At 50.8% G+C, this 142,510-nt stretch overlaps 3 protein-coding genes across 5 annotated transcripts in view; 1 reads left to right on the top strand and 2 right to left on the bottom strand.

The window, feature by feature from the left end:
- Positions 1 to 2,444: 2,444 nt before the first annotated feature.
- On the bottom strand, positions 2,445 to 57,511 carry CCDC92B (coiled-coil domain containing 92B). 2 transcript variants are annotated; one of them, XM_077312258.1, is made up of 4 exons: positions 57,391 to 57,511; positions 52,977 to 53,130; positions 38,216 to 38,263; positions 2,445 to 8,982 (listed from the first exon to the last, which is right to left on the bottom strand). In XM_077312258.1, the coding sequence occupies exons 2-4, from the start codon at positions 53,104 to 53,106 to the stop codon at positions 8,210 to 8,212; spliced, it is 951 nt and encodes a 316-aa protein (XP_077168373.1). In that variant the 5' UTR covers positions 53,107 to 53,130; positions 57,391 to 57,511; the 3' UTR covers positions 2,445 to 8,209. The 2 variants fall into 2 exon arrangements, with proteins under 2 accessions (XP_077168373.1, XP_077168374.1); XM_077312259.1 differs by lacking the exon at positions 57,391 to 57,511 and having other exon boundaries at positions 2,445 to 8,980; positions 52,977 to 53,065.
- A 10,546-nt stretch (positions 57,512 to 68,057) lies between these two features.
- Positions 68,058 to 69,079, bottom strand: LOC143824801 (lysophosphatidic acid receptor 1-A-like). Its single transcript, XM_077312507.1, has one exon. The coding sequence runs from the start codon at positions 69,021 to 69,023 to the stop codon at positions 68,058 to 68,060; it is 966 nt and encodes a 321-aa protein (XP_077168622.1). The 5' UTR covers positions 69,024 to 69,079.
- Positions 69,080 to 114,405: 45,326 nt separating this feature from the next.
- Positions 114,406 to 142,510, top strand: part of RAP1GAP2 (RAP1 GTPase activating protein 2) — a 189,445-nt gene continuing 161,340 nt past the window's right edge. The window contains exon 1 of one of the 2 annotated variants that reach the window (XM_077312245.1): positions 114,406 to 115,063. The gene's annotated coding sequence lies outside the window, so the exon portion shown is untranslated. The remainder of the gene's footprint in view (positions 115,064 to 142,510) is intronic. The other variant, XM_077312246.1, reaches the window with a different exon arrangement.

Consider the following 142,510-nt stretch of genomic DNA (forward strand, 5'->3'; position numbering starts at 1 on the left):
GTAAATATCTAATGAGGTGCGTGATACGAGAGACATAATACAGTTAAAAATAATAATATAGTGGCAAAAAAGATAGGCTATAATAAGTGAAGTAAGGATTATTGTAAAGATTATGAGGAGGAGGTTTCTTCCCCTGCTTGTTTGTTTAATATCTTATGTAGCCTAAAGCAAATATGTATAAGCCCCTTCCCTTTTCTATGCCCCTCTTATACTTCTACTACACTTTTATTTCTCTCTTTGAAATAGAAAAATAATTTCTGAAAACCCACAAGAGACTGAGGCCTCCGATGCCACGGGTGAGGGAGCTCGCCCACCAGGCACGGGCTGAAAGGGGGCTGCAGCTGGTTCCTCTCGGGCCAGGAGGCCACGGGATGTTGTGATGAACATCCATTCTTACAAGCACTCCACAGCACGCCCTCCAGGGGGGGATGCTAAAACCACCCCATCCATAGGGTGCTCCAGTATCTTTGGAAGAGCCGTTAAGCACCCCTCAGTTGCTGAGACAGCAAAGAAGAGGAGAAATGCCCCCCAAGGACAGGATGGCATCAAAGAGAGACAGGAGGTTCAGAGCAGTGCCTAGAGGAGGTTTCTGCAGACTGGAAGAGAAGGACTTTTCTTTTCTTGGATGCTTTAGGATGCTCTGGGCTGATCCTGCGTTGAGCAGGGGGTTGGACTAGATGGCCTGTATGGCCCCTTCCAGCTCTAGGATTCTATGACTCGTTGCAAGAGTGGCAAAAGCAGCAACAGGACCGGAGAAGAACCTTGGTGGGGATGGTGGTCCTTTTGTCGTCTTTTTCACAAGAACAAGAGTTAAGAGCGAGAAAGGAGAGAGACCTGGCCCTGGACAAACGCACCACAGGAGACTTCCCTGGAAGGGCTAAAATGGAGGCATTTGTCTTCACAGAAAAGGGGGATCACTGCTTGGCTGCCAGGGCTACAGCTCCAATAGAGGAGTGAATTCCAGGCCTGAAGTGAGTCTCCTCCATAAAGATGTGGCAGATTCCGTCAGCCTCGGAGAAACTCTTGCAGCAGAAAGAGGCCCTGCTCTCCCCAAGCAAGAAGCAGCCCAGGCAGAGCTGGAGGCCTGTCGTGGGGGTGGGGAGACACAGCTGTCACGTGCAGTAAAGGCACTGACAGAAAAATGCATTAATGGTTCGTGCAACAGAAGCCTTGAAGCAACATGAGATGAGCAGGGGGCTGGACTAGATGGCCTCTATGGCCCCTTCCGGCTCTAGGATTCTGTGAAAACAAGCTGAGCTAAATCAGCGTTTGGGGGCCTCGCGGAAGGCAGGCAGAGGGGGCCAAGAGGTGCTGCTGGCGGGAAACTCCAGTCAAGCAGAGGCCACAGATGCCAAGAAGGGACCTGCTTTCCGCTCGAGTGAAAATCTGGGACTAAGAGAGAGAATGTGCCCACTTCTGGGTTCGCTGAAGAAAGAGGTTGGGTGCCACAGGAGCTGCTTAGAAGCTGGCAAAGTCATCTAGAAAAAATGCAGTCAAACGTGCTGAAGGAACTGCGATACGAATTCAAGACAGTACGAGGCTCACTTCCCTTCCGAGGAGAAAGTTCCAGAAGACAGCCAGTCCCTGGTGAAGCTGGATGAAAAAAAAAATAGTTCCATTATGCTGGTCTGTGACCCTAATAAGTTTACCTAACTAACTGCAGTTCTGTAGGAGAGAACATTCCTTTGGGGAAAGAAGTTTCTGCAGTGTCAAAACCTTGCCTGGAACACTATACTTTTCTCTGGACTGTGAACAGGAGCAGCCAAATGCTGATGTCCCAAGATGCCTCTGTGCTTGAGAGGACAGGCAAAAGGACAGAAGGACAAGATCTCGGCTAAGGGCTGTCACCTATTATCCTCTTAAGAGAGCCAGTTTGGTGGAGTGGTTAGGAGTGCGGACTTCTAATCTGGCGAGCCGGGTTCGATTCTGCGCTCCCCCACATGCAGCCAGCTGGGTGACTTTGGGCTCCCCACAGCACTGATAAAGCTGTTCTGACCGAGCAGTGATATTAGCGCTCTCTCAGCCTCACCCACCCCACAGGGTGTCTGTTGTGGGGAGAGGAATGGGAAGGCGACTGTAAGCCCCTTTGAGCCTCCTTCGGGTGGGGAAAAGCGTCATATAAGAGCCAACTCTTCTTCTTCTTCTTCTTCTTCTTCTTCTTCTTCTTCTTCTTCTTCTTCTTCTTCTTCTTCTTCTTCTTCTTCTTCTTCTTCTTCTTCTTCTTCTTCTTACTGTGGACATGTTTATTGAACCCAAGATGTTTCCCTTGTAATTCAATCTCAAGTGAATACAAACAAATCCAAATTGCTGTTTTCCCCATTTATCTCTGGAATCTGTAAACCATTGTCATGATGCTGTATGTTGATTTGTTCTCAAATTCTACCTATAAGTTTGAACTGATTCCTTCTGTTCCATGACATTGTACCAGAGGAGGTCTGCATGCACACGAAAGCTCACACCTTGCATAAAAACTGGTTGGTCTTAAAAGGAGCCTGACCGGACTCTAAATTTGTTCTGCTGCTTCAGACCAACTTAGCTACACATCTTAAATCTAGCCTGAAATCTTGCACAAGGAGATTCTTGAGGGGAAAAAACCCTACAGCAGGCAGCCAGATGACCCTGAAGGCCCAGAAAAGGGCCCGGAGGCCACAGTCTCGCCCTGACCCCGCCCAAGAGCTGACCACATCTTCTCAGACCTCTTCCAGGGCCTCTGCCAGGAAGGCTTCTGGGTCACCGGCAGGTCCACCACAGCACTGGTCAACCAATGTCCTCGGGGAGTTCTGTGACGAGAACTTAAATATCCAGGGGCACCTGGGCCTGACTCGGATTGGGACCATGATATGCTGGGGGGATGTTACACCACTTTCCGGACTTGACCTGGCCAGTCTTCTGAGAACCACGCTGTGTCCCTTTCATTGGGAGGCTACTCACAAGCCCTCCCAGTGGAGTAAATAAAAGCTCCTGGGGCAAGTCTTGGATGAGAAAGTGATGTGGGGGAAGACGTTTAAGCGCCCCGCCCTGCACATGATGTTCCTGAGCTGCACTTTGTGCGTGTGGAACTCCCAGGAGATGTTTGCTGACAGGACGCATGGGGGACTGGAGGACCTTCTGCACGGCATGGACCATCGGACCAGCGTGGCCCTCGTGGATCCAGACTCAGACGGGGACCTGAGTGAACCGGGCGGGACCTCCCCCCAGCCTCTTTCTGCCAGGCTAACCCGCCTCACAGGGCTCTTGTGGTGAAGATAACGCAGAGGAGAACGTAAGCCCTTGTAAAGGGAGAAAAGGCTCCAAATCTTTACACCGCTCCAGCGGAGTGGTATAAATAAAAGGCTAAGGGCTAAGTGGAAGGAGAGGGGGCGGGGGCTGTCTGGGGGTGAATCAGGAGTTCTACGCATGCCTGGTCGCGCTCCCCGACGCCTGCGCCGCCCCCCAGGCCTAGCCGTGACGGTAAGCCATGCATGTGGTCGCTGTCACCCTGGCGCCCCCCCGCCCCCCAGCGCTGGTTGTGAATGATTCGGGCGGCCGCCAGGCAGCAGAATTCGGCCCCCTCTGCCTATGAGCGGGGAGAGGCCTGCACTGACCGTCCCTGCTATGCCCATTTTTATAAATGGGCTTTACTTCTAGTAAAGGCATAAAGCAGGACACAGGATGGGAGGGAAGAACGTTTCCGTACCCCGGGGTTTGCAGCCTTTCTCAGCCTGTGGGATAGACAACGGGGTAGTAAGAGCAGCCACAAAATGGCTGCTGCCGGAAGTGGATCCAGCTACAGCTTCCCTGCCGGAGCAACCTTAAAAGATCTCCAGTGGCCCACAAGAAGCCCACCTGACCACGCCTGCTTCTGAAAGCAGGAGAGGTGTCAGAGGGCCCCAGAGCCTGGCCAGAAGAGTGCTCGGCTGCTCTCTCCCCTTCCCCTCAGCACAGCCTGCTGTGGGTTGTGGGACGTGTGCCCCCACACGTCCCCAGGTCTCAGCTGGCATGGATCCTGGCTGGATCCTGGCATGCTACCTCTTCGGGGCTGACGCTGGTTGCCCGCTGCAGGGAAGCTTTTGAGCAAGCACACATCTGTAGGCCAGTTTCCCCCAACATCTTCATCTGTTGAACATCTGTCTGTTTGGCCACAAAGCTGCCCAGGAGCTTCTGGCAGAGAAACAACTTTCAGCTGCCCCGGCCTTCTCCTGAACCCTGAGAGGGCAGGCTGGGCTGTTTTGCAGCTAACACCATTGGCGGCAGCCGATTACTACAAATGTCATGGGGAGAATCCTGGCTTGAAATCCTGCTCTCTTTCCACAAAAAGGGCCACAGAATGGGAACCAGAATAATAATGTCTGTTCCTCCTCTCCAAAGCAGAACATCAAAGTGACTCTCGCCATGTGAATTTAGAAGCCATCCAAACCATAAGAGACGAATGCCTTTCTTTTTCATGCCCCCAGTTATGGCTTCTGCATGCACACAGTTGCCATGCTGCATCTGAACAGAACCAAAATAACCACAGGTGAGCATGAAATTTGGGTGGAAGCTGGAGTCCACTTGCTTGGCTTGCAGTGCAATCCTCAGCAGAGTTGCACTCTTCTAATTGCACCCTAATCACCCACCTCAGCAGGGTGCCATGCTGCCTAGGACTCATCACTTTTGTCCTGCCTGCCACTAACACTTGGCACAAAGTCCCCCCTCCCTGAATGGGTGGCCTGAGGTGGCCTCAAAGTCACCCTCAGTCTCTCTCATGACTATCTATCTCCCAGGTGTTTACAAACTCCTATCTGTTGCAACCAAACCTCATATCTTTGGATGTAGACTTCTTCAAGAAATGTAAATGCTGCAAGTAATCTGGGAGTGTCAGACTAGGATCTGAGTCCCTGCATAGTGCAGGGGCTTGGACTAGACGACCCTGGAGGTCGCTCCCAATGCTGTGATTCTATGATCTGGGAGCCCCACACTCAAATCCCTACAGAGGTTTGCTGGGAGATGTTGGCCCAGCTGCCCGCGCTCAGACTAGCCTTCCTCGCAAGGTGATTGTGAGGATAGAAGGGAGATGAGAGCAAGGGAAGCTGTTGCGGGTCGCACTGGGGAGAAGGTTGGGGCATAAATGAATGGAGCCATTTTGTTAAAGTCTGAAGAAACTTCTGTGCCTGGGAATTTTGAAGATGGAATCAGAAAACTCTTGCCTGGAAAGCCACGATCCTGTTCCCTCGACTCAGGCGTTCCTTCCTTCTCCTCCTCCTCTCTGCTAAACATGAGGCAGCTGTGGACAGTCTCTGGGAGCCCTTGGGAGCCCTTGGGAGCCCCTGGGAGCACAGCCCACCCTGAGCCCAACATCCTCGTAGGAGGAAGAGAATCAGAAGAATCTGATGAACTTGAGCATTAAACACAAATGCTTCAGACAGCGTTGCCCACCTTGGACCGTCTTAATCTGTATGAAAACAACACCTCCAATGAATCCCTCTGTCTGTCCTGATTGTCAGGCAATCTTCTAGGTTCTCTAAAGACTTACATCTGTTCATTTCACAACTCCACAGGAGTTAGTGGAGTTTGAACTTAGACGCGGTTGGTGGATGTCACCCAGTTCACCACAGCAGGTGGAACCGGGCAACCAGGACCCTTTCAGCTCAGAAGAGGGCTGTAGGATCTGTCCCCCCCCTCCCCCAAAGTCATGTTACTCAGCTGAAGCAGCCCCGGAGTATTTTGGAATGTAGCCCAGGGTCACATCAGCCTGCAAAATGATTTGGGAGAGCCCTACTGAAGCTGGGGCAGCCATTGTGGCTACGTTGACCCTTTGTCCACATCGGCTCTGTGCTCGGACTGAAGAATTTTTGGGCAAGTTCCCAAATGTCACTTTGAATTCCACAGAAGAAGAACGGCCCACAAACACTGCCGACTTGGCTCTCTAAAATCCGGGTGGCTTTGCCTCCTGCTGACACGGGAGGGACAAACATCTCAATACAACCTGACAGAAACCTCTTTAGAAATCTCAACGGCCTCTTCCCATTTCAAACATTTGCCTAAACATTTCATGTACTATTACAAATATTTCTTATCCCAAAGAGGGAAAGAAAAATGGGAGATTGTGACTTCATATTCCCACGTGTGTTTTGCTAAGCAGTACTTAGTGGTGTATCATTTTCAGAGCACTTCACACACACACACACACACACACACACACACACACACACACACACACACACACACACACACACACCCTCTCCAATGAGCTCTGCCCACAGCCAGCTGGATCAACCGCCTGCATCCCAGGTGCCCCTTTTCCGTTGCTGCATGAAGCCCCTGCAATTCTATCTATCTATCTATCTATTTGTCCGCAGCTATTTTGTACCCTTTTGGACAAAAGGGGCGGTTCTTCAGGATACCCTGCTTTTGACAACCCCAAAATATCCAGCAATCCCCCTCCCCGAATATGTATCTTAAAGGATCCCTCCCTCCCTCCCTCCGTGGCCATGTCTTCCTGCAGCATCCAAGGGGGGCTGCCCCCAGGAGGAATGTGGGGTGCCTTCGGAACAGGCAGAACAGAGACTTAATTTTGCTGTGGAAATCAAGAGTTGCAAATGGGAAGTCTGCAAGCTTGAAATGTCAGTAACAGAAATGGACAATTCATAAAGCTCTTGCTTCAAGGCACGGAAACTTGCTGTGTGTGTGTGTGGGGGGGCACCCATTTTCTGGTTCTCCAGCATTTAACTGCGATGCTCCTGTCTGCTCCCATCACAACCTTCTGCGGATGTCTCTGAAAGCCTCCCTAGATTTTGGCATTCCAAATTATTCCATCACTCCATTTTGTTTGCAAAGTAAAAGGGACCGATTAAAATTTTCCCTTTAACCGCCCCCCCCCCCATTTTGCACTTAGAACTAGACATGTACCGCTCCATTGCATTGGAGATGCCACAAGCCTTTGTGGGAGTGGCGGGATATAATAATAATAATAATAATAATAATAATAATAATAATAATAATAATAATAATAATAATAATAATAATAATAATTGTAGTCTCCCTTCTCCATTACTGACCTGCTGATAAAACCTTGCAAAAAGCCCCCCAGGAGCTGATTGTAAGGGCTATTCTGCACCCAGTTAAAGAAGTGGGAGTCTGACCCTTTGCAAACGCCATATTTTTGGCTTTTTGCACGGCGTCGTAAACATCCAGTGTTATATCTGCAAACCTGCTGCTACATCCTCCGTTTTAAAGCTCTTGCAGTGGAATCCACAAAACGGGATTACCCCTGCGAGGGTGCACTAGCATGATCAGAGCAGCCAGCAAGACACTTGCATTACCAAAGTGGCTGAAGTAGCTCCAGTGCCCGCCCTCGAGTCCGCCTCCCTCTCTCTTCACCTGGAATGGGGCTTTCTTTAAAAAAAAACAATCTGCCTGGAGCAACGAATAGACACACAATTACCCAGGCAGAGCACAAAATAAACTTTCCCCCCACCAGTGTGCCCATACAGCATGCCTCTTCCCCAAGCAAAAAAACCCAAAATTGCCACCCCCCCCCAAATTTTTGTAAAGCTTCAAGGCTCCAGATTGCAAGAGGGATTCCATTGAAAGCAGCCCTATGAATCAACGCATATGCATTTAAAGGAATAAGTCTCATTTAAAAAATAATAATAGCAGGCAATGCGGTCTCTTTAAAAGAGGGAGAAAGGTGATTGGCTGCCTGTCTTGATTGACAGGCGGAAGAGAGGAGCGTGTCTAGTGCATTCCCCTCTTCCGCTATTTCAAGCAGGAAACATGAGAGGGCAGCAGAGGAGCTGGCAGGGGAAGAATTCCAGGAGGTGCATTTTTGGGTTTTTTTCTTTAGTGTTACGCCATTGCGCTGGTGTGAGGCTTTTCCCCCTGTGTGGAATGGCCCTAAGGGTTCGTGTCAAAGTCTTTTGGACTGACATTCTACGCGTCATCCAGGGTGCAAGGGTGCCGTCAGGAAACTACCCCCACAGAAAACACCTCTCTGCAATCATACCAGAGGGCTCTTTTTTGCACGGTGTCCTTAGAACACATGTGCGCAGGCAGCACAGAAGGGGGGAGAGTGATGCCAAGGAAAGGAGAAAACAAAACACTGCAGAGTGTGCTGATATTGAAAAAAGCATGATTGAATATCTGGAAGGTTCTAAGCAATTTTCCAAAACTGGTCCCTGATTTGCAGAAGCTTGCCTCCCCCACAAGCTCCTAGAAACCCCCCCCCCAGCACCTCAGCTCCGTTCTCTGATCACTCAGCGTCTTTTTCACGGTGGGGGCTGGCTCCGTTTCCTTTGCACGGATCCCCTTGCGAAGAGGGGCTTGACTTCCCTAGAGTTCTGCCTGCGGGCCCTGCTGGTTCCTGGGAAGGTTGCCGGGACCATCTTTGGTGACCTTTCCGTTGGTTTTTGGGCAGGCGGGCTGGAAGACCATGTGGGGCAAAGGGCTCGCTCTGGTCAGCCCCTGCTTTGGTCGCGGCGATGGCCTTCGGCTCTGACTTCTGGTGCCATTTGGTGTACAAAAAGAGGGCCGGGTCAGGCATGGACTCAGGGTCTTCACAGCTGCTGGGTTGGTTGCGGAAGGAAGGGTCCTTGAAGGCCCCCTTGCCGTGGAAGGAGCCAGGGGCCGGCCTGTGGGCTGGGGACCTCGGGGTCCTTCTTTTGGGCCTGGCCTCACTGGCAGGCAGACGGAGGAAGGACTTCTCTGGAGGCCGGTCCGCAAGCGGCTCGGCACTCTGTCGGGAGCCATGAAGCTTCAGTTTGGCTGCGTGCAGCTGGAAGGAGAGGTAAGCGGCCGCCTCCGTCTGCTTCTGCAGCTCTGTGCTGAGGATGGTCACCCGGTGGCTCCTCCTCTTCAGCTCCTCCAGGAACTTTCTCTCCCGGTTCCTCAGGCTGCCCCGCAGAGCGGCCACCAAGCTCTCCTTGTGCCGGAGCTCCCGCTGTAGCTCCACGCAGCCTCTTTCCTTCTCCTGCAACTGCACCGCCACGGCCTGGCATCTTGCCTCCAGCTCCTGGTCCACCGCCTCTAAAGATGAAAGGACAGGAGAAGGGTTATTCAGCTCCCACCTCTGCTGAGAGGAGGGACATTTCCTTCCAAGTGGGACACGGGGATATGCGTGGTTAATTAGAGAATGACGTAATTTGGGCATGTTATTCAGATTGTATAAAAATCCATGCCCAGTGTGACTCTGTGTAGATGCTGGATTTTAGACATGACACAGGGCCACCCCTTTTAATACTGCAGCTATTAACATGGTATCTTGGAAGAATTCTCTGGCATTGTGGCCCTGGGGGGATGTGAACCTGGGTCCCCCAAATCATTGTCCAACTCCAACCACTATCCCATGCTGGCTCTAACTACAGTACCAAGAGGTCAATGGGGTCTCCATCCGTCTACTGCCGCTCTCATTCATGGGCCTCCAAGCTCTGTCTAAAGCTGCCAGCCCCCAACGAGGCCAGCAGGATTTCCTATGCCTGGCTCACACTCCCCACTCCCTCTCTGAGCAGCTGGCAGGAGAAAAATAAACAAACAAAAGCCCATTGGCCTGACAGCATCACAATTTCCCCTGGAAGTGACATCAATCCTCTCTAGGAATCACTAGAAGCTCTATGGTAAAAGTATAGGTTTCTAGCAGTTGCCAGAGCATTGCCTACATGTCCCTGCCCCTCTGTCTCCTGTTGGTTGCCAAACTATGCTGACCAGCTCTGTCCCAATTCCTCCCTAACTCAATTGACAGCACCAGGCAACCCTCCGCTCCTCTCTGACCCTCAGAAGACGGAATTTGCATGGCCCAGGCACCGCGAATCCTGGACCATGTCGTAGCTTCAGAATTCTCCACCGGGGGCACTCGGCATCCTTGGAAAGGCCCATCCGGAGGCTCCAGGAGGAGGTGAACTCAGACTCACCCACCCTGATGCCGAAAGACATGGAGCCTACCCGGTGCCAGCCGATGTCTGCTGCAGCAGGTCAACACAATTCCCCTCCTGGGACTCAGCATGTATGGAGGGACTGCAGTATGCTGCATGAGGCAGCCGACTGCTGTGAGCTGGAGGGGCCATTTCCCCACTTCTAGGAGGCAAATCCTGCTGATGGCCCCTCCTTTCCTGACCGGGCTCAAATGGGGAGTGTGGGAAATGGGGGAGGGAAAACAGAAGTGGCCCATGTCCTTCCAGCCAACACTCCGGAGCTTGCTGTTACCTGCGATTTTACCAGACTCCTAAAGCATTTGTAGCATTATTGTTGTTGTTGTTGTTGTTGTTGTTGTTGTTGTTGTTGTTGTTTTTATTTTATTTTATTTTATTTTATTTTATTTTATTTTATTTTATTTTATTTTATTTTATTTTATTTTATTTTATTTTATTATTTGTGTGACCGCCGCTCTCAGAAACCGTCTTGCAGCAGTTCACAGTATTTCAATACAAGCAATACATTAAAACCCATTCAAATTCCCCATTAAAACCCCATTAAAACACTGACTCGCTCACAATGATGATGGCGAATAAACTATTCCCACTCAGGCCCACTGGATGGGCAGATGGGAGCGGATGCATAATTGGGCATAGGATGGAACCATCTGGGGAACCAGGCCAGTCGAATACCGGCCTCCCCCTCCCACCCGGGGAGCAGGGCCACGACCTGGCCTCAGCCAAAGACCTGGCGGACGAGCTCCGTTTTGCAGGCCCTGCAAACTCAGAGTGCTCCCACAGGGCCCGCAGCTCTTCAGGAAGCTCATTCCGCCAGGGAGGGGCCTGGACCAAAAAGGCCCTGGCCCTTGTTGAAGGGAACTGCCAGGTGCTCTGAATTCTTCAGGTGAAGCCCGCAACCCCATCAAAACAGCACAAGAAAGGAAAGGGGGAAGAGCCAGTTATGGTCATCCAAGATGGCAAGAGACAAGAGACATTCAGATAATGGAAATATTCAGAAAGTCTTCAACAGCTATTATTTTAATTTTTAATTTATATAAGGACCTTGATATTTCAATGGAAAACATAAATGGCCATATTCAAAATATACAACAGAGTGTCAGAATCCCCAGGTAATAGTGCCAGGATTTTATTCTTGTTCATCTGATACTTGTTAGAGTGCTGCTCTTCTGCCATGATTTTATTCTGTTTCTCCTGATGCTCTTCTGCCATGATTTTATTCTTTTTCTTTTCATAGAATCATAGAGTTGGAAGGGGCCATACAGGCCATCTAGTCCAACCCCCTGCTCAACGCAGGATCAGCCCAAAGCATCCTAAAGCATCCAAGAAAAGTGTGTATCCAACATTTGCTTGAAGACTTCCAGTGAGGGGGAGCTCACCACCTCCTTAGGCAGCCTATTCCACTGCTGGACTACTCTGACTGTGAATTTCCCCCCCTGATATCTAGCCTATATCGTTGTATACTTGTAGTTTAAACCCATTACTGCGTGTCCTTTCCTCTGCAGCCAACAGAAACAGCATCCTGCCCTCCTCCAAGTGACAACCTTTCAAATACTTAAAGAGGGCTATCATGTCCCCTCTCAACCTCCTTTTCTGCAGGCTGAACATTCCCAAGTCCCGCAACCTATCTTCATAGGGCTTGGTCCCTTGGCCCCAAATCATCTTCGTCGCTCTCCTCTGTACCCTTTCAATTTTATCCACGTCCTTCTTGAAGTGAGGCCTCCAGAACTGCACACAGTACTCCAGGTGTGGTCTGACCAGTGCCGTATACAATGGGACTATGACATCTTGTGATTTTGATGTGATGCCCCTGTTGATACAGCCCAAAATGGCATTCACCTTTTTTACCATTGCATCACACTGCCTGCTCATGTTTAGTTTACAATCCACAAATACCCCAAGGTCTCGTTCACATACAGTGTTACCTAGAAGCATATCCCCCATCCAGTAGGCATGCTTTTCATTTTTCTGACCCAGATGCAGAACTTTACACTTATCTTTATTAAATTGCATCTTGTTCTCATTTGCCCATTTTTCCATTGTATTCAGATCTCGTTGAACTCTGTCTCTATCTTCCGAAGTATTTGCCAGTCCTCCCAATTTGGAGTCATCTGCAAACTTGACGAGTAGTCCCTCCACCCCCTCATCTAGATCAATAATTGTTGTTGTTATGTGCGAAGTGATGTCCAACCCATCGCGACCCCATGGACAATGATCCTCCAGGCCTTCCTGTCCTCTACCATTCCCTGGAGTCCTTTTAAGTTTGCAACTACTGCTTCAGTGATTCCATCCATCCACCTCATTCTCTGTCGTCCCCTTCTTCTTTTGCCCTCGATCACTCCCAGCATTACGCTCTTCTCCAGGGAGTCCTTCCTTCTCATGAGGTGGCCAAAGTATTTGAGTTTCATCTTCAGGATCTGGCCTTCTAAAGAGCAGTCAGGGCTGATCTCCTCTAGGACTGACCGGTTTGTTCGCCTTGCAGTCCAAAGGACTCGCAAGAGTCTTCTCCAGCACCAGAGTTCAAAAGCCTCAATTCTTTGACGCTCGGCCTTCCTTATGGTCCAACTTTCGCAGCCATATATTGCAACTGGGAAGACCATAGCCTTGACTAAACGCACTTTTGTTGGCAGGGTGATGTCTCTGCTTTTTAGGATGCTGTCTAGATTTGCCATAGCTTTCCTCCCCAGGAGCAAGCGTCTTTTAATTTCTTTGCTACAGTCCCCATCTGCAGTGATCTTGGAGCCGAGGAAAATAAAATCTGTCACTATCTCCATTTCTTCCCCATCTATTTGCCAGGAATTGAGAGGGCCGGATGCCATGATCTTTGTTTTCTTGATGTTGAGTTTCAAGCCAACTTTTGCACTCTCCTCCTTCACCCGCATCAACAGGCTCTTTAGTTCCTCTTCACTTTCTGCCCTTAGAGTGGTATCATCTGCATATCTGAGGTTATATTTATTTCTCCCTGCAATCTTGATCCCAATTTGTGACTCCTCTAATCCCGCCTTTCTCATGATGTGCTCCGCATACAAGTTAAATAGGTAGGGCGACAGTATACAGCCTTGCCGAACTCCTTTCTCAATTTTGAACCAATCCGTGCTTCCATGTTCAGTTCTCACTGTTGCTTCTTGACCTGCATATAAATTTCTCAAGAGACAAATAAGATGCTCTGGTATTCCCATCTCTTTAAGAACTTGCCACAATTTGTTGTGCTCCACACAATCAAAGGCTTTTGCATAGTCAATGAAGCAGAAGTAGATGTTCTTCTGGAACTCCCTAGCTTTCTCCATGATCCAGCGTATGTTGGCAATTTGATCTCTAGTTCCTATGCCTCTTCGAAATCCTGCCTGTACTTCTCGAAGTTCTACATATTGCTGGAGCCTAGCTTGTAGAATTTTGAGCATAACTTTGCTAGCATGAGAAATGAGTGCAATGGTGCGGTAGTGTGAACATTCTTTGGCATTGTCCTTCTTTGGGATTGGAATGTAAACTGACCATTTCCAATCCTGTGGCCATTGCTGAGTTTTCCAAATTTGCTGGCATATTGAGTGTAGCACTTTTACTGCATCGTCCTTTAAGATTTTGAATAGTTCAACTGGTATGCTGTCACCACCACTAGCTTTATTGTAGCTCAGACTTCCTAAGGCCCATTTGACTTCACATTCCAGGATGTCTGGCTCCAGGTCAGTAACTACCCCATTGTGGTCATCAGGGATGTTAAGCTCGCTCTTGTATAGTTCTTCTGTATAATTTTGCCACCTTTGCTTAATCTCTTCTGCTTCTGTGAGGTCCCTACCATTTTGGTCCCTTATCATACCCATCTTTGCATGAAACGTTCTCTTCATATCTCCAATTTTCTTGAAAAGATCTCTGGTCCTCCCCATTCTATTGTTTTCTTCTATTTGTTTGCACTGTTCATTTAAGAAGTCATTCTTATCTCTTCTAGCTTTTCTCTGGAATTCTGCATTCAATTGGGTGTATCTTTCTCTTTCTCCCTTGCCTTTCACTTCCCTTCTCTCCTTAGCTATTTGTAAAGCTTCCTCAGACAGCCATTTTGATTTCTTGCATTTCTTTTTCTTTGGGATGGTTTTAGTTGCTAGCTCTTGTACAATGTTGCGAACCTCCGTCCATAGTTCTTCAGGCACTCTGTCTATCAGATCTAATTCCTTAAACTTATTTGTCACCTCTACTGTATATTCGTCGGGGATATGATTTAGTTCGTACCTGAGTGGCCTAGTGCTTTTCCCTACTTTCTTCAATTTAAGCCTAAATTCTGCAACAAGAAGCTCATGATCTGAACCACAATCAGCTCCTGGTCTTGTTTTTATTGACTGGATAGAACTTTTCCATCTTTGGCTGCAGAGCACATAGTCAATCTGATTTCTGTGTTGACCGTCTGGTGATGTCCATGTGTAGAGTCGTCTCTTGGGTTGTTGGAAAAGAGTGTTTGCTATGACCATTGTATTCTCTTGACAAAATTCTACCAGCCTGTGCCCTGCTTCATTTTGTACTCCAAGGCCAAATTTGCCTGTTATCCCGGTTATCTTTTGGCTTCCTACTTTAGCATTCCAATCCCCCATGATGATAAGCACATCATTTTTTGGTGTTGCTTCTATAAGGTGTTATAGGGCTTCATAGAACTGATCAATTTCATCCTCTTCAGCAGCAGTGGTTGGGGCATAGACCTGGATCACTGTGATGTTGAATGGTTTGCCTTGGATTCGAACTGAGATCATTCTGTCATTTTGGGGATTGTATCCCAAGACTGCTCTTCCTACTCTCTTATTGATTATGAAGGCTACTCCATTTCTTCTGCGAGATTCTTGTCCACAGTAGTATACCTGATGGTCATCTGAATTAAATCAATAATAAATAATAATAGATCAATAATAAATATGTTAAAAAGTACCGGGCCGAGCACCGAGCCCTGAGGTACCCTGCTACTCACCTCCCTCCAGTCTGATGAAACACCATTGACAACAACTCTTTGAGTGCGGTTCTCTCACCAATTCCCTATCCACCTAACTATCTGAAAATCCAGATTGCAGTCCTTTAATTTATCCATCTGAACAACATGGGGAACCTCATCAAAAGCTTTACTAAAATCCAAGTAAACGACATCAACCGAATTTCCACGATCCAGCAAACCTGTTACTTGGTCAAAAAGGAAACCAGGTTGGTCTGACAGGACCTGTTGGAGACAAATCCATGCTGACTTCTTTGGATCACCAAATTGTCCTCCAGATGTTTGCAGATCGCTCCCTTTAATATCTGCTCTATTATCTGCTCCACAACAGAGGTCAGACTCACTGGTCTGTAGTTTCCCGGGTCATCCTTCCTCCCTTTTTTGAAGATCGGAATAACGTTTGCTCTCTTCCAGTCCTCCAAGACATCTCCAGTCCTTAAAGAGGTCCCAAAGATGATGGACAAGGGTTGTGCAAATTCTCTGGAAAGTTCTTTGAGCACTCTCGGGTGTATTTCATCCGGCCCAGGGGATTTGAACTCATCCAGTGCAGCTAAATGCCTCTCGACAACCTCTCTGTCCATGTCAACCTGCCACTCAGATACTATCTCTTGGCTACCGCCATCTATGGATGTGCCTAAACCCTTTGACCTGTGGGAAAAAACAGATGTAAAATAGGCGCTGAGCCTTTCTGCTTTCTCTGCATCTTCCGTTAGAGTTTGTCCATCTGCACCCAACAATGGGCCTATTGACTCCTTTACTTTATGTTTGCTCCTCACATAACTGAAAAATCTTTTCTTGTTACAATGGGCTTCCCTGGCCAATCTTGGCTCACTCTCAGCTTTGGCCTTTCTGATGATTGATCTACAGTGCCTAGTAACCTGTAGGTACTCTTCTTTAGAGCTTTGTCCTTCCCTCCATTTCCTGAACATTTCCCTTTTCTTTCTTAGTTCCTTAGTTCCTTTCTTTCTTAGACTCATCATGTCTCTGAGTTTATTAAAGTTTGCCCTACGAAAATCCAACATCTGCGTCTGGCTACAAGCTTCTTTGCCTCCCCATCTCAAAAGGAATTCTATGAGGACATGGTCACTTCCCCCTAGGGTCCCCACCTCCTTCACCTCATCCACCAACTGTTGCCTGTTGGTCAGTATTATGTCCAGTATGGCTGAACCTCTTGTGGGTTCATCTACCTGTCATGACCCCCCTGGTTCATGCCATCCTGTTCCTGCATATTCCCTGCTCTTGCATATTCCCACTTTCTCAGGCCTCTTCCGACCCAAGGCCATAAAGCAATAAACCTGTCCTCTGAGATGTTCCCTCCCTTCCTTTTCCCAGCGGGCGAGGAGGCCCAACAACTGTATCAATCTCACTGTAAGTGTCCTTGCGGAGACAGCCAAATCTCAACAATGTGCCATCTCCCCGATAAGGCACCTGGCCATCTGGTAGCCTGAGAACAGGACCCCTTTTGTCGTTCGTACCCGCTCTCCCGCCAAAACCCCTGAGCACCCCTCCTTTATTTGGTGCACCCTATATCTACCCCACCCGTTTCACTTGTACTTTGTTATTATCAAGATCTTTGCTTAGGAAGATCTTGGCATGCTTAGCTAACTGTGGACTCTGCCTAATAAAGCTCTATTTTGGAATTTGCAACCGACTGTTGGATTCTTGATGCGCTTTTACTTGGGACTCCACCGGCTGGGCTCAGCCTGATTCCTGACAAATTGATAATAACCACTTCTCCCTGTTAATCCATCCGTTGGTGCGCCTCGCTTCCCATGGCCGCGGCAGCCCCGGAGGACTCAGGGTTAGACATCGTGGAACAGTCCCCGGACGGGGGCCGGCAACACCTGATTATCCACGTTCCTATCGAAGAGCGGGCGGAGGACGGCGCCACCACGGTACCGTTGACCACCCCTCCAGACGCCGGAGCCGGAGACGCTCCCCCCGACACCGAGGACCACCGATCCCCGCCATGCCAGAGCCCCGCGAAGGAGTCTGCGAGTGCGACGGGGAAATCGCCCCCACCCTCCCTCGAGGAAGAGGACGAGGACTCTCCCGGCGACCCAGGAGATGCGGACCGGCTGGTCGAAATGGGGCGCCAGGTGGGGGTCGACTTCACCAAAGAAGGGCCCCAGCACCTTGTCCCGGTCGAAGAACTCGAGAGCCTGATGTTACGCGTGGGGGACCAACGACGGGAAAACGAAGCCCTTCGCCGGGCCCTGCGCCAAGCCGAGTCCCGTCGGGAGCATTGGAGCGCCCCCCTCGCCTCTGAGAGGGAGAAGAGAGGCCGACTCTCCCTTCCCGCATCCCTGCCAGGCGAGCCAGCTGCCCCGGCCACCCGAGCTGCTACGCGCCCCCCTGTGGGCCCCGCTGTCAAGCCCAAACATCACAGCACCCCGTCTCTGGGGTACGGGACTCTCGACACCCTAGGGGGGATCGCGACCACGGGTCTGATCTCGACGTTCGCTCCCCCCAAACACCTGACCTACTCCCGTCCAGCCGGAGCCATGACCTGGCTGGAGGAGGACGATGTCGACACCGAACCCGAGCCTGGGCCGGGGCCCGACCGGGGCGCAGCCTTCGCCGAGATCCCCCCTCACCACGAACCTCGTCGTCGGAGGAGGGAGGCCTCACCATCACGTTCCCGGCCGGGGGGCCAGGACCCCGTCACGTTTCTGTCGGGCCCCTGGGGGGAACCCCCGACGAGGACCCCCACTCCCCCGAACCCGGCCCCACCGCCCCGCGATCGTCACCCGGCCGAGGATTGGACTCATCCGACAGCCCCGAGGAGGGGGACCTATGCCCCGCTTGCCGCGGCCGCCCCACCTCCCCAACCCCAACCTCAACCGCCGATCGCCCCGCCGCCCTCCCCGGTCCCCCAACAGCCGCCCAATCAGCCGAACAACGGAGCCGCCCGCGGCGGCCGCCACGACCATTTGGGGGGCCGGAAATTCAAGGTGAAGTTCGATGGTACTTCGGAGAGACTCACCTATTTTTTGATTATGGTGGATGGCTTCTTGGCGGAATGGGGAGATACTTTTACGGACGAGGCCGATTTAGTGCGCACGCTGGGCTGCAACCTAGAGGGCAAGGCAATGGACTGGTGGGTTACCCAGTACGAGAGGGGGACGGCGGCAGCCACCTCCTTAGAATCCTTCAGGGCCGCCCTCCGCACGGCTTTCCGCGACCCTTTCCGTGAACGAAAGGCGACAGAGGCCCTAACCAAGCTGAAACAGCGGGGGAGACCCCTGATGGACTATGTAATTGATTTTCGGGCCATCTCGGACAGAATCACTACCTTGAACGAGACCCAGATCATCAACGCCTTCTTGGATGGCCTGGACCGCCCCGTGGCCGACGGAATCTTCAACCGGGGACCACCAGAGGACGGGGACCTCCAGCAGTGGATCGACGCCGCGGGGGTAATCGAGACGAACCTCGCGAACTACCGGGCCTATCAGCGTCGCCAGGAGGCGGCCCGCCTGCTCCGTTCGTCGCGGTCCGACAAAACCCCAAGTGCCCCGAAACTGCTCGCCTCACAACCTGCCTTGACCGGTGCGCCAGACCGGGAGAAGCGCAAGCAGCTGGGGCTCTGCCACGAGTGTGGGGGGAAGGGACACTTTGCCTCTGTGTGCCCAACGCGCCTGGCGAAATCCAAAACCCCCTCCCAGCAGGAGAAAAGCCAGCGCCCCCCGGACAAGCGCCCGGCTGACCGCCAGCGCCCGTCCGACAAATCGGCGGGTAAGCACGGAGGGACCCGAGCGCTCCTCGCCCCTGTTTCATCCTCGGTGGAGGCGGAAATCTCCTCCCAGACCAGCCCCGAGTCCTCCCAGTCGGACAGCTCGGGAAACGAGGACGGTCCGTCATGCCGGGCGCCCCTCGGCGGACCCTCCCTGTCGGCACTCCGGCGCCCCCAAGACGAATCCTACCCCCCATCCTCCTCCCGGCGGTACTAATCAACGAGGAGGCGGACACCCGGGTGGAGGTCCAGGTCTGCGTGGACTCCGGCTGCTCGACATCTTTGGTGACCCCCGGAATCGCGCAAGCCCTCGCCGCGCGCCAGGAGGACCTGGCCAAGCCAATAGTGATGCGTCAGGTGGACGGCGCCCCGGTTGGGGGAGACGCCATCCGCCACGCCACCAGCGCCCTGGCCCTGAATCTGGGATCCCACTGGGAACGGATCTCCCTCACGATCGCCCCCGTTGCGGGCTTCTCCATCCTGCTCGGCTTGGACTGGATGGACCTTCACCGCCCCGAAATCGATTGGGACGAAAAACGCCTCGTCTTCTCCCACCCGAACTGCAAGCTGCACTTCTGGTATCGGGACCAACCTGAGGCGCCGCCCGTGGCCATCGCGGGGACCGTGGTCCCGTGGTCCGAGAGCCCGGCCACGCTCAATCCCTGGCTGAGGGCGATGGGCCTCTACTCGAACCCCGACGACGCCATCCCGGCCTGTTACCGCGACCTCGCTGAAGCTTTCTCGGAGGAGGAATGCAACCAGCTGCCCCCGCACCGCCCGACGGATTGCGCCATCGAGTTGGTCCCGGGGGCCAAACTCCCGAAGGCCAAACTCTACAACATGAGCCCGGCTGAACTTCGGGAGCTTCGCGCCTTCGTCGACAAAAACCTAGCCCGGGGCTTTATCCGCCCGGCCACCTCTTCCATGGCAGCTCCGGTCCTGTTCGCCAAAAAGAAGGACGGCACCCTCAGACTTTGCACCGACTACCGAGCGATCAACGCGGTCTCCAGGGTCAACGCCTACCCCCTTCCCCTCATCAAGGACCTGCTCAGCCGCCTGGGGGAGGGGCGCATCTTCACCAAACTGGACTTACGGGACGCCTATTTCCGGGTCCGCATCGCCGAGGGGGACGAGTGGAAAACGGCCTTTAACACCCCACTGGGACAGTTCGAGTACCTCGTCATGCCGTTCGGGTTAATCGGCTCTCCGGGCGTGTTCATGAACGTTATCAACGAAGTATTGCACGATTTGTTGTACCGGGGGGTGGTGGTCTACCTGGATGATGTGTTGATTTATTCCCGGGGGGAGGAAGAGCATACAGCTCTCGTCCGAGAGGTCTTACGCCGTCTGGCGGATCACAAACTGTACGCCAAGCTCCCGAAATGTGAGTTTCACAAACCCCAGGTCGATTTCTTGGGCTACCGGGTTTCGGGGGAGGGGATTGGGATGGACCCCGCGAAGGTCCAAGCGGTTCTCGACTGGGAGACCCCCCGGACCCGCAGACAGCTCCAATCCTTCCTCGGGTTCGCCAATTTCTATCGTGACTTCCTCCCAGGGTTTTCCAAGGTGACCCTACCCCTCACCGACCTCCTCAAGACCAAGGGGAAGGGGGCCAGGGACGGCCGTCCGGGGGCGCCACTACCGTGGACTGAGGACTGCACACTAGCCTTTGAACGCCTCAAACACCTGTTCACTTCCAAACCCATCCTGGCCCACCCAGAGATCGACAAGCCCTTCGTGGTGCAAGTCGACGCCTCCAACGAGGCTGTCGGGGGGGTCCTCCTCCAGAGGGGGGAGGGGGGCAAGCTCCGGCCCTGCGCCTACCTCTCCCGCAAGTTTTCCCCCACCGAGCGGAACTGGCCCATTTGGGAAAAAGAGGCTGCGGCGGTCAAAACCGCCCTGTCCACCTGGCGACACTTCCTGGAGGGTTCCCCCATCCCCTTCGAGGTCTGGACCGATCACAAAAACCTCGAGGCCCTACGGAAGCCACGCACGCTCAACGCGAAGCAAATTCGGTGGGCGGACTTCTTCTCTCGATTCGATTTCACCCTCGTCCACATCCCGGGGCGTAAGAATTTCATGGCGGACGCCCTCTCCCGCATGTTTCCGGGGGAACACCGCCCCTCCCGGGTGGACACGGTCTTTACCCCCAAACAGTTGGGGCTCTTGGCTCAAACCCGCAGCCAGACCAAGGCGGGGCGCCCGGCCCAGGGCCCCCCTCCGGACCCGTCAGGGCCTCCCCCCACGGTGCCGCTCTCGATTCCCCTGTCGGAATTCCGCTCGGCCCTGGGTCCGGACCCGCAACTTGCCAACCTCCGTTCGCAGCTTCGTGCCCACGAGGGGGTCTGGTACAAAGGGGATCGCCTGTATGTCCCCGCCTCGATGCGCAAGATGATCTTGGAATTATGCCACGACAGCAAGGCTGCGGGGCATTTTGGCTTCCTGAAAACTTGGGGGCTGCTCCGCCGCCAATTCTGGTGGCCAGGGGCCCGCCGGGACGTGGGGAAATACGTCGCGGGCTGCCCAGTGTGCCTCGCGCACAAGCGGGGGGTGGGTAAACCCCAGGGTCTTCTTAAACCCCTGGAGATCCCCGACCGCCCCTGGGAGATCATCTCCATGGACTTCATCACCGACTTGCCCCCCAGCCAGGGGAAAACGGTGATTTGGGTGGTGGTGGACCAATTTTCGAAACAGGCCCACTTCGTTCCCTGCCCGGGGTTGCCCACTGCGCAGCGCCTGGCTGAGTTGTTCGTCACCCACGTGGTGCGCCTACATGGTTTCCCCCGCAAGGTGATTAGCGACCGGGGGGCACAGTTCGTCGCCAAATTCTGGGGGGCCCTTATGGACTTGGCGGGGGTATCTAGGGGGCTGAGCTCCGCGTATCACCCCGCCACAAATGGTCAAACTGAGCGGGTTAACCAGGTGCTCGAACAGTATCTCCGCTGCTTCCTGAACTACCATCAGGACGATTGGGTTTCCCTCCTGCCCCTCGCGGAGTATGCCTATAACAACGCCCCGCACTCGAGCACTGGGAAAGCACCCTTTGAAGTGGTTCATGGTTACGCCTCGCCCCCCTTCCCCGCTCTCGTGAAACCACCGGGAGATCCCGCCGCCTCCCCGCCGGGGGTGGACGAGTGGGCAACCCGGGTGCGGGAGGCCTGGGGGGAGGTATCAGAGTCCCTGAAAAAGGCCAAGGCTGACTTCAAGAAGTGGGCTGACCGCAAACGCCAGAGCCCCCCCGCATATGCGGTGGGAGACGAGGTGTACATCTCCACAAAACACCTCAAAAATAGGCGGCCGTGTAAAAAGCTGAGCTACCAGTTCGTGGGCCCCTTTAAGGTGACCCAAGTGCTGAACGAAGTCACCGTGCGAGTGGAACTCCCAAAGACCTACCGCAAGGTCCACCCAGTTTTTCATGTCAGCTTGGTCAAAAAGGCTCCTCCGCCCGATAAGTGGCACCCCCAATCCCATCCACCACCCCCCGTAATGGTGGGGGAAGAAACGCACTATGAATTGTCCGACGTTGTCGATTCTCGCTTTTTCCGCAAGCAATTACAGTATTTAGTCTCCTGGAAAGGCTTCCCCGACTCCGACAATGAATGGGTGGACGCGGAGGACGTCGCTGCCCCGATTCTCCTCCGCAAATTCCACACCCGCTTCCCCGATAAGCCGGGCCCTTCCCCCGTAGCTGCCGGAGCCTGAGGGCGAGGGGTAGGGAGGGGCCTTAAGGGGAGGCGAGTGTCATGACCCCCCTGGTTCATGCCATCCTGTTCCTGCATATTCCCTGCTCTTGCATATTCCCACTTTCTCAGGCCTCTTCCGACCCAAGGCCATAAAGCAATAAACCTGTCCTCTGAGATGTTCCCTCCCTTCCTTTTCCCAGCGGGCGAGGAGGCCCAACAACTGTATCAATCTCACTGTAAGTGTCCTTGCGGAGACAGCCAAATCTCAACAATGTGCCATCTCCCCGATAAGGCACCTGGCCATCTGGTAGCCTGAGAACAGGACCCCTTTTGTCGTTCGTACCCGCTCTCCCGCCAAAACCCCTGAGCACCCCTCCTTTATTTGGTGCACCCTATATCTACCCCACCCGTTTCACTTGTACTTTGTTATTATCAAGATCTTTGCTTAGGAAGATCTTGGCATGCTTAGCTAACTGTGGACTCTGCCTAATAAAGCTCTATTTTGGAATTTGCAACCGACTGTTGGATTCTTGATGCGCTTTTACTTGGGACTCCACCGGCTGGGCTCAGCCTGATTCCTGACACTACCATCCACATCCTCTCGTTGGTCAGGCGGTCGGTAGCAGACACCAACCACCACACTGTTTGTTTTCCCCTCGCTTATTTTCACCCAGATGCTTTCCACTGTAGATATGCTCTCCTTCACTAGAATTTCCTGACAGGTAAGCCCTTTCCTCACATACAGTGCCACTCCTCCACCTCTTCAATCTGTTCTGTTTTTTTCTGAACAGTTCATATCCATCCACCATTACATTCCAGTCATGAGAATCATTCCACCAAGTTTCTGTGATGCCTACTAATTCATACCTTTCCATCAGCATGAGAAGTTCCAGCTCTTCCATCTTATTGCCCATGCTTCGGGTGTTAGTATAAAGGCATCTGAATCCTTTTACTTTTGGTTCCCTATGAGTTAGCCTTCCTGGTTGGGCTGCCCCCAATCGGTCTCCTTCCTTAAATTCCGTATGTTGAACGTCTCCTTCCCCTTGTGGGTTCAGTTTAAAGCTCTTCTGATGAGTCTCCCCAGGTTCCTACGAAACACATTCTTCTCCAACTTCGACAAGTGCAGTCCATCAGGTGCTACTAGACCTTCCTCAAGAAAACCTATCCCATGGTCCCAGAAACCAAATCTCTCCTGCCGGCACCAACTACGCAGCCACTGATTCACCTCCATTATCTTCCTCTCCCGACACATTCCTCTTCCCTTGACAGGCAAGATTGAAGAGAATACCACTTGTGCCCCCATTTGCTTGAGCTTCCTCCCCAGATCTTGATAGTCTTTTTTAATAGGAGCGATGGTATTCAGGGACATGTAATTCGTTCCCACAAATGGGTAGTGATCCATAGATTTGAGGAGTTTGGGCAGCCGTTTTGAAATGTCTTTAATTTCCCCCCCTGGCAAGCAACACACTTCTCGGGTTAGGGGGTCGGGCCCAGCCACATGGCAATCCATTCCTCTTAGCAGGGAGTCTCCAATTACCAGTACTCTCCTTTTTTTTTTCCTTCTCACCACCATTTCCTTCTATCCCTGTGGCCTCTTCACTTTGACTTAGACTTCGTTTTGGGACCTCTTCCCTTGTTGACCCTTGCACCTCCTCTGCAAGGGCCTGAAATCTATTCTGGAGCTCCAAATGCCCCGAGAACTGTCTCGCTCTACGCCGCTGAGTCTTTTTCCTAACTGTCTGCAGATTAGAGTGCTGCTCTTCTGCCATGATTTTATTCTTTTTTTCTGATGCTTGTTAGAGTGCTGCTCTTCTGCCATGATTTTATTCTGTTTCTTTTGATGCTTATTAGAGCATGCTTGTTAGAGTGCTACTCTTCTGCATGATTTTATTCTTCTTTTGATGCTTGTTAGAGTGCAGCTCTTCTGCCATGATTTTATTCTGTTTCTCCTGATGCTCTTCTGCTATGATTTTATTCTTTTTCTTTTGATGCTTGTTAGATTTTATTCTTTTTCTTTTAATGCTTGTTAGAGTGCTGCTCTTCAGCTATGATTTTATTGTTTTTCTGCCATGATTTTATTCTTTTTCTCATGATGCTTGTTAGAGTGCTGCTCTTCTGCCATGATTTTATTCTGTTTCTCCTGATGATCTTCTACCATGATTTTATACTGTTTCTTCTGATGCTTGTTAGAGTGCTGCTCTTCTGTCGTGATTTTATTCTTTTTCTGCCATGATTTTATTCTTTTTCTCCTGATACTTGTTAGAGTGCTGCTCTTCTGCCATGACTTTATTCTGTTTCTCCTGATGATCTTCTACCATAATTTTATACTTTTTCTCCTGGTCCTTGTTAGAGTGCTGCTCTTCTGCCATGATTTTATTCTGTTTCTCCTGATGCTCTTCTGCCATGATTTTATTCTTTTTCTTTTGATGCTTGTTAGAGTGCTGCTCTTCTGCCATGATTTTATTCTGTTTCTCCTGATGCTCTTCTGCCATGATTTTATTCTTTTTCTTTTGATGCTTGTTAGATTTTATTCTTTTTCTTTTGATGCTTGTTAGAGTGCTGCTCTTCTGCCATGATTTTATTCTGTTTCTCCTGATACTTGTTAGAGTGCTCCTCTTCTACCATAATTTTATTCTGTTCTCCTCATGCTTGTTAGAGTGCTGTCCTTTCCCCATGATTTTATTCTTTTTCTTCTGATACTTGTTAGCGTGCTGTTCTTCTGCCATGATTTTATTCTGTTTATTATGATACTTGTTAGAGTGCTCCTCTGGCCTGAGGTTACACGGATGCTTTGGTTCAACACCCCAATGTTGACTTCTGTCCACTATATTTTATGCCTTCTCACCCTTCTTTCACATTCCTTCCCCTCCCTAGTTTTGGTGCTCTGTAGTTCCCAGACCTTTCTGTCCTGGATGGCCAAATGATTATCTCTATGTTTTGACTTCTTTGAACTGTTCATGGTTCGAGTTCCCAAAGGTGGGGAGGTGAGCCCCTCTCTTGTGTGTCCTGTGCTTTGTACTTCAGTCCTGACTATGCATTCATCCTGGATGCTTGCATTTTCTTAAAATAAATTGGCTTTTTATCATCTCTGCCAAGCGAGGCTACTAGTACCCTATCTGTCTCCAGGACACCTGGCCACTGTGATCCATGCCACGGTCACTTCTAGATTAGATTTCTTTAACTCACTCTATGCTGGACTTCCCTTATCTCTGACCCGTAAATTGCAGTTTGTCCAAAATGTGGCTGGAGTCCTCACGCAGTCATCTTGGAGGGCCCACATCCAGCCTGTGCTGAGGCGGCTGCACTGGTTACCAGTTAGCTTCTGGATCAGGTTTAAGGTTTTGGTTCCTATCTTTAACACCATTCGTGGCTTGGGCCCTGCTTACTTGTGAGACCATATGTCTCATTATTATTATTATCATTATTATCATTATTATTATTATTATTATTATTATCATTATCATTATCATAATCATCATTATCAGTACTATTAGTATTTTGATTGACCTCCGCTCTCGGTACAGCTGGATCATAGTGGTTTACATGGCATTTTAAATCCCACATAAAACTGTTCTCAACAAGTCTAAAGATCTGCAGATGGTGGAGAAAGAATGTCTGCAGGATACTCTTTCATTCCTTCATGCCCAACCCCCACATGCACAGCCATCAACCCTCTAGAAGGTAGCTTCAGAGAGTATCTGGGACAACAGCTTCCTATAGGCCTGTGTAGGGAGGGAGCTGTTCTTCCTGGCCTGGCCTCAACCAAACCAGAACCTTGAACCTGATCTGGAAGCCAATTGGCAACCAATGCAACTGCCTCAGCATAGGCCAGACATGAGCCCTCCAAGATGACTTCGTGAGGACTCTAGCAGGAGCATTTTGCACCAACTTTAATTTCTGGGTCAAAGACAAGGGCAGGCCTGCACAGAGTGATTCACAGAAGTTTAGTCTGGAAGTGACCATTGCATAGATCACTGTGGCCAGGTAGTCTGAGGACAGGTAGGGTGCTAGTAGCCTGGCTTGGCACAGGTCGAATAATGCCTCTTGAGCTACTCTTGCGACCTGAGCCTCCATAGGTAAAGAGGCATCAAAGAGCAACCCCAAATTCCTTGCCACAGGCCCAGGGGGAAGTTGCACTCCATCCAGGCAGGGGAGACATGCTTTCTGGTTCTGCCCCCTTCTACCCAGTCTTGGAGGGGTTGAATTTCAGGGGACTCTTCATGAGCCATTCAGATTCAGCTTCCAAACAACTGGCAAATGTTTCCAGCAGGGAATCCGATCATCCATCCATCTGGGTGTCATCCACATACTGATGACAACCCAGTCCAAAGCCCTGGACCAGATGTGCCAGAGAGTGTATGTAGATGTTAAAAAGCACAACTGTTAGTATCGCCCCCATGGGATCCTGCAAGGGAGTGCAAAGGGGCCTGACAACTCTTCACCCACAGCAACCCTCTGTGTCTGGATCTGGAGAAAGGAGAACAACCATTGCAAGGCTGTCCTTCTAATCCCCGTTCTGGCGAAGGAATGGGCGAACAAAATTTAGGAACATATCATCAAACAGTCGGTCCTTGAGCAGCTGGAAGAGAGAGCTGTGATTTCTAAGACTCAGCATGGGTTTTGCAAGAACAAGTCAAGTCAGACCAACCTTATCTCTTTTTTCGAGAAAGTGACTACCTTGCTGGATCAGGGGAATGCTGTGGACATAGTTTATCTGGATTTCAGTATAGCTTTTGATAAGGTTCCACATGATATTCTTGTTGACAAGCTGGTAAAATGCGGTATGGATCAATAACTGGTTGACAGATCGTACCCAGAAGGTACTTGTTAATGGTTCAGCATCTTCTTGGAGAAGAGTGACAAGTGGAGTTCCCCAGGGATCTGTCCTGATACCTGTGTTGTTCAACATATTCATAAATGATTTGGATGAGGGATTAGAGGGGATACTTATTAAATTTGCAGATGATACTAAACTGGGAGGGGTAGCAAACATAACAGAACAGAATCAGAATACAGGGTGATCTTGATAGGCTCAAGAAGTGGTCTAAAGTGAATAAAATGAAGTTCCATAAGGACAAATGTAAAGTTCTGCATTTAGGTAGGAAAAACCAAATACATCAATATAGGATGGGGGAGACTTGTCTTGGCAGTAGTATGTGTACCCAGGAGCCACGTGTGGTCTCAATCAGGGCCAGGGCCTTCTTGGTCCTGGCTCTGACCTGGCGGAATGAGCTCCCAGAAGAGCTGAGTGCCCTCATGGAGCTATCAGTTCCACAGGCCTTATCATAGAATCATAGAATCATAGAGTTGGAATGGGCCATACAGGCCATCTAGTCCAACCGCCTGTTCAACGCAGAATCAGCCCAAAGCATCCTAAAGCATCCAAGAAAAGTGTGTATCCAACCTTTGCTTGAAGACTTCCAGTGAGGGGGAGCTCACCACCTCCTTAGGCAGCCTATTCCACTGCTGAACTACTCTGACTGTGAAAAACTTTTTCCTGATATCTAGCCTATATCGTTGTACTTGAAGTTTAAACCCATTACTGCATGTCCTCTCTTCTGCAGCCAACAGAAACAGCATCCTGCCCTCCTCCAAGTGACAACCTTTCAAATACTTAAAGAGGGCTATCATGTCCCCTCTCAACCTCCTTTTCTCCAGGCTGAACATTCCCAAGTCCCTCAACCTATCTTCATAGGGCTTGGTCCCTTGGCCCCAGATCATCCTCGTCGCTCTCCTCTGTACCCTTTCAATTTTATCTACGTCCTTCTTGAAGTGAGGCCTCCAGAACTGCCAGGGATTTGGTTGAGAATTGCCTTCTGCCAGGCATTGGGTTGAGGCCAGGCTAGGTAGATCTGCTCCCTCCCTGCATAGGCCCAAGGTGTGGGTTATCTGAGCACAATTTACCCCCCCCCCAACAGCTGGGTGAGGTTGTATGTGCTTGTGTTGGAAGAGAGGGGAGGTTTCTTAGATGGGGTTTTGCCACTGTTTAGAGGACAGTATTTTTGTAATTGTATCTCTGGGACCCCATTCTGGTTACTCCACACATTGGAATAAACTTTTGAGAGACGTATTGAGCACATAAGAATTGATTTGTCAGCCTCCTGATTTCTTTTGCTTTTTCGTGTCTTCTGTGTCTGGCAGGCGGCAGCGAGATCACGGTGCGGGATGACTGCGGAGGAACGACAACGTGCCGGTCTGGGAGAGCTTACCCAAGGACTGCTGAGCCCCAGGAGAGCTTGATCTGCCGGCAGGGAGTCTCAGCGCAGGGGAGCGAGGGTGGTGGGAGGCCTTCAGGGGAGGTTGTTATCGCCATCTGGTGGCGGCTGTCCGAACAGCAATCCACCAGTGGACACTGATCCCTGGAAAACCATTGAGGGAGGTGATTAGGGAGTCCTGGGGGCCCTGGGGGGTTAGTGGGCACAGAGAAACCCCACTGGGGGAGACCTGAGCCTGGCCTCCCCCCAGGGTAGGAATTAGTTTTATCTGTATGAGTTATGTTAGGGTGGGTTGCTTAGGAAGGGCTGAGAAGGACAGGAGCTTAGGGCTAGTCAGGTTGGGGGATGGCTGCAGCCCTCAGAGGGACCATGTGAAGGGAGGAGTGCTTGAAGGCGGGGCCTGGGGGGTGATCAGGGATCCGAATGATTATGGGCCAAGGGAGGTATAGCATGGAGAGGAAGCTTGACAAGAGGACGGGGAGATATTCAGGCCCACTAGGGCCGAGGGCCTAGACATGCTTACTGTCCTTCTAACCTCTGTCCCATCCCCAGATAAGTGAGGGAGGAGGTTGGGTAGAGCTGACACTAGTCTTGTGCAATGCCAGTTTGATTAACAATGTTCTCTACCCTGCGAGATTATTTTGTAGGCCAGGGGGAAACCTGGCTTGCATTACTGAAACCTGAGCAAGAGAGGGTGAGACAGGGTTTGGCCCCATCTGGGCATGCAGTCCTTCACCAGCCCCAGCTTCATGGTAGGCAGGGTGGGGCGGCAATCTTGGTCCGGGAGGCTTTCTCCTACAGGTTTCTCCTGCTGCTATTGATTGTCAGGGTGGAGTGTGTCAGAGTAGGGTGGGGTACAGTGGGTGGTATAACGCCCATCCAATGCACCCCCAACTAGCTTGTTGAGATTCCTGGAGGTGGCAACTGTCCTGGCCTTGCAGTCGTCCAGGCTTATAATCTTGGGCAACTTCAGCGTCCATGCTGATTCGCCATCCTCCAGGTCCAGCTCGAATCTGGTGTTGACGATGATGACGACACTGATCTCCAGCACCATCGGGATGCGTCGGCAATACTCATGATGCTTGATCTGTCAGCCATGTTTGATATGGCTTAACATGAGTTATTGGTCCACTGCCTTGTGGGGCGGGGATTCAGGGGACAGCCCTTCAGTGGCTGTGCTCCTTTCTCCGGAACCAGACACAGAGGGTGGCAGTCAGTGAGAAGTAGTCGCACCCCTATTAACTCTCTTGTGGGGTTCCACAGGGGGCGCTACTCTTGCCTACTCTGCTTAACATCTTCATGAATCATAGAATCATACAACCATAGAGTTGGAAGGGACCTCCTGGGTCATCTAGTCCAACCCCCTGCACTATGCAGGACACTCACATCCCAATCGCTCCTCCACTGTCACCTGCCACCCCCTTGAGCCTTCACAGTATCAGCCTCTCCGTCAGATGGCTATCTAGCCTCTGTTTAAAAATTTCCAAAGATGGAGAACCCACCACCTCCCGAGGAAGCCTGTTCCACTGAGAAACCGCTCTACCTGTCAGGAACTTCTTCCGGATGTTTAAACAGAATTTCTTTGAATTACTTTCATCCCATTGGTTCTGGTCTGTCCCTCCGGGGCAAGATTGAATTCTGGATTAAGCTTAAGGTTCTGGTAATCACCTTTAAGGCCATATGCAGTTTGGGCCCGGTGTACTTGAGAGATCGCCTCCCTGCCTATACCCCCAAAAGAGTCTTATGCTCTGCCACCTCCAACTGGCTGCGGATCCCTGGCCCCAAAGAAGCACGGCAGACCTCAACAAGGGCCAGAGCCTTCTCGGTCCTGGCCCCCACCTGGTGGAACGAGCTCCCAGAGGAGATCAGAGCCCTGCTGGAACTTCCAGTTTTGCAGGGCCTGCAAGAGGGAGCTCCTCCACCAGGCATTCGCTTGAGGCCGACCGACAGGGAACATCTGCTGGGCCCCCCCCAAACGCCCTTCCATGACTGAACAAATTTGATCTTCCCAGTGTTGTTGTTATTTATGTTGTGTTATAAATTGTTATTTGGTTGTTATGATGTGGTACTGAAACTGTATCTTATAGATTAAAGGCCGAGGAGAGCACCAAAGGTGATCCGGCGGCAGAGTGGCAGGGCAGCAGCCGGGGAGGAGGACGAGGAGGAGCCACGGCCCGGTACCGACTGATCCACGGACCAGGACCGGTCCCTGGACCGGGGGTTGCGGTCCCTGCTCTATATGGCACTGCTCTATATGGCACCCTTTTAAATACTTGAAGATGGTTATCAGATCCCCTCTCAGTCCTCTCCAGGCTAAACAGACCAAGCTCCCCCAACCGTTCTTCATATGTCTTGGTCTCCAAACCCCTCACCATCTTTGTTGCCCTCCTCTGGACACATTCTAGTTTGTCAACATCCCTCTTCAACTGGGGTGCCCAAAACTGAACACAGGACTCCAAGTGAGGCCGTGATCTGGACACGATAGAGCCCAAAATCCCATTTGCCTTTTTAGCCACCAATCACACTGCTGACTCATGTTCAATGTATGGTCTACTAAGACTCCCAGATCCTTTTCGCACATGCTACTGCCAAGACATGTCTCCCCCATCCTATATTGGTATGTTTGGTTTTTCCTACCTCAATGCAGAACTTTACATTTGTCCCTATTGAACTTCATTTTATTACTGCTTTAGGATGCTTTGGGCTGATCCTGCGTTGAGCAGGGGGTTGGACTAGATGGCCTGTGCGGCCCCTTCCAACTCTATGATTCTATGATTCTATGATTCTATTCAGTTTAGCCCACTTCTCGAGCCGATCAAGATCACCCTGTATTCTGGAGTTGTCTTCAGTTGTGTTTTCTACCCCTCCCAGTTTAGTATCTTATTGAATATTGCAAATTCAATAAGTATCCCCTCTAATCCCTCATCCAAATCATTTATGAATATGTTGAACAACACAGGACAGATCCCTGGGGCACTCCGCTTGTCACTCTTCTCCAAGAGGATGCTGAACCATTAACAAGTTCCTTTTGGGTATGATCTATTAACCAATTACCGATCCACCTCACAGCATTAGGATCCATGAGTGACACAGCTGGTCCGGGCTCCCCCCAAGATACATGTGGAAGTCATAGCTATCCAGTTAGAGCCGAGTCATCTGAAACTCAACCCTTCCAAGACAGAGGTTGATGGCTGGGTAGAAAGGTGGAGGATCAGGAAGCATGCTTACCCACCTTGGCTGGGGTGCAACTTAACACCTCACCCTTGGCCAGAAATCTGGACATGCTCTTGGATGCTTCCCTGGAGGTCCAGGTCATGGGAGTAGCCTGCACGCCATTCTACCATCTTTGCCAGGTGAGGCTACTGCTACTACTACTACTACTACTACTACTACTACTACTACTACTACTACTACTTCGATTTATAGTCCACCACTCCCCTAAGGCTCATGGCGGGTAACAACATATAAAACCCATAAAACCCTTAATACATAAAAACATCCTACAAAAACAAACGCACTGACAGTGGCGGCATTCCCAGGGAGGAGACCAGGGAGCACGGCATATATAGCCCTGAGAAGGGAAGGGGGGCCGATCTTACAAGGAGGCTCTGGCCTCAACCATAAGCCTGGTGAAAGAGCTCCATTTTGCAGGCCCTGCGGAAAGCTGATAAATCCTGCAGGCCCGCAGCTCTTCCGGGAGTTCATTCACCAGGTCGGGGCCAGGTCCAAGAAGGCCCTGGCCCTGGTCGAGGCCAGGCGTGCCTCCCGGGGGCCCGGAATCACTAACAAATTTGTCCCCGCAGAACATAAGTCCCTGCGGGGGTCATAGGGCACCAGGCGGTCCCTCAAGTACGTGGGTCCCAGACCACAGAGGGCCTTAAAGGTTAAAACCAAAACCTTGAATCTGATCCGGCTAGCAATCAGAAACAATGCAGCTGCCTCAGCACAGGCTGGATGTGGGTCCTCTAAGATGTTCCTGTGAGGACCCTAGCAGTTGCATTTTGCACCAGCTGTAATTTCCAGATCAGGCGCAAGGGTAGGCCCATGTAGAGCGAGTTACAGAAATCTATTCTGGAGGTGACTGTCACATGGATCACTGTGGCCAGGTGGTCAGGAGACAGGTAGGGCGCTAGCAGCTGAGCCTGGCGAAGATGGAAAAAAGCCTGGCCTGCTACCTTCTTGACCTGGGCCTCCAGTGTTAACGAGGCATCCAAGGTCACACCCAAATTCCTGGCTTGGGACGCGATGGTCAGTTGCGTCCCAGCCAAGGTGGGCAGGTGCGCTTCCTGAGCTGCTCCCTTCCCCCCAAACCACAGGACCTCCGTCTTGGCAGGGTTGAGTTGAGTTTCAGGCGACTCTGCTCGAGCCATCCAGCTACGGCTTCCAAACATCTGGCAAATGGATCTGGGGGGGGAGGAATCCGGGCGGCTGTCCATCAGGAGATACAGCTGGGTGTCATCAGCATACTGATGGCAACCCAAGCTGTAACTCCTGACCAGTTGGCCAGACGGCGCATAAAAATGTTAAAGAGCATGGGGGGGGAGCACCGAGCCCTGTGGAACTCCACAAGGGTGCCCGAACGGACTCGATAACTCGTCCCCCAACGCCACCCTCTGGATCCGGTTTAGGAGGAAGGAGCGTATCCAGCGTAATGCTGTGCGTAATGCTGTGCCCCTTATCCCCGTCCCGGCGAGGCGGCATGCTTGTAGCTCATGGTCGACCACATCAAATGCGCCCGACAGATCTAGCAGAACTAACACAGCAGAGCCGCCTCGATCCAGCTGGTGACGGAGATCGTCCGTCAGGGTGACCAACACTGTCTCCACCCCGTGGCCAGGACGGAAGCCAGACTGGTATGGATCAAGCGCCAAAGTGTCCTCCAGAAATGCCAGGAGCTGGTCCGCTACATCCCTTTCAACTACCTTTCACAGGAACGCTAAGTGCACAACTGGGTGGTAGCTGGCTGGGTCTCTCGGATCCAGCGATGGCTTTTTAAGGAGCAGTTAACAATGTCATGGAGCTGCTCTCCTACTCTCGGCCCCCTTCCTTGAGGAGCCAAGAAGGGCAGGGATCCAGGGGGCAAGTGGTCACCCGCACCTTCCCCAGCAGCCTGTCCACTTCGGGTAAAGAGAGCCGTCTGAAGCCCTCAAACACCACCTCCAAGGCCGGCCAACAGGCCTCCAGTTCATTGACCGTATCAAGCGAGGCAGGGAGGTCACGGCGGAGCGACAAGACTTTATCCGCAAAAAAGCTCGCTAATGCCTCAAAGCCAAGATCCAATCTCTTAATCTTTTGGCGTCCATCCTCCAGGGCGGTCAAGGATCGAACTACCCTAAACGCTTGGGCCGGGCGGGATTTCAGCAGCAAAATATTCCCGTTTTGCCGCTTTCACTGCCATCTCCTACGCCCTCCTAAGCGTGTGATAAGATGTTCTTGCGGCCTCGTGGTGAGTTTTCCACCACACTCCCTCTAGTCGTCTCAATTCCCTCTTCTTCTCCCGGAGCACCCCAGGATACCATGGCGACCGTTGGAGTCGAGGGCAGAGAGGACGTCTAGGGCGATCGTGTTGAGGGTGTCTGCCAGGCGGGGCTGCCAGTCCTCCACCATGGCGTCCAACGGATTGCCAGGAGGCATCGGGTCCTGCAGAGCATTCCGGAATCCCATCGGATCCATTAGTCTCTGTGGGAGGACTAAAACATGTCCGCCACCCACCTGGGGGAGGGGTGGGGACTTGAGCCGGGCCTGTAGGGCGTAGTGGTCTGACCGCAGAACGTCCAAGGCCGCATCCACACTCACCTCTATCCCCGCACCGAAGATCAGGTGGAGGGTGTGGCCGGCGTGATGTGTGGGCCCAGCAACGCATTGCGAGAGCCCCAGTGTCGCCATGGCCGAGACCAGGTCCGAGCCAAGTTCTGGGGACGGCGCACCCGCATGGCCATTGAAGTCCCCGAGGATAACAAGGCTACTAGCACCCTATCTGCCCTCGGACTGCTTGTCTGCAGTGATTCATGCAACCGTCACCTCCAGGATAGATTTCTGTATCTTGCTCTACCCGGGTCTGCCCTTGTCCTTGACCCGGAAATTGCAGGCTGTACAGAATGCAGCTGCGAGGGTCCTCACAGGCACATCTTGGAGGGTCCATATCCAGCTTGTGCTGAGGCAGCTGCATTGGTTGCCAGTCCTGGCCCCGATCGGATTCAAGGTTCTGGTATTAAACTTTAAGGCTATCCATGGCTTGGGCCCCACTTATCTGAGGCACCTCTTTCCTCTTTGCGCCCCCCACAGGACTCTTCGCTCTGCGGGTGCTAATCTACTGGAGATCCCCGGGCCCGGGGAAGCTTGCCTGGCCTTGACCTGGGGGAATGAGCTCCTGGGTGAGCTGAGGGCCCTGATGGAGCTGGTACAGTTCCACACGGCCCGCAAGACAGAGCTCTTCTGCTGGGTCTTTGGTTCCGGCCAGAACAATGTGAGATCAGTGGTCTGACCCAGTATTAGGCAGTGCAGAGGTGAGTTGTTGGTCCTTCAGTGGGGGGGGGGGATCAGCCTGCACATGCTGTGGCATACAAAAACAGCTTTTGAAATTAAGCCACGGGGAAGTCATCCTCCAGTAATTGGGAAAGCACCGCTTGTTGGCCAGGCTGGATCTGGTCCTTCCGAGTGTTCAGGGTGTGGCTGGAGAAGGGGACTGGTCTTTCCCCAGACTCTGCCATTCGGTTTGTTGAGCACACCTCCCACCGGAATTCCATTCTCCTGAGTCATCCTGCTGCTGCCCAGCTACACCTCCAACATCCTCCAGGTAACACAAGTCAGCAGAACCTCCCCATGCAGAGGCAGTGTACTGGAGCCTATCACTCACCCTCTGACTGAGCCGACAGAGTCATTTTGAGCATGAACTGGAGGGAAGAACCACGTGACTGCTCCAAGCTCTTTGGAGGTCATGAGGGGAGGCCAGGACAGAGAGACTGAGGGGTGGGACTGAGTGCTTTGCCAAACGGAAGCTGACTTGGTAGAGCTGCAGAAGTCCCACATTTCCACCACGGCTTCTGCTGTGTCTCCCCCCCCCCCCCCCCCGCCAATCTGCGATGGGGATCAGGACTCTTCTACCATGCAGTCAGAGGCTCTGCAGGGTGACAGAATGCGACTGGAGCAAGGAGGAAAAGAGAGCTGAGGGAGGGGGAGGCTCCGTGGGTGCAGGGCCAGGTTCCTGAAACAGTCCAGGGGGCCTGGGGGTTGGGTCTCTGGCCGGTAGACCCCAGCTGCAGGGCATTGGGTCAGCGGAGTCGTGCATCTATCCTAGGTGATAAAGGAACACCTCTGTGTTTTGCAGCCGCGGCTCCTAAGCCTGTTCGGTCTTGTATCCGTTCAGTTTCCAAACAATCCTGGCATACGTTGGCTGTTTAGGATTAGGAAGGAGGGTGGCCTGCCCTGATTTCAGAGCTGGCAGGAGCCCAAGGGCACAGCGGCTGGGAACAGGCCCAAGCCCAGAAAGGCCAGCTGCTCAGGGTGCGCCCTCTGCTGGATGCCGGCAGAGTTGCAGCCGTGTCCTGCGGGTCTTTCTGAAAGCGACCCGGGGCCCCTCTCCCTCTCCCTCTCCCTCTCCCTCTCCCTCTCCCTCTCCCTCTCCCTCTCCCTCTCCCTCTCCCGGAGGCCTCTGCCCTTGCAAGGGATCCGCTGCTGCGCGGTCTTCATGTTTCTGCTGCCCTCCTTCCATGCAGCACTGGCAGAAGTGGCAGAGCTGAAACCCGAACCCAAGCCAGGAGCCTGCTATGGGCCAGTCTGAGCCCCTGGGGGGTAGGGTCCAGTTGTCCACCACCTCTTGGAGGGGCAGGGAAGAATGAAGAAAAAACACAGCCTTGTGTATTGACCAGAAATTCCTATCAGAAACAATCAGGTCAGCTCTAGGAATCACTGAACCCTCTATGGCAGTGGTCCTCACCCTTCCTGAGGCTGCGACCCTTTAATGCAGTTCCTCGTGTTTTGGTGACCCCCAACCATAAAATGATGCCAGTCTTCTTCCCAGAAGTTAAAGGGAAACCGACCGATGGCGTGAAGATCCCTTGTTCAGGATTGTATATAAATTGTTTTTTTCCTGGGGTTTCTCAGTTTGGTTCTGCCTCCCACCAGGCCGATCTTGCTCTTTTCCACTGCTCTAGACAGACAAACGCTCTATCTCCACCTACCCCGCAAGGCTGTTGTGTGGATGAAATGGAAGTGCAGCGATGTCGGCCCCTCCGGGACCCTCTTGGAGAGAAGGGCCGCTGGCCCTGCTGCAACCCCTGTGAAAGGGTCGTTTGACACCCAACCCATCTGAGCAAACAGCCTGAAAGGAAAGGGTCAAGTGACCGCTCCAAGGCCAGGATTTCCCAACCACAGTTCCGTGGCAGATGGGGAAAGCCCTCCCACCCCAGGCCGGCCTTTTCTGGCTCCATGCAAAAAAGAAAGAAAAAGGGTTTTGATTTTTTTTTTAAATCTACCCTTATTTGGGCAGGTTGACCGCCCCCTCCCCAGCCATTTACACCTTTGCTTCTGGGGGGCCAGCTGACATCACTTCCTGGAACCTGGAAGCCTGACAGACATTTCAGCAGTGCCCCCCAGTGAAAAAGTTGAAAAAGGCTGCCCCAGGCTCTGCACTCTGACAGGAAGCCTTCAAGGGGGCCACAGAACAAGGCTGGCCATTCAGTCCTCCCTTTGGCATTCACGGCTACAACCTTCCCTGCATGTCCTTGGGTGGCAAAATACCCCCCAGCCCCCAATTAGCCCCCAATGTGTAAACCGGCTTTTCTGCCCCAGCAGGCGTGAGTGAGACACGCCGCTCTCGGAGTTATTAGCCGCCTATGTGTATGCCGGTCCGCTAAAACGGAGTCTGCCCCCTGTGCGGGTTCAGGGCTGTCCAAGTCCTGTTGCTCGCTGGCTGGCAGGGGGAGAGAAGGACGGGCGGGAACGGCCCCCTGCCCAGGCCAGGCTGGAGAAGGACAACAGCGAGCTCTGAAGCCTGCAGCCTGCAGCCAGCGCTTGTGGGGCCGAGGGCCAGGAAGAGCCCTTCCTTTGGGACAGTCTGCGAGGAGACAGCAGAAGGAGGACAGCAAAGAGCCCAGCCTTGCACCAGGAGTCTTCCCATGGGGCTCTGGACACCAACAGGGGCAGAAACAAGGCAATAGGTGCTCTCCAAATCTTACGGTTCCACGGACCTCCCCCCCCCCCCATCATGTGGGGCACGGAAGAGTCAGGGCCGGGGGGCTGCGGGCCCAGCGCCTTTTCTTTCCTCCCGTCTGCTGTGCTGCAAGCGTTCTGCCTTCTCACAAACTGCCTTAACCTTTGGCGGTGACCTGTGCCAAGCAGGGGGTGATGCCCACTCCTTGCAGGGAAGGCAGGAAGAGCACGAGCTCCCTCGGTCACAAGGGCCAGGAGGGCCGGAGATGCAAAGGCCAGCTCTGCTGCTCAGGGCCGGGGCTCTCCCTCGGGAGGGAGGTGCCAGGGGGGGTGGCCGGGCAGAGGGAAGGGCGGCGGCAGGGAGGAGGAGGAGACTCCGAGAGTGGCGTGTCTCACTCGCGCCTGCAGGGGCAGAAAACCCCACTTCCCCACACCTTGTGAAATGTCAGGGGCCTCACTGAACTCATTCACTACGGGTGTCACGGCAGCTTGCACTGATCCAGGGCTCTGGCAAGAGAGCGACCAAATGCCCTTTGTCACTGGGGAGGCAACATCCCCTGTTATTGCACAGAGAAATCCCACCTTACCTTGATGGCTGACTTCCAGGCCCTTCGTTTCGAGGTCATGGGTCAGCTCTAGACAAAGAAAAATCATATTGTCAGCCACAAGCAGAGACGGGACACAATAAAGCAGAGTAAAATGCAGATTAAAAATGTGGACAGAGAACTTTTTAGTCCACTCCTGTAAATTGGTTACTCATTCAAATTGAGGGACAACAGACTGAGAGCTGACAAAAGGAAATGCTTCTCCATATTATTAACTTATGGAACCCCTTGCCACAAGATCTTTGATCAGATGTCCTGGCCTTAAAATGCAGCTGCAAGGGCGAAGGCAGATGTCTGGGCTGACTGGGCTTGGCCACTGATCAGAGGACTGGGCCTGCCCAGGGTGGGGGGAGGGAGGAGGCAAATGCCCACCCGAGAAGGCCCAACCCTGCCTTTCTGGGCCTCGGCGGGCCTTCCCGGGGTGGGTGGAGAGGGAAGAGGCAAGTCCCCACCCCCAGAAGACCGGACGCTGCCTCTCTGGGTGTTGGCGGCCAGCCTGGGGTGGGGGGAGAGGGAAGAGGCAAATTCCTACCCCCAGAAGGCCCAACATCACCTCTCTGGGCCTAGGCGGGCCTGCCTGGGGAGGGGAGAGGGGGAAGAGGCAAGTCCTCACTCCCAGAAGACCCGATGCTGCTTCTATGGGCCTCGGCAGGCCTGCCTGGGGCGAGGGGAGAGGCAAGAGGCAAGTCCCCAAACCAGAAGGCTCAACGCTGCCTCTCTGGGCCTTGGAGGCCTGCGTGGGGTAGAGAGAGAGCAAGAGACACGTTCCGACCCCCAGAAGGCCCATTACTGGCTGGCCTACCCAGGGCAGGGGGCCGTGACCCTACAGAAAGGGGAGGGTGGGCATTTACATCCTCTGGCGTATCCATCTAAGAGGTTCAATGCCGCTGAGCGTCACTGGGCTCTTTGGGAGAAAGAGGCGGCTGCCGTCCGGCTGGCCTTCTCCACATGGCCGCCACCCCTTTGGAAGTGTGGTCTGGTCATTAACATTTAGAGGTCTTGTGGCAACCGTGAAACTGGCTGCCAGATTCAGTGGTCCGAATTCTTTTCCCGCTTCTCATTCGCCCCGAAGCACTTGCTGATGCTCTGTTGTGCCTTCCCCAGTACGGCCGTCAAGCGGAGCCACTGGGAGACTCGGTGGGTGTTCAGCGCCTCCCCATGAGGACTGGCAGGGCGGACGGCACCAAGCAAGGGGTTCCGCCCAGGGGGGCTGGCTCCAAAGAGACCAGGGAGGGGACAGTGAATTCCCTACGCTTCACCCCTCCCTGCAGGAAAGCAGGGGGCTCTCTGGAAGGGGGGTCGGTTGTACGTCCCCGCAGTGGCAGTGGCAGTGGCAGTGGCAGTGGGGAGGTTTCACGGCTGTGGCACGATTCCAAGCCTGCTGGGCATTTGGGGTCCGTAGAGACTTCCCACCTAGTCAGGCGTCACTATTGGTGGCCAACTCTAGGGGCTGATGTGGGAAATCATGGAACGGGATGCCCCATTTGTGTCACCGCAAGAAGTCCAGGGGGCAAACCTCTCACAACGCCAGGTGGTCCCTGGAAAGAAATTGCCATGGACTTTATAACTGACTTGCCCCTTAGTCAAGGGAAGACTGCGATTATTTTTTTGGGAGGGTGCATTTTCAAAGCAGGCCCATTTCATTCCGTGCAACATCGTACTCCTGGCCCCCAAACTGGCTGCACTGTTTGTTCAACACCTGTAAAAAGGACATGGTCTGTGGACACGTTTTCTGTCCGATGGGTCCCACAGTTTTGGAAGGAGCTGCTTAAGATGCTGGGGGTGGAACAGCCGCTGACCTCGGGCCACCCTCCCAAATCCAACAGTCAGATGGAGCAGATTAGTCAGGTCTTGGAACCATGCCTGCGTTGCTTCCCTAATGACCAACAGACAGACTGGCCGTCGTTGCTCTCTCTAGCTGAGTTTGCGTACAATAAAGGGCTACACTCCACGATGGGTGTTTCCCTGTTTATGGTGCGGATTTATTGGCAGCACCTACATCCAAGCGCTGGAATCAATGAAAGCAGATTATAAATGACAGGCTGATAAGAAATGGAGTCCCGCTTCTGAATGGAAAATTGGGGAGGAAGCGTATTTGTCCACAAAGAACCTCCGTTGCCAACTGAGTCCTCGGTTTGTTGGTCCCTTTAAAGTGATTAAAGTGATCAATGGTGTGACTGTGGAACTGGGCCTGCCTAAGACTTATAAAAATGTTCACCCTGTGTTTCAGGCTAGCCTGCTGCGAAAAGCCCCCACTCCAGACCAGTGGCACCCGGCCCCTGCACTCCCCACCCCTGTCACTGTGGATAAGCAGACGCACCATGAAGCTAAACAAATTCTGGATTCTCGCTGGCACCGTGGCAGACTACAGTATCTTGTGGACTGGAAGGAATTCCCTGTGGGGGGAAAGGAGTGGGTGGGGGCGGAGGAGGTGTGGGCCCCCAGATTGGTTTGAGCATTTCACAAGGATTCCCACATAAGCCGGCTCCCCATGGAGGGCCGGCCTGGGACGGGAGGGGGGGGGGAGAAGGGAAGTTCCCACCCTCAGAAGGCCCCATGCTGCCTCTGCAGGCCTCTGCCTGTTGTATTTTAAATTACAACGGGCTATTTTGCTAATGATTGGGGAATGCCTGGGGAAGGCACTGGCAAACCACCCCGTATTGAGTCTGCCATGAAAACGCTGGAGGGCGTCACCCCAAGGGTCAGACATGACTCGGTGCTTGCACAGGGGGGGAAACCTTTACCTTTATTTTGCGAGTACCTTGAATAAAACTGTGTGGGTCTTAAGGTGCCCCTGGGCTCAACCTTTGTCCGAACATTGCCCTATGTTTTTGTGGGTTCCACTAGAGCTCCCCCCCCCTCCCGTCTGCGTTGGAGCCTGAGCCCTGTTGTGTCACTTTTCTCTCATTTCTTTCTTTGAAATATCCACAGATAAGCCCTGCGCCTTCCCCCTGCCCAAGCTCACATGATGTGCCCAGTCCTTCCATTGTCCTCATAAATAAGATACGATCCATAAATTGCATAACGTTATTTCATTCCTTTAAAACTGTAATGTCCACAAGTAGCCCTCTAGGGGGGCCAAGTGACTGCTTTGCAGGTCGTAGAGTTTTGGCCCCCCAAGCTCCCGTGGAGCTTTTTGGAGCTCAGCAAGCTTCCGTGAAAGGCTGACGGCCAGAAGTCCCGGCCGGAGCGAGGCTAGAACCGCTGGCCAGGCTGCAGCCCAGCGGAGGGGCCCTTGTTCCCGGCACTGCAGAAACATTTGAGTGTCGCCTTTCCATCCAGCATGAGGGCTGCGGGGCAGAAAAGCAGCAAGAGGGGCAGCTACGGAAGCCCCTTTTGCAAAAGGCGTGCCAAGGAAGGCCGGCCGATGCGGTCTGTTCCTTGGCACTCCTCTGCCTGGCGGCTCAAGGCCTGCGTTGAGTCTGGGGCAATCAGAGACCTCGAGCTTCGAGCAAAGGCCGGCCCCGCGAACTCTAGTCAGGGATCTGCCGGCTCCGGGTTCTGTCCTATCGGTAAGCAGGATGATGGGCCCGCCACGGCCCCAGGCATGCGCAGAAGTCCACCAGTTGGGCTTGTCCGTGTTCAGGGTTTTCTGGCTCTGGTCAAGTGCTGGTTGTTTGGGGCTGAAGTGTCCGTGTCTCCAGTTAACCCACGGACTTAATCCTGGTGAGGATGGTGGGACTGCGATGCTACCTGGCTGGCTGGCTGGCTGGCAACTGAAATCCCTCCCGTTCCCTGCCTTCTGAGGAGGGGCTATCCGACACTTCCGATGGGCACTAAATCCGCACCCGCTGAAGTCATGGCCCCCAGGAGCCACTGTGAAGAGTTCAATCCCGACTTCTCCCCCCCCCCCCCATGGGAATCGCATGCCACCCGCCTCGGCTGTTTCCAGTGGAATCAATGGAGCGAGAAACACCCGACTCAGCATCTGCAGGCAGCTCCCCTGGAGTTCACCCAAACCTAACGGCACCAAGCCACAGAGGGGGGGGGGCATCTTCAGCAGGCTCAAAAGGCACTTTGCTCCCCAGCCGGCTGACTCCGCCCGAAGGCATGCCGCTGACAAGGGAGGCCGGGGCAAGACTGAGTCCAGGGCGGCTGACATCACAGCTCTGCGGCAGGCTGCCCAACAGATCTAGAGGGAATGTCGAGAGGCCGACTTCCTTGTGGCCTCCGTAAATGCATCTCAGAAACCACTGGAAGAGGCCCTGGCAGCTCCGTGATCCTGTCCATCTTTATTTTTATCTTATCTATATCTTATTTATCTATAACAAGAAATGACAAGACTGATCATCGACATTTTAGGAATCAGTGAACTAAAATGGACAGGAATGGGTGAATTTAATTCAGATGACCATCAGGTATACTACTGTGGACAAGAATCTCGCAGAAGAAATGGAGTAGCCTTCATAATCAATAAGAGAGTAGGAAAAGCAGTCTTGGGATACAATCCCCAAAATGACAGAATGATCTCAGTTCGAATCCAAGGCAAACCATTCAACATCACAGTGATCCAGGTCTACGCCCCAACCACTGCTGCTGAAGAGGATGAAGTTGATCAGTTCTATGAAGCCCTACAACACCTTCTAGAAGCAACGCCAAAAAATGATGTGCTTATCATCATGGGGGATTGGAATGCTAAAGTAGGAAGCCAAAAGATAACCGGGATAACAGGCAAGTTTGGCCTTGGAGTACAAAATGAAGCAGGGCACAGGCTGGTAGAATTTTGTCAAGAGAACACAATGGTCATAGCAAACACTCTTTTCCAACAACCCAAGAGAAGACTCTACACATGGACATCACCAGACGGTCAACACAGAAATCAGATTGACTATGTGCTCTGCAGCCAAAGATGGAAAAGTTCTATCCAGTCAATAAAAACAAGACCAGGAGCTGATTGTGGTTCAGATCATGAGCTTCTTGTTGCAAAATTTAGGCTTAAATTGAAGAAAGTAGGGAAAAGCACTAGGCCACTCAGGTATGAACTAAATCATATCCCCGACGAATACACAGTAGAGGTGACAAATAGATTTAAGGAATTAGATCTGATAGACAGAGTGCCTGAAGAACTATGGACTGAGGTTTGCAACATTGTACAAGAGGTAGCAACTAAAACCATCCCAAAGAAAAAGAAATGCAAGAAATCAAAATGGCTGTCTGAGGAAGCTTTACAAATAGCTAAGGAGAGAAGGGAAGTGAAAGGCAAGGGAGAAAGAGAAAGATACACCCAATTGAATGCAGAATTCCAGAGAAAAGCTAGAAGAGATAAGAATGCCTTCTTAAATGAACAGTGCAAACAAATAGAAGAAAACAATAGAATGGGGAGGACCAGAGATCTTTTCAAGAAAATTGGAGATATGAAGAGAACGTTTCATGCAAAGATGGGTATGATAAGGGACCAAAATGGTAGGGACCTCACAGAAGCAGAAGAGATTAAACAAAGGTGGCAAAATTATACAGAACAACTATACAAGAGCGAGCTTAACATCCCTGATGACCACAATGGGGTAGTTACTGACCTGGAGCCAGACATCCTGGAATGTGAAGTCAAATGGGCCTTAGGAAGTCTGAGCAACAATAAAGCTAGTGGTGGTGACAGCATTCCAGTTGAACTATTCAAAATCTTAAAGGACGATGCAGTAAAAGTGCTACACTCAATATGCCAGCAAATTTGGAAAACTCAACAATGGCTACAGGATTGGAAAAGGTCAGTTTACATTCCAATCCCAAAGAAGGGCAATGCCAAAGAATGTTCAAACTACCGCACCATTGCACTAATTTCTCATGCTAGCAAAGTTATGCTCAAAATCCTACAAGCTAGGCTCCAGCAATATGTGGACCGAGAACTTCCAGAAGTACAGGCAGGATTTCGAAGAGGCAGAGGAACTAGAGATCAAATTGCCAAGATACGCTGGATCATGGAGAAAGCTAGGGAGTACCAGAAGAACGTCTACTTCTGCTTCATTGACTATGCTAAAGCCTTTGATTGTGTGGAGCACAACAAATTGTGGCAAGTTCTTAAAGAGATGGGAATACCAGAGCATCTTATTTGTCTCTTGAGAAATTTATATGCAGGTCAAGAAGCAACAGTGAGAACTGAACATGGAATCACTGACTGGTTCAAAATTGAGAAAGGAGTTTGGCAAGGCTGTATACTGTCGCCTTGCCTATTTAACTTGTATGCAGAGCACATCATGAGAAATGCAGGATTAGAGGAGTCACAAATTGGGATCAAGATTGCAGGGAGAAATATCAACAACCTCAGATATGCAGATGATACCACTCTAATGGCAGAAAGTGAAGAGGAACTAAAGAGCCTGTTGATGCGGGTGAAGTAGGAGAGTGCAAAAGTTGGCTTGAAACTCAACATCAAGAAAACAAAGATCATGGCATCCAGCCCTCTCAATTCCTGGCAAATAGATGGGGAAGAAATGGAGATAGTGACAGATTTTATTTTCCTGGGCTCCAAGATCACTGCAGATGGGGACTGCAGCAAAGAAATTAAAAGACGCTTGCTCCTGGGGAGGAAAGCTATGGCAAATCTAGACAGCATCCTAAAAAGCAGAGACATCACCCTGCCAATAAAAGTGCGTTTAGTCAAGGCTATGGTATTCCCAGTTGCAATGTATGGCTGCGAAAGTTGGACCATAAGGAAGGCCGAGCGTCAAAGAATTGAGGCTTTTGAACTCTGGTGCTGGAGAAGACTCTTGCGAGTCCCTTGGACTGCAAGGCGAACAAACCGGTCAGTCCTAGAGGAGATCAACCCTGACTGCTCTTTAGAAGGCCAGATCCTGAAGATGAAACTCAAATACTTTGGCCACCTCATGAGAAGGAAGGACTCCCTGGAGAAGAGCCTAATGCTGGGAGTGATTGAGGGCAAAAGAAGAAGGGGACGACAGAGAATGAGGTGGCTGGATGAAGTCACTGAAGCAGTAGGTGCAAACTTAAATGGACTCCGGGGAATGGTAGAGGACAGGAAGGCCTGGAGGATCATTGTCCATGGGGTCGCGATGGGTCGGACACGACTTCGCACATAACAACAACATATCTTATTTAAATTTGTTGACCGCCACTCCCAGGCCAAGCTGCCTTGTGGTGGTTTACAGTAAACCTTCAATAAAAACATTAATAATATTACAAAAACTCCCAGGTGACATAACCCTCTGACCCCCCCCCCTTACCAGTCCAGCAGCCCTCACACTCCTGCCAGTTCCTGCCCTAGATGCTCAGGGTGTCCTGAGGAGGGACACTTGATCTTCTACCACCTGGCTGTAACCAAATGCCTGGTAGAAGGGCTCTGTCTTACAAGTCCTGTGGAACTTACAAGCCCAGTTCTGTCACGGGCCTCAGCTCTTCTGATAGCTCTCTTCACCAGCTCGGGCCAGGATCACAAAGGCCCTGGCCCTGGCCAAGGCCAGGAGTACCTTCCAAGGGCTGGGAAGCACCAGCAGATTCAAACCTGCAGTGCGAAGAGTCCTGCGAGGGGCATAAGAAGAGAAGCAGCCCCTCTGATATGTAGGGCCCAGACTGCGGAAGGCCTTGAAGGTCATTCTTGGCTACTCAAATTGGGTAATCAGCGGATAGGAGGTCCCCTTGGGGAAATTGTTAACCTCTTATCATCTGAGGAGTTCCTGGGGGGTGCTGAGGGGGCCGGTGGTCCGCCCTTTACTGAAAAAGCCGTTGCTCAATCCATGGGACCCACCCAGCTACTACCCAGCCTTGCACCTTGTGTTTATGGGTAAGGTGGTTGAAAGATCTGCTGTGGATCAGCTCCCGGCATTATTGGAGGAAACTTTGGGGCCAGATCCATACCTGACTGGCTTCCGATTGGGAAGTGGGGTGGGTGGAGGCTGGTTGTTCTGACGGGTGACCTCCAACACCAGCTGGATGGGGGCGGGGCGGGGCGGCTATCCTCGTATTGTTAGATCTGTAGGCTGCATTTGACATGGCCGACCATGAATTGTTAGCTTTGCTGGAGCAGGGCGATGTGAGACAGCCCTTGAATGGCTGATCTCCTTTCTCCGGAACCTGAAACAGAGGAAGGCAGTGGAGTCCCACGAGGGGTGGTGCTCTCCCACGCTTTTTAACATCTGCATGAGCCCTCTGGCACAGCTGGTCTAGAGTTTTGGGCTGGGCTGTTATCAATATGCAGATGAGACTCAGCTCTGTCTCCTGATAGATGGCTGCCCAAACTCCTCCCCCTGAAACATTTGCCTGATGTTTGGAAGCTGTAGCTGGGTGGTTAGAGCTGACTCACCTGAAACGCAACTCCCCAAAGCTGGAGGTCCTGTGGCTAGGGAGGAAGGGGCCAGACCAGGAAGTGCACCCCCCAACCTGGCAGGGGTGCAACTTAAGATCATACCCAAGGCCAGGGATTTGGGGGTGATTCTTGATGCTCCCCTATCAATAGAGGTACAGGTCACCAGAGTAGATCACACAGCATTTCCCCATCTATGTCAAGCTAAGCTACTAGTGCCCTATCAGTCCTCGGATCACCTAGCTACAAAAATCCTTTCCCCCTTAGGCCAGGAAGCCCTCACTCTGCCTCGCTGAGGCGGTGTGAGGGCTTGCCGGCCCAACTCCCAGCCCAATGGATGCTGTTGTGGAGGTTCTTTTGCCTCCTGATTCATCTGCACAACAACCCTGTGCAGTAGGCCTCAACTCTGCAGAAACACTGTTTCTTCCCTCCAGCAGTGAGGGTGGCAAGAGCAGTATTTTAAGTGAGAAGGGGCTTTTCTATCAGGCAGTGGTTTGGCAAAAGGGAAAAGCTACCCCCCTCAAAGGAAAGCATAAAAGGAAAGCTATGGGGAGAGGAAGGGAAGATGATTGGAAACTGTTTTGAGACATCTGAGGCCTGCTGGGCTACTGCAGCAATTTCCCAGTTCTCTCAGGCCTCTCACAGCCCCACATCCCTGATAGGTCATCTATTGAGGGGAGACGAAGGGAAAAGGTGTTTAAACCGCTTTGAGACTCCTTTGGGTAGTAAACCAGGCTACAAAACCCCCAGTTCTTCTTCTTCTAAGGCGCAACCATGAAAGAAGCATGTGGGCACAGAACATTTTATCAACAGTGAAAAAATGGAGACAGAATGAGCAGGGCAGACACCTGTGTACTGTGACTACCCCATGTGGATTAGGGCAAGGGGACATTTTGGTGTCTATGGCCTAATTCACACAAGAAGGGAAATGACTGGCCAAGGATTCTGGGGTTTTTATGGGGGGTGGGCATCATCTGCTATGCAATTGGAGTCACTGTGGGTGGGCAGGTAGTTGTATATTTCCTGCATTCTGCAGGAGGTTGGACTAGATGATTCTGAAGGTCCCTTCGAACTCTATGATTCCAGGTGGGGGAAGTTGGGGGTTGTTTTTAGTTAAGATGGAGCAATGGTTTCTGGGTGTTTAGTCTTTAGTCTTAGCAAAGGATGTAGAGATGTTAGCACCATTATATCCTCAATAAATTTTCTTCAACAATATGCTTATTGGGAGCAGTTGGGTGGACCCTCCCAGGCTATCATGAAGTCTATGGAACTCATCCTCCACTGCCTTCATGTTTCACTCTTGGACATCTGACAACCATGGGACTGGTGATTCACCCCATAATGAGTTTGACTAGCCCCACCGTGTTCATAGAATAGAATCATAGAATCATAGAGTGGGAAGGGGCCAAACAGGCCATCTAGTCCCACCCCCTAGTCCAAGCGCAGGGTCAGCCCAGAGCATCCTAAATCATCCATCTTCTCATCATGTCCTTTCATGCAAATGTCAGTGTCAAAAACCCTTCCCTGCGTATTTAACCAGATTCCCCAGCATCCTGGATTGTCAATGTGGACCATGTACAGTGACTCAGCCCCTCCCTGCAGTTGTCCAAAGCATGCCTTGTTTAGGGATGGAGGCTGGAATGGACAGATGGCTGGCCAGCGCCAATGTGATAACTGGGCAGTGCCAACTCCACCAGGGAGTACCCGACCAACACAAACTACAGCATGCATGGCAATTAGAGATGCTGGTCATGAACTCCAGAGTTCCCCTTCCCCCCTGGCACTTCCATGTTGGGTTGCAACAGGATAACTGGGCCATGCCAACTCAACCTGGGTCTCAAACTTTGCCATGCACTGTCATTGTCATTGCTGTTCAGGAACTCTGGAAGGTCACCTCCCCTTTCCCCATGGCCTTTCCGTCTGCCCTGTAGTGCCAAACTAACTCATCGTATGAAGCCAGACTAGGTCTATTGTAAATACCAGTCATAAACCAGAGTGCCATTTGTGATTCCCCATCGCATTTTCATCTTCCAGTAGGTGACATGACAACTAGGTCAGGCCAACCAAACCTGGTTTATTAAACTACAGTAAAATCAGCCAAAACAGTACCCCAACTACATGCCCTTTGCTAAACTGAGGAATCTTTGGATCAGGGTAATAACCTCACATCAGCTATAGGAGAGGATACATCTCACATTTTTCTAAAGCCACACAAATCACAGCCATCCCACAAATGCCATGTGCATCATTGGGGGCCCACTGCACCGTTGGGGCCATCCAGCGCACCCAGGCCTGGTTGGGTGGAGGAGGTCAGCACCCGCTCTCAGGGGCCCAGGCTTCCGGGGAGCCTCCCTGGGTGCCACGTGCCAGTCCCCAGTGGAGGACCACTCCAGGGTTCAAAACCCACTGTTTCCAAAAGAAACTAGGTTCCCTTTCCCACACTTTCTATTAATTGGTCTATTTCTGGAATTTCCCTTTTGTTTTCAGCTGCTGGCTGCTCTCCTTTTGACAGCAGTTTGTAAATTTAATGCTCTTGGCCTCAGTCAAATGCACGATTGCAGTTGTGCTGAAAGTACAATTGTCGCTCCACCGGCACGGATACAAACGCGATAAATGTGAAGCAGTGTAGACAGAGGAGAAAACAAGCTCTGCAGAAAACCCTCTGTGGACAGGTGAAGGACACAGGCAGGGCTTCCCCCCAGCCATTCCCTCCCACGATCTGGTTATCAATTCACCTGGATCCTTTTCATCCTGATGGAGATGGTGCTATTCATACGGGAATACATTTTTTTCAAGTGGACTGCTTTCAAATCAAATTTAGCTAATGGCCCATCATCCTGATCATGAACATGCTTTAAATCATAGGTTGTTGTTTTATCTATTTTCACTCAGAAAGCAGATTCAGGTTGGGAGAATATACACTAAAACAGTGGTCCGAAACCTTTTAAATGTTGCGGCCTGCTGCCAAGGAATGGGGGGAGAGGGCAACCCGGGGGCCTGCACATGCACGGCAGCCCCGCGCAAACGCACATGTACGGACCTGCACGTTTGCGGCGGCTCATGGTGGTTGGGGACCACTGCACTAAAAGATCCCTGCTTTGCCAGAAATTCCTTCAAATTCTTCAAGGAGGCAAATTCTACAATTCCCCCCCAAAAGCCACCTGTTCCTTTATTGGGCAATGGCTAGAACAGGCCTGTCTCTCTAATGCCTGGCATACGTTCACCCTGTGTATAATTCAGTGCAGTGACCCCTAAAGTAAGACCCTTGAGTGCCCTGGTGTTTCCTGATACTCCTGTCCTTCTTCCCTGAAACAAGCAGCAAACCTTGACCTTCCTCCATCTCACTGGAACTGAGGGTGCTTCAGAAAATACACAAGAGGAACCACAAAGAAGCTGATCCAGACCCACTTGGTGGCCCCAGGGGAAGGAAGACTTGCAGGCCGTTTCGCCTGAGTGGCCATTAGATATTTTCAGCAAAGGGCCCACAGGATTAACAGGACTTTTAAAAGATCTGTTAAAACAGGGGTAGTCAAACTGCGGCCCTCCAGATGTCCATGGACTACAATTCCCAAGAGCCCCCTGCCAGCGAATGCTGGCAGGGGGCTCATGGGAATTGTAGTCCATGGACATCTGGAGGGCCGCAGTTTGACTACCCCTGTGTTAAAAGCACGATATGTGAGGGGGCAGGATTGTGAAAGGGAACGGTGGAGTTTTCAAGTGGGCAGTGTATTGATCATCTGGGGAGGAATTATACTGAAACTAGGGGCAAAGCCCGTTGTCTCCAAGAAGACAACGGGTGCTAGAGCTTGGCAGTGGGAAGAGGAAGGGGAGGAGTTGTCCAGTCTGTAAGGGCATGGGGTTGTCATGTGTGTTGTGTGGGAGGTTGTGGTGGCATGGTGGCAAATGAGGCCATGGGTGTGGAGAGATGGGAGTCAAGAACCTGTGGTGTGGATTGTTCGTTGATTGTGGGAGAGGACTGACCTTTGGGAATTGTGGCACAGTGGTTACAGATGAGCTTTCCAGAGCCATGTCCTCAGATATGTGAAGGGAAAATCAGACTGGAGACTCTTCTTAGGGGAAGATTACATGGCAACCAATTCCCCCCAGTTCTGCGTCATTTCCCTTCTTGTGTGAATTAGGCCACATTCACCGAAATGCCCCTCTGCCCTAATACACATGGGGTAGTCACAGTACACAGGTGTCCACCCTGTTCCCTCTATCTCCCATGTTTTCACTGTTGGTAAAATGTTATGTGCCCACATGCTTCTTTCATGGTTGCTCCTTAGAAGAATGGATTTTTGTACCCTATTGCTTACTACCCAAAGGAGTCTTAAAGCGGTTTACAAACACCTTTTCCATTTGTCTCTCCACAATAGACAACCTGTGAGGTATGTAGGGTTGTGAGAGATTTGAGAGAACTGGGAATGGGCCGCAGTGACCCAGCAGGCCTCAGGTGTCTCAAAGCATTTTCCAATCGTCTTCCCTTTCTCTCCCCATAGCAGACTCCCCATGAGGGAGGTGGGGTAGCGAGCCTCACAGGGAAGCTGGCAACCCTAAGACTGTCTGTGCACAGCAGTCTTGACCTTAGTAAGGTTTTTAATACTGTTTTTTTTATTTGCCAGGCCAAGGTTATTTGCCAGTTACTATTTCAGTTATGATGTGTCTCCAAACATTTACTTGTTCTCTATTTAGTTTCAGGCTGTAAATATTTATTTAGATCTTCCTGCACTTTCCCGACTCACAGGATTGATGCTGGTCTGCCTGTCTGTGCCCCAGAATACAAACAGTTGCTGGTAAGGGCTGGCCATAACCCATAGGCCAGGAGGGACACTCCTGCACCACTCCCTACCAACTGCAGGCAAAAATGGCTCATTTGAAGGCTGGACTCTGAGGCATTGTACGATTTTGAAGTCCCACCTCCAAACCTCCAGGAATATTTCCAACCCAGGGGTAGCCAACCTACAGGTGTGGCCTGGAGAGCTCCTGGAATTACAGCTCACCTGCAGAGTATAAAGATCAGCTCCCCAGGCAGAAAGGGCTACTTTGGACAGGGTTGTGGTAGAGAAGAAACATTTAAGGCTTCCCACACAGGTTGTTGTTGAATTGAAAGACTTGAGGCCTACTGCACAGGGTTGTTGTGCAGATGAAACAGGAGACAAAAGGGCCAGCTTCCTCTGCAGAGTAACGCTGTGCAGTGGCCTCAAATCTGCAGAGAGTTGCAAAGAAGAAAGACACATGGCTTGGCTGTGTCTAACCTCCGGGCAGAGCAGTATTTTAAGTGAGAAGGGGCTTTTCTGTAGCCTCCCTGTCAGCCAACTGTTTGGCAGAAGGGGAAAGTCCCCCCCCCTCAAAAGGAAGGCCCTCAGGCTCCCCTGCATTGCTCTTGGAAATGCTTCCCTCCCCTCAGTCAGGGCCTGTCAGAGGCTCATTCGCAGGAAGCCTGAAGGGAGGGAGGGGAAGGGAAGCGCACTCTGCAGCCTCCTGCCAGCTCTGTCAGGGTTCTGAGGCAATTTGCAGTTGGACATGGCAGTTAGGACAGCCTTGGGGTGAAAAGGGCTGGTGCAGCCTCTGTTCTCATCCCCCTTGGCAGCCCTACTGACCTCCTCTCCCGGCGGTGGTCAGGAGCAGACTGGCAGCCAGACTGGGCTGGGTGAATGGAATTTTGGTCTGTCCTGGTGAAGGGCCAATAGGAAGGCACTTTGCGCGCCTCCCCATTGGCTGCTTGGCCCTGGATGGACTCTCGGAGGGCCCAATCAGGAGCCGCTTCGTGGCTCCTGATTGGGCCCTCTGAGTTTTTATCCCGGACAGGGCCCGCCCTAACTCCTCCCCAGGTGGCCTTACTCTTTTATTTAATAGGACCCTGTCCTATTTAAAGATGTTTGTCAGTTTCTGTCTCTTAGAATGAAAACTAATCTGCCCACAAACTATATAAAATGGATGGTTAATTGTGATGAGCAATAAAGCCAGTTCTTCAACACTGTAGCTGGTGCAGAGGCCAAGCCTGTGGCTGGTGGGGGTGGGAGTTGGGGGGGGGGGAGACACTCGTGGCCACAGCCAGAGGGGGAGGGGCCCACAGGAAGGCCTCCGTGGCAGGCAGGCAGGCCCAGAAGAGCTGAGGTCCTCGCCTTAGTCTGGTGCAGAATCCTGAGCAGGAGCCGCAATTGGCTCTGAGTGGGGGATATTCCACCAATAGGAAAAAGGCAGTCCGGTTTCATCAGTGGTTGCTGGGCAGTTCCATTGGACCACCGGGCATGCTGCTTAACTGGGGAGTCATCCTTGGTCACAATTTCCCTTTTATGTGATATGATGATGATACTTGTGAATGTATTATAACTGCAAATTTGTCTTGTTCTGTCTGATTGCAATTTGTTAATCAAGGCGTGACCCCTGCGTAATAGCCGTCTGGATACTCCTTAGCGCTGAGGACACAGAGCGACACTTCCAGCGAAAGACCCCCGAGCAGAGTCAGGCGTGCCCTCGGGGACTGACCTGTGCAGTGTTTCTGCAAACGCAGGATCTCCAAGTGCAGGTCATGGAGGAGGCTCCTCTGCTCCTTCTTCAGGAAGGCCACGTGCCTCTGCACACTCTGGATCTGGCCCTCCAGGGACCGCAGCTCCATTGCAAGCAAGTCAGCAGTTGGCACCTGGAGTGAAGAGACACGGCTCAGCTGCTGCTTTCAGGAAAGCCCACAGGCTGCCCTCCCACCAGGAGCAGGCCCATTCCTCTGGCAAGGGGGTCTTGCCCATTTCCCAACAGACCGGGTTGTGTGTGTGTGTGTGTGTGTGTGTGGGTTGTGGATCACAGGGGACTGGTGCATTGTGCTCTGCAGGGGTTAGACAGCCACACTGGCTCCATTTGGCAGTGACATAATGCTGACCTCTGGGTCTGTTTGGTTCTGCAACGGAGGCCTCAAATGCTTACCAAAATGCTGCTGGCCCAAACAGACTGTCAGTCATCGCTAAGGATTACTTAGGGGGGTCCCCCCCAGCACAGCATCGGTTGAGGGCTAACTGCTACGACTGGTGGCTGCGTAGACGCTCAAGTGGCCGTGTGAGAAGGTGCGTGTGTGAATTGCTGGGGCCTTGGGAAGGAGGGCGCTGAAGCAGCCTGCTGAGGGAGGATGTGTGCAAAGGGGTCAACAAACAGGTAAGCAACCTGTTGAAAGCTCAGTGGCCTGATCACACCAGGCAAGCAGACCATGGGTCCGGTCGCCAGGAGTTCAAGCTGGAGGTTCAGCCACTCAGAGAACCTCCCTTGATTTACTCCAAATGCATTCTGGGAATATCCCCCACCCAGGGGGTCCCACCCTCCAGCACTATAGCAAGAAAAGCCTGTCTGGATGTCCTGGGCTGGGGCAGAGAATCAGCCTCTCCGTCAGATGGCCATCCAGCTTCTGTTTAAAAATCTCCAAAGATGGAGAACTTGAAGATGGCTATCAGATCCCCTCTCAGTCGTCTCCTCTCCAGGCTAAACAGACCAAGCTCCCACAACCTTTCCTCATATGTCTTGGTCTCTAAATCCCTCACCACCTTTGTTGCCTTCCCGTGGACATGTTCCAGTTTGTCTGCATCCCTCTTCAACTGTGGAGACCAAAACTGAACACAGCCGAACCCTCAAAGTAGGAAAACGAATAGGGACATGGTAGGACTACTGCGGGGACCAGAAAGTGACAATATAACAGGTGATGAAGAGATGGCTGACCTGCTCAATTCCTACTTCTCAGTCTTCTCTTGTGAGGGGAATCATGCACAATGTGGCAAAATCATTTCATGTGATGAGAGAGGGGAGTTGAGGCCTAGGATCACTGTAGGGTTAGTCCATAAACACCAAGTTTCTTTAAAGGGCCAGATGAATTGCATCCAAGGGTTCTAGAAGAACTTCCAGATGTAATTTCTGAGCCTCTATCCATTATTTTGACAAGTCTTGGAGAACAGGTGAAGTGCCAGAAGATTGGAGGCGGGCAAATATTGTCCCCATCTTCCAGGTCACTACTGACCCGTCAGCTTGATGTCTGTTGCTGGTAAAATTTTAGAACAAATCATCAAACAGTTGGTCCTTGAGAAGCTAGAGCAGATTGCTGTAATTACTAAAATGAAACAACAAAAGAGGGAAAAAAGTGACCCAACCTTTGTACACAAGCTAGGAACAAGTCATGAAAAAGTCATGTCAGAACAAGTCAGGTGAGACTAACCTTATGACTTTTTTTGAGAAAGTTACTACCTTTCTAGATCAGGGTGTCTTGTTGACACGAAAACTTCTATTTCGGAAAGTCTCTTTATTCTCAAGCAAAATCATCCAAGAACAAAATAGGCAGAACTGGGGTTACAAGCAGAAATTCACATATATAAAACATAGGAACATCCCCTTCCCTCCCTCGGATTTCAGAGGAAGACTAATCTAATCAGGGTACCAGGCACAGAAGGGCGAACTAAGTCAAAGGGAGTGTAACATCTCCCCAGCCATGTTGTGGGAAACAGAAGCCCATAATGTACAAGGGAGGGAATGTGGCCTTGAGGTGTGAAGGGAACCAGCCCTGGGAAACATCACTGACCAGGCAAGGCCGACAGCTCCATACATCAGTCACTGAGCTCAATAAAAAAAACACACACAGGGCAGAATACCCAGGATTCTGGCACAGTGGAATCCTGTGGACATAGTTTGCCTTGATTTCAGTAAGACTTTTGATAAGGTTCCAGGTGAAATTCTTATGGTGAAGTTGACAAAATGCAGCATGGATCCAGTGACTGTTAGGTGGAGCGAGCACTGGCTGACAGATTTCACCCACTGGGTGCCTGTAAATGGCTCACCAGCTTCTTGGAGAGGCGTGATGGGAGGAGGCCCTCAGGGATCGCCTCTTGGGGCCCTTCCTGGCACCCCCAGGGAATCGCTGAGGGCTGCTGTGCAAGGGCAGGTGAGCTCCCTCCAGGCCAGGCTGGATTCTGGGGGGTTTTTTTGGGGTGTGTGTGTGTGGGGGGGATCACTGGGGCATGACATGAGGTCCCTTCCAACTCTAGGATTCTAGGGTTGAGCAGCAGCAGAATAGATATATTAAATATCAAAATGCAAATATTTATTTCAATACATATGCACATATAAAACTTAAAAACATTAACATATATCATGCACTATTGCACAAATCCAAAAGATTTTAACACATCTAAGTGCCCCACCCCTCGGTCGGTCTCCTCGGGAAGGATGGGGTATTTGGCTGCCAGTTTGGTGGCGCTTCTTGGGGAGTTTATAGGGGTTTTATTGGTCTATGAGATTTTATAATTGCGATCTGCCATGAGTCTCTTGCGAGTGGCAGGATATAAGTCCAAACATAAATAAATAAGTGGTCTATTCTTTAAATGCACTCATGCGATGTAATGATGGGGACTATAAGGTGGGAAACTACATTCCATGAGACCCTTTGAGAAGACTCTCAGGCTCGGAGAGGACGTTCTATAAGGGCGGCAGTCTGAAGAATAAATATTCTAATTGGGGACTCCAAGAAATATATCTGAGAACTTTTCATTAGTGTGGGAGCCTCCCCGTTCATCTTGTTTACCACCTTACAGTCCCCATTCTGACAACACATGAGTGCACTGAAATATTAGACCACTGAAGAAGACCCTAAGGGGGTTGAAACATGTTTGGTTACCTGTCTCTTGTCATTTATTTAATTTTTATTGTATTGTATATATTAATTAATTCATTCATTCATCGACTTATATCCCGCCTGTGTTCTGTTTTGGGCACCACAATTGAAGGAAGATGAAGGGAAACTGGAGCATGTGCAGAAGAGGGCTATGGAGATGGTGCGGGGTTTGGAGACACATGATGGAAGGTTGGGGAGCTTGGTCTCCTTAGCCTGGAGAGGAGACGAAGAGGTGATAGGATAACCAAATACTTGAAGAGTTGTCATGGAGAAGATGGAGCACCATTTTTTTCTGTGGCCACAAAGGCTCCGACCAGAACCAAAGCAATGAGATTAATTCAAAGGAATTCCCAGCTGACCATCCGGAAGAAGTTCCTGCCAGTCAGAGCGTTTCCTCGGCGGAAGAGGCTTCCTCGGGAGGGGGTGGGAAGTTTGTAAGCAGAGGCGGGCGGGAGGCGCATTCTGCGGACTCGGCGCAACAGTCTCGGCCTCCGTCGCTCGGGCCCGGCGGGGAGAGCCCGGCTGCTCCTCCGGGGCGATGATGTGGGGCGATGATGTGGCCCGGCCTCCCTGCCCCGCGGAGCCAGCCGGAGCCTTGTCGGCCCCGGGACCCGCCCGCCCTGCCCAGGAGGCCCGAGGCCCCCCCTCCCCCCTCCCCCCAGGCAGGGACGCGGCGGGCGGTTCAGGCAGCGCGGCGGGGCGGAGGGCGACTGTGCCTGCGGGGCCCCGCTCGGGCTGGGCTAGAGCACGAAACCGGCCCCCGGGGGGGGGGGATCAGCCCCACAAACCAGCAAGAAACAAGCCCCCCCCCGCCCCTCCCCCCAGCTCCCGGGCAAGGGCAAGGGCAAGGGCGGGGGGGGGCTCCCCAGGGCGCGTCGGTCTGGCAACCCGCACAGCAAACACCTGTTTGCCCACCGGGGCCTCCCACCCCCCCACCCCCCCACCCCGAGCCCAAACACGCGCGGGGGCCTCGAGCCCCCCCCCCCCCGGGGAAGCGATGCTCGCCCCCTGCGCCGCCGCCGCCTTCGGTCTCGGGGGGGGGGAGGAGGAGGAGGAGGCGGGTTCCTCGCACGACGAGCCGGCCAGGTGGGCCGGGGGCGAGGTCTCTCTCAAGGGGCCCCCATTGCTCTGCCCGGCCCCCCCCCCGACCCTTCCCGCCCGCCCCCCGCCGCCTCCGGGCCCAGCAGCGCCGCGCTCCCCGGGCAGGCCCCAGTCGGAAGGCCCCTCCGCAGCCCCCCCCCCCCACCGCCCCGGGGAGCCTACCTGGCAGGGCCGCCGCCACAGCCTCCTCCGTCGAGCAGGGCCGGAGCCGCCGGCGCCTCCCCCTCCCCTCCCGGAGGCCCCGCCCCCGCCCCGCCCCTCGGCCCAGGCAGGGAGGGAGGGAGGGGGGGAGGGCGGCCGCTGTCCTTGGTGCTGAGCGGGGCGGGGCGGGGCGGGGCGGGGCGGGGCCGAGCGATCCCGGGAAGCGCCTGGCGGGCCCCTCCGAGGGCTCCCCGCTGCATCCACTCGGCCCTCCCCCCCGCCCCCCGCCCCTTGGAGAGAGGAGGCGGCCAGGAACAGCGGGGGGGGGGGCGGGTGGGCCGGAGGAATTCCAGGTTGCCCGTTGGGGGGGGGGAGCTCCCTGTTGAGGAACCAGGTGGCTCTCGGCACAAGCAGGAGAAGCATGATTTTTATTTGAATAATTTATGTCGCATAAACCGCGTATTGACCATCAATAATTCAGCGAACTATTTAAAGCCAAAGAGCCCCTTCTCTTTCCACCAGTCACCGTGACGTTTCTAAGGTGGGCGAGCAAAAAAGCCGAGCGGGATCTTTCCCATGGCCCTGTGAATGGGCTGTTACGTCACCTCTTTCTTTTATTGGTTCTTTATTTACGTTCTGTGTGAAAAACGGTTTCTGCTTCGTAGCTACAAGGCTGACCCCTCCCGCAAAGACCTTCCAGCCGTTTGAAATAAATGCCGCAAAATAGCATCTGTTCCCAGGCACGACTCTTGAATCTTTGGCCTCAGGCGGGAAGGAGAGGAGCCATCGGCTAGAGCAGAATCCACCGACAATACTTGGCCGCTTCTTGTTCTCCGCTTCCTGGGCAGAGTCTGCACTTACTTTGTTTATTCCATTGTCAATCCTGTTGAATCCAGATCACTTTGAACTCGGGTCTTCCTCTCCCCCCCCCCCCCATTGAAACAGGAAAGTCTTCTGCACGTGGTTAGGGTAGTTCAGAAGGGGGGGGGGGAGCCAAGCCTCTTTCTTTCTTTTCTTGAAGGGGGGGAGAGGAGCCGAGCAGGGAGCCTCTTTCTCTTCTTGGAGGGGGGGGAGAGGATCAAAAAAAGCAGGGAAGGGAGAAAAAATCCAGGACCCACAGAAGTTGAGAGAAATTAGGGGCTTCTCCTTTAAGGCAAGCTTGTCACATGACCAGGTGTGGCCTATCAGAGGTTCTCTACCAGATTGCTTTCCCAATCCAGATTTGAAAAATATTGAGGGTTAAAAGCAGTCTGAGACAATAAAAGTAGGGTCACTCCGGATCAATCCTTCTTGCTGCAGAAGGAAAATTTAAATCGCCCAAAATCCAAACGGAAATTGCATTCTGTGTAGACGGCAGGGACTGAATCAACCTGGGGTTGGAATAAAAGCTCCGTGCAGTTTACACCCTGGACTGAGGAATTTGCTTCTGAGCTAAAAAGATTTGGGACTGTGGTGCAAAGAAATGCATCCAAATTCCCCAAGTTAAGATTTGTGTGCTTTATATTTTTTGAAATTCTATCCCCCCTTTCCTCGTGGCTCAAGGCTGTTTACAGCATATAATTAAAACACCAAACAAGAACCGTGGAAGGGTTTTCTGAATGGGTGAGAGTTAATTTAGGAAGAGGGAGCAGAGTTGTTTTCTGTTGCTCAAGAGGGTTAGACCAGAACCAATGAGTTGAAATTAATTCAAAATTATTTTTGACTAAACTCTTGGAAGTAGTTCCTAACAGTTTGAGCAGTTCCTCAGTGGAACAGGCTTCCTCGGGAGGTGGTGGGTTCTCCTTCTTTGGAAGTTTTAAAGCAGAGGCTGGAGAGCCACCTGACAGAAAGGCTGCTTCTGTGAACCGAGGCAGATTTTGAGTGGGTGGGCAGAGGGGGTTGTGTCGGTGCTTGAGGGTTGTGGCCCAGGGAAATGCCGATTCCCACTTTGGGGTTGGGAGGCAAATTTCCTCCAGGCCTCATCTGGGAATGCAATTGGGGTCACTGTGGGTGGGTGGGCATTTCTGAGTTTCCTGCATTCTGCAGGGGATTGGATGACCCTGGAGGTTCCTTCCAACTCCATGAGTCTATGATTCTATTCTCTGTCTGCACTGAAAACCAACATGCATATTTTGGAATTCAATATTTAGAAGGCAAGGACTTAAAGAACCACACGTTAATTAATTTGTATACCAACCGTCCCCATATGGGCTTGAAGTGGTTCACAATAATAAAATTCAATTGAACCATAAAAACCACACCGTTAAAAATTATGAGTCTCAGCCCCATCATAATTAATTTTAGTTTTGATTAAAATAAAACTTTCCAGGACAGAGTTTCTTTGCAACTTTCTGGAAGGTCACCACTAGCTCTGTGAGTGGATGATGCCTTTGGTCAAAAGCCCAGTTGGTCCCGCAATGGGCCCGGCATTTGGGTCACTCTTGTTTTGTCTCCAGGGGAAACAGCTGGGAAGGTTGGGGGCGTAAGAAGGAGGCAAGCAGTGTGGTGGGGAGAATATGGGGAAAATCTCCCCTCAGATTATGACTGGCCAAGAAAACGATGGTATGCTACTTAATTAGAAACAATTGTAGTAAGGTGTGGCAGAGATCCCTACAAAAATAAAAGCGGCAATTAGTTCAGGAGATTCAGTGACAGCGCTCTTGCCTTGACCGCAGAAGGTGCCTGGTTCAGTCGGATTTAGGGTGCTGCAGGTTTCGGGTTAAACGGTGTTTCTCGTTGATCTTACCAAGTTCAATTGTGATGATGCGACACTAGCCAGTGAATGTCCTTGACCGTCCACCTGGCTTTGCCCCCAACGGCCTGCTGCTGTGGAAGCCATTTGCTCGGTGGCCCATGCACTTCTGCAAATAATGCATGGGAGTAAGTCTGAAGGGGGCCAGGGGCGGCTCTGAGTCTGGAAGCCTCTTGGGTTCAGCAGGCCAGCCCTTCGCAGCAGCAGGACTCCAAGAGAGTCCCAGGCTCCATCCCCTCTGCCTCTCCAGCAGCCTCCCACTGGCACAAGTCAGCCCTCCCCCCTGCAGACTCTGATGGTGTCTATTCTTAGCCCATCCCGTTCCTTGCCTGCTATGCGGTCGTCTCCCTCCCCCCACAACCCTGCTGTTTCCTTTTGACTGCAGAAAAGAATGGATTGTATGAATGGAGGAAATGATGCGCACGTGTGTGTGTGTGTGTATACCTACTTGCTCACAGTTTCTGTAGCACTTGGCTCCACTGATTTTCCAGTGACTAAAAGAGGGTGTGTGTGTGTGTGTGTGGGGGGGGGAGCTACAAAAAGATCAAGGGCAGAGATTCAAGGACAGTCGGCCACTTCCCTAAATGAGGTCATTGCTCCAGGATATGATCAGAGAGAAGATGGGGTGAGCCGGGGGGAGGGGCTTGTGTTCGTTTTGCCATCTCTGCGATGGAGGGTCAGTGAAGCCCGCTGGCTCGGCCTTCATTGCTGGAGCAGCCTGGAATGGAAACTCTCCTCCGGAAGGAGGCAGGCCGGGGGTGGGCTGTGCTCTGCAGAAAGCTCCATTTCCTGGTTTTTCTTCCTCTCCCAGCCCAGTTCACGCAGGTAGAGGGTCCTTTTAATTTTTTTAATTCTAAAAATCATATTCTAATTACCTCAAACAGAAAGAACTAACAAATATAGCAACATTTAACAATAGATAATAACAATGGTGATCAATCTACAAACAGGCCTCTATAAAACGTGTTCTTGAAAAAAGAGATAAGGTTTTGTCATGTAAGGATGATGTCAAAATAGGGTTTGGGTTCTCAACTTAGGGTTAGGGTAAGTATGGTTCAGAGAGAGTAGTTTTTTTAGTTTAGTGGAAGCCTTAAGGCTGAGGAAGATGCAATGACATAGTGGGAAAGGCCGCGGGATATCTAAATATTTTTTTCACTTTATTTTACATGTAGACATTATGTAAAAATTAGGTTTAGGGTCAGGGCTCTCAATATAAGGTTAGGGTGACGGTCACTTTGATCCAGCGTGGGTCGTTTTTAAGTTTAATGGAAGCGTAAGGGCTGGGGAAGAGGCAGTGACATGTTGGGAAATGGCATGGGATGTCTAAATATTTTTTCACATTATTTTACATGTAGACATTATGTAAAAATGGGGCTAGCGTAACAGTTAGGGTTCTCAACTGAGGGCTAGGTTTAGGGTGCGTATGGCTCAGGGCGGGCGGTTTTTTAGCTTAGTGGAATCGTAAGTGCTGGGGAAGATGCCGTGACACGGTGGGAAAGGCCATGGGACGTCTAAATATTTGTTCACATTTTTCTACATGTAAATATTATTATGTAAAATATTAGGGCTAGGGTTAGTGTTCTCAACGTAGGGTTAGTGTTATGGTAAGTACATAGTTCTTTATTTTAGTGGAAGTGTTAGGGCTCGGAAACATACAGTGACATGGTGGGAAATTCCATGGGATGTCTAAATCTTTTTTTTTTCTTTTCACAGTATTTTACATGTAAAAGTTATGTCAAAAAATTGGGTTAGGATTAGGGTTAGGGTTCTCAACTTAGGGTTAACGTTTATTTATATATTTATTAGATTTTTATCCCGCCACATCCAGAAGGCTCGTGGTGGATTACAAAATATAAATACATAAAAGCCCCAATAAAATTACCCCTAAAAATTTTGTAAAATCACATATACTAAAACCCAAGATGTACTGCAATGAAAACCAATTTAGGTGCGCTCCACACTACCTCCGGGGTAGACCTAGGGGGGTGTCTTGAGCCGCCGCAGGTGGTTCAGAAGGGGGGTCAGATCGGCCTTAGCGTGCTGCCCTCAACACCGACCTGGCAGGAGAGCTCCGTCTTGCAGGGCCCGCAGCTCTTCCCAGAGCTCACTCCACCAGGGAGGGCAGGGGAACTATGCTCCACAGTGGGTCGTTTAGTTTAGTATATGCATCGGGGCTGGGGAAGATGCCGTGACATGGTGGGAAAGGCCACGGGATGTCTAAATTATTATTATTTGTATCCCGCCTCCCCCCGAAGGCTCGAGGCGGCTCACATCCCCTAAAATCCATGGCAATGAACAATAAAATTAAACAGTAATTAATAACCAATTGGTCAACAATAAAAATCAACCAGTGATGGCATAATCCTCATCATCCAGTCTCCGCATCCTCAATTGCAGGGAGGTGGAGGGAAGCTGACACTCGCTACCGCCAGTTTGTGAAGGGGGGGGCGGATCTCTCTCGCTGCCCGGCTTCAACCATAAGCCTGGCGGAAGAGCTCCGTCTTGCAGGCCCCACGGAATGCTGGTAGGGCCTGCAGCTCTTCCGGGAGCTCATTTCTCCAGGTCGGGGCCAGGACCAAAAAGGCCCTGGCCCTGGTCGAGGCCAGCAAGCTTCCTTGGGACCGGGAATGACCAATAGGTTAGCCACCGCAGAGCGTAAGGCCCTGCGGGGTCGTAGGGTGACAGGCGGTCCCTTATATATGCTGGGCCCAGACCACAGATGGCCTTGAAGGTCAAAACCAAAACCTTGAACCTGATCCGGAAGGCAACCGGTAACCAGTGCAGCTGCCTCAGCACTGGCTGGATGTGGGCCATCCATGGTGTAGCTGTGAGGACCCTAGCAGCCGCATTTTGGATCAATTGCAGTTTCCAGCCCAGAGGCAGGCCAGTGTAGAGCGAGGTACAGAAATCTAATCTGGAGGTGACCGTCTCATGGATCACTGTGGCCAGGTGTTCAGGGGACAGGTAGGGTGCTAGTAGCCGAGCCTGGTGGAGATGGAAAAATGCCTGGCCTGCTTGACCTGTTAGTGAGGCATCAATAGTCACCCCCAAATTTCTGGCCTAAGACGCGATGTTGAGTTGCGTCCCGGCCAGAGAGGGTAAGGGCGCTTCCTGGTCTGCTCCCCTATGGCCCAACCACAGGACCTCCGCCTTGGAGGGGTTGAGTTTCTAAAAAGCTGATATCTAAAAATCTTTTCACAGTATTTCACATGTAAAAATATATAAAAATTTAGGGTTAGGGTTAGGGTTCTCAACTTAGGGTTTGGGTTAGTTTATGTATCTTTCAGAGAGGGTAGTTTCTTAGTTCAGTGGAAGCATTAGGGGCTCGTGAAAATGCAACAGAATGGTGGGAAATGCTATGGGATGTCTAAATATTTTTTCACATTGTTTTACATGTAGAAATTATGTAAAAAATATTGTTAGGGTTAGGGTTACAGTTCTCAACAGGGTTAGGGTTAGGGTAGGTATGGTTCAGATTGGGTAGTTTTTTAGTTTTGGGGGAGTTTTTTAGTTGAGAGCCATCTTGGTGTAGTGGTTAGGAGTGCGGACTTCTAATCTGGCAAGCCGGGTTTGAATCTGCGCTCTCCCAGATGCAGCCAGCTGGGTGACCTTGGGCTTGCCACGGCACTGATAAGGCTGTTCTGACCGGGCAGTGATATCAGGGCTCTCTCAGCCTCACGCACCCCACAGGGTGTCTGTTGTGGGGAGAGGAAAGGGAAGGCGAATGTAAGCCGCTTTGAGACTCCTTCGGGTAGAAAAAAGTGGCATATAAGAACCAACTTCTTCTTCTTCTTCTTCTTCTTCTTCTTCTTCTTCTTCTTCTTCTTCTTCTTCTTCTTCTTCTAGTTTAGTGGAAGTGTTAGGGTTGGGGAAGATGCAGTGACATGGTCAGAAAGGCCACAGGATGTCTAAGTATTTTTTCACATTATTTAAAATGTAAAAATTATGTTAAAAAAAAGGTTAGGTTTAGGGTTAGGGTTCTCAATTTAGGGTTAAGGTATGGTTCAGACAGGGTAATTTTTTAGTTTAGTCGAAGCCTTAAGGCTGGGGACTATGCAATGACATGTTGGGAAAGCCCATAGGATGTCTAAATATTTTTTCAATTTATTTTACATGTAAACATTATGGCAAAAATAGGGTTAGGATTAGGGTTCTCAATTTAGGGTTAGGGTTGGAGTAACTATGGTTCACAGTGGGTAGTTTTTTAGTTTTGCGGAAGCATTAGGGCTGGGAAAGATGCCATGACATTGTGGGAAAGGCTATGGGATGTCTAAATATTTTTTCACATTTTTTACATGTAAAAATTGAGTAAAAATTAGGATTAGAGTTAGGGTTCTCAATTTAGGGTTAGGGTTAGTGTAAGGGTCAGTATGGTTCAGAGTGGATGCTTTTGTAGTTTAGTGGAGGTGTTAAAGCAGGGGAAGTTGCAGTGACATTCTGGGGAAGGCCATGGGATGTCTATGTATTTTTTCATTTTATTTTACATATTAAAATTATTTCAAAAAATAGGGTTAGGGTTCTCAACTTAGGGTTAGGGTTAGGGTTAGGGTAAGGATTGTTCAGAGAGGCTCGTTTTTTAGTTTAGTGGAAGCGTTACGGCTGAGGAAAATGCAATTACATGCTGGGAAAGTCTAAAAATGGGAAGTTAAAATTTTTTTCACATTATTTTACATGTAGAAATCATGTAATAATTAGGGTTAGGGTTACGTTTAGAGTTCTCAACTCAAGGTTAGGGTTAGGGTAACTGGTTCAGGATGTGCAGGTTCTTAGTTTTGTGGAAGCGTGAGGGCTGGGGAAGAGGCAATGACATTGTGTGAAAGGCCAAGGAATGTCTAAATATTTTTTGACTTTATTTTACATGTAGAAATCATGCAAAAATTGGGTTAGGGTTAGGATTAGAGTTCTCAGATTAGGGCTGGGAAGGATGCAATGACATAGTGGGAAAGGCCATGGGAAGCGTAAATATTTTTTTCACGTTATTTTACATGTAGAAATTATGTAAAAATAGGGTTAGGGTTCCCAACTTGGGGTTAGAATTAGGGTAACAGTGGGTAGTGCTTTAGTTTAGTGGAAGGGTTAGGGCTGGGGAAGATGCCATGACACGGTGGGAAAGGCCATGGGATGCCTACATATTATTTCGCATTATTGTACATGCAGAAGATCATGTCACAATAATGTTAGGGGTGGGGTTTGAGCCCTCAGCTCAGGGCTGGGCTGGGGCAGAGCCCGGGGGGGGGGGGGGGGCTGGAGGGTCGCTGCTCCTTTGCCTCCGGGGCGGAAGGGGAGGCCGGAGCCTCTGCCACCCTCCTGCCCGCAAAGTGTGGCTCCCCGTGGACTACAATTCCCATGAGCCCCTGCCAGACCTCGGGAGAGCCACAGTTAGTTCAGCCCCCCCCCCCCATGCCTCATCCCCATGCGCGGCCATGGGCGACCAGAGGGATGCCAACTTTGGGCCGGGAAGGGCCTGGCTCTGGGGGGGCAAAGCCCACTCTGCAGGGCTGCCCCGACCTCCGGGGCGAAAAGTCTTTGCGGCGCCAGGCCCCACCTGGAGGTTGGCAACCCTGGGCGCCCCGGGGGGGTTCAGGACGGCCGAGACCAGCAAGCCCCGCGGCGCCTTCCCGGAGCATTCTGGGAGCCGTAGTTCCGATCCCGCCTGTCCAACGTGCCCTCCCAGCCCCCCCCCCGCCCGAGGCCGGCTTGCGCCCCCGCGCCCCTGGCAGGAGGAGCGTGCCTCTGAGCCTACGCAGAGGGCCCTCTGCCCCCGAGGAAGCCCGGCTCCGGGGAGGGCTGGGCCATGCCGGGAGTTTTTGGAGGGGATGGGCCTGGCCGGGAGGCTGGCATCCCCGCCGTGCCTCAGAGCCTGTGCAGAGTGCCCTTGGCGGGAGGAAGATCGCCAGCCGGGGCCCACCGGCCGGTTGGAGTGAGTTCGAGTCTGGCAAGAAAGGGTGGAAGAAGAATAACAAGAGGAACAATTCCCCCGGAACTTAAGGGCAATAGATACAAGGAGTAACAAAAGCAGCCTCTCGGACCCCGAGCTGCGTTTAACGCAACAGGCTGAGATGCCCGTTGACTTCACTATTCCCAGGACACTGCTTCTGCACATGGAGGGTCTAGGCTTGGCTCGTGATAATGGCCCTTGTAAGCCAGCATCTTGTTTCCAGCAGTGGCCAAGCAGACACTTCTGGGACGCAAGAACAAGCACCTTTTAAAATTCTTCCTCCTGCAAGACAGACTGCCCTTGAACCTGGAGGTTTTGCTTGGCTGTTGGGGCTGACAAGAAAGAAATGCAGCACCTCGCATAATGACATTCTGGATAAGCTCCATAAGTAGGTACCCAGCCAAGAAGGGGAAGAGGCAAGGCAGAAAAAATAATCAGCAGGCAAGGGGGGGGGGGCGGACCTAGAGAACAGAAAGAATGGATCCAAAGGGAGCAGCCTAAACAAAACCAGTCCCGATGGTCTCCTGGTTGCCTCTGATGCTGGAGGACGAGGTTGATACCTATAACAACGCCCATGTTTAGGGATCAGCAAACACTGGGAAAGGGCTGCTTCCTGTGCAGGACAAATTCAATTAAGTAAGGCAAACGGGGATCTTCCTGGCCAAAGGTTAATAATACAGAAAGAAGGAATTATTTCATTTAAAAACTCAATACAGGGCCGAAGCAAACAAGTAATCTCTCCTGTGGGCTCAAACAGATCAGTTGTTTTACCCAAAACCTCCAAGAGATTATTCAGTTGTTTTTGATTTGTTTTTTGCTGCATATCTTTGTTCAGGTTGGGGTTAGGGCTCTGTAAGGATTCTCAAGCAGATTTTATTCGCCTGTATATTTATTTATACCCCACTTTTCTTCTCAGTAGGAACCAAAGTGGCTTAGTTTTCCTCTCCAATTTGATCCACAGGGCAACCCTATAAGGTAGGCTAAGCTGGCCCAAGGACCACCCTCGAGCTAATCTTTCAGGAAGTGAGAGGAGTGGTATTTTTTTAAAAAGCTCTTCTTTTTTTGGGGGGGGGGGCTTTTATCCAGCAGGACTGTGGTCATTGAAAGGCATCCTGTCCCACAAGCTGCGACCAGGAATACTCATGAGTTCCTGTCTTATATGGGCTCCCTCCCTTACATTTTGAGGTTGGCTCCATCTCCTGCTGCAGCCATTTTGTGATGGTGTCCACTGCACATCAGCCAGTCACTTGTAATAACACAAACTGAAATTTAATTTCTTAATATATGAAAAAGTATATTTACATTTCTAAATGAAAATATGCACATTTATTCCCTTAAAAACAGACTCTGAAAGATTCCTCTCCCCCTCCCCACAGAAATGCATGAGCAATACATAGTGGAAATGCTTGTATGCTAAGAATATTAATGAACCAGGGCGGTGTGTCTGACTAGAACATGGGAGCCTAGAATTTGAATGATCCCTCAGCCGTGATACTCACTGGGTGCTCTCTCAGCTGAATCTATCCCACAAGTTTGCTGAGAGGACCAAAGGGGGGAAACCACCCTGCATGCTGCCTTGAACGTCTTAGAAGGACAGGATGAAGACATGCTAGATTTTTGTAGCTCTCTCCCTGGATATAATGCCCTTACATTTTTTATAAAGTCATTTGTGCTGTTTCTCGACTAAAAAGAAAACAGGCATCGATTGCGTTTCTGTGCTCAGATAACTCACAGCAAAAACTATTCACAGCAAATCAATTTTCCCCAAACAACTATGTCCATGCATCGTCCCCCATCCGACATTTCCTAGCAAGAACCAGCTCTCAGCAGGAGACAGACTGGACGGGGAACTGTCCACCAGCCCCGGTGCTGAGATTACAAATGTTCCAGTGCCAAGATAGGAATTCCGCTCCCCCAAACAACACTGCTCCTTATAGCCTCCATAAACAGACACAGTTATGTGTAATTATTTCAAGATGCTTGGGTGGAAATCAGCAGGGCTCCTTCCACCAGCAACGGTTATATGTGTCTGACCGCCAGCACATGGATACGGTTGGTGGAGGAGTTTTTAAATAACTTGATCCTGCCCCTCAGTTTTTTCATTTTTAGAGTGTATATGATGGGGTTCCCCAAAGAATTCACACTGATCATCATAGCTGTAAGGTTCCGGAATACGTAAACCCCTTGAGAGAGATCACCCGGGCAGACTTCATAAGCTGAGTCTAACAGAACCCCAATAAAGAAAGGCATGTAGGAGAGCATGGCTAGGAGCCAGATGAACACACTAGTCCGGGTTACCTGGAGTTCAGCCAGTTTGTAGGTGCCTGGAGCTCGCCCCAGGGCCACCATGGTCACCTTCTGCTTTCTCAAGAAGCCAATGATGTTGACGTACGTGCAGAGCGGCAAGATTAAAGCCATTGTGCAGTGCGGAATAGTGATCAAGATCAAGTAGTCGATGCAAAGAGGGCTGTAAAGAGCGGAGACATTGCTCTTCTCCAGGCAATTCCACCCCATCAGGGGCATGAAGCCCCAGGTGAACGCAAGCAACCAAGCGACCAGGGCAGTACTCAGGGTCTGGTTTCTGGTGACCCTGTATCTCATCCTCAGGCATTCAGCCACCGCCAGGTAACGCTCAACCCCAATGATGACTAAGTTGTAGATGGTGGCCAGAATCGACATGGTGTAGAAGGCATAAGGTACAAGGAGGCCCCTGTACCCAACCACAGTGCCTTCTGGGTCAAGGAGAAACAAGGTGGTGATCCAGAAGCTGGAGGAGCTGGAGAGAAGATCCGAGATGGCCAGGTTGCAGAACAGAACAAAGATGGGCTTGTGGAGCTCTTTGGAAAGCACAGCAGTCACCAGGACAGCCGAGTTGAAGGCCAGCGAGACGATGGTGATGGCCAGCTGAGGAACCCCCAAGGAAAAAACCAGCCGCCTGCTCCAGACGTCCGTCGTGCCATTGAAACAGTTGGGGTATTCAGTCATGGTGTGTGTGTGTGTGTGGGGGGGGGGAGTTGGAAGAATCTGAAGTGGCTTCAGGGTGTGGTTCTCCCGATCCCCTGTACCCTGTAGCACCCAGCAGAATAACACAGAGAGAATGTCTCTCCCCCCGCCTGACAACACACACAGAGTGACTCTCACACTGTGATTGCCATTACGCAGCAAGAAGGTTCAACATGACAAATTCCTGCCGCTGTCAAATCTCCCCGGTTCTCGGTTAAACATTAACTCCCCAGGCACCTAAGCCTTGGGCTCCTGACTTCAGGGGGATGGACTCCTCCTGCACAGTTGCTAGGAGGATGCTGGGGAGCAGAAGTATTTCATGAAGCTGCCACTAAATCCAGGGATCCCATTAGGGAAACTGTGGTAATTCAGTGAACAGAAGGACCTCAGAAGAGCCCTGCTGGACCAGCCCAGGAAGGGTCCATCTAGCCCAGCATCCTGTCTCGCACCAGGGGTAGCCAGTTCCTCTGCAGGGCCAACAAGAGGGAGCAGTCCGAGGTCATCTCCTATGTTGCCTACTGGCATGGGGATCCAGAGGTTTACTGCTCCTGATTGTGGAGGCTCCTCTCATTCACCAGGGCTAGGAGCCATTGATAGACTTCTCCTCTATGAATCTCTCGAGTCCCCTTTGAAAGCTGTTCATTCCTGTGGCCATCACCACATCCTCTGGCAGCAAATTCCACATTTGACTCACTCTCTGTGTCAAGTAGTCTTTCCTTTGTCTGTCCTGAACCTACTGTCCATCCACTTCATTGGATGCCCTCGAGTTCTAGTCTTTTTGGGAGAGAGAAAAAGCACTTTGTCAGCTCTCTCCGCCCCAGGCATCACTTTACAATCTCTTATCTCTTTTCTAAATGCAGAAATCCCTGACTCTCCACCTCTTCTTCCGAACCCCTCATCCTCTGGGCATGGAATTGGGGTCCCTGGGGGTGGGCAGGCAGTTGTGAGTGTCCTGCATAGTGCAGGGGGTTGGACTAGATGACCCTGGAGGTCCCTTCCAGCTCTAGGATTCTATCACTTGATTGCCCTCCTCTGTACTTCTCCCAGTTCTGCTGGATCCTTTTGGAGAGAAGCTGAGCAGAACTGTATATGGGGCTCCAAATGAGGCCGCCCCACAGGGGCATTTCAGTATTGACCATTTTCTTCTCAGCCTCTTTCTTAACAATCCCTGACATGGAGTTTGCCTTTTTCACGGCTATGGCACAGTAGGTTGGCACTTTCCTCGAGCTCTCCGCTGTGCCCCCGAGATCCTTTTCCTTCACAGACTCCACAAGGTCATCTTTATTGACTACTGGAAAGCTGTCAATTGTGTGGATCACAACAAATTTGGGGGTGCCAGTGCATTTGATCAAACTGATGCAGTCGCTCTACGCAAACCAAGAAGCCATTCCACGCACACCGTTTGGAGACACTGACTGGTTCAAAGTAGAGAAAGGAGTGTGCCAAGGTGGTATTCCTTCCACCTTCCTGTTTAACTCGTATACTGAGATCATTCGGAGAGAGATTGAACTCGAAGACTCAAACCCTGGAATTAAGATCGGAGCAAAGGTTGGATGCACACTTTTCTTGGATGCTTTAGGATGCTTAGGGCTGATCCTGCGTTGAGCAGGGGGTTGGACTAGATGGCCTGTATGGCCCCTTCCATGATTCTATGATTCTAGGAAGGAATACAAATAATCTTGGGCATGCTGATGACACAGCCCTCCTGTCAGAAACTAAGTCCACATGTGTGCATATTCCCACTGCTGTTTAGAACATCATTGAGCGATCGATGTGCCGTAACTGAAAGGTGAAAACTTGGTGCCACTTTATCATGGTTGTTACCTGGGAGGAGCCTCTTGTGGCGCAGAGTGGTAAGGCAGCCGTCTGAAAGCTTTGCCCATGAGGCTGGGAGTTCAATCCCAGCAGCCGGCTCAAGGTTGACTCAGCCTTCCATCCTTCCGAGGTCGGTAAAATGAGTACCCAGCTTGCTGCTGGGGGGTAAACGGTAATGACTGGGGAAGGCACTGGCAAACCACCCCGTATTGAGTCTGCCATGAAAACGCTGGAGGGCGTCACCCCAAGGGTCAGACATGACTCGGTGCTTGCACAGGGGATACCTTTACCTTTACCTTTACCTGGGAGGAATGAACAGGGTTTGGCTAGTTACAGCTACTTGGCAGTGACCTTTGTTTTAATTTTTGCTAAGCTTTTGACATGCAATTCACACGGGCAAGGCTGGCCCTGCGGAAGCAAACTCCTCTGTGACTTCAATGCCAGCGTTGTGGGTGTGCTGTTCTTTGTTTGTTGTTTGCTTCCCCCTTCTTCCCCTCTGCGCTTCCTTGCCTTACTAAGGCGCTCTGCTAACTTTCAGGATATTAAGTCTTCACCATGAGTCAACCCATACTTGGGAGGGGGGGAGAACAATTGCCCTGAGAGCTTGGCCAACCAACCGGTGTCATCCACACTTAAGAATGATGTCGAGACCCATGGGAATATGTGAATTGCAAAGTTACAAGAAAGGAAAGTTATTGAAAATCTTTGCCAGCCTTGCTGGGACAGAGATCTGCATTTCAGCCCTGTTGCTGTGCTGTCCCCATATTGGCAAATATATTTTATTTCTGCTTCCCCTGGGACTCTTGTCTGATTCGTTTGGAGTTTTGGGTTTTGCTGACTCTCACACCCGCAACTAGGTTTCTCAGTCCTGTGATGTCCTCTTCACCATCGGAACCTTCTCAGCTGTCCGGTGAGAACAAATTACACGCATGGCCACGATCCAAGGCTGAGCAAGTCTCTTCTGGGGAAGCGGGTTCAGATCCTTTCTTCCGAAACTGGCTGAGTAGCCGTGGGCCAGCTGCTCTCGCTCTCTTTCTCTCTCTCAGCCTAACACAAGGGGTTTTGGATGGGGGGAGGTGGAAGCACATATCCTGTTTCTGAGATCCTGGGAGGCAGGGGGAGATAGAACTGTGCGACCTGTTAAGGCAGCCTCTCTCCCCTTTTTTAATCCTGAGAAACCCCAGAAACCTTCTTCAGGCTTCGAGACACCCCAGCAGTGGCACAGTCGTGCAGAAGATGGTTGGGAAGCAGAGCTGTGGACATGCCCTAGGGCGGCTCCCCTCCCATATATAGTCGTTGTTGTTGTTAGGTGTGAAGTCGTGTCCGACCCATCGCGACCCCATGGACAATGATCCTCCAGGCCTTCCTGTCCTCTACCATTCCCCGGAGTCCATTTAAGTTTGCACCTACTGCTTCAGTGACTCCATCCAGCCACCTCATTCTCTGTCGTCCCCTTCTTCTTTTGCCCTCAATCGCTCCCAGCATTAGGCTCTTCTCCAGGGAGTCCTTCCTTCTCATGAGGTGGCCAAAGTATTTGAGTTTCATCTTCAGGATGTGGCCTTCTAAAGAGCAGTCAGGGCTGATCTCCTCTAGGACTGACCGGTTTGTTCGCCTTGCAGTCCAATGGACTCGCAAGAGTCTTCTCCAGCACCAGAGTTCAAAAGCCTCAATTCTTTGACGCTCGGCCTTCCTTATGGTCCAAATTTCACAGCCATAATTGCATCTGGGAAGACCATAGCCTTGACTAGACGCACTTTTGTTGGCAGAGTGATGTCTCTGCTTTTTAGGGTGTTGTCTAGATTTGCCATAGCTTTCCTCCCCAGGAGCAAGCGTCTTTTAATTTCTTTGCTGCAGTCCCCATTTGCAGTGAACATATCACCTGGTAAATGTTTAACAAATTTTAAAATACATATTAAAAATTAATGAATTCCCACCCCTTTGGGAAACCCTTTGTGGGCCGTCAAGAAACTCATGTATGAAGGGATGGATGGATTTACTTTCTTTGCTTTTATGTATGTAATGCTGACATGTTCACCTTTCCCCTGAGCATCAGTTTTATAGAGCCCGTTATTATTATTGTTGTTATTTTTGCACAAGGGGCTTTGTTGCTAGCAATATAATGAAACAATAACGCCAGGGAAAAATGGAAGGCAGCAGGAAAAGAGGTGAGCGGACTCAAGGAAGGAAGACACGACCCTCTGTTTGCAGGACCGGAGCAAGGCGGTTCAGGACAAGACGTTTTGGAGGATATTGATTCATTGGGTCACCCTAAGTCAGAAAGAATGGCTCTCGTCCATACACGCCTTTTATTATAAGGAGGAGGTCCCAAGTTCTCTTCTAAGTGTGATTCTACAAGGCACAACAGCTGGGAATCCTGCCCTTTGCATCCAGGTTGGCTGCTCCTCTGAGTAAGGGATGCAATCCGGAGTTGGCCGTCAATCCATTTCAGAGAATGGGGCAAATAAAGACATTATTTGCCTCGTGGGATAAACATTTTTAAATTAGTTCTGTCACTTCAGACCATGGGTTATTGACAGGCAAAAATCCCTGAAGGTCAAAGGTGGTTTAAAAGCTGTGGGGAGAAAACAGGAATCTAGGCAGAACAGCACTGCCTTCTCAGAGGAAGTCGGGCCCTCCTTGTGGCCTTCCTGGCAGTAGCTAGGTTTTGTGTGACCCAGAGGAAATGATTCCCATGACTGGAATGTAATGGTGGATGGATATGAACTGTTCAGGAAAAACAGAATAGATCGAAGAGGTGGAGGAGTGGCACCGTATGTGAGGAAAGGGCTTACCTGTCAGGAAATTCTAGTGAAGGAGAGCATATCTACACTGGAAAGCATCTGGGTGAAAATAAGCGAGGGGAAAACAAACAGTGTGGTGGTTGGTGTCTGCTACCGACCGCCTGACCAACGAGAGGATGTGGATGCTGCACTTTGTGAGTAGCTTGAGAAAATATCCAGGCGGCAGGACCTTGTCATCATGGGTGACTTCAATTTCCCAGATGTGTGCTGGGAAACAAACTCTGTGAAGCGTCCTCAGTCATGCAACTTTCTGACCTGCCTGGCTGACAATTTCATTTATCAAATGGTAGATGAACCCACAAGAGGTTCAGCCATACTGGACTTAATACTGACCAACAGGCAAGAGTTGGTGGATGAGGTGAAGGAGGTGGGGACCCTAGGGGGAAGTGACCATGTCCTCATAGAATTCCTTTTGAGATGGGGAGCCAAGGAAGCTTGTAGCCAGACGCGGATGTTGGATTTTCGTAGGGCAAACTTTAATAAACTCAGAGACATGATGAGTGTTTCTGTGCTGTTTCTGTTGGCTGCAGAGGAGAGGACACGCAGTAATGGGTTTAAACTACAAGTACAACGATATCAGGAAAAAATTTTCACAGTCAGAGTAGTTCAGCAGTGGAATAGGCTGCCTAAGGAGGTAGTGAGCTCCCCCTCACTGGAAGTCTTCAAGCAAAGGTTGGATACACACTTTTCTTGGATGCTTTAGGATGCTTAGGGCTGATCCTGCGTTGAGCAGGGGGTTGGACTAGATGGCCTGTATGGCCCCTTCCAACTCTATGATTCTGTGATTCAGGTGCTTTTGCTGTTCCTTGAACTAGGTCTCTATACATTTGGAGGTGATTTCTTGTCCTGTTTCCTTACGTACATATGGGATCCAGTGGAAATTTCACTTTCAGTCTCTTTTGCCTATCCTCCTGATTCCTATTCCAGGATTTCTGGAAAAAATAAAAAACAACCCCCCCAATAATCTCTTGGAGGTTTTGGGTAAAACAACTGATCTGTTTGAGCCCACAGGAGAGATTACTTGTTTGCTTCGGCCCTGTATTGAGTTTTTAAATGAAATAATTCCTTCTTTCTGTATTATTAACCTTTGGCCAGGAAGATCCCCGTTTGCCTTACTTAATTGAATTTGTCCTGCACAGGAAGCAGCCCTTTCCCAGTGTTTGCTGATCCCTAAACATGGGCGTTGTTATAGGTATCAACCTCGTCCTCCAGCATCAGAGGCAACCAGGAGACCATCGGGACTGGTTTTGTTTAGGCTGCTCCCTTTGGATCCATTCTTTCTGTTCTCTAGGTCCGCCCCCCCCCCCTTGCCTGCTGATTATTTTTTCTGCCTTGCCTCTTCCCCTTCTTGGCTGGGTACCTACTTATGGAGCTTATCCAGAATGTCATTATGCGAGGTGCTGCATTTCTTTCTTGTCAGCCCCAACAGCCAAGCAAAACCTCCAGGTTCAAGGGCAGTCTGTCTTGCAGGAGGAAGAATTTTAAAAGGTGCTTGTTCTTGCGTCCCAGAAGTGTCTGCTTGGCCACTGCTGGAAACAAGATGCTGGCTTACAAGGGCCATTATCACGAGCCAAGCCTAGACCCTCCATGTGCAGAAGCAGTGTCCTGGGAATAGTGAAGTCAACGGGCATCTCAGCCTGTTGCGTTAAACGCAGCTCGGGGTCCGAGAGGCTGCTTTTGTTACTCCTTGTATCTATTGCCCTTAAGTTCCGGGGGAATTGTTCCTCTTGTTATTCTTCTTCCACCCTTTCTTGCCAGACTCGGCGAGGGTGGCATCCATGAGGCCTGGGCGCTGCGTGCTCACGGGACCGTCTCTCTGCCCTACAAACTCCAACCGGCTGGTGATCCCTGGCCCCAAGGAAGCTTGTCTGGCTTCAACAAGGGCCAGAGCCTTCTCAGTCCTGGCCCCCACCTGGTGGAACGAGCTCCCTGGGGAGATCAGGGCCCTGCCGGAACTCCCACAGTTCCACAGGGCCTGCGAAATGCAGCTCTTCCGACAGGCATTTGGCTGACTTCGACCAAAACAGCAACATCTGCCGGGCCCCCCGAAACCCCCTCCCCACCACCAGACCTGCCCATCAGAGCCAGCACAGGGCGACCCCGAGTCTGGCCACCCCCTCCAGCAGCAGCTGCACACACAGTTTTGTAGTGAACGGGTTAAACATTTATTCTGCGGAAATGCTCAACTTTTTTTGTATGGTACCAAGATTACAATTTATTTATTACTAGTAAAAAAGCCCATTGTATAAGAAATACAATGGGCGCTAGCAGGCGGGGGCAGAGCGAGGGACAGGCGAGGGTAGGGTGAGGGAAGGTGGCGTACCCGACAGAGGAGGCCTTTTGCGAGGGCGGGCGGCGGCAGCGCGGCGTCCTTGTCTCGGCGGCGGTGCTGTGGTGCTGTGGCCGGCTGTGCTGCGCCGGGCCTGTCCTGGTGCTGCGGCCTGCGGTGGCGGCTCCTTGGCGGTTTCTTCTTTCCCTTGACCGGCGGCCTGACGCGGTGAGAGGCGCGAAGCTGCTGGCAAGGGAGCAACTGCGATTTAGGATACATTTAGGAGACATGTTTGCAAGCATGGAGAGAAAGCTAATTGGTGCATTCTCTGAAGTCTGCATCAGGGCAGCCCATTTTTAAGACCTTGAGACATCATCATGAGGTATCCTGACACTCACTCCCTCACTGTCCCTTTGACCAACCAGGTCAACGACGAAGGGCGTACAATCTGACCTATCACGGATGGCTATATATCTTATTGCAATTTTCTCGCTCTTTGTTTCAAAGAATACATTCCTTTATATGGAGGGATGCTACCTTCAGGAGCTATCTGCTTTTGACAAATTCAAGGTTACTTTGAGAGACAAAGAAATAACTATACACATAGTGCCAAAGCAGCCAACAATGAACTCAAGATACATTCTGCCTGACCTAAAAATAAACCATAGACAGACTGTGGCTAAAGTGTGTGTATGACTCAATTGTGTTCCACAAATCTATATAATCTATATAACCTCTATCACCAACTTCTGGGGGGGGGGGAACATGATGCTGGACTGGTGCTGTCGTGGCTGAATTGTGGGGACCGATGTACAAGTCACACTGTAAATCCCTTCTTCTGTTGCCGTTGTTTGGTGCCGTGCTACAAGAAGCACAAAGGTAGGCTGTTTTTCTTCTGTGCCTCCCTGTTTCCTAGTCTTTGGAGGAGCTTTCTGGGACAATTAGGACGGGAATTTTCTAGCACAGTATCTGGTGTCCTGAACAAAGTGTGACACGATGTCACGTATTTTCATGATTGACGCTTAATAAACAAGTCTGAAAGATTCCACGTATCAATTTGATATCTCAACAGCGACAAATATTTGAATCGACAGACGTGATTAGGGGGAAAAAACAAGAGTGTGAGTTAACGATTTTCAGACTGTTTCAAAGATTTATGGGGAAATTGTTTTCCATGGAAGTAATGCTTCTGAAAATGCCACGACAGTCAAACATGTGGTGTTTTTTTCTAACTTAATGTTGTTGATGCATCTGTCCCGAACCCCTTTGGATTGTTGATTGAATTATAATATTTAATTGTATTTCTTTATGAAAACATGTCTCTCACGACTTTCTTCGTGATTTTCAACTTTTACTTAGTTATTTGTCGGATTTTTATACCGGGTATACAGCTTTATTTCGTGCCCCCCCACCAGTGAAACACGCATGTTCACTCGTCATGCCCGAGGGGTCCTTCCAGGCCGGTCTTGTCTATAGCGCCAGGCAGCTGCTCTCCAGGGTCTTCCCATCCCCTCCTGCCAGATAGAATCACAGAACCATAGAGTTGGAAGGGGCCACACAGGCCATCTAGTCCAACCCCCTGCTCAACGCAGGATCAGTCCTAAGCATCCTAAAGCATCCAAGAAAAGTGGGTATCCAACCTTTGCTTGAAGACTGCCAGTGAGGGGGAGCTCACCACCTCCTTAGGCAGCCGATTCCACTGCTGAACTACTCTGACTGTGAAATTTCCCCCCCTGATATCTAGCCTATATCGTTGTACTGGTAGTTCAAACCCATTACTACGTGTCCTAATCTAACTGGAGATACCGAGGATTGAACCTGGGACCTTCTGCATGTCAAGCGGATGCTCTGCCACTGAGCCACGGTCAAAGTGCCTGGGGGGGATCACTTGCTCCGTGGCTAGCAGTTCACCCCTCATGTCAGACAGCTTCTAGGGCTTCTCCTGCAGCCTGGTTTAAAGAGGGCAAAACGAGAAGCTAGCCCCAAATTGAGCTGGCAAGAGGATCTGCTCGCTCTGGCACACCTGATCCTTAGGCTGTCTTCTGCAGTCCCTTTAAACTTTAAACTTTAAAGGGACTGCCGTAGAAGCTAGACAAACCACTGAGAAGCGGGAACAAGCTGTTCCTGCCTCTCTGCTGTTTTCGGATCTACTGGTGATTCCCAGATATATCTGGAATATTTTAGCATTCTTTTTTGGTTTCCCTGAGAAACCTGGATACTTTCAGGAAGTTGAAATACACCCCCAAATACCAATCATGTATTTTCGTACCATCTTTTGGGCTCCAGTGGGCCTGAATGCACAGCTCTTGTCCCCACATGCTTGGTGAGGCGAAGAGTCACATCCCTTTATTTGGTATAAAACCTGCCTATCCTGATTCGGAGCTGTTCGTCTTTGGAGCAGAACAATGCCTGCCAGAAGTAGACCAAGCTCCACGGCCTGCAAGGACGGATGTTTTGACGAGTGTTCAGAGGGATCAATCCTCCAACACAGAAGGGGTTGATCCTGCCTGCGTGAAACCTTTTCTCCACCTCCTTCGCCATGGAGGTTTCGGAAACCCGGGAAGGACTCCCCACTGTGCCATGGAGGTCCATTGGGTGACTGCGGGCCCATTATAGCAGCTCAGCCTAACCTACCTCACAGTGTGGTTGTAAAGATACACTGGTGGGAAGAACAATGTGGTAAGCTGCCTTGGGTCTGCAAGACATTCAAGAGGGATGTAATTAGTTTTATTTATTTTATTTATTATATTTCTATACAGCTCTCCCTTAAGGCTCAGGGTAGTTTACGTAAAACAGGGATATACATTGTAACTTGTCAAAGGCAGACAGACTCGCAATTAGACTCCTATATTAATAGAAAGCTTTGTTGGAAGTAGTTCTGAACACTCCGACGTCTGAAATCGAAACTAATTGTATTTGCCGGCGTATAAGACGACTGGGCGTATAAGACGACCCACCAACATTTCCACTCAAAATATAGAGTTTGTCACCATTGTACGGCCGCAGCGCGACCGCAGTGCCTCCGTCCAGCCCCTGCATGACCAGCACTAGTGTGCAAGTGCGCATGTGCGAGCTCTGCGTAGACAAGGGGTGTGCCGGAGCGCCGCTGCTTCCCGCTGAGCAGAACGGGCCGGTCACGCTGAAAAGGCTGGCTCCCCTGTCTCGCTACTGATGCTCACCGTGGCCACGCTGATGACCCGCCACGGCCGTGCTGGATCCCGCGCGATCCTGGATGGTACGTAGGATGAGGTGGGCGGGCATCGGGAGGCCACTGTGGGCAGCTCTGTCTATCCCAACTGAAGGGCACCCGGCGTATAGGACGACCCCCCCACTTGGAGGCAAGTTTTTCAGGGGGGAAAGTAGTCTTATACGCCAGCAAATACGGTACATGGGCAGCAAGCAGTTATCAATGCATTTCTCCCGCCCAAATGTCCCCACTTTCCCTGGGTGGAATTACCTCCCCACACACCAGGTACCATCCTGGGCTTCCTGCCAGACCGTCCTTGGTGGAACCGGCACCCTTCTTTGTAGCTAACAAAGTACAGAGCAACATTTGCAAGAAAGTGTCACAGCAGGAGAGAATACACATTGCAGTGTGAAATAGCTCAGGGTCATAAAAGGGGTTACAAAGATTCTACAAACACACAATCTACAAAAGATGGAGTCTCTCTGGTCAATCTCAAAATATTGCAGAGATCAGGGGACTGATCCTGACACAACTGTAACAACAATAGTCATAACATAACAGTAACCATAACAGTAAGAACCAGTGTCTAATAACAGATCTGGTCACTCAGTTGGTCAGATTTGTAAAAGACTTTTTCAAAAGCCATGTGAGGCTTAGGGATCACAGCCCTGATCCTTGCTATGGGTTGAGGTTTGCCCCTATATTTTTAGCCCTACCTTTTCTGAAGATATCTGACCCCTTCCCATGGTTCTGCTGCCCTGTTTGCCCTCACAACAGCCCTGTGAGGTGGGTGAGGCTGTGATGACCTTCTGTTGTATGGTCTGTTAAGGCCTCTAGTGTCTTTGCTGACCCTTTTCCCACATCCTCATTTCAATGGCTGTTTCTACTTTTCTGCAGCGAGTCCTCAGTGGGAGGAGAAAGATAAGGTCCCCCTGCAAATCCTCCAGCATCTAAGTAAGTTTTTGGGCTCAAAACCCTATCATTTTTGCTGTCAGTCCAAACAAATTGCATTGAGAATTCATGCTCCCATTTTCAGTGGGAAAACTCCAAAATATTTTACCAATAAATTTTCCTCCCTGAATGATTATGCATTTTATCGTGCTGGCAACAATTTTAAAAGAAAAGGTATTTTAATTTGGCCATCCGACAGTGTTAGCATTGGCTAAAACCTGTACAAGGTTGGGGACACCCCCCCCCCTGGTGTGGTACGGTGGACTCAGCCTGGCTCCAACCCCCCACCTGGACTTCTCCCCCGCAAATCCACCTTACCCAGGCCATGCGAGGAGACGGGAGACTCAGCTATGGGCCAGGCATAGGAGGGCGTATCCACGGCCCTGGGAGTCTTTCCAGCAGTGGCTGCAACCACTTGGAGCCGGGCACAGCTCCAATGCCCATTGTCAAGCGCTGAGAGAACTCACAACTTAATAATAAGAAAGCTTTATTGAGAAGTACTACAAACATCTAGACTGGCGAAGTCAAATCTGGCTTGAAGTCAGATTTGCTTCTTCTTATCAATACTATTCTCCCGCCCAAAACGTGAAAGTTCCCAAGGGAGGGGAGAGGGAGAGAAGAGACACTTGCAATTAAAAACAGTGTTGCTTTCTCATGGCCTTGACTGGGTGATAGCGAAACCGGGCCCAGCCGAGAGGCCTCAACAAGTGATAAGAGTTACAACAACATATATTTCACTTTTAATAGTTAGCATGATTACAGGACCTGCAGCAACCAGGCGCCAAGCAATATAACTGTCATGGAAGAACTCAGGCTAATTTATGACAAGGATTCTACAATCCTGACATCCTTCCACCCTAAAAAGGACCCCCCCACACACACTAGCCCACATCCACAGGTCGAGGGCATTCCGGGAATGCACGGTGGAACGCCCGAAGGAGGCGTGGGGCTTTTACATTCGCCGCCTCCACCCACTCCCTCTCCCCTGAAGGGAAATCTTTCCAATCCACCAAATATTGGAGTCGACCCTTGTGCACACGAGAGTCCAAGATCTGGTTGACCTCGTAGTGGGTGTCTTTATCAATGTAGACAGGCACTGGTGTTGAGAGCGGAGGGTGCCACACATCCGGCACAGGGGCTCGCCGCAGCAGGCTGGAAAGAAAAACCGGATGCACATTCCTGTAAGATTTAGGCAAACGCAATTCCACAGTCACAGCATTGATCAGCTTCACAATGGGAAAGGGCCCCACAAATTTGGGACCCGGTTTCTTAGATTGTTGCTGACAGCGTAAGTTTTTTGTAGACAGGTAGGCAAGGTCACCTACTTTCCAGGCTGGTGCAGGTGCACGTTTTTTGTCTGCCTGGGACTTATAAGCTTGTTTAGCCTCCTCAAGGCTAGAGACAATGTCAGGCCAACCTGCACTAATAGTTGCCGCCCATTTTGTGACTTCAGGGGCTTCAGCAGAAACTAAATCCCAGGTGGGTGCAGCAACTAAGTCCGTCCCGTACACCACCTTAAAGGGAGACACCCCAGTGGAGGCATGCACCCCGTTGTTGTAGGCAAACTCAGCAAGAGGCAAGAGGGCAACCCAATCATTTTGTTGTTGATTAATAAAACAGCGCAGGTACTGTTCAAGAATCTGGTTCACCCGTTCAGTCTGCCCGTTGGACTCAGGGTGGTAGCCCGATGTCAGGGCTTGCTCTATCCCCAGCAACTTCAAAAGCTCCCACCAGAACTTGGCAACGAACTGTGGGCCCCGATCCGTGAGCAATCTCCTAGGAATTCCATGTAGGCGGATTATGTGAGTCACGAACATAGAAGCCAGTTTGGCCGCTGAGGGCAAGCCCGTACAGGGAATAAAATGGGCTTGCTTTGAGAAAGCATCCACCACCACCCAAACTACAGTCTTGCCCTGGCTGGGAGGCAGGTCCGTAATAAAGTCCATGGTGACATCGGACCAGGGGCGGGCAGGGGTGGGCAGAGGCTGCAGCAGCCCTCGTTTCTTTCCTCCTGGGGGTTTGGAAACCAGGCAGGTAGGGCAGCCCTGCACGTATTTCTCTACATCGATCCTTAGCGTTGGCCACCAATAATGTCTCCTGACCAGGTGCAGAGTTTTCACGAAACCAAAATGTCCTGCGGTTTTCGCATCGTGGCAAAGTTTTAAAACGTCCCCGCGCGCCGCCACTGGAACGTAAAGGCGCTCCCCCTTGAAAAACAGGCCCCCCTTGTCGACTAGGGCAGGGCGGAGGGAAGCAAACTCAGAGTCCTGTAACACCTCCTTCTGAACACACCCACCGGGAATCGGGTTTCCTTTCTTTGTTTGACTGCGCGTCACTGCTGCCATCCCCAATTGGGCGGGGGTAAAAACTGTATCCACCAATGGGTCGCGCTTACTGTTGTACTGGGGCAAGCGGGAGAGGGCGTCCGCAAAAAAGTTCATTTTGCCTGGCAGATGCTTAAGAGTAAAGTTGAAACGAGAGAAAAACTCCGCCCACCGCATTTGCTTGGCAGAGAGTGAGCGGGGCTGCTTGAGTGCTTGGAGATTTTTATGGTCTGTCCAAACTACAAACGGGACGGCAGACCCCTCCAACCAATGTCTCCAAGTGGCAAGTGCTAATTTTACTGCGGCTGCCTCTTTTTCCCAAATCGCTCAGTTGCGTTCTGCCCCGGAAAACTTCTTTGACAGATAGGCTAAGGGGTGCAACTTCCCATCCTCCCCCTCTTGTAGGATCACGGCCCCCATTGCCACATCCGAGGAATCTACTTGCACGGTAAATTGCTTAGTTGGGTCAGCATGGGCCAACACCGGTTCAGATGTAAAAAGGAGCTTCAGATTCTCAAAGGCCTCCTGACACAGGGGGGTCCACTGGAGTGGGGCGCCCGGTCGATTCGCCGCCTTTCCCCCCTCCTTCGTTTTCAACAAGTCAGTAAGCGGCAATGCCACCTTGGCAAAGCTGGGAATAAACTTTCTATAAAAGTTCGCAAAGCCTAAGAAGCTCTGGAGCTGCCTCCTCATCCTGGGGGGTTCCCAGGCCAACAAATCACGCACTTTGCCCGGGTCCATTTCAATTCCCTCTTTGGAAACCCGGAACCCCAGAAACTCCACCACGTCCCGGTGGAATTCACATTTTGAAAGTTTGGCAAACAGATGGTGCTTCCGCAGCCGGCTGAGCACCTCGCGGACTAATCTGGCGTGTTTGCCCGGGTCTTCTGAATACACCAAAATATCATCAATGTAAACCAGCACCCCTTGATACAACAAATCATGCATAATTTCATTTATCATGTTCATGAACACGCCCGGAGCGCCGGCGAGGCCGAACTGCATTTTTGGTGTATTCAAATTGGCCCAAGGGGGTGTTGAAAGCGGTCAGGTACTCATGCCCCTTCTTTATGCGGACCCTGTAATAGGCTTCTCTCAAGTCCAGTTTTGTAAAAATCCGGGCCCTCCCCAAATGTCCCAACAAGTCCTTAATCAAAGGCAACGGGTAAGCATTGCAGGTGGAAACAGCATTCAGCCCTCTGTAGTCCGTACAGAGGCGTAGGGACCCATCCTTCTTTTTCACAAAGATGACTGGGGCAGCCAGGGGAGAAGTGGCCGGTCTGATAAATCCCCTGGCTAAATTCTTGTCCAAGAACTCCCTGAGCTCCTTCATTTCCCTAGGGCTCATAGAATACAATTTGGCTTTGGGAAGCGGCTCCCCCTTCTTCAGCTCAATTGCACAGTCTGTTTTGCGGTGGGGAGGTAGTTGGTCGCATTCGGTCTCTGCAAACACATCCTCAAACTCTCGATACTCCCGTGGGAGGGCAGGCGCCCTAGCCGCCCCCACTGCGGCCACGGTTCGACAGCCCTGAGCGGGTTGGGGCCGCACATGCTGCTTGCAACTAGGAGACGAAAACTTCACTGTCCCTTTCTTCCACTTCACCGTGGGGTCATGTTCCCGCAACCAGTCCAGCCCCAACACACATGGAAAGGCAGAGTGGGCCTCTACCAGGGGTTGGATCTGCTCCCAATGTTTTTCAATGTCCAAGTCCATCGGGAGCGTTTTCACTGTGGCCTCCCCCCCTGGGGCACATTTCCCATCCAGTTGAGTAATGGGTAGGGGCTCCCCCAGAGGCACCTTCCCCACCCCCAAAGTCTCAGCTAGCGCTGGGCTAACTAGGGTTTTCGTACACCCCGAGTCCACTATGCAACGAACACCCAATTTTCTCCCAGAGTTGGGCTCTGTGAGAGTCGCGGGCAAGAGAACCAGTGGAGAGTCACTCACCGCGCATCTGCCCCTGCCGGAGACCTGCTGGTGGGGCGCCTTCACAGCAGGCCGTCTTCGTTTCCCGACTGCTCCTCCGATTGAATTTCTTCACCTTGGCTGCTGCTGTCCTCCGATTCCTCCACCACAGTTGCGGCCCCAGCCGGAGCAAGCAGGGACTTGGCGCTTTTTTCGGGGCCGCTTTCTTGGTTGTGGAAGCTTTAGCTGGGGTTCCCCCCGTCGACTTGGCGCTGGGCGATGTCTTGGTTGGGCATTGGGCGAGAAAATGGCCAGCCTGGCCACAACCCAGGCATAATCCCTTTTCCATGCGCCGAGAGCGCTCGCTCGGTTCCAGTTTAGCCTTGGGCTTGGCTTTCTTAGGGGTAGAAGTCTTTCCACCCGTCTTGTCAGCAATTCCTTTATATTCGGCCGCCCGCTCCAGACGGCTTTCCATCTCTCCTGCCAGCTGCACCCATCCCGACACGGTCAGTGGGTCTTCCAGAAGGAGGCACTTGCTGGACAAATCTCCAGAGAGCCCTCCCACGAAAGCATGCACTCTCTGGGGCTCAGTCCAATCCGGCACCGCAGATGAAAGTTCCTTGAACTCCCGGGCATACTTGGCCACCGTCATTTTCCCTTGCTTCAGGGCCTTGAGCTTCTTCTCCGCCGTCTCCTTTTCGAAAGGTTCCACGTACATCAGGCGCATGGTTCTTAGGAAGTGATTGTAGTTACGGACGGCTCTCGGATTGTAACGATAGAGGTCCATGAACCATTTTGCCGCCTTCCCTTCCAAGCACTCCCCCACGAAAGGAATGCGCTCGGCATCATCGTTAAAAGTGAACCCCATGTCCGTCATGTAGGCTTGGAGATGCACCAGGAACGACGGGAAGGTTGACGGATCTCCCGAGAACTTAGCTTTAAACTTGTAGGTGCTCCGCATCTCCACTCCTCTGAGATGGGGAGGCAGACGTCCTGGACCCCAGTCCATCGGAGCCCGCGCTCCTCGACCAACGCCTCGACCCACTCCAACCGCTGCTCTCGCCGCCGCCGCTGCTCTCGCTGCCACCGCTGCTCTTGCTGCCGCCGCCGCTTCAGCCGCTCCACCGGCCCCTTCCGCCGCTCCGTCCGCTGCCCTGGCTCCGTCGGCAGCCGCCGCTGCAATTTGTAATCCACCGGCTCCTGCAGCCAGTCCGTGGGCCACGACTTGACCCAAACCCGGGAGGCCCGCTCCTCTCCCAGCATCGGCCCCACCATGGCTGTCGTCTTCTTCCTCCTGCAACTGCGCTGTTGCTCTCGCCGCCGCCAAGGCGGCGGCTTCGGCTGTGGCGGCGGCATTCATCGCCGCCTCCTCGCGCTCCCTCAGGGTGGGAAGATCCCCCAGCCTCCGGCCGCCGGGTTCGCGGAAGTCTCCTTGCAATTCACGCAGCAGGCGCCTCGCCTCACGCTGGTCTTCCGGATCCAACCATCCTGACACACCCTGCAGCCAGCTGGTCACCTTGTCCAGTTTCTGCTGCAACTCGCACACCTCAAGGGTGGACGCCATCCCTTGGCTGGGCACCCCCAGGGGCAGTTGGTCAGGCCACTGCTCATCACCCGTCAGGTGGTCGTACCTCGATAGACGCCTGCGTTTGGTGATGTACCTTTCCAGGAAATCTGCGTGACCCGGGGTCGCCTCTCCCAAGGGGTCACCTCTCTGATCATACCCGAGCTAAACGAGCCCGCTCCGGCCACATCGCCCTGAGAGAGATCCCAATCCAGGCCTTCTTCCTGCTCAGTATAGAGATTGCCTTCGTCCTGCATATTGGCAGGCGAAAGGTGTTGTGAGATTTGACTTAATGTCAAGCGCTGAGAGAACTCACAACTAGCTTCTTAATAATCAGAAAGCTTTATTGAGAAGTACTACACGCATCAAGACTGGCGAAGTCAAATCTGACCTGAGTACAGATTTGCTTCTTCTTATCAATACAATTCTCCCGCTCAAAACTTGAAAGTTCCCAAGGGAGGGGAGAAGGAGAGAAGAGGCACAGGCAATTAAAACAGTGATACATTCACATGGCCTTGACTGGGTGATAGCGAAACCGGGCCCAGCCGAGAGGCCTCAACAGGTGATAAGAGTTACAACAACATATATTTCACTTTTAATAGTTAGCATGATTACAGGACCTGCAGCAACCAGGCGCCAAGCATTATAACTGTCATGGAAGAACTCAGGCTAATTTATGACAAGGATTCTACAATCCTGACACCCATGGCCCCGAGAAACCGGAGGGTGGTGGCACTTAGGGGAAAGGACCTCATGGTCCCTGCTGTAGTTGGGGAAGCCTACAGTGAGAACCCTCCAAGGAGCCCCATCCACCCTTAGATTGCTGGCCACAATGGGCACCCAGGCTAGCCCGGGGGAGAGAAGGCCGGCCGCCTCTTGGAGCTGGTGGGGCCAGACGCCAGGGCTGATTTGGCGAGGGGAAGCCTGGGCAGACCAGGTAGCCGGGCGAGGCAGCAGCATAAGGAAGCCGCCTGGCTCCTTCGGGCTCGGCCTTCGAGGAGGAGGAGGAGGAGGATGCCTACAGCTGACCAGTGGAGGCCCAGGGAGGGGGGAATGGGGGGAGGAGGCCCAGTGGAAAGGCACAGGGAACGGGAGACAGCAAGGGGGGGATGGTGAAAGGAGACCCTTGAGAGCTGGCCAAGGAGTAGGAGCCAGCAAGCCAGGCTTCACGGAGGAGGTTGTCTGGCAGAGAGGAGGAAAGCTCGGGTGTGCTGTGCTCCCTCCCCTCTCCTTCTGAGGCCAGGAGTTCCCCAGCAGGGTCGTGGGCAAAAGGGCAGAAGGCAGCGCTTCCCCAGGGGCAACGGCACATCACGACCCCCCAAGGCTCCCAAGGACTGTGGAGACCTGCTGCTAGTCAGGGTCGGGGTACAGGGCTGGCTCAGCAATTTCCCACTTCTCTGAGGGAGGAATGATGTGTCAGCATACCCGTTGCAGCTTCCTGTGCTTGCAGTTGTGGCAGGAGAGCAGCCAGCTTTACCTCTTCCACCTGCAATAGGTTATGTCCCCCGCAGATCAGTTGTTTCCTAACTAAGCTTGCCCCCAGTTCACCACTGAGCTGGAAGAGAAATTTCCAGCAGAGCAAAGTAGTGGGAAGCTCGGTCAAGAGCCACTGCACTGCCCCTGGACACATTCTGAGTCTTCCCTGCAAAGCCCCCATTTCAAGCTTCATGAAGAATATATGTTATGATAGAAATTCACAGTTCTGTTCTTAAGAACTGGAGGACAGATTGTGGGCAGGGGAGACAATTTTGGCTCGGCAGTACAGTGAAGGGTCCCAGGTTGAATCCTGAGCATCTTTGACAAAAAGATCTCTTTTCTTGCAGAGTTGTAAGGGGAAGCGTGCAGCCTGCGCTTTCAAGGAATGAAAACTGCAGCAGAGACAGAACCAGGGCCAGATAGATACCCCTGCTCACATTGCAGGGCACCTCTGGATGCCCTCAGAGGTTGTAGTCTTGTATTCTGCTAATAAATATTGTTATTATACACAGCCCAAAGTTTCTTAGAGCCCAGCAAAACCAAAAGGCAGTGGCTCAACCCAGGTTAGTTTGAGATTGTGCAGCTTGTTCTCGAAAAAGTCCCAATTTCAGATGTTCTGACATCTAAGCATTTGAGTCATGGTAGAGATGAATGAAGCAATGTCCAGCAGCCAAACCCTGCATGGATATAAAGGCATTTAACTTGATCTGGGCATTAAAAGACGCAGAAAGCTCTGTCAGTCTGAGCCAAGGGTAGGTCAGCCCTAAGAGCTATCCCAGCCTGGGGATCTGAACTCGCATCTTTCTCCTTTCCCCACAGAGCAGTCAGACGAACTCTGAGGCCTTCTCCTCAACCCTCACCTCCAGCAGCTGCTTCTCACCGTGGTCCAAGAGCGCCCTCATGGGGAAGTCCACGCAAGAGCAACTGTGTGAGGTTTTCCGACGGCTGCCTGCAGATTGTGGGGCCGCCTGGGAAGGAGACTGAGCTTCGGGAATGAAGCTGAGACAGGCAGAGAGAGGGGGAGGCCCTTGTGGTGTGTCCGAGCACAGAAGGGCTCCCCTCGTTGCCAGCTGCTGGATTTGCAATTCTGTCCTTTCCAAGAAGAATTCACTGCTGGATTTGGGGACAGAACCCGCTTTTCTTTTGTGCTCCAAAATCCACCAGCCAGGTTTAGCAGTCTTGGAAATGGTATCCAAGAAGTGCTAGATTTGTCACATGTGGAAAACGCCGCTTTGTGATTAAAGTAGTCCCTCCCTCTCTGTTTAAAACCCTGATTGTACATTTCCGTGGGACTTGTGGTGAAGTCAGGCTTCAAAATCGTTCACACACAGTCTTACCTAGAAGGCTTATCTGGACAGAAGGAACTCTGATGCTCTTAAGGGAGGGGGTGACCCACCCCAGAAAAGGGACCCTAACTCACCCTGCTCCTTCTCTTGGAGTTTGACAAGCTGTCTGATTACCTCCCTGGCCTTCTCCCGGACCTCTGCCTCCAGGTCGGCCAGAGAGACGGACAGAAGCAGAAGAAGAGGCCTTTCTTGTCTATCCAGACAGCACAGGAGCCCTGAACCGCTGGGATCTTCCCCCTCCTGACCCTGGGGGTGACCTTAGAGGAGAAGGAAGACTGTCCCAATGGCAGACATGCTGGCGGTTTGGGGAAAAGCGAGGACAGGAGGGAGCTGTGGAGACCAGAGGACCAGTCCTCATCTCCCCCCTCCCAGAGATGGATCGTCCCCTCCTCTCTTGCTGGGCTCCACAAGGCATATCCCGCTGGGGGTGGAGGACTTACCTTCAAGCCTGGCCTCTTGGTGGCGTCCATGAGGTCCCTCATCAGGGTACATGCCCGGGCTCTGGGGGCAGCCCACCTGACCCGGCGCCAATACAGCAGTTGCCGCGGAAGGATTGGGGAGAAAGGCCGCAGAAGCGCTTCAGACTTGCCTGGGTGGGCAGGGGGCTGCCGGGCATCGGAGAGAATCTCCTCTCTGCTGCCCCTTGGGAACCAGATGGGGGGGGCTCTTGTCCCCTCTTGCCAGGGAGGGGGGAGGGACTGGAGAAACTCTGACACACCCTTGCCCTCCCCTGATGTGGAGCTGAATGTTGGGACGGAATTATGGCTTGTAGAAGGACCACGGGGTGAGGTGGGGACAAAATAGCCAGGGGAACAAAATGCAGATGCCCCACTTACATTTTCAGATGGTGTCCAGACATCAGTTTTGAAAAATATGCAAATAAATATAAATATATACAAATAAATACAAATATAAATATATACACAAATAAATATAAATATAAAAATAAATAAAATGGAGATAAACAAAAACAATAAATAAAATTTGAATAATATAAATAAATAAATAAATAAATAAAGTAGATAAATAAAGTGGATACATTTAAATGAGAACGAAATAAAACAATAAACAAAAAACGTGTCCCCCTGCATTCTCTGTCTCAACCAACTCCACCAACTCCCCTTCAGCAACCCATAAATGCCCCCCCCGGGGAGCTGGTTGTTTCCTGGCGTCCCCCCCCCTCAAGCCCTGGACGAGTCACTCCCGTGGGTGGAGCTTGTTTTCTCAATGGGGCCGCTGTGGCAAGGCTCCCCACCTGGCAAAGGCTGTACATTCCCGCAGCCGTGCGGTGGGAGGTTTTACAGCTGTGCCATGACTTCGAGCTGGGGAGGCATTTGGGGTTTATAAAAACGTTGCATCTAGGCAGATGTTAGTATTGGTGGCCTACTGATGTGGAGGACTATGTGAAAGGTTGTCCTACATGTGTCATGGCAAAAAATCCAGGGGGTAAACCAAAGGGGCTTTTACAACCCCTCCAGACTCCGAATGGGCCCTGGAAGGAAATCTCCGTGGACTTTATCACAGACCTACCCCCTAGCCAAGGAAAGTCTGTGATCGGGGTGGTGGTGGAAGCGTTTTCCGAGCAAGCTCACTCCATCCCCTGGGCCACCATTCCCTCGGCCCACAAACTGGCTTCCCTGTTTGTTCAACACGCGTACAAATTGCATGAGTTGCTGACATGCTGTCTGTCCAATCGGGGCCCAACGTTTGTTGCAAAATTTTGGAAGGAGTTGTTAAAAACCTTGGAAGTTAAACAGGCACTGGCATCGGGTTATCATCCCGAGTCCAATGATCAGACTGAGAGGACTAATCAGGTCTTGGAACATCATCATCATCACCATCATCATCATCATCACCATCATCATCATCACCATCATCATCATCATCATCACCATCATCATCATCATATACCTGCGCTGTTTTTCTAATTACCAACAAACAGACTGGGCCTCCTTGCTCCTCCTAGCTGAGTTTGCCTATAATAACAGGCTGCATTCCGCCATGGGAACGTCCCCATTCTGGGTTGTCTATGGCAGTGGTCCCCAAACTTTTTATCACCGGGGACCGGTCAACATTTGACAATTTTACTGAGGACGGGTAGTCTTTTGCCGAGGGACCTCACTACCACTGCTCCACTTGCTTTCCCACCGGCGCCCCTGACTTTTTCCTGCCCGCTGGGGGGGGGCGCTGCCAGCAGCAGCTGCGCAGTGCCACGCCGAGGGAAAGCCCCAGCTGTGGCGGCCGCTGGAGAGCACCAAAGGTGAGCCGGCAGCAGAGTGGCAGGGCAGCCCCCGAGGCAGCAGCCGGGGAGGAGGACGAGGAGGAGCCACGGCCCGGTACCAACTGATCCACGGACCGGTCCCGGTCTCTGGCCGGGGGTTGGGGACCACTGTTCTATGGGACAGATTTACTGGCAGCACCCACTTGGACTCCTGCTCCTGAGAGCGCTCCTGATCTGAAAGCAGGGGCTGAGCACATTGCGGAGGCTTGGCCTGGCATTGTCCAAACCCTTGAGTCAGCCAAGGACACTTATAAGCAGCAAGCAGACAAGAAACGGGGCCCTGCACCAGTGTGGAAGGTGAGGCTTACGTATCCACCAAGAATCTCCGGTGCCAGCAGCCCTCAGGCAAACTCGGGCTATGGTTTGTGGGTCCCTTTAAAGTGATCAGGGTGATCAATGATGTGACTGTAGAACTAGAATCATAGAATCATAGAGTTGGAAGGGGCCATACAGGCCATCTAGTCCAACCCCCTGCTCAACGCAGGATCAGCCCTGAGCATCCTAAAGCATCCAAGAAAAGTGTGTATCCAACCTTTGCTTGAAGACTGCCAGTGAGGGGGAGCTCACCACCTCCTTAGGCAGCCTATTCCACTGCTGAACTACTCTGACTGTGAAATTTCCCCCCCTGATATCTAGCCTATATCGTTGTACTTGAAGTTTAAACCCATTACTGCGTGTCCTCTCCTCCGCAGCCAACAGAAACAGCATCCTGCCCTCCTCCAAGTGACAACCTTTCAAATACTTAAAGAGGGCTATCATGTCCCCTCTCAACCTCCTTTTCTCCAGGCTGAACAATCCCAAGTCCCTCAACCTATCTTCATAGGGCTTGGTCCCTTGGCCCCAGATCATCTTCGTCGCTCTCCTCTGTACCCTTTCAATTTTATCTACGTCCTTCTTGAAGTGAGGCCTCCAGAACTGCACACAGTACTCCAGGTGTGGTCTGACCAGTGCCGTATACAATGGGACTATGACATCTTGTGATTTTGATGTGATGCCTCTGTTGATACAGCCCAAAATGGCATTTGCCTTTTTTACCGCTGTATCACACTGCCTGCTCATGTTTAGTTTACAATCCACAAGTACCCCAAGGTCTCGTTCACACACAGTGCTACCTAGAAGCGTATCCCCCATCCAGTAGGCATGCTTTTCATTTTCCTGACCCAGATGCAGAACTTTACACTTACCTTTATTAAATTGCATCTTGTTCTCATTTGCCCATTTTTCCATTGTGTTCAGATCTCGTTGAACTCTGTCTCTATCTTCCGGAGTATTTGCCAGTCCTCCCAATTTGGTGTCATCTGCAAACTTGATGAGTAGTCCCTCCACCCCCTCATCTAGATCATTAATAAATATGTTAAAAAGTACCGGGCCGAGCACTGAGCCCTGTGGTACCCCGCTACTCACCTCTCTCCAGTCTGATGAAACACCATTGACAACAACTCTTTGAGTGCGGTTCTCTAACCAATTCCCTATCCACCTGACTATCTGAAAATCCAGATTGCAGTCCTTCAACTTATCCATCAGAACATCATGGGGAACCTTGTCAAAAGCTTTACTAAAATCCAAGTAAACGACATCAACCGAATTTCCACAATCCAGCAAACCTGTCACTTGGTCAGAAAAGGAAACCAGGTTGGTCTGGCAGGACCTGTTGGAAATTAATCCATGCTGACGTCCTTGGATCACCAAATTGTCCTGTTTGCAGATCGCTCCCTTTAATATCTGCTCCATTATCTTCCCCACAACAGAGGTCAGACTCACTGGTCTGTAGTTTCCTGGGTCATCCTTCCTCCCTTTTTTGAAGATCGGAATAACGTTTGCTCTTTTCCAGTCCTCCGGGACATCTCCAGTCCTTAAAGAGGTTCCGAAGATGATGGACAAGGGCTGTGCAAGTTCTCTGGAAAGTTCTTTGAGTACTCTCGGGTGCATTTCATCCGGACCAGGGGATTTGAACTCATCCAGTGCAGCTAAATGCCTCTCGACAACCTCTCTATCCATGTTAACCTGCCACCCAGACACTATCCTTTGGCTACAGCCATCTCTAGATGTGCCTAAACCCTTTGACCTGTGGGAAAAAACAGATGTAAAATAGGCGCTGAGCCTTTCTGCTTTCTCTGCATCTTCCGTTAAGAGTTTGTCCATCCGCACCCAACAGTGGGCCTATTGCCTCCTTTACTTTACGTTTGCTCCTAACATAACTGAAAAATCTTTTCTTGTTACAATGGGCTTCCCTGGGCAATCTTAGCTCTCTCTCAGCTTTGGCCTTTCTGGTGATTGATCTACAGTGCCTAGTAACCTGTAGGTACTCTTCTTTAGAGCTCTGTCCTTCCCTCCATTTCCTGAACATTTTCCTTTTCTTTCTTAGTTCCTCCTGAAGTTCTCTGTTCATCCAAATAGGCTTCTTAGAGCTCCTGCAGTGTTTTCGTCTTTCTGGGACAGTCATGGATTGAGCATGCAATAGCTCTTGTTTGAGTAGTGCCCACCCTTCACATGCTCCCTTCCCTTCCAGCATTCTCGTCCATGGTATGACACTCATCATGTCTCTGAGTTTATTAAAGTTTGCCCTATGAAAATCCAGCATCCGCGTCTGGCTACAAGCTTCCTTGGCTCCCCATCTCAAAAGATTTACCAAAATCCTATACAAATGTCCCTCTTTTATTCCCCTCCAGCTGCTGGAAGAAAGCAGCATCCCACCCCTGCAGCTCCCATTCACATCTTTGTGGATAAGCAAACACATTATGAAGCCCGACAAATCTTGGACTCCTGTTGGCATCGTGGCCAACTGCAGTACTTGGTGGACTGGAAAGAATTCCCTGTGGGGGACAAGGAGTGGGTGGGGGCTGAAGATGTAAAGGCCCCTTAGTTGGTTCGTGCTTTTCACAAGGAGTTCCCACTGAAACCGGCTCCTCTGGGGGTGATTTATTGGGTTGGGCAGTTTGTGCTTGGAATGTCAGAATCCTGTGGCTTCTCCCATGAGTAGTTTGCTCACTTTAGGCTGCCTTGCATCACTTACCCATTTTCCTCGCTTTCAGCCAGCGTCTGGAGTGTAGATGCCACTTCAAGGCCATTTAGCTAGTTAATTTCTCAAAACATTCCACGCTGGCACAATTCCCAGAAGATGGACCTGGCCGTTTCATGTTATGTCTTACCCTGACACCCAAGCTGCCAACTGCTCATGGGAGGGGTCACTGGGTTTTATCATGTAATGCTTTGCCTGTATCATGCAGTTCTGTCCATACAATGCTAGATGCTTCAGCCTGAAAGAAAGAATCTTTTCTCAAAGAAGATTTCTTCTTTTACAAGTCTGGAATTCTGACCGATATGGCCGCCTGAGCCCTCTGAGGCCTGCAGGTGGTCAGAGTCTCTGCTGCCCTCCCTCCCTCCCAGCGGCCCTGATTTCTGCCCAGCTTACCTTTCTGCAGAGTGGGCCAGCTCTTCCTCCAGGTGGAATATGGAGGAGGGGGAGGTGAGTGGGGGCACAGCAGACCCATGATTGGCCCTCCATGGGCTAATGGACATCCCTCTCGTGGACCTGTGCCTACAGATGGCTAGTCAGGTAGGGAATGCATTGTCCTCATGCACTCAGTTAGATGTGAGCAGGTAGAATTGGTAAAGGCAGAGCTAAAGAAACTGAGGGACAACCATCTTTGTGCAAAGTTGTCCCAATGTGATTTCCACAAGGAGCAGCTGGACTTTTTAGGGAACTAAATGTCTGTACAGGGATTGGAGATGGACCAATGTGAGGGATGTGCTCTTTAGTTGTAGCCATGAAAACCCTTCTGTGCCGGTTTCTGCCAGTATCCAGTTGACTTTTCCAATAAACATGGTCTTGATGGAAGACATCTCTTTATTGAAAGGATTAGCAAAACAGGTACGTGATGTTCGTTGTTGAAACTAAAATTATTTATTTATTAATTATATTTATATACCACCCTCCCCGAAGAGCGGCTTACAGGAAACAGGAAAAAAGATACAGATAACACAAGATTAGCACAAGCCCATCTACCCCAAAGCCCACCCACCAAGTACTCCCCAAACATATTTGGAGGAGGTCCCAGAATGGTTCCTGTTGGCAGTGGAGGATAGGACCCGCATTATGGCTTTAAACTATGTGGAGAACAGTACCAGCTAGATATCAAGATTTTTTTAAATAGAGTAGTTCAGCAGTGAAATGGGCTGCCTAAGGAGGTGGGGAGCTCCCCTTCACTGGCAGTCTTCTAGCAAAGGTTGGAGACACACTTTTCTGGGATGCTTTAGGATAGTGATCCCCAACCTGTGGGCCTCAGACCACATGTGGTCCGTCGACTAATTGGAGGTGGGCCACGAAGGACGCCTTCTCCCCCCCGGCCCTTTACTTCATCCCCCCCCCCGGCCCTTTACAACACACTTTGGGTGTCATTGTCTCCCATCTCATTGCAGAGAAACAAGCTCAGGGTTTTCATTGATTTGTCATTGTCATGAGTTAAAATGTTCCTTATGTTCCTTGTTGTGGCATGTCTGTATCTTATTTTGAAGGGATGTTTAAACTTTACCATAGCGATCAGAGAGCGTTAGGGCAGTGGTTGAGACTAGAGGAGTAAACCCCCCCCCACCGGGCCTCAGTAAAATTGTCAAGCTTTGAGTGGTCCCCGGTGATAAAAAGGTTGGGGACCACTGCTTTAGGATGCTCTGGGCTGACCCTGTGTTGAGCAGGGGGTGGACTAGATGGCCTGCATGGCCCCTTCCCACTCTAGGATTCTATGACTCTACACAAATAAATGCACACAGATCACTGAATCATCAAGGCAAGAACATGTGTCAATTGGATCTTGACATTTTCTTCAATAAAGAGATGTCTTGTTTACAATGAATCTGGTTATTGGGAACTCAACAGGAGTTTGACAAGGCTTTGTCCAAGTGAAGCTCCACATCTTTTATTCTCTGTGTGCTTCAAATACGTTTCTTTCAATATGCCAAGGCAGTTGGAATCTGTTCATCTCAATCAACCACATAGAGAATGGCCTCAATCACTTTTTGGGTGGGATAGTAAGAGAGCTCAGTGGATGTCAACTATAAAGATAACACCTGGTTGAGAAGGACTTATCCTTTGAATGCATCAGGGAGAAAGGCTCAGATCTAGGTCTGTACGTTGCTTTTGATTTTTCTTGGATTCTTCTGGTTTATTTAACATATATTATGCCTTGTATGTAGGAAGTAGAGAGAGAGCACTTTCCCATAAATTCTCTCTCCAACTCTATTTAACACTCTTGCCCAGCTGGGTTGGGCTGGAGGTTTGGGCTGGGTTGTCACCAATATGCAGATGACACCCAACTCTTCCTCCTGATGGATGGCCGCCCTGACTCTCCCCCAGAAACATTAGCCAGCTGCCTGGAAGTAGTCACGGGATAGCTCAAGCAGAGTCATCCGAAGCTCAACCCTTCAAAGACGGAGGTCCTGTGGCTGGGCAGGAAAGGTCCAAGCGAGGAAGCGCGTCTACCCAATCTGGATGGAGTGCAGCTAACAGTGTCCTACTCTGCCAGGAACCTGGGACTGATACTTGATGCCTCTCTCTCAATGGAGGCTCAGATCATGATGGCAGCACAGCTGGCATTTTACCACCTTCGCCAAGCCAAACTACTAGTGCCCTACTTGGCCCAGGATCACCTAGATACAGAGATCCATGCAATGGTCACCTCTAGGCTGGACTTCTGTAACTCACTCTATGCTGGCCTGCCCTTATGCTTGATCTGGAAACTGCAATTAGTCCAGAATGCAGCTGCCAGGGTCCTCACAGCAACACCTTGGAGGTCCCACATCCAGCCCATCCTTCAGCAGCTGCGCTGGCTCCCGGTTGAATTCCGGATCACGTTTAGGGTTTTGGTTATCACCTTTAAGGCCATACGCGGTGTGGGCCCAGTATACCTGAGGGATCGCCTCTCCATCTACATCCCTCAAAGAGCCTTCCGCTGTAATACCTCCAACCTCCTGGTGGTCCCTGGCCCCAAAGAAGCCTGCTTGACCTCAACCAGGGCCAGAGCTTTCTCCATTCTGGCCCCCACCTGGTGGAACGAGCTCCCAGAGGATATCAGGGCCCTGAAAGAACTCAAACAGTTCCTCAGGGCCTGCAAAAGGGAGCTTCTCCACCAGGCATTTGGTCAAGGTCGACCCAAACCATCTGTCAGGCGCTGAGAGAACTCACAACTAGCTTCTTAATGATCAGAAAGCTTTATTGAGAAGTACTACACGCATCAATGGGGAAGGCACTGGCAAACCACCCCGTATTGAGTCTGCCATGAAAACGCTAGAGGGCGTCACCCCAAGGGTCAGACATGACTCGGTGCTTGCACAGGGGATACCTTTACCTTTACCTTTACACGCATCAAGACTGGTGAAGTCAAATCTGACCTGAGTACAGATTTGCTTCTTCTTATCAATACAATTCTCCCGCTCAAAACTTGAAAGTTCCCAAGGGAGGGGAGAAGGAGAGAAGAGGCACAGGCAATTAAAACAGTGATACATTCTCATGGCCTTGACTGGGTGATAGCGAAACCGGGCCCAGCCGAGAGGCCTCAACAAGTGATAAGAGTTACAACAACATATTTCACTTTTAATTGTTAGCATGAATACAGGACCTGTGGCAAGCAGGCACCAAGCAATATAACTGTCATGGAAGAACTCAGGCTAATTTATGACAGAGATTCTACAATCCTGACATCCTTCCACCCTAAAAAGGACCCCCCCACACACTAGCCCGCATCCACTGGACGAGGACATTCCGGGAATGCACGGTGGAACGCCCGAAGGAGGCGCGGGGCTTTTACATTCGCTGCCTCCACCCACTCCCTCTCCCCCGAAGGGAAATCTTTCCAATCCACCAAATATTGGAGGTGACCCTTGTGCACACGAGAGTCCAAGATCTGATTGACTTCGTAGTGGGTGTCTTTATCAATGTAGACAGGCACTGGTGTTGAGAGCGGAGGGTGCCACACATCCGGCACCGGGGCTCGCCGCAGCAGGCTGGAATGAAAAACCGGATGCACATTCCTGTAAGTTTTAGGCAAACGCAATTCCACAGTCACAGCATTGATCAACTTCACGATGGGAAAGGGCCCCACAAATTTGGGACCCAGCTTCTTAGATTGTTGCTGACAGTGCAAGTTTCTTGTGGACAGGTAGGCAAGGTCACCCACCTTCCAGGCTGGTGCAGGTGCACGTTTTTTGTCTGCCTGGGACTTATAAGCTTGTTTGGCCTCTTCAAGGCTAGAGACAATATCAGGCCAACCTGCACTAATAGTTGCCGCCCATTTTGTGACTTCAGGGGCTTCAGCAGAAACAAAATCCCAGGTGGGTGCAGCAATTAAGTCTGTCCCGTACACCACCTTAAAGGGAGACACTCCTGTGGAGGCATGCACCCCATTGTTGTAGGCAAATTCAGCAAGTGGCAAGAGGGCAACCCAATCATTTTGTTGGTGGTTAATAAAACAGCGCAGATACTGTTCAAGAATTTGGTTCACCCGTTCAGTCTGACCGTTGGACTCAGGGTGGTAGCCCGATGTCAGGGCTTGCTCTATCCCCAGCAACTTCAAAAGCTCCCGCCAGAACTTGGCAACGAACTGGAGGCCCCGATCCGTGAGCAATCTCCTAGGAATTCCATGTAGGCGGATTATGTGGGTCACGAACATAGAAGCCAGTTTGGCTGCTGAGGGCAAGCCCGCACAGGGAATAAAATGGGCTTGCTTTGAGAATGCATCCACCACCACCCAAACTACAGTCTTGCCCTGGCTGGGAGGCAGGTCCGTAATAAAATCCATGGTGACATCAGACCAGGGACGGGCAGGGGTGGGCAGAGGCTGCAGCAGCCCTTGTTTCTTTCCTCCTGGGGGTTTGGAAACCAGGCAGGTGGGGCAGCCCTGCACGTATTTCTCCACATCATTCCGTAACGTTGGCCACCAATAATGTCTCCTGACCAGGTGCAGAGTTTTCACGAAACCAAAATGTCCTGCGGTTTTCGCATCGTGGCAAAGTTTTAAAACGTCCCCGCGCGCCGCCGCTGGAACGTAAAGGCGCTCCCCCTTGAAAAATAGGCCCCCCTTGTCGACTAGGTGAGGGTAGAGGGAAGCAAACTCAGAGTCCTGTAACACCTCCTTCTGAACCCACCCACCGGGAATCGGGTTTCCTTTCTTTGTTTGACTGCGCGTCACCGCTGCCATCCCCAATTGGGCGGGGGTGAAAACTGTGTCCACCAATGGGTCGCGCTTACTGTTGTACTGGGGCAAGCGGGAGAGGGCGTCCGCCAAAAAGTTCATTTTGCCTGGCAGATGCTTAAGAGTAAAGTTGAAACGAGAGAAAAACTCCGCCCACCGCATTTGCTTGGGAGAGAGAGAGCGGTGCTGCTTGAGTGCTTGGAGATTTTTATGGTCTGGCCAAACTACAAACGGGACGGCAGACCCCTCCAACCAATGTCTCCATGTGGCAAGCGCTAATTTTACTGCGGCTGCCTCTTTTTCCCAAATTACCCAGTTACGTTCTGCCCCGGAAAACTTCTTTGACAGATAGGCTAAGGGGTGCAACTTCCCATCCTCCCCCTCTTGTAGGATCACGGCCCCCATTGCCACATCCGAGGAATCTACTTGCACGGTAAATTGCTTAGTTGGGTCAGCATGGGCCAACACCGGTTCAGATGTAAAAAGGAGCTTCAGATTCTCAAAGGCTTCCTGACACTGGGGGGTCCACTGGAGTGGGGCGCCCGGTCGATTTGCCGCCTTTCCCCCCTCCTTTGTTTTCAACAAGTCAGTGTTCGGCAATGCCACCTTGGCAAAGCTGGGAATAAACGTTCTATAAATGTTTGCAAAGCCTAAGAAGCTCTGGAGCTGCCTCCTCGTCCTGGGAGGTTCCCAGGCCAGCAAGTCACGCACTTTGCCCGGGTCCATTTCAATCCCCTCTTTGGAAACCCGGAAACCCAGAAACTCCACCGCGTCCCGGTGGAATTCACACTTCGAAAGTTTGGCAAACAAATGGTGCTTCCGCAGCCGGCGGAGCACTTCGCGGACTAATTTGGCGTGTTTGCCCACGTCTTCCGAATACACCAAAATATCATCAATGTAAACCAACACCCCTTGATACAACAAATCATGCATAATTTCATTTATCATGTTCATGAACATGCCCGGAGCGCCGGCGAGGCCGAACGGCATGACGATCTATTCAAATTGGCCCAAGGGGGTGTTAAAAGCAGTCAGGTACTCATGCCCCTTCTTTATACGGACTCTGTAATAGGCTTCTCTCAAGTCCAGCTTTGTAAAAATCCGGGCCCTCCCCAAATGTCCCAACAAGTCCTTAATCAAAGGCAACGGGTAAGCATTGCAAGTGGAAACAGCATTCAGCCCTCTGTAGTCCGTACAGAGGTGCAAGGACCCATCCTTCTTTTTCACAAAGAGGACCGGGACAGCCAGGGGAGAAGTAGCCGGTCTGATAAATCCCCGGGCTAAGTTTTTGTCCAAGTACTCCCTAAGTTCCTTCATTTCTCTAGGGCTCATAGAGTACAGTTTGGCTTTGGGAAGTGGCTCCCCTTTCTTTAGCTCAATTGCACAGTCTGTTTTACGGTGGGGAGGTAGTTGGTCACATTCGGCCTCTGCGAACACATCCGCAAAATCTCGATACTCTCGAGGGATGGCAGCCTCCCTAGCAGTCCCCACTGCGGCCACAGCTCTACAGCTTTGAGCGGGTTGGGGCCGCACACGCTGCTTGCAACTAGGCGATGAAAACATCACTGTTCCTTTCTTCCACTTCACTGTGGGGTCATGTTCCCGCAACCAGTCCAGCCCCAGCACACCCGGGAAAGCGGAGTGGGGCGCTACTAGGGGTTGGATCTGCTCCCAATGTTTTTCAATGTCCAAGTCCATCGGGAGCGTTTTCACCGTAGCCTCTCCCCCTGGGGCACATTTCCCATCCAGTTGAGTAATGGGTAGGGGCTCCCCCAGAGGCACCTTCCCCACCCCCAAAGTCTCGGCTAGCGCTGGGCAAACTAGGGTTTTGGTACACCCCGAGTCCACTATGCAACGGACCCCCAATTTTCTCCCAGAGTTGGGCTCTGTAAGGGTCGCAGGCAAAAGGACCAGTGGAGAATCACTCACCGCGCGTCTGCCCCTGCCAGAGACCTGCTGGCGGGGCGCCTTCACAGCAGGCCGTCTTCGTTTCCTGACTGCTCCTCCGATTGAATTTCTTCATCCTGGCCGCTGCTGTCCTCCGATTCCTCCACCACGGTTGCAGCCCCAGCTGGAGCAAGCAGAGACTTAGCGCTTTTTTTCGGGGCCGCCTTCTTGGTTGTGGAAGCTTTGACTGGGGATCCAGTCGTCGACTTGGCACTGGGTGATGTCTTGGCTGGGCATTGAGCAAGAAAATGGCCAGCCTGGCCACAACCCAGGCATAGTCCCTTTTCCATGCGCCGAGAGCGCTCGCTCGGTTCCAGCTTAGCCTTGGGCTTGATTTTCTTAGGGGTAGAAGTCTTTCCTCCCGTCTTGTCAGCAATTCCTTTATATTCGGCCGCCCGCTCCAGACGGCTTTCCATCTCCCCTGCCAGCTGCACCCATCCCGACACGGTTAGTGGGTCTTCTAAAAGGAGACACTTGCTGGATAAATCTCCGGAGAGCCCCCCCACAAAGGCATGCACTCTCTGGGGCTCAGTCCAATCCGGCACCGCAGATGAAAGTTCCTTGAATTCCCAGGCATACTCGGCCACCGTCATTTTCCCTTGCTTCAGGGCCTTAAGTTTCTTCTCCGCCGTCTCCTTTTCGAAAGGCTCCACATACATCAGGCGCATGGTTCTCAGGAAGTGATTGTAGTTACGGACGGCTCTCGGATTGTAACGATAGAGGTCCATGAACCAATTTGCCGCCTTCCCTTCCAAGCACTCTCCCACGAAACGAATACGCTCAGCATCATCGTTAAAAGTGAACCCCATGTCCATCATGTAGGCTTGAAGATGCACCAGGAACGACGGGAAGGTTGACGGATCCCCCGAGAACTTGGCTTTGAACTTGTAGGTGCTCCGCATCTCCACCCCTCTGAGATGGGGAGGCAGGCGTCCCGGACCCCAATCCATCGGAGCCCGCGCTCCTCGACCAACGCCTCGACCAACTCCTGCCGCTGCTCTCGCCGCCGCCGCCGCTCTCACCGCCGCCGCCGCTCTCACCGCCGCCGCTGCTCTCGCTGCCGCCACCGCCTCAGCCACTCCACCAGCATCAGCCGCCGTGCCGTCCGCCTCCCCGGCTCCGTTGGCAGCCGCCGCTCCTCTCCCAGCATCGGCCCCACCAAGGCCGGCGTCTTCTTCCTCCTGCAACTGCGCTGCCGCTCTCGCCACCGCCAAGGCTGCGGCTTCGGCGGCGGCATTAATCGCCGCCTCCTCGTGCTCCCTCAGGGTGGGAAGATCCCCCAGCCTCTGGCTGCCGGGTTCGCGAAAGTCTACGTGCAATTCGCGCAGCAAGCATCTCGCCTCACGCTGATCTTCCGGATCCAACCGTCCCGACACATCCTGCAGCCAGCTGGTCACCTTGTCCAGTTTTTGTTGCAACTCGCGCACCTCAAAGGTGGACGCCATCCCTTGGCTGGGCACCCCCAGGGGCAGTTGCTCAGGCCACTGTTCATCACCCGTTAGGCGGTCGTACCTCGAAAGACGTTTGCGTTTGGTGATGTGCTTTTCCAGGAATTCTGCATGACCCGGGGTTGCCTCTCCCAAGGCTCTGACCATACCCGAGCTATACGAACCCGCGCCGGCCAAATCGCCCTGAGAGAGATCCCAATCCAGGCCTTCTTCCTGTTCAGTATAGATATTGCCTTCGTCCTGCATGTTGGCAGGCGAAAGGAGTTGTGAGATTTGACTTAATGTCAGGCACTGAGAGAACTCACAACTAGCTTCTTAATGATCAGAAAGCTTTATTGAGAAGTACTACACGCATCAAGACTGGCGAAGTCAAATCTGACCTGAGTACAGATTTGCTTCTTCTTATCAATACAATTCTCCCGCTCAAAACTTGAAAGTTCCCAAGGGAGGGGAGAAGGAGAGAAGAGGCACAGGCAATTAAAACAGTGATACATTCACATGGCCTTGACTGGGTGATAGCGAAACCGGGCCCAGCCGAGAGGCCTCAACAAGTGATAAGAGTTACAACAACATATTTCACTTTTAATTGTTAGCAGGAATATAGGACCTGTACCAACCAGGCGCCAAGCAATATAACTGTCATGGAAGAACTCAGGCTAATTTATGACAGAGATTCTACAATCCTGACACCATCACTTCCAATTGGCCCCCAACCCCCCCTCCTACTACGACTGCCACTAATCTACCTAAATCATAGAATCATAGAGTTGGAACAACTTTTCCCTTCATCTCCCCTCAATAGATGACCTATCAGGGATGTGGGGCTGTGAGAGGTCTGAGAGAACTGGGAAATTGCTGCAGTGACCCAGCAGGCCTCAGGTGTCTCAAAACAGTTTCCAATCGTCTTCCCTTCCTCTCCCCATAGCAGACTCCCCATGATGGAGGCAGAGTAGAGAGCCTCATATGGAAGCTGGCAACCCTAATAGGAGGTCTCTCAGTGCACAGCAGTCTTAACCTTAGTAAGATTTTGTATACTGTTTTTTATTTGCCAGGCCAAGGTTGAAAAAAGTCACTTCACTTCTCATGTCTCTCCAGCCATTTACTTGTTCACTATTTACAGTTTCAGGCTGTAAATATTCTTTATTTAGATCTTCTTACAGTGATATAGTAGTCTTCTCTATGTTTATAGGTGAAAAGGTTATAACAGAAAGTCACAAAGAGTCAACCAAAATGGGATCCTAGGTTAAGTGACCCGCTTTCTGTTTTATCTTTGCCAGTGGTTGCTCTTCCAATATACTGTCATAGTAGCAGTCGTAGTATCACATTGGCAAAATGCTCATAATCGTCTGGGGATTTCATAAAGTGGTTTATAGAACCTCTGCATAACCCTAAGCTGTCTGCTTTTGCTGTCATTTAGTCTCTGCACATATTTCTGCTGGGCTGTGTTATCTGGAGGAGAGGAACTGTCTAACACCCAAGGCCACGACAGCCCAACTATCGCTTGGTATGGCGCCCAGGCTGGCATCTGTGGGAGGAGGGCTCCTACTCCCTGGGAACTATGTAACTTTGGGCAGGAAAGGGAAAGAGTAAAAGTGCTTGCTTAACATGTATTGACCAGAATCGACTATGAACATTGAAGTGTGCTGAACTGCTATCAATAAAGCTTTCTATTATCATAGAATCATAGAATCATAGAGTTGGAAGGGGACATACAGGCCATCTAGTCCAACCCCCTGCTCAACGCAGGATGAGCCCTAAGCATCCTAAAGCATCCAAGAAAAGTGTGTATCCAACCTTTGCTTGAAGACTGCCAGTGAGGGGGAGCTCACCACCTCCTTAGGCAGCCTATTCCACTGCTGAACTACTCTGACTGTGAAAAGTTTTTTCCTGATATCTAGCCTATATCGTTGTACTTGAAGTTTAAACCCATTACTACGTGTCCTCTCCTCCGCAGCCAACAGAAACAGCATCCTGCCCTCCTCCACATGACACCCTTTCAAATACTTAAAGAGGGCTATCATGTCTCCTCTCAACCTCCTTTTCTCCAGGCTGAACATTCCCAAGTCCCTCAACCTATCTTCATAGGGCTTGGTCCCTTGGCCCCAGATCATCTTCGTCGCTCTCCTCTGTACCCTTTCAATTTTATCTACGTCCTTCTTGCAGTGAGGCCTCCAGAACTGCACACAGTACTCCAGGTGTGGTCTGACCAGTGCCGTGTACAATGGGACTATGACATCTTGTGATTTTGATGTGATGCGCCTGTTGATACAGCCCCAAATGGCATTCACCTTTTTTATCGCTGCATCACACTGCCTGCTCATGTTTAGTTTACAGTCCACAAGTACCCAAAGGTCTCATTCATACATAGTGTTACCTAGAAGCGTATCCCCCATCCAGTAGGCATGCTTTTCATTTTTCTGACCCAGATGCAGAACTTTACACTTATCTTTATTAAATTGCATCTTGTTCTCATTTGCCCATTTTTCCATTGTGTTCAGATCTCGTTGAACTCCATCTTGGAATAATGTGTGCTGTTTATGGAACTATGTCCACAGCATCACCCTGATCCAGCAAGCTGGTAACTTTCTCAAAAAAAGAGATAAGGTTTGTCTGACATGACTTGTTCTTGATAAAGCCATGCTGACTCTTAGTAATTATAGCCATCTGCTCTAGCTGCTCAAAGACTGACTGTTTTGATAATTTGTTCTAAAATATTGCCAGCTATAATTGTCAAGCTGATGGGTTGGTAGTTATCCTGGTTCTCCTTTTCCCCCTTCTTGAAGATGGGGACAACCTTTGCCTGCCTCCAGTCTTCTGGCACTTCACCTTTTCTCAAAGAATTGCTGAAAATAATGGACAGAGGTTCAGAAATTACATTTGCAAGTCGTTTTAGTACCCTTGGATGCAGTTCATCTGGCTCAGAGGATTTGGTTTCCTTTAAAGAAACTCGGTGTTTATGGACTAACCCTACAGTGATCTTAGGCCAGAACTCCCCTCCCTCATCCCGTGTCCTTTGTTCTAATAGTGTGCATGCCGATTGGTCCCTCTGATTCCCCGCCAGTCCTCTGCGCGATTGGTCCCTCCGAGTCCCCACCAGTCCTCTGCGCGATTGGTCCGAGTCCCCACCAGTCCTCTGCGCGATTGGTCCCTCCGAGTCCCCACCAGTCCTCTGCGCGATGGGTCCCTCCGAGTCCCCACCAGTACTCTGCGCGATTGGTCCCTCCGAGTCCCCACCAGTCCTCTGCGCGATTGGTCCCTCCGAGTCCCCACCAGTCCCCTGCGCGATTGGTCCCTCCGAGTCCCCACCAGGCCCCTGCGCGATTGGTCCCTCCGAGTCCCCACCATGCCCCTGCGCGATTGGTCCCTCAGAGTCCCCACCAGGCCCCTGCGCGATTGGTCCCTCCGAGTCCCCACCAGGCCCCTGCGCGATTGGTCCCTCCGAGTCCCCACCAGTCCTCTGCGCGATTGGTCCCTCCGAGTCCCCACCAGGCCCCTGCGCGATTGGTCCCTCCGAGTCCCCACCAGGCCCCTGCGCGATTGGTCCCTCCGAGTGCCCACCAGGCCCCTGCGCGATTGGTCCCTCCGAGTCCCCACCAGGCCCCTGCGCGATTGGTCCCTCCGAGTCCCCACCAGTCCTCTGCGCGATTGGTCCCTCCGAGTCCCCACCAGGCCCCTGCGCGATTGGTCCCTCCGAGTCTCCGCCAGTCCCCTGCGCGGCTCACATTTGCTCCTTCGCCGGCGGCCTGACGCAAAGAGACATACATACATACAGTTTTATTACGGTCGTAGACCAGCATAAGAAACATCCATTAAAACCAGGAATTAAAACATCTTAAAATATAACAATACGTCAGGCCGCTGCCCAAGGGAGCTCCTGGCAGTTGCACGGAGCGCGGCTGCCGGGGGCTCCCTCCCCTGCGGCCTGATTTGGCGAGAGGTGCAAAGCGCCTCTCGCCGCATCAGGCCCCCGCCCTTGGGAGCCCCCGCCAGCCTGCACCAAGACAACGGCCGACAAAAAAATGGCCGCCGGCCAGAAGACGCCGTGCAAAACAGCACCGTTGCCGAGACAAGGACGCCGTGCCACCGCCTCCCACCCTCGCAAAAGGCCTCCTCTGTCGGGTACGCCACCTTCCCTCACCCTACCCTCGCCACTCCCTCGCTCTGCCCCCGCCTGCTAGCGCCCATTGTATTTACTATACAATGGGCTTTTTTACTAGTATATAAATAATTTTCATATATATATGAGGTTTTCATATATATATGAAAATAAATAAATGGAGTGGCCCATGAATGGCAACTAGAAAACCTCCACATTCAGAGGCTGTCAGCAGGGAGGCAACCTTAAAGGTAGGCCTTGGCCTCTGTGTCTTGTTTGTTGCCCCTCCAGGGCTGCTCCATGGAATGGGTAGCTGGTCTAGATGTTCCACTGGTCTAAGCAGGGCTTTCCTTGCCTTCTGATGAGATGTCCCCTGAGTCCTTTTTGTGCTGCTGTCTGAGAGTAATTCACAATATAACTGGTGGTTTGGTGTTTTCTGAGGGGAGGTTTTCAGGAGGGGCTAATGAGATCTGGCGACTCTCTGTTGCTGTGAGGATAAAATAGGATTTTGATGCCATGTAAGTGCCTGGTGTCTTAGGAGGGAAAGGTAGGATTCTAATGCAGCAGATAAATAACTTTCTGAGAGTACATTTAGGGAGAAGCAACAAGCAAACTGAGACAAACCTCCTGCACAATCTATGTCCACAGATTTTATTCTTTGGGCTACAGACACACCCACAACATTTTCTGAGAAGATGCTAATGGAAAGGAGATCAATACTTTCCCTAATGGGAATGAATCTCTTGATTTTGGTGAACCTCAGAGGCTTTTAAGAGCAATTAAGTCCTCACACTCTGCTTCCGAATGCCCTGCCTGCCTATGGAAGGACAGCTTGTTCATCTCTGACCAAGGAGTATGGCTACAGGATTTCTCTGAGCTTGTTGGCTGGGTTTGCAAAAGAGATTCATATCTGCTATGTTGTAAAAAACAAAATTGGCAGAAAGGAAGAGGCCAGGAGGTGAGAGAGAAGAAGGTGATTGCGTGCGGAAATAATCCGCAAAATCCCTTGAACCGCAATGGAAATGAATGAATGAATGAAAGAATGAATGGATACCCAGAGAAAACTTGTTAGAAGTCAGACTCCAAAGAGATAATAACAGTGATTGCATATAGTTCTTGACTCAAACCAGTTCAGCATATCATTGGAGACTTACAACCTCTCCTGGAAAACAACAGTTCTCTTTCCCAAGTACTAGGAGGCAAACTTTTCCTTTCACACAGACAATGCTACAATCTCAAACAACTCTTCGCTTACAACAATACGACATCTAAGCTGAAGATGGACACTGGTACCAGAGCTTGCAACAAACCCAGATGCCAACTTTGCTGCCACATACACGTCAATAACACAATCAGTGGACCCAACAACAACAACATTATTATTATTATTATTATTATTATTATTATTATTATTATTTATTAGATTTATTTCCCGCCACTCCCCGTAGGCTTGTGGCGGGTCACAACAATCCTATCCCCATTAAAATACCCATTAAAAACTTTAAAAACAATCCCAACATGGCAGAAGCTCTCATTATTCCCACCCCTGCTATTAGAGTGGCAGGGAGGGTGGGGAAGAGATCTAACTTACTAGGTCCGGGGGGGGGAGAATGTTGGCACTCACTCGCTGACCCCGGCCTCAACCAAAAACCTGGCGGAAGAGCTCCATCTTGCAGGCCCTGAGGAAAGCTGGTAAATCCCACAGGGCCCTTAGCTCACCTGGGAGCTCGTTCCACCAGGTAGGTGCCAGGACTGAAAAGGCCCTGGCCCTGGTCAAGGCCAGGCGCGCTTCTCTAGGGCCAGGAACGATCAGGAGATTTCCCCCCGCTGAGCGTAAAGCCCTGCGGGGGGCATAGAGCGGTAGGCGGTCCCTCAGGTATGTGGGTCCCAACCCGCATATAGCCTTAAAGGTCAAAACCAAAACCTTGAACCTGATCCGGGCAGCAATTGGCAACCAATGCAGCTGCCTCCGCACCGGCTGGATATGGGCCCTCCAAGGTGTTCCAGTGAGGACCCGAGCAGCTGCGTTTTGCACTAGCTGGAGTTTCCGGATCAGAGACAAGGGTAGGCTGGCGTAGAGCGAGTTACAAAAATCTATTCTGGAGGTGACTGTCGCATGGATCACTGTAGCCAAGTGGACAAGGGACAGGTAGGGCACTAGTAGTCGGGCCTGGCGAAGATAGAAAAATGCCTGGCCCGCTACTCTCTTGACCTGAGCCTCCCTAGTCAGGGAGGTATCGATGGTCACCCCCAGATTCCTGGCCTGGGGCATGATAGTAAGTTGCGTTCCTGCCAGGGTGGGTAAGCGCGCTGCCTGGGCCTGCCCTCTGCCTCCCAGCCACAGGACCTCTGTCTTGGAGGGGTTGAGTTTCAGGCGACTCTGCTCGAACCATTCAGTCACTGCTTCCGAACATCTGGCAAATGGTTCCGGGGGGGGAGTCTGGGCAGCCGTCCATGAGGAGATAGAGCTGGGTGTCATCAGCGTACTGGTGGCAACCCAGCGCAAAACTCCATACCAGTTGGGCCAGAGGGCGCATAAAGATGTTGAATAACGTGGGGGAGAGGACCGCGCCCTGCGGTACCCCACAGGGGAGTCTGTAGGGACGCGAGAACTCTTCCCCCACTGCAACCCTCTGGGTCCGGTTCTGGAGAAAGGAGCGTATCCAGCGCAAGGCTGTGGTCCGTATCCCCGTGCCGGCGAGGCGACGGATCAGAAGGTCATGATCCACGATGTCAAAGGTCGCCGATAGGTCCAAAAGGACCAACACGGCCGACCCACCTCTGTCCAGCTGGTGACGAAGATCATCCAAAAGGGCGACCAACACTGTCTCCACCCCGTGGCCAGGACGGAAGCCCGACTGATATGGATCGAGTGCCGAAGTTTCCTCCAGTCAGCCGCAGCCCTCTCCACCACCTTGCTCAGGAACGCCAGATGCGATACTGGGCTGTAGTTGGCAGGGTCCAGCGTTGATTTTTTTAGGAGAGGGCGAACCACTGCCCCCTTTAGCCACTCAGGAAACCCCCCCGAACTTAGGGAGGAGTTGATAATGTCTCTGAGCTGGCCTCCTATCCCCTGGCCGCCTCCCTTGAGGAGCCAGGAAGGGCAGGGATCAAGGGGGCAAGTGGTCGCCTTGACCGAGCTCAGCAACGTGTCCACTTCGGGAAGAGAGAGCCGCCTGAAGCCATCAAACCTCACTACCAAAGGCGGCCAACAGGTCTCCAGTTCATTTACTGTATTAATTGTGGCAGGAAGGTCATGACGGAGTGACAAGACTTTATCCGCAAAATGGCTCGCAAATGCCTCACAGCCGAGTGCCAATTGTCTAGTATTTTGGCGCACCTCAAGGGCGGTGAGTACCCTGAATAATTGGGCCGGGCAAGAGCTTACGGACGCGAGTTCCGTGGCAAAAAACTCTCGTTTAGCCACTTTCACCGCCATCTCATACGCCCTCATAAGTGTGCGATAAGATGTTCTTGTAACCTCGTCACGAGTCTTCTGCCACACTTGCTCCAGTTGTCTCGCTTCCCTATTCTTCTCCCGAAGCTCCCCGGTATACCAGGGGGCCCGTTTGAATCAAGGGCAGAGAGAACGTTTAGGGGCGATCTCATCTATGGCAGCCGTCAGGCGGGACTGCCAGTCCCCCACCATGGCCGCTAGTGAGTCGCCAGGAGGCATCTGGTCCCGCAGTGCATTCCGGAATCCAATCGGATCCATAAGTCTCCGCAGGCGGGCAAAAATCCGCCCGCCGCCCAACTGGGGAGGGGATGGTATCCTGAGCCGAGCCCGCAGGGCGTAGTGGTCTGACCACGGCACAGCCAAGGCTGCATCCAGAACCACCTCTATCCCAGCACCAAAGATCAGATCGAGTGTGTGGCTGGCGTGATGGGTAGGGCCGGTAACAAATTGCGAGAGCCCCAGTGTTGCCATGGAAGACACCAGGTCTTCGCCAAGTCCTGAGGATGGCGCGTCCGCATGAACATTGGAATCACCCAGGATTAAAAGCCTGGGAAACTGCAGCGCCCAGGCGGCCGCCACCTCCAGCAGGCGGGGCAGGGCATCTGGCTGGGCGTTGGGCGGGCGATATACCAGCCAGATAGCCAAGCTCTCAACCGCGCCCCATCCAATGCCAACACACTCCACTCCCCCGATTTCTGGCCCCGGGAGAGCCCTGTAGGCGAAAGCCTCCCGGACCAGGATTGCCACCCCCCTCCCCTCTTGTGGGTCCGAGATTGGAGGAGGACCAAGTAGCCTGGGGGCGCCAGATCTCTCAAGGCCACCAACTCTCCTTCCTTCACCCAGGTCTCAGTCAGGCACACAAGGTCCGCCTTCGACTCCGCGAAGAAGTGCTGCAGAGTTGCAACCTTGTTCTTAATTGACCTTGCGTTGCACAAGACCAATGTCGGACCCTTTTCTCCCCCAGCCTCCACCCTCACACCTCTGGGGATGGGACGGAGGTTAGAAGGGGATCGAGCGCACCCAGAGCGCTGGCCGTGTCTCCACGGCTGGGCCCTAAACGGGACACCAGCGCTCCCAACCCTTCTCTCATCATCATCATTTACTGGCATATAAAATACAAAAATATATAAATATATCTAGTTGATGATACTTAATAAGTTAGATTGAAAACAAAATAAGATAAGATGAAAAGGAAGATCAACTCAGTTTCATTTCCCAGAAAGGAGAAAGGGGAACCAGGGGCTCTGCTATTTTAGACTTTATTCTCATCAATAGGGAAGAACTGGTAGATGAGGTGGGAGTAGTGGGCACCCTTGGTGGCAGTGACCATGTGCTTTTGGAATTTTCAATTGTGGGAAAGAGAAAACCTTTACGTAGTCGTACATAGAGACTGGACTTCAGGAAAGTTGATTTTAACTGACTTAAAGGTATGTTGGGTAGAGTCCTGTGGTCAGAAAGACTTAAAGAGATGGGAGTCCAAGAGGGCTGGGAGTTTCTTAAAAGTGAAATACTGAAGGCTCAATCACAAACAATTTTCTTGAGAAGGAAAGATGGAAGGAGCCTAAGGAAATCAAGGTGGCTCCATAAACAGCTGTCAAATGACTTGAGGAATAAAAAAGAGGCATTTAAGAAATGGAAGGAAGGCCTAATTACCAAGGATTATAAACAAATAACCAATAATTGTAGAGACAGTGTTAGAAAAGTTAAAGCTCAGTATGAGCTTAGACTAGCAAGAAGTGCTAAACATAGCAAAAAAGGCTTCTTTAGTTATATTTTAAGTAAGAAAAAGACTAGGGACATGGTAGGACCACTGCAAGGACAGAAAGTGAAATCATAACAGATGATGAAGAGAGGGCTGAACTCAGTCTTCTCTTGTGAGGGAAATAGTGCTCAATGTGGAAAAAACCTAAGGTAACAGGGGTGATGGGAATGGTGGCCTAGGATCACTGTGGGGGTGCCAGATGATTGGAGGCGGGCAAATGTTGTTCCCGTCTTCAAGAAATGGAAAAAACAGGATCCGGGTAACTATCGACCTGTTAGCTAGACATCTGTAGCTGACAAAATTTTGGAACAAATCATTGAACGGTCAAGTCCTTGAGCAGCTGGAACAGAGAGCTGTGATTTCAAAGACTCAGCACGGGTTTCGAAAGAACAAATCATGTCAGACCAACCTTATCTCTTTTTTCGAGAAAGTGACTACTTTACTGGATCAGGGGAATGCTGTGGAGATAGTTTATCTGGATTTCAGTAAAGCTTTTGATCAGGTTCCACATGATATTTTTGTTCACAAGTTGGTAAAATGCGGGATGGATCCTTGTTCTGTCAGGTGGATCAATAACTGGTTGACAAATTGTACCTAGAGGGTACTTGTTAATGGTTCAGCATCTTCTTGGAGAAGATTGACAAGTGGAGTACCCCAAGGGTCTGTCCTGTTCAACATACTTATAAATGATTTGGATGAGGGATTAGAGGGAATGCTTATTAAATTTGCAGATGATACTAAACTGGGAGGGGTAGCAAACACAACTGAAGACAGAAACAGAATACAGGATGATCTTGATAAGCTCGAGAAGTGAGCTAAACTGAATGAAATGAAGTTCAATAGGGAAAAATATAAAGTTCTTCATTTAGGTAGGAAAAAACAAATACACCAATATAAGATGGGGGAGCCTTGTCTTGGCAGTAGCATGTGCAAAAAGGATTTAGGTGTCTTAGTAGATCATACATTGAACATGAGTCAGCAGTGTGACTCAGTAGCCACTGAGTCACACTGCTGACTCATGTTCAATGTATGGTAAATGGGATTTTGGGCTGTATCAAATGGAGTATCATGTCCAGATCACGGGAAGTGATGGTACCACTTTACTCTGCTCTGGTTCGGCCTCATTTGGAGTATTGTGTTCAGTTTTGGGCACCCCAGTTGAAGAGGGATGTAGACAAACTGGAAAGTGTCCAGAGGAGGGCAACAAAGATGGTGAGGGGTTTGGAGACCAGGACATATGAAGAAAGGTTGGGGGAGCTTGGTCTGTTTAGCCTGGAGAGGAGACGACTGAGAGGGGATCTGATAACCAACTTCAAGTATTTAAAAGGTGCCATATGGAGGATGAAGCAGAATTGTTCTCTCTTGCCCCAGAGGGACAGACCAGGAAGAATGGGATGAAATTAATTCAAAGAAATTCCATCTAAACATCCAGAAGAAGTTCCTGACAGAGCGGTTTCTCAGTGGAACAGGCTTCCTTGGGAGGTGGTGGGTTCTCCATCTTTGGAAATGTTTAAACAGAGGCTAGATAGCCATCTGACGGAGAGGCTGATTCTGTGAAGGCTCAAGGGGGTGGCAGGTGACAGCGCATGAGCGATTGGGATGTGAGTGTCCTGCATAGTGCAGGGGGTTGGACTAGATGACCCATGATGTCCCTTCCAACTCTATGATTCTATGATTCTATGATTCTTCTTCTTCTTCTGTTCTGACAAGCAGTAATATCTGTCTCAGCCTCACCTCCCTCCCAGGTGTCTGTTGCAGGGAGAGGAAAGGGAAGGCAAATATAAGCCATTTTGAGACTCCTTCAAGTAGAGAATAGCAGCATATAAGAACCAACTCTTCTTTTCGGTAATATCAGGGCTCTCTGAGCATCTTCTCCCTCACAGGGTGTCTGTTGGGGGAGAGGAAAGGGAAGGCAGATTTAAGCTGCTTTGAGACTCCTTTGAATGGAGAAAAGTGGCATCTAAGAACCAACTCTTCTTCTTCTTCTTCTTCTTCTTCTTCTTCTTCTTCTTCTTCTTCTTCTTCTTCTTCTTCTTCTTCTTCTTCTTCTTCTTCTTCAGTGATATCAGGGCTCTCTCAGCCTCCCCTCCCTCACAGGGTGTCTGTTGTGGGGAGAGGAAAGGGAAGGTGATTGGAAGCCACTTTGAGACTCCTTTGGGTAGAAAAAAGCAGTATATAAGAACCAACTCTTCTTCTTCTTCTTCAGTGATATCAGGGCTCTCTCAGCCTCCCCTCCCTCACAGGGTGTCTGTTGTGGGGAGAGGAAAGGGAAGGCGAATGTAAGCCGCTTTGAAACTCCTGCGGGGAGAGAAAAGCAGCATCTAAGAACCAACCCTTCTTGATTCTCCTGGATTCTGCATACGGTAGCTGTAGGCATATGTGAGGCACAAGTTGCCAGGCTTGATGACTGTGTGCTTCTGAAGGGCCACGGGTCAAGTGTGCTCTTCATGCGTGCAGTTGCCAGCCACGCGGCACACGTGAACAGGGCTTCAGTGACTGATTGTCTACTTTGTAAGGAGAGAATCTCAAATTGCAGCAGGAGGAGAGAGCCAGAGTCCAGGAGCACTTTAGGGATGAGCCCCATTGATGGCGGGGGATCTGAAGAAGGGAGCAGGGCTCCCCAAATGCTGCTCGTCTGGAAGGGGCTCCTGGGCCCTGGCTCTTTTCAGCTGCTGCAGACAGACCGACCGACGTGATGATAGGGCCTGGCATCTCCAGTGAGAGGATTTGGGGTTCCAGATCTGGAGGAAAGGCGCTGGGGAGCAGCAGCCAGTCATACTGGGCAGCAGTGAGTCAGGCCTGCCTCTCTTCTAGTTAGCCGTGTAGCATAAAGGAATTGAACCCCTTTGGGGACCCCCCCCACATTTCTTTGTTTCTCCTGCACCGGTCGCAGTCCAAATGCCATCAAAAGAATTCTTTGTGCTTCTCACAAGGCGCGAGGAAGGTTTGCTGAGATGCACAGCTGATGATGAACACACTGGCAGCCCTCTTGTGGTCGTGAGCATCGCTGGTTTTGTGCCAGGAGGCTGTGGAGCATCAAAACAGCCGGTTAGCAAAAGCAGCAATGCAGAGGCTGCCTGTGCTGTGAGGGGCTGCTCACTGGCGGCCTCACTGGCCTCTCTTCTTCGGTCTTGTGAAAAACAACCACTCGCCTTGATGCTTAATGCCGGCGTTAATCTTGCATAAAGTGGAGCTGCAAGGAAGCGAGGCAGGTAAGGCACTGGTTTCTCTCCCTCTCCCCCCAGTCCCAGGTGGAGGATGTTTGATGGACATGCGGCCCAGGGAAGAGAATAGGATTGCCGGAGGTGTCGGAATGGAGCGGGTGCCGGTCAGCTTCTGTGTTTTCTGCCTGATTGTCAGGGGACGAGTGGGCACGGCACGTTCCCAGACAGAAGCCCTTGACATGGGCTCGCGTGTCTACGATCGCTGCCTTGCAGTTGTAGAGGTGTGAGTGTCTCTAGTGAGGAAACTCCTCTCTCTCTCTCTCTCTCTCTCTCTCTCTCTCTCTCTCTCTCTCTCTCTCTCTGCCGTCTGCTGATGCCACAGAGATGGATGGATGGGTGCAAAATTATCTGGAATAGCTGAGCCGTCCTGTGGGGCAGGCTGGGAATTCTGGGGCAGGCTGGGAATTCAAGAGGAGACCCCATTGCAAGGTTCCCTTTGGAGCATGTCGGCAGGAGAGTGGGCAGGCTCTCAGCTGCGGAGGGGTCTTCAGGTGCTCATACACACCTTCTTCGTTCTTTCCCAAAATACTGGCCGATAATATTGCTTGCAAACAGCTTTCCAAAAAGGATTTGCTTCCTTCTTTTTGTGGTGTTAAATGCTCCAGTTCTTCTTCTGACTCTGGAAGTCTGCCCTTTCTTCTTTTGAAGAGGAATCTGATGGTCATGGTGGTCTGGCTGAGGAGGAAAGGCCATGAAGCCCATAGCTGTGCTCAGAGCAGCCCTGGCAGACGTCACCGTCAGTCGCAGCGTGGGCTGGCTGACGCCTCCCTGGAAGCCTGCCTTGGCAGAGGGATTCCCACGGAGACGAACAAAGGGCGGCTGTCTGTACTCCCCCCCCCAAGTGGGTTGCAAATGTTACAGCTGTTTACCCACATGGCGAAGCTTGGGGGCTTGCAAGGGACTGTGGGGCTGGTGATCCCCTGCCGGGTGATGTGGTCTGCATGAGGGTCGAGGCTGAGTGGATGAGATCCTGCTGATGAGGCTGCCAATTGTGGCCTCCCCCCCCCCCCGAGTGCTATTTCCATCTTGTCAGGCTGGCTGCTGGGTGTGTGAAGGGTCAGTGGAGAGCTGCTGTGCTGTGCCAGGCCTCTCTCTCCCTGCAGGTGTCTCAGCCGCTGGCTTTCAGGAGTGGCAGGATGACTCTGGACTCCTCTCTTAGATCGTGTGAATATGGTCACAGAGGCCATTCCCACTTGTGCTGCATCCCGACAGCAGCATTTGGACAGTCTCTGATGGGGCCTGAAGGCAACAGCCTCCTTGTAGAATCACAGAATCATGGAGGTGGAAGGGATCTCCAGAGTCTTATGCCACGTTCCCTCCCCCCCCCTCCAGGTTTGAATCACCTGCAAAAAGGGGCAGGGAGCAGGGCATCTAACCCCAGGCATTAGACAATATTCCTTGATGCTTGTAGAGATCACCATGCACCATCTATTCACGTATCGCTGGCTGTATGAGGGAGAAGGCAGGCAGATGGACACAGGAAGAGCTCGGCTGACTGCATTCTGGTAGAATAGAAAACAACAAATGTGTTTGCCTTTCTTTTGAATTTGGACATACCTAAAATGCATTCCTCAGGCAGAACAACTGTGTAAATTATTGACTCTTTCCCTGTCTCAGTATTCTGACATTTCAGTCTATTAATCCATACCTCAGTGGCTGCACACATGTTGGGTGTAAACATGTACTCAGACCCAAAGAAGAGTTCTCCTGGATCAGATCATGGGTCATCCTGTTTTCCACACGGCCAGGAAAGGCATAGGAAGGTCCTTCTCCACGGTGACCCTTTGTCCAGGACTTGCCCCCCCAATCCCTTGCTGCCTCTGGACAGCATGCTGCAACTCGCCTCTTAGTAGGACCTCAACAGAGCCTGCCTCTTACTCCAGTTCTGCTGACACTCCTTTGTCTGCCCATCTGTTCCCAAGCTCAGAAAAGCCCTTCATGCCCCTGGCCCCTCGTATCTCCAGCCCTTTTCCCCCTCCCACTCTTGGCTGCCCCCAGGACACCTCCCGGCATGGCAACAGAGGCTTCGGCAGGAGAGAACCCGCAAAGGGGCAACAGCAGCAACTGCCGATTCACATAGAAAGAACACGCACAACTCTTGCCTGGGAGCCTTGTGGGCGTCCTGGGTCAAAGGGCAGGTGCCCTGAAGGAGAATGAGAACTGGGATAAACACCGCTGCATCAAAGGGAACAATATCTTTGTCAAAGAAGTAGTAAACTCCAGCAGTCAACGTAATATCAGGTGTTCTATAATATCCAACAATTAAAGTGATGCATGCCAGCTATTCCCCTTGAGAGGAAGGCATGGCCAAGGAGAGAGAGTCAGAAGCTAAAGCAAGGACCACAGTCTGACCAGACAAAGGCATTGAAGCTGAAGGCTCCAAGGATACGGGCAGCAATAATGCATAGTGAGAAACCTTCTCCAGCAGCACGCAAGTAGAGCCTGCAGAAGGTTCTAGTTAGGGAATGACAATTGGCTTGAGTGGACATCCAGAGAGGACTGAAAACTGATTCTTATTTTTACTAGAGTTATTTAGAGTCTGCTTTTCTCACTATACTCAAGATGGATGATATAGGGTGAATCAGTACAATCAACAGAAGGGGACATTCAGTAAACCATGTATTAGGACTGCAGATCTGGAACTAAAAACAAAAATAAAATCACCAACAACAAGCCTTTAATAGCATATAAAAGTACAATATAAGGAGGGAATGTGCAAAAGGATCCGCTGCTATACAGAGAAAACGAAGGCAGAGGTCATGCTTTAGAATAGGACAAAATACATTCACGATCTCTCATGGCAAGATGTAAAAACTTTGCAACTGGTGCAATTATATCAGGGCTCTGGGATGTCAAAAGAAACTGAATCTTACGTTCATCCGAATGCAGTTCTCTTTTACACAGCAGCGAGTTAGGAAATTTAGCTCGGATTGAGGAATAAAATGGACAATGGAAGAAAAGGTGTGTAATTGATTCTATACAGCATTGTCCACATGGGCACGACCTAGCTGAATGCAGGATCTGTTGAAATCTCCCATATAGCACAGCAGAAGGTAGAGCATTAGTTCTAGCTAAGATGAATGCTCTACGTTGTTGTGGGATGATTAGATGGTAGAAGTACGCAGCTAGGGGCTGAGAGCTTGGTGAGATCCCCAAGCTCAATGGCGAGCAAACGTTTCTAGCTTTACTGCTAAGTTCCTGCAGTTCTATGTCTAACCGTCTGCGTTTAATTGAATCAAATGCATTCTTTTCAGATACCAGGTACAAGGAGTCTAAAGAGATTCCTATAGATTTAATTTTTCCCTCAATGGGTCTTAACCATGTAGATGATTCAACTTCAGACAGCATAAGCGAAATTAGACTGTTGGGGTCAGATCTAAAATGAATGCGAAGCCAGAACTTGATTGTTAACAACCATGCTTTGGTTTCCAATAGTCTTTGGCTGGTTTCTAGATATAGGGAGAAAGAGAACCTCACTACAGATCAAAGACAAACCAACAAAGGGGCCTTCCCAAAAAGAACTAATGTCTCCAAGGATTTTTTAAAAATTATACTAGTATCAAAGCTCATTTTAAAAATGGGCTTTGAATGGGGCTATAGGCAGGAGGGCATGAGAGGGTCACCACGGATGAGAGGGTCACCACCATGAGAGGGTCACCACGCAAAGCGGGCCAAAGGGAGTAGAAAGCCCCCCCCTTGCTGCTGGTGACAAGGCTTTGCAGCCCACAGGAAGGCTCCAAACTCTCCCCCCCCCAGGTCTCTCCTAAAAGGAGTGTACCTGCAGGCTGCAAAGCCCTGTCGCTGCCTCTCTCCTCGTGGGCGACAATGGGGGCCGCAGCCTCTAGGCTCCTAGCAGGCAAGGAGGGAAGGTGGGGGCTGGAGGGGGAGGGCCAATCAGGGAGGACCTGGATGGACAAAGCCCTGGACAGTCTCCCCCCAGGAGGCTGTTTCCCAAACATATAAGGGGGCGAAATAGTGTTAAGGATATGAAAAAGAATATAGCTGACATAAATATTGTGACATGACATGACAAGCGGTTCAAGAATGACGTAACAGGATCTTACTTAACAGTAAGCAGTAAATGGCAAAATGGCCTCCAATCATGAATTTGTAAGCCGTTCTGTACAGTACAGCCTTATGTCAAGTGACTGTGGAGGCCTCAATAAGCAGATCCATTGTGGAAAAAGAATCTCTTTACTCCAGAAAGCAAATGAAATGAGGACAAGACTGTTCCTTGGCAGAATTAACACCCCAAATTACAAGCACACTTTTATGTCCTCCTTGCAGCCCTTCTCACAAATTTAAATCTTGGTGCCCTCATACCATACCAGGATCTCATTTTATAATGTCCAAAGTGCCCACTAACTCCTAAACACTATTTGGCATTCCTAAGAGCAAGAGCAAGATGATAAGTACCTGGAATCATAGAATCATAGAATCCTAGAGTTGGAAGGGACCTCCTGGGTCATCTAGTCCAACCCCCTGCACTATGCAGCACACTCACATCCCAATCGCTCATCCACTGTCACCTGCCACCCCTTTGCCTTCACAGAATCAGCCTCTCCGTCAGATGGCTCTCCAGCCTCTGTTTAAACATTTCCAAAGATGGAGAACCCACCACCTCCCGAGGAAGCCTGTTCCACTGAGAAACCACTCTAACCATCAGGAACGTCTTCCGGATGATGGAATTTCTTTTGAATTAATTTCATCCCATTGGTTCTGGTCCTGCAAAGGAGCTGTGAGTCACCATGGCTTAATTAAACATGAGTCAGCATTGTGCCTAGCTAAAAAGGTAAATGGGGCTTTCTTAAAGGAGTATAGCGTTCAGATCACGAGAGGTTGGAGACCAAGTCCTATGAAGAAAAGGTGAGGCAGCTTGGCCTGTCTAGCCTAGTGAGGCCAACTAAGAGGTGATCTGATAACCATCTTCAAGTACTTGAAGGGCTCTCATACAGAAGATAGAGCAGAATTGTTTTCTGTTGTCACATGGGGTCAGACCAGAACCAACAGGATGAAATGAATTCAAAAGAATTTTTGGTTAAACATCTGGAAGAAGTTCCTTAGTGGAACAGGCTTCCTCGGGAGGTGGTGGGTTCTCCTCCTTTGGAAGTTTTTAAGCAGAGGCTAGAGAGTCACCTGACAGAAATGCTGATTTTTCTGAACTTGGGCAGATTGTGAGTGGGGGGGTCGGGAGGGATGTGCCGGGTTTGTCTCTTGTGGCCCATTTATGTTTCTATGAATGTTGAGTGGTCAGGGATGGCCTCTAGGTGGCCAAGGCAACTACTGGTGCAGTGTTTTCTGGGGATGAATGTTCATTTGGCAGGCTCCTCTTGAGGATTTGAATTACCCACATAGCTTCCATGCAGCCTCTGCAAAGCCCATAGGGAACAGAAACTATTTTTTTTTAAATACAAGTTTCGGTTCTCAGGGAGTCTAGATTGTACCTCATGGAGCCAGGATCAATTTCTCTCTGGAAAGGCTACTTCCTTCCAACCAATGTGGTGAAAGCCCAGGCCTCCCTTTTTGCCTTCCTGCCATTAAAATGAGCATGTACTTTTGCCTCCAGTGACTCCTATCAAGAGCTGGTCAAGGTGTCAGAGGCAGGTGGCTGAGGAAGGAGGGAAGAATCAGATAGGCCATCTAGTCCAACGCCCTGCTCAATGCAGCATCAGCCTAAAGCAGGGGCCCCCAATGTTTTGGCACAGGGGGGCCACATTAGCGTGCCCAGTGCCTAAAGAGGGCCACATCTTAAACCAAAATGGAACAAAATGATTAGCCTACTTATTTAGATCAAAAGTAAACATTCAAAGGTAAATGAAGAAATGTTAACTGTAATACAATCCATTTGGGAACAATATTTTGCTGTGGAATCCTTTTAATTAGCTGCCCAGGCTTCCCTAGTCAGTGATATTTTTGTGGCAGTTTACAGTTAGCCAAGGCATTGATGTCCAAGTCACGGTTCATTCTTTAAATGAAACTAAGGCCCATGGGTTCTAAAAGAACATTATTTTTGACAATTCTTGGTGCCAGGAGATTGGAGGTGGGCAAATGTACCCATCTTCAAGAAGTGGAAAAAAGAAGACTACAAACACGTCAGCTTGACATCTATAGCTGGAAATGTTTTAGAACAAATCATCAGTCTGTCCTTGGGCAGCTAGAGCAGATGGCTGTGATTACTAAGAGTCAGCATGGATCAGGGGGATGCTGTGGACATAGTTGACCTTGATTTCAGTAAGGCTTTTGATAAGGTTCCTCATCATATTATTGACAAGTTGGTAAAATGCAGTATGGATCCTGTTACTGTTACATGGATCAATAACTGGCTGGCATATCACACCCAAAAGGTTCTTGTTAATGGTTCAGCATCCTCTTGGAAAGGAGTGACAAGTGGAGTGCCCCAGCGATCTGTCCTTGGTCCTGGATAGAGAAATAGAAGGGTTGCTTATTAAATAGGCAGATGATACTAAAGTGGAAGGTGTAGCAAGCACAGCAGAAGACAATCTGGATACTGTATGATCTTGACACACTGAAAAACTGGGCTAAAATGAATAAGATGAATGTAAATAGTAAGAAATGTAAAGTTCTGCATTTAGGTAGATTGCATCATTATAGGATGGGGGAGACCTGTCTTGGAAGTAGTATGCGTGAAAAGGACCTAGAGATCTTAGTGGATTATTCACTGGATATGAGTCAGCAGTGTGACTCGGTGGCTAAAAAGGCAAATGGGATTTTGGGCTGTATCAAACAGAGTATCGTGTCCAGATCACGGGAGGTGATGGTACCACTTTACTCTGCTCTGGTTCAGCCTCACTTGGAGTCCTGTGTTCAGTTTTGGGCACCCCAGTTGAAGAGGGATGTAGAGAAACTGGAGCATGTCCAGAGGAGGGCAACAAAGATGGTGAGGGATTTGGAGACGTACGACGAAGGTTTGATGGTCTGTATAGCCTGGAGAGAAAACAACTAAGAGGTGACATGATAACCATCTTCAAATACTTGAAGGGCTGTATAGAAGATGGTATCATATAGAATAGCGATCCCCAACCTGTGGGCCGCAGACCACATGTGGTCCTTCAACTAATTGGAGGTGGGCCCCGAAGGACGCCTTCTTCCCCCCCCCCCCCCGGCCCTTTACTTCATCCCCCCCAGCCCTTTACAATACACTTCATTGTTGTGGCGTGTCTGTATCTTATTATGAAGGGATGTTTAAACATTACCATAGCGATCAGAGAGCGCTTGGGCAGTGGTTGAGAGTAGAGGAGTAAACTACCCCCCCCACCGGGCCTCAGTAAAAGGCGCTGAGTGGTCCCCAGTGAGTGGTCCCCGGCGTTGAGTGGTCCCCGGTGATAAAAAGGTTGGGGACCACTGATATAGAAGATGGAATATAGCAGATTTTTTTCTTTTTCCCTAGAAGGACAGACCAGAACCAATGGGATGAAATTAATTCAAAAGCAGTTGGTACGAACTTAAATGGGGAATGGTAGAGGACAGGAAGGCCTGGAGAATCTAACCTAACACCTAACAACAACATTGCACCCTGGCCAGGTGGTCTGCAGCAGAGGCCAAACACTAAACTCCCTCCCTTATCTTCACCCGGTTGTTCTCGCAGAGAATGAGCTTCCCTTATCCTGTGGTTTCCCACCCTGTCACTGTTTGATTTTTTTGGCTTTATTTATCCCTGGAACTTTTTGATAAGGTGTTTTCTCTGAAACCTTCTGTCAGAACGGCATCGAGTCTGCCAATTTATGTACCCAATGATCTTCTTCAAAAGAAGTTATTCAAGCATTATTATCAACCAATGGACAGTTTAGATTTTCAAAACAATTACTGTTCATAAATCGGAATCTGTTGCTTAGAGGGGGCTTAGAGGCAGCCTGAGAGGGAAGAAGAAGAAGAAGAAGAAGAAGAAGAAGAAGAAGAAGAAGAAGAAGAAGAAGAAGAAGAAGAAGAAGAGTTGGCTCTTATATGCCGCTTTTCCCTACCCGAAGGAGGCTCAAAGTGGCTTACAGTCGCCTTCCCTTTCCTCTCCCCACAACAGACACCCTGTGAGGTGGGTGAGGCTGAGGGAGCCCTGATATTACTGCTTAGTCAGAACAGCTCTACCAGTGCTGTGACTACCCCAAGGTCACCCAGCTGGCTGCATGTGGGAGAGGGCAGAATTGAACCTCTCTCACCAGATTAGAAGTCTGCACTCCTAACCACTACACCAAACTGGATCTCTGCCTTACAGGGAAGGTCTGTTCCCCACCAAGGCATCTCTGGAAGGCTGAGGGCACACACAATGCCACTTCTCCCCCCAACCCTGGGTCTCCATCAGCCCCGAAGGGCCACATGCACACAACCTTTCCCTTAGTTACTTTTACATTTATACCTGCCCTTCCCCAGCTTTGGGGTGGATCACAAAGAATTTAAAATACACAGGAAGTTTAAAATCAGCATACATAATTTGTTAAAATATTAAATATTAAGTTTAAAAAATTTAAAATAAAGCAGTGGATGCTTTAGGATGCTTTGGGCTGATCCTGCATTGAGCAGGGGGTTGGACTAGATGGCCTGTATGGCCCCTTCCAACTCTAGGATTCTATTTTTCTATGATTCAATCAATAGGTAGACCAGCTGGCTCCAGTTGCCTCCTTTTCCGAGTAAAAACAGAGGGGGCTGCAGACAGGGAGTCCCACAGCCATAAAGTTGTTGTATTTCCTTTTTCTAGGCCTCAGCCACAGGCCTGGAGGAACAAATCTGCCTCGTAGGCCCTGCAGAAGTGTTGAGGGCCCTGCAGGGCCCTGATTTCATTGGGCAGAGAGCAGGGCCAACAAGGCCTTGGCTCTATCCAAGATCAATTTGATTTCTTGGGCTGGGGATCCTCAGTGGATTTTGTTTGCTAGGACATAAGGTTCTATGGGGGACGCAGGGGAAGAAGTGGTCCCAAAGGTCCAGAGGTCCCTGGCCATTTGGGATTTTAAAGGAGATGGTCTGTGTGAGCTACTAGAGCCAGGCTGGAAGCTGGACTGGACTGGATCAAGTCTGATGTTTCCCGCAGGAAACCCTGCAGCTGTTTTGTGTCCATGCTCTCAACCACCTTCTCCAGGAACCTGAGACGGCTTGCTTGGAGGGATATATACAAATTAAATAAACAAATGCAAAACTGGGCAGTAATTGCCTGGGTTGGATAATCTCTCAGGGAAAGTCCCTGAAACCAACTTGAACCGAAGGGCTGGCTGTAGAGCAGCATCCCCCCCCCCCCCCGGAAGGAGGGAATCACTTGGCTGCTGCCTCCTGTGTGAAGAGAATTTTGGCTCAGATCCCAAAGGGATGGGGAAGCACAGTCGGCTGCAAAACAAAGGCTTGGTGTCTCCTGCGCATGGCGCTGGCTCATGTGAACCTATGGAGAAAAGACATAGATCCAGGCCAGGACTCTTCATTCCGACAAGCAGCAGCTCTTTGACATCACCCCCCCCCCCAAATCCTTCTAACTGGAGATGCCACTTTTCTCTCCCCAAAGGAGGCTCAAAGGGGCTTCCAATCGCCTTCCCTTTCCTCTCCCCACAACAGACACCCTGTGAGGGAGGTGAGGCCAAGAGAGCGCTGATATTCCTGCTCAGTCAGAACAGTTTTATCAGTTCCGTGGGGAGCCCAAGGTCACCCACCTGGCTGCATGTGGGGGAGCGAGGACTCAAACCCGGCTCGTCAGATTATAAGTTGGCACTCCTAACCACTCCACCAAGCTAGAAGAAGAAGAAGAAGAAGAAGAAGAAGAAGAAGAAGAAGAAGAAGAGTTGGTTCTTATATGCCGCTTTTCCCTACCCGAAGGAGGCTCAAAGGGGCTTACAGTCGCCTTCCCATTCCTCTCCCCACAACAGACACCCTGTGAGGTGGGTGAGGCTGAGAGAGCCCTGATATCACTGCCCGGTCAGAACAGTTTTATCAGTGCTGTGACTAGCCCAAGGTCACCCAGCTGGCTGCATGTGGGGGAGCGCAGAATCGAACCCGGCATGCCAGATTAGAAGTCCGCACTCCTAACCATTACACCAAACTGGCTCTCTACACCAAACTGGCTAGCCATCAGAAGCACAAGAATCCAGGAATGTTTTTTTTCCTGTGCAAATTACTGTATATACTCGTGTATAAGCACAGTATTCACACTGAGAAAGTGCTTCTAGGCTTATACGCGAGTATATACGGTAGCTGCAATAACAGCCTGCTCCCAGCCAGCCAATCGTTGCATTGCTTCTGCCAGCCTCCTGCCAGCTGAAGCTTGCTTGCTCTGGCTGCTCGTAGGACAGCGACGGTTGGACTGAGGACTCTGATCTTTCTTTTCCTTCTCTTCTTCCAAACTATTCTTTTGGTTTCTGTGGGTGGAGTGGGGTGAGGTGGATTTTGTGGGTGCTTTGGGATTTACTATTTCTCCTAATGTTTATTTCTTCTTTTTTCTGAGGGGCAGCATTGTTTGCCTTTTCTTCTTAGGGTTGTGTTTCTTTTAAAAGTTTATTTTTACAGTTCTTTCTTTCAGTGTTGAGTTTTACAGTTCTTTATCTCAGTATTTTCCTCTGGGGGATTCACTTTAGCTGTAGTTAGAGTAGTCCATTCCCCCACCTTGGTAGCGGTTGTACTTGTTATAGTGGGTTGCCAGCTTTGGGTACTGTTGTTCTGCTCTGGTTTGCTGGCCCTCCTTTGCACTGACAGAGCTAGTTTACTGCTTTTCTTTGAAATTAGTATTCAAAAACATTTAACCTACTGGTGCCTCAGTTAATGTAAATTTACCAGTAGCTGCTGCATTTTCCACCCTCGGCTTATATGCAAGTCAATATGTTTGCCCTCACTTTGTGGAAAATTAGGTGCCTCGGCTTATATGCGGGTCGGCTTATATGTGAGTATATACGGTAACTGATTTTTTAAAAACTTGTGTTCAAAAATGGTCTGCAACATCCATTAAGCATAATTGCAGGCATACCCAGGAGAACAGAATTACATGGTAGATGCAGCAAAAACAATGAGGCTTGACTTTAGAAAAATGAATCTCGTTTCAACATTTGTAGCAATGTGGCTGCAAGCACATCTTGAGCAGTGTGGTGCTAAGAAGCACTATGTCAAAGCCATGTGTTATGATTTTACCCTGCATTGCGAGGCCTGCCTTGCCATGGGCTGTTTTGCTGTCATAACCATAGTTGTTGTTATTATTATTATTATTATTATTATTATTATTATTATTATTATTATTATTATTATTATTATTATTATTATTATTATTATTTCGATTTATTTCCCGCCACTCCCAAATGGCTCGCGGCGGGTTACAATGTCTTAAAAAACCCATTAAAACACCCATTAAAAGACTTTAAAATGTCACAACATGGGAGCAAAATAATAAGATCCCCTTCCTACCCCCATTCCTAAAAAAAAAAAAGGGGGGGGTGGAGGAGAAGGAGGTCAACGATGTCAAGAAGCCCGGGGGAGAGCAGTCGATGTACCCCAGCAGCCCCAGCCTCAACCATAGACCTGGCGGAAGAGCTCCGTCTTGCAGGCCCTGCAGAACATTGAAGGGTCCCGCAGGGCCCGCAGCTCACCCGGGAGCTCATTCCACCAAGTGGGGGCCAGGACCGAAAAGGCCCTGGCCCTGGTCGAGGCTAGGCGTGCTTCCCTAGGGCCGGGAACGCCCAGAAGATTCTCACTCGCAGAGCGCAGAGCCCTGCGGGGGGCATAGGGCACTAGGCGGTCCCTCAGGTATGTGGGTCCCAGCCCGCGTAAAGCCTTGAAGGTTAGAACCAGAACCTTGAACCGGATCCAGACAGCAATTGGTAACCAGTGCAGCTGCCTCAGCACAGGCTGGATGTGGGCCCTCCAAGGTATGCCGGTGAGGACCCTAGCGGCTGCATTTTGTACCAGCTGGAGTTTCCGGATCAGAGACAGGGATAGGCCCGCATAGAGCGAGTTACAGAAATCTAATCTGGAGGTGACCATTGCATGGATCACAGTGACCAGGTGTTCGGGGGACAGGTAGGGTGCTAGTAGCCGAGCTTGGCGAAGATGGAAAAATGCCTGGCCGGCTACTTTCCTGACCTGCGCCTCCATAGTCAGGGAGGCATCAATGGTCACACCCAAGTTTCTGGCCTGGGACGCGATGGTAAGATGCGCCCCTGCCAGGGTGGGTAAATGCGCTTCCTGTTCCCGCCCCCTACTTCCCAGCCACAGGACCTCCGTCTTGGAGGGGTTGAGTTTCAGGCGACTCTGCTCAAACCATTCTGTCACCGCTTCCAAACATCTGGCGAATGGTTCTGGGGGTGAGTCTGGGTGGCCGTCCATGAGGAGATAGAGCTGGGTGTCATCAGTGTACTGATGGCAGCCCAACCCCAAACTCCGTACCAGCTGGGCCAGAGGGCGCATGAAGATGTTAAATAGTGTGGGGGAGAGAACCGCGCCCTGTGGGACCCCACAAGGGAGTCCATAAGGGTGCGAGAGCTCATCCCCCACTGCAACCCTCTGGGTCCGCTTCTGGAGGAAGGAGCGTATCCAGCGCAAGGCTGTACCCCGTATCCCCGTACCGGCGAGGCGGTGGCCCAATATCTCATGGTCCACGGTGTCGAAAGCAGATCCAGAAGGACCAGCACGGCTGACCCGCCTCTATCTAGCTGGCGACGGAGATCATCCAGCAGGGCGACCAACACCGTCTCCACCCCGTGGCCAGGGCAGACTGATATGGATCGAGTGCCGAAGTTTCATCCAAGAAAGCTAGGAGCTGGTCCGCCGCAGCCCTTTCCACCACCTTGCCCAGGAACGCTAGGTGCGACACCGGGCGGTAGTTGGCAGGGTCCTGCGGGTCCAGTGTTGGTTTTTTCAGGAGAGGGCGCACCACCGTCTCCTTCAGCCGCTCGGGGAATTCCCCGGAACTCAGGGAAAGGTTGATAATATCCCTGAGTTGGCCTCCTATCCCCTCTCCACTCCCCTTGAGAAGCCAAGAGGGACAGGGATCAAGGGGGCAGGTGGTCGCCCTGACCGACCCCAGCAACTTGTCCCCTTCAGAAGAAGAGAGCCGTCTGAAGCCATCAAACCTCTCTGCCAAAGACGGCCAACAGGTCTCCAGTTCGTTTACTGTATTAATTGTGACAGGAAGGTTATGGCGAAGGTTGAGTTCAAATCCCCTGGTCCAGATGAAATGCACCCAAGAGTACTCAAAGAACTTTCCAGAGAACTTGCACAGCCCTTGTCCATCATCTTCGGAACCTCTTTAAGGACTGGAGATGTCCCGGAGGACTGGAAAAGAGCAAACGTTATTCCGATCTTCAAAAAAGGGAGGAAGGATGACCCGGGAAACTACAGACCAGTGAGTCTGACCTCTGTTGTGGGGAAGATAATGGAGCAGATATTAAAGGGAGCGATCTGCAAACATCTGGAGGACAATTTGGTGATCCAAGGAAGTCAGCATGGATTTGTCTCCAACAGGTCCTGCCAGACCAACCTAGTTTCCTTTTTTGACCAAGTAACAGGTTTGCTGGATCGGGGAAATTTGGTTGATGTCGTTTACTTGGATTTTAGTAAAGCTTTTGACAAGGTTCCCCATGATGTTCTGATGGATAAGTTGAAGGACTGCAATCTGGATTTTCAGATCGTTAGGTGGATAGGGAATTGGTTAGAGAACCGCACTCAAAGAGTTGTTGTCAATGGTGTTTCATCAGACTGGAGAGAGGTGAGTAGTGGGGTACCTCAGGGTTCGGTGCTCGGCCCGGTACTTTTTAACATATTTATTAATGATCTAGATGACGGGGTGGAGGGACTACTTATCAAGTTTGCAGATGACACCAAATTGGGAGGACTGGCAAATACTCCGGAAGATAGAGACAGAGTTCAACGAGATCTGAACACAATGGAAAAATGGGCAAATGAGAACAAGATGCAATTTAATAAAGATAAGTGTAAAGTTCTGCATCTGGGTCAGAAAAATGAAAAGCATGCCTACTGGATGGGGGGTACGCTTCTAGGTAGCACTGTGTGTGAACGAGACCTTGGGGTACTTGTGGATTGTAAACTAAACATGAGCAGGCAGTGTGATGCAGCGGTAAAAAAGGCAAATGCCATTTTGGGCTGTATCAACAGAGGCATCACATCAAAATCACAAGATGTCATAGTCCCATTGTATACGGCGCTGGTCAGACCACACCTGGAGTACTGTGTGCAGTTCTGGAGGCCTCACTTCAAGAAGGACATCGATAAAATTGAAAGGGTACAGAGGAGAGCGACGAAGATGATCTGGGGCCAAGCGACCAAGCCCTATGAAGATAGGTTGAGGGACTTGGGAATGTCCAGCCTGGAGAAAAGGAGGTTGAGAGGGGACATGATAGCCCTCTTTAAGTATTTGAAAGGTTGTCACTTGGAGAAGGGCAGGATGCTGTTTCTGCTGGCTGCAGAGGAGAGGACACGCAGTAATGGGTTTAAACTTCAAGTACAACGATATAGGCTAGATATCAGGAAAAAGTTTTTCACAGTCAGAGTAGTTCAGCAGTGGAATAGGCTGCCTAAGGAGGTGGTGAGCGCCCCCTCACTGGAAGTCTTCAAGCAAAGGTTGGATACACACTTTTCTTGGATGCTTTAGGATGGTTAGGGCTAATCCTGCGTTGAGCAGGGGGTTGGACTAGATGGCCTGTATGGCCCCTTCCAACTCTATGATTCTATGATTCTATTCTATGACAAGACTTTATCCGCAAAAAAGCTCGCTAATGCCTCGCAGCCAAGTGCCAATTGACTAATATTTTAGCGCCCCTGAAGGGTGGTAAGGGATCTAACTACCCTAAATAATTGGGCCGGGCGAGAGCTTGCGGACGCGATTTCCGTGGCGAAGAACTCTCGCTTCGCCACTTTCACCGCCATTTCATACGCCCTCATAAGTGTGCGATAAGATGTTCTTGCAGCTTCGTCGCGAGTCTTCCGCCACACTCGCTCTAGTCGTCTCACCTCCCTCTTCTTTTCCCGGAGCACCCCCATGTACCAGGGGGCCCGTTTGAGTCGAGGGCAGAGAGTACGCTTAGGGGCAATCTCATCTATAGCGGCTGTCAGACGGGACTGCCAGTCCTCTATTAACGCCGCCAGTGAGTTGCCAGGAGGCATCAGGTCCCGCAGAGCATTCCGGAAACCAATTGGATCCATGAGTCTCTGCGGGCGGGCAAAAGTGCGCCCGCTGCCCAACTGGGGAGGGGGTGGCATCCCAAACCGGACCCACAGGGCATAGTGGTCTGACCATGGCACGGCCAAAGCTGGCTCCAGAACCACCTCTATCCCGGCACCAAAAATCAAGTCAAGCGTGTGGCCGGCGTGATGAGTGGGACTGGCAACAAATTGCGAGAGCCCTAGTGTCGCCATGGATGACACCAGGTCCCCACCAAGTCCTGAAGTGGGCAAGTCCGCGTGGACATTGAAGTCACCCAGGATTAAGAGCCTAGGGAACTGCAACGCCCAGGCGGCCGCCGCTTCTAGCAGGCGGGGCAGGGCATCTGGTGGCGTGTTGGGCAGACGGTATACCAGCCAGATGGCCGCGCTCTCGACCGAGCCCCACCCAATACCGACACACTCCACTCCACTGATTTCCGGCACCGGGAGAGCCCTGCATGCGAGAGTCTCCCGGGCCAGAATTGCCACCCCCTCTCCCCTCTTATGGGTCCAAGATTGGTGTAGGACCGAGAATCCTGGGGGGGGGGCAGTTCTTTCAAGGCCACCGACCCCCCCTCCCTCACCCAGGTCTCGGTCACGCAAGCAAGGTCCGCCCCCGACTCTGCAAAGAAATGCTGCAGAGTGGAGGTCTTGTTCTTAATTGACCTTGCATTGCATAGGACCAAGATCGGACCCTCCCTAGCCTCCACCCTCACAGCCCTGGGGATGGGACGGAGGTTAGAAGGGGATCGAGGACACCCAGGGCGCCGGCCGTGTCTCCACCGCCAGGTCCTATGCGGGACACCAGTGCTCCCACCCCTTCTCTTGTCCAACCTCCTCCCCTAGCCATAGCGCCCCTGGCCCATGATCGTTTGGATCCCGGCCCCAGCATCTGCCATCTCTCCCAGGAGACCTTCCCTCTCCATGTGCCCCCCTTGAGAGAGGACATCAATCCTAACTCCTATGCTAAATCCCGCCTCCTCCCCAGCTGCATTAACCCTCCCTAACCCTCCCGACCCCACTGTCACCACCCTCCCCCCTCCCCTCCTAATCTAACAGCTGGAGAGGTGGGCAGCACTGTAGGGGTGAGATCCCGCCTATCTCAGTTTACACCTTTACTTTGGATCACTTGTATCACTTGACCAGCCTTGCTGTGGGTTGTTTCTTGTCCTGTAGGAGCATTTGGTCGATTGTTGAATGATTAGCATAGGTGTGAATGTAACTAGCCAGCCCAGGATTTTATGAAGGGGTCTCATGTTTGAAGCTGTGGGAACAACCATCTTTCCCACCATCTTTCCCACCACCGATGGACGAGTGGAGGACCCCAAGGGTCTGTCCCAGGGCCTGTGTTGTTCAACATATTTATAAATGTTTTGGATGAGGGATTAGAGGGGATACTTATTAAATTTGCAGATGATACTAAACTGGGAGGGGTATGACAAGTCATGTCAGACCAACATTATCTCTTTTTTCGAGAAAGTGACTACCTTGCTGGATCAGGGGAATGCTTTGGACATAGTTTATCTGAATTTCAGTAAAGCTTTTCATAAGGTTCCACGTGATATTCTTGTTCACAAGTTGTTAAAATGCGGTATGGATCCTAATTCTGTTAGGTGGATCAATAACTGGTTGACAAATCGTACCCAGAGGGAACTTGTTAATGGTTCAGCATCCTCTTGGAGAAGAGTGACAAGTGGAGTGCCCCAGGGATCTGTCCTGGGGCCTGTGTTGTCCAACATATTTATAAATGATTTGGATGAGGGATTAGAGGGGATACTTATTAAATTTGCAGACGATACTAAACTGGGAGGGGTAGCAAACACAACCAAAGACAGCAACAGAATACAGAACGATCTTGATAGGCTCGAGACGTGGGCAAAACTGAATAAAATGAAGTTCAATAGGGACAAATGTAACATTCTGCATTTAGGTAGGAAAAACCAAATACACCAATATAGGATGGGGGAGATTTGTCTTGGCAGTAGCAAATCAGCTTTCCTCTCCTTAAGTCTGCTGCCTTTATAGGTTAGTTTGTTTACTTCTGGGTTTAATTTGTTCTTTTTGCTTTCTGGCTCTTGCCTGCTATTGCTTTCCTGGTTCTCTGCCCGAGCTGCATAGCGATTTGATATTGGCATTTTGTAAAGGCAAGAATCATAGAATCATAGAATCATAGAGTTGGAAGGGGCCATTCAGGCCATCTAGTCCAACCCCCTGCTCAACGCAGGATCAGCCCTAAGCATCCTAAAGCATCCAAGAAAAGTATGTATCCAACCTTTGCTTGAAGACTGCCAGTGAGGGGGAGCTCACCACCTCCTTAGGCAGCCTATTCCACTGCTGAACTACTCTGACTGTGAATATTTTTTTTCCTGATATCGTTGTATTTGTAGTTTAAAACCATTACTGCGTGTCCTTTCTGTGCAGCCAATGAGAACAGCATCCTGCCCTCCTCCAAATGACAGCCTTTCAAATACTTAAAGAGGGCTATCATGTCCCCTCTCAACCTCCTTTTCTCCAAGCTGAACATTCCCAAGTCCCTCAACCTATCTTCATAGGACTTGGTCCCTTGGCCCCAGATAATCTTCGTCGCTCTCCTCTGTACCCTTTCAATTTTATCGATGTCCTTCTTGAAGTGAGGCCTCCAGAACTGCACACAGTATTCCAGGTGTGGTCTGACCAGTGCCGTATACAATGGGACTATGACATCTTGTGATTTTGATGTGATGCCCCTGTTGATACAGCCCAAAATGGCATTTGCCTTTTTTACCGCTGCATCACACTGCCTGCTCATGTTTAGTTTCCAATCCACAAGTACCCCAAGGTCTCGTTCACACACAGTGTTACCTAGAAGCGTATCCCCCATCCAGTAGGCATGCTTTTCATTTTTCTGACCCAGATGTAGAACGTTACACTTATCTTTATTAAATTGCATCTTGTTCTCATTTGCCCATTTTTCCATTGTGTTCAGATCTCGTTGAACTATGTCTCTAACTTCCGGAGTATTTGCCGGTCCTCCCAATTTGGTGTCATCTGCAAACTTGATGAGTAGTCCCTCCACCCCCTCATCTAGATCATTAATAAATATGTTAAAAAGTACCGGGCCAAGCACCGAGCCCTGAGGTACCCCGCTACTCACCTCTCTCCAGTCTGATGAAACACCATTGACAACAACTCTTTGAGTGCGGTTCTCTCACCAGTTCCCTATCCACCTAACTATCTGAAAATCCAGATTGCAGTCCTTCAACTTATCCATCAGAACATCATAGGGAACCCTATCTAAAGCTTTACTAAAATCCAAGTAAATGACATCAACCGAATTTCCCCGATCCAGCAAACTTGTTACTTGGTCAAAAAAGGAAACCAGGTTGGTCTGGCCTGTTGGAGACAAATCCATGCTGACTTCTTGGATCACCAAATTGTCCTCCAGATGTTTGCAGATCGCTCTCTTTAATATCTGCTCCATTATCTTCCCCACAACAGAGGTCAGACTCACTGGTCTGTAGTTTCCTGGGTCATCCTTCCTCCCTTTTTTGAATATCGGAATAACGTTTGCTCTCTTCCAGTCCTCCGGGACATCTCCAGTCCTTAAAGAGGTCCCAAAGATGATGGACAAGGGCTGTGCAAGTTCTCTGGAAAGTTCTTTGAGTACTCTTGGGTGCATTTCATCCGGACCAGGGGATTTGAACTCATCCAGTGCAGCTAAATGCCTCTCGACAACCGCTCTGTCCATGTCAACCTGCCACCCAGACACTGTCCTTTGGCTACGGCCATCTCTAGATGTGCCTAAACACTTTGACCTGTGGGGAAAGAGTTTTTCTTTGGCAAATAATCATCAATCTTCTTATGTTTACTGGCTGGCAATAACTCTTCCTCCTTAGGGTTGCCATTTCTTCTTCGTTTATTTCCGCTCATCTTTATTATTTTAATGATGACTTTACTAAGGAGCCACAACAAAATACAATGTCCCAATAATTGTGAGCCAAAAGAAGGTTTGAAGATAAAACTTCTTGCCTATGAGTTCTAATTAAAGAGAGTCAGGATGTTGCTATATTCCACAGCTGGGTGGGACGGAGGCGAAATCACAAGCTGTCTGCTGATTATGTGTTGGCAGATTCTCTCAAGTACAGCACACCAATTAAGACTCCCAGAAGACTATAACAGTAGCATGAAAGAGAAGTAAAGAAGTAAATCATTAACTGTCCAAATAAAAGATAAAATACTTCCCTGAGAGCATCACTCGCTTTGTTCTCTCCTCACCGTCACCATCTTCTTTGATTGTCTTGGCAGTAGCATGTGCAAGAAGGATCTAGGAGTCTTAGTAGACCATACACAGAACATGAGTCAGCAGTGTGACGCGGTGGCTAAAAAGGCAAATGGGATTTGGGGCTGTATCAAAGGCAGTATTGTGTCCAGATCACGGGAGGTGATGGTACCGCTTGACTCTGCTCTGGTTCGGGCTCACTTGGAGTCCTGTGTTCAGTTTTGGGCACCTCAGTTGAAGAGGGATGTAGACAAACTGGAGCATGTCCAGAGGAGGGCAACCAACAAAGATGGTGAGGGGTTTGGAGACCAAGATGTATGAAGAAAGGTTGGGGGAGCTTGGTCTGTTTAGCCTGGAGAGGAGACGACTGAGAGGGGATCTGATAACCATTTTCAAATACTTGAGGGGCTGTCAGAGAGAAGATGGAGCAGAGTTGTTTTCTGTTGCCCCAAGGGGTTGGACCAGAAACAATGGGATGAAATTAATTCAAAAGAATTTTCAGCTAATTATCCAGAAGAAGTTCCTGACAGAGCAGTTCCTCAGTGGAACGGCGTATTTGGAAGGTGTTGTTGTTGTTGTTAGGTGCGAAGTCATGTCCGACCCATCGCGACCCCATGGACAATGATCCTCCAGGCCTTCCTGTCCTCTACCATTCCCCGGAGTCCATTTAAGTTTGCACTGACTGCTTCAGTGACTCCATCCGGCACCTCATTCTCTGTTGTCCCCTTCTTCTTTTGCCTTAGATCGCTCCCAGTATTAGGCTCTTCTCCAGGGAGTCCTTCCTTCTCATGAGGTGGCCAAAGTATTTGAGTTTCATCTTCAGGATCTGGCCTTCTAAGGAGCAGGGAGGGCTGATCTCCTCTAGGACTGACCGGTTTGATCGCCTTGCAGTCCAAGGGACTCACAAGAGTCTTCTCCAGCACCAGAGTTCAAAAGCCTCAATTCTTTGACACTCGGCCTTCCTTATGGAGTTCTCTTTCTTTGGACGTTCTTAATCAGAGGCTAGAGAGTCATCTGTCAGAAATGCTGATTTTATGAACTTAGATTGTGAATGGATGGGCAGGAAGGGATGTGCCAGGGTTTGTCTCTTGTGGCCCTTCCTGGCATGCCCAGGGAATTGCTGGTGGCCACTGTGGGATGGGAGGTGAATTCCCTCCAGGCGAGGCTGGATTGTGCAGGAGGTTGGCCTAGATAACCCTGGAGATCCCTTTCAACTCTATGATTTTATGAGGTTGGCTGGGTGGGGAGTCTAGGCAATGGGCATTTTTGACCCACACCGGACTGGTGGGTTGGGAGGGACAAAGAGGGATTACTTTGCCAGGGGTTTTATAGTTGTAGTATATTGTTATTTCACGGGGGTTTTATTGTAAACCACCATGAGCTGGCTTGGACCAAGAGTGGCAGTCAATAAATGAAATAAATATCCAGGGCCACCCTTCCCACAGCACTCCAGGTGGAGGTAGGGCTGCACACGAAACAACCGAGATGCGAGCCTTCCCTGCGTGGCTGAAGTGCTCTCCGTCTTCTGCCCGGGGCGGCTTTCGCTGCCAGTGCTCCAAGCAATGCAGGAACCTTTTCTGTTTCAGTCTTTGGGGTGCTGCTGGGTGTTCTCTCCTGCCCCCCCCCGGGGCTGGCCTAGGAGGGGCCTTCAGGCTTCCGTGGCCGTGGGGGTTTGGCCCTGGCACAGCAGCTGCTGCGGCTGCCCAGGCAGACCCAGCGGTGAGTATTGGTGAGAAAGACAACCGAAAGGATGCCAGCCTGGATTCAGAGGGGCTGGCAGCAGAGGCGGGGGGGGGGGAGGGGAGCCTGTTTCTCTTTTGTGTGTGATTCTTGACGGCTGCAGCTGCACATTGTGTGAGACGTGCTTTGTACATTTGCTTCCTCAGGCCATGGGCTCCTTTGTCAAGGAAAGCCAGCTTCGTCTCTGTCTTATGTGATTCATGTTGTAGGACGTGCTCTGGGTATAATGTGTGTTTGTGTAATGTGCCTTGGCGCCACTTCTTTTAGATTTTCAGGATTCATTTTTTTTTTGTAATAATTTTATCATTTATTATTATATAAAGTATTTACAGAAAAGGAAAAGAGAAAAAAAGCGACCAGCTGATATGGTTTGCCATCCTCTTTTAACATACATATTCAGTTCCCATCACATATTAATCCTAATCTAGAGGTTTTTATCATCTTTCTTAGCAAAATGATTGTTAATACATATGAGAGTATGATCTGTTATAAGAATATATTCTATTATTATCTTAAGTGATATAAAGTCGGTCCCCTTCATATATTGGCCCTGACCTAAGAGTTACTGCTGCTGTCTTGTTGATACATATGAAGTATAGTTTGCCGTCCTCTTTTAGCATACATATTAGCATACATATTCAGTTCCCATCACATAATGATCCTGATCTAGAAGTTATTACCATCTTTCTTAGCAGAGTAATTGTTGATACATATGAGAGTATAATCTATTATAAGAATATATTCTGTTATTGTCTTAGGTAATATAAAATCAGTTCCCTTCATATATTGGCCCTGACCTAGAAGTTACTGCTGCTGTCTTTCCCACAGGAAACCAGGAGAATGCTCCACTGTTCATCACATCCTTCAGGTGGTCGCAGAAAATAAAATTGTATTTTTTCCATAGTGTCGCCTGATAATTCCTGTATAGAGTATTTCTGGCCCTTCTGTCAGGGCCAAAGAAGTCTCTTGCTTGATTCTTGCTTGCAGTCGCCTTTAAATAGGCTCTGTATACTTTGTCAATCCGGATCTCTTCCTCTGGTCGCACAGAGATATCTCCTGATAGCTTCCTGCGTGCTGTCGCCTTTGAATAGACTCTATTTATTTTGTTGATCCAAATCACTTCCTGCTCTAAATAGACTTCCAGGTTTTCGGTGCTTTCCTTCCTTAAATCTGTTTTCCCAAGTTCTTCCAAGGTGCTTTTGATTTTTACGTCCCTAGCTCTCTCCCCCTCCTGTTGATTAACTTCCAGACATTGAATTCTCGTTTGAAGTATTGTTGGCTGAGTTGTGTTTTCATCAGCTGTTTTTTCCAAACCGTCGGTTCTGTCTAAAAGCTCTTTCTTAGTCTTTTGGATTTAATTTTCCAGCTTGTTGACTGCTTTCAGTATTTTTGAGTTCCCTTCGCATAACAAATGGAAAAGCTGTGCCTTAGTTAATTCTTCCATAGTTCTAGGCAGTCACAGATTATAAACAGAAAGTCTCGTGAGGTCTCGCGGGAGCTCGAGCGATCCAAAACTATCAGTTTGTCGATCTCCGTATAAAGTCAACGTCCCCCACTGAACTCTTTCCAACAAATCTTTAAAGTCTCTCTTTTCTTTAAGCTCTCTCTTTGTTTGATTAATGAGTGTGACTATCTGGGAGCTCCCAATTAACGGAAGAATTCACTTGTAAATTGGTTGAGAAGGGGGGGGGAAGAGCTTGTGAGGAAAAGAAAGGAAAAACCAGAACACTCACAGTCTTTACTGTTGCAGACTTCAGCTCCTATCAGTCTGGTAAAAGATGATCTGGGAAGAATGTAGGGTCAGCTGGTCATTTCAAGCTTAGAAAGTTATTTACGACAAGGGCGCCATCATGACCTTGAGCACATGCCGCGGCGATCCGGAGAGCTTAGTCTCCCTCCCTCTCCACGGATCTGTAGGACCCTCAGGATGCCGTTCCCGGTTCCTGGGGTGACCGGCGAGCAGATTTGCGTATCTGCTCAGGTCTGCCAGGTGCGGTTGCTCCTGACCCTCGGCATAGCTTAAGAGCCGGACAGAAGCCCAGCTAATACGGCGCCATCTTCAGTCGTCTAAAACAGGATTCATTTTGATCCTAATGAGTGTTTATTAGAAGATCACCAGGAATCAGTTCGAAATCCTGATCAGTTGTGTAGGGTAACGTTTTGGCACGTGGGGGCCGCATTAGTGTACCTCATGCCTAAAGAGGGCCACATCTTAAAACCAAAATGTAACAAAAATACTCCACATGCCAGTTGGTGACGGCTTGGTGTGCTCTCTCCCAGTGCTGCCCTCTGTCTGCGACCCCGGGCAGAGGCAGAACATCAAGAGCGCAAGATGCCACAGTCCCCCTGTCTGCTGCATTAGTCAGCCCCCACCTGGAGTCCCGGGTGCAGTTCTGGAGGCCCCCCTTCACAAAGGATAGGGACAAAACTGAGCAGGTTCAGAGGAGAGTGACCAAGCCCTGGGAGGAAAGGCCGAGGGAATTGGGAATGTTCACACTGGAGAAGGGGAGGATGGGAGGGGATATGATTGCTGTCTTTAATTATTTGAAAAGTTGTAACTTAGAGGAGGGCAGGGAAAGGTTCCTGTTGGCAGCAGATAATAGAGCCTGCAGCAATATGTGTAGAACGATATCAGCTAGGTACCAGGGGGGAAAAATGCACCATTAGAGTAGTCCAGCAGTGGAAGGGGCTGCCTGAGGAGGTGGGGAGGTCCCCCTCACTGGCCGTCTTCACACAGCAACTAGGCAGATCCTTCTCCTGGATGCTTGAGGCTGATCCTGCCCTGAGCAGGCGGTGGGACCTATATGGCACTAAGTACAACCAACCACCTTCCTTTGTTTTGTAATCACTGGGGGATGGGAAATGATTCTCTGTCAGCTTTTCTCAACTTTTTTACCCTTGAGAAACCCGAGAACCTTCTTCAGGCTTAGAGGAACCCCAGAAGTGGTGCAATTGTGCAGAATCGGGCTGGGAAGCAGAGCTGTGTTCAGGGCCACCTTGAATGTTTAATGGACTCCCAGCCAGGCCCACGAAGGAGCCCCCGGGCCTCCCCAAACCCTGCTTGAGAAAGCCTGACCTTTACACTCACGGGACCTCCAGCTCACCTTCTAGGGCCCAGAAGCAGAAAGCGAAGGAAGAACAGATTCACGGGGTGGGATTTTCATCCACTTCAAATAAGGTTCCAGTTCATTCTTTTCGGTCCTTTTGCCTACATTTTGTTTTGCTGATTCAGAAGGAAACATGGACAAAATTCTCAGCACAAACAGTGATCATGCCAACAAGTACCTTTTGGGGTGTTCATCGTGTCCCCAGTGCTCTTTTGTCCAGTCCCTAGATGCAATGTAGACATTCGTGCTTACTGCTAGGACAGAGAGCAGAACACTATGAGGGAAGCAAAATGAGACTGCAGCCCCCAAAGGAAGATGCTTGCTTATGAGGAGACCTGTAGACTGCTTGCATCCCAAGCCAGAACAAAGGCTTCTGGCAAAGAGGAAGGGGTCTGGCTTGCAGGTGGCCCACTTTGTTACTGATCCCCAGGAGAGCACAAATCAGAAGTGTGTGTGTGTGTGTGTGTGTGTGTGTGTGTGTGTGTGTGTGTGTGTGTACACTGCACGGTCTCCAAGCAGCCAGGGGCTGGGGGCTGGGGAAGCAGGCAAAGGGTGTGCGTTGGAGGAATGAAGGCTGGTGCTGCTGGAGTCTCCTGTGCACAGCAACAAGGCTGCGAATCCGTGCCCCCCCCAGCTCCCACATCCAGTCAGGAGCTGAAGCTGGGCAGGGCAGGGCAGGGCAGGGCAGGGCAGGGCAGGGCAGGGCAGGGCAGGGCAGGCGGCCTGTTCATATTGCCTATTCCTATCGGCCGCCAGACTGTCGCCCTGCTGGCTGCCTTTCTCCTCTTCCTTGGGCAGGTGGGACCCTCATCAGTTTTGCAGGGCCTGTAGGACTGAATTAGTCCACCATGGTTGGCCCCCGATAACAACCCCCAATAAATGCCGGGGGGGGGGGTGGAAGACCAGCTCCTGCTCCCAAGTTTAGTTGGGGGCACAACAATTAATACTGTTCTATGAAATGTTCTTCTCTGCCCTGAGCAGCACCGGAAGGGTGGGTTAAGATACAATTTCATTTATTTATGCCGCCAGCTGGGCGATCTTGGCTGGTTGAGTTCTCTCAGCCCCACCTCCCTCACAGGGTGTCTGTGGTGGGGAGAGGAAGGGGAGGGGACTGTAAGCTGCTTTGAGCCACCCTCGGGCAGTAAAAACCAGCTCTTAAAGGTGACACAAGAGCCAAACTCAGTTCTCACTCATGTCTGTTAATTCTTTCATGGTCTGTATGCTAACTTGCTGCTATTCACAGGTCTTACCAATGCTTTAACACTTGCTCAGCATTTTGACTCCTGGCAACCCACCCCCATTATATGATAGAGGAGAAAGTGTGGTTCCCCTGTCCCCGAAGAAGGGGGCCTGCACCCAAATGTTTATATGGGGAAATAAAGGTTGTGGGCCTTCAGGGTGCCCCTGGATTCAAACTGTGTCCTGCTGCCCCGAGTTCAAGCATTGCCACTGGGCCCGCATAGGATTGCACAGGGGACAGAGCCTTCCTGCAGGGATGTTGTGCACACTTTCCTTGCCTCAACTTCCCACTGTGGCCACAGAATCCCTCTTGACACAAAATGACCCCTCTTTTTTCCAGAGACCTGTGGGGTGTACAGAGTGGGGAGAGGGCCTGATGGAAAGACAGATTGTGCCAAATGGGTGAAGTTTTAGAACAAGGCACCTTCCTGTCTACACTTGGAATTGTAGACTTCTAGAGCTGGAAGGGGCTGTACAGGCCACCTAGTCCCACCCCCTGCTCAACGCAGGATGAGAAGTAGCTGTCCAGCTGCTGCTTGAAGACTGCCTTAATCTTCACTAACATCACTGGTGAAGGACAGGCTGGAGCACCACAGAAGAAGACCCGGAGGACCACTCCCTGAGGATGCTGTGGACCCAAGCACCTGCCCCAGTCTGGGAACCAAGGGTGCCCACGGGCCTTTCATGACTGAGTTGGGTGACAAAGCAGCAACAGGACCAGTTAATGAAATGGTGTTACAGGTTCCTGTCTGAGAACCCAAGCCCCTTTAAATCCTTTGACAGTATGCCATAAATACCACAGTGTGGATTTCCTGGAACACAAGAGGATCCCCGCTGGACCAGACCAAGGAGGGTCCCTCTAGCCCAGCATCACAGAGAGGCTACCCTGTTTTCTCTGGAGGTCTAGGGTTGGGCACAAACCATTTCACAACTGTAAACTCATCATGTATTTGGCCAGTTCTTGCCTCCCCATACCTCTCAAACATTTCCTGGACTTTTTGTCCAGCTGAGTTAACAGTTTGGACCATTTAATCCCTTCATTTCCCTTCCCATTCCAAATGGAGGGAAGTGGAAGAGAGGTTTTAAATGGCTGGCAGCCCTTTCAGTCTCCTCGTGGGTAGGGGCACATGCCAGCCACTTAAAACCTCCCTTTGGAAGGTGAAAAATGCAAAACAGAGGTTTGGAAAAACAACCTGCCATTTTAGTGATCCATCTCCCTCCCACCCATGTGCAAACCGGAAGAGAGAGCTTGATCACTGAACTGGCTTGAGCCTCCCCCTTCTGGCCTGGCCAGAACGTTCCCACAAGTAGACACATTCTTAACCTATACTGCTACTCCTCCCCTCTTCTTTATGGCCACGCCCCTATCAAATAAATTATTCCCCTCAGTCCTATTATTCCAGTTGTGTTTATCCCACCAAGTTTCTGTAGTGCCTGTTGGGGAATAGTTCCCTTCCTTTATAGGCCTTCTCGTTCTTCCTGCTTGTTTCCCACAGGCTCTGCATTCGTGTAGAGGTATCGTAATCCTTCATTTGTGTCTCCCAGGGTTTTAGTTTTTGAATTCACCTGTAGGGCAATGCTTCCCTGCATGTGTGCCATTTGCTGCAAATCTGCTGCAGGGTTCCCATCTACAATTATTGTCATCAAACTAGGTGTTGAATTTCTGTCTCGCTCCCGCATTGGACTTAGTGTAAAGCTTTCCTCAACAGATCTGCCTGGCTCTTCACAAATATATTTTCCCAACTTTGTGGGGCGCAAGCAATCCCTCAACAGAATAGCCTCATCCCAATAGCATAAGCCACGGTCCAAAAATCCAAACCCTTCTCAATGATACTAATGACGTGGCCTGGTTGGTGCTGTCAAATGGTTGTGGCCTTAATGTGTATCTTTCCACCATCCCCCCACCTCATGTGTGTATAGTTCCCACTATGGGTCTTCAGTGTGCTATCTACTGATGTG

The sequence above is a fragment of the Paroedura picta genome, chromosome 15, assembly GCF_049243985.1.
Source record: "Paroedura picta isolate Pp20150507F chromosome 15, Ppicta_v3.0, whole genome shotgun sequence".
Lineage (NCBI taxonomy): Eukaryota > Metazoa > Chordata > Lepidosauria > Squamata > Gekkonidae > Paroedura > Paroedura picta.

Coding starts and splice junctions, on each gene's coding strand:
- CCDC92B (XM_077312258.1), bottom strand. CDS start 53,106: ATGGAGCTGCGGTCCCTGGAGGGCCAGATCCAGAGTGTGCAGAGGCAC. Junction 38,264..52,976: donor TTTGCAGAAACACTGCACAG/GTCAGTCCCCGA, acceptor TTCTTTGTCTAG/AGCTGACCCATGACCTCGAA. Junction 8,983..38,215: donor CCTGGAAGTCAGCCATCAAG/GTAAGGTGGGAT, acceptor TTTCATCTTTAG/AGGCGGTGGACCAGGAGCTG.
- LOC143824801 (XM_077312507.1), bottom strand. CDS start 69,023: ATGACTGAATACCCCAACTGTTTCAATGGCACGACGGACGTCTGGAGC.